Below are 117,335 nucleotides of genomic sequence, written 5' to 3' on the forward strand. Positions count from 1 at the left end.
ATCACAGATATGTTGGAAAAATATCAGAACATCAGTGCAAAAGTGAAAGAAAAGAGGTCATCAAGGTCACACATACCTTGTGCATGTAGTGAGTGAGTGTTAGAGAGGTCTACACATTCTCTGTGAATCTGGGTGTCTTCTCATCCGGCCTCCAGGTGAGGTCACTGCTCAGCTATGCGCCTTCACAACAACCCTGACATATCTTCCCCTTGAGCCTCAGCGCGTATTTGAGTGTGTGCAAGGGTGTATCTGTGTGAATGTGCAGTTTCAAATCACATTCGCACCTCAGTAAACACAAACATGAGGAATGAAAACAGGATTTTCCAAACTCCTTTCTCTATTCACTTTGTTTCCCCTTTTCTCATTCAGACTGGATAAGCTTTTGACTTCCTCATCATTTCAAGGTTGGCCTGCTTAAGTGAAATATGAATAGCATAAACAAATGTTAGGTGGAAATAAAAAGAGAGCACATATCTCTGTAAGAGAAAGGAGCTCCATGTCTGCTCTTTCATACAAAATATCCCATAGATTAGACCATAGTGTCAACATGGTAACATTCATAAACTTTGATGATTTAGAGGTGTACGAATGTGTGCATGTGTGGAGGGGGCAGACAGATTTGTTTATGGAGTAGACCTTGGGGAGGTCTGGAACAACAGCATGTAGATGAGTAGCTCTTTGGAGGAGGGTGAAATACACAGAGGAATGTGCTTTCAGTTCTTAACCAATGGACATTGTTTGTATTTTTGGGATTACTTGCTGGTCAAGCTTTTCACAAAATGTTCAAGGCCTGCACATGTTTGTGTGTGTCAGTGTATCCTTGAAAGCTTAAAAACTCTGAAAATACATTAAGCTTTGACTGTGAAAAAAGGGCTGTCCCAGTTTTGATGCAGTCACACCCATTTCTCTAAAATGTAAAGCTTCTTGAAGGTCTCAAACCTCAACGAGATTAATTACATTATTTCAGTGTCAGTCATACCTGCATGTAACACAGTTCATATAAACTCATGTAAACTCTGTTATTTTCGAAATCTAAGGCAGCATTTTGTCCTTTGCCCTCAAACCCAGACCTTCTCATCTCCTCCCAAGGGAAACTTGGGAAATGAGAGCCAGATGTGGTGATGTCATGCGTGTCTGTGACTCTTAAACTGTGTTCTTTGAGGCTGTAGAGTGAGATCAGGGGCAAGGTCAGTGGGATATTTGAACACAGGCCATTGATAAAATAGCTGATGCTGCATAAAGTTTTGTGACTGTAATCAATGTTCAAACTGATGCTCAGGACCATGGACGATGCTGAGGTCACTGCCACAAACACACACTAGTAAAATCCTGAAAGTTTACGAGAGAATGAAAAGAAAACTGATGTACGTCATTGGTTGTTAAGAGTTTGTTGGTTGGCAGCTTGTGTTTTCCTGGAAGAGCCTGAACTGATGGTAGCTTTGTGAAACACACGCACATGTGCACGTAGACGTCAAGATGGCATATGGACACGAATATTCCACTACCCACAACCGCCACCTTCCTTCGTCACCCTTCCTAAGTTATGCATCATCAGCCACATCACTAAATATCACCATGGTAACACTCAGTCCTGTCCCCCATGTTTCTGTGGTTCTCTGTGATCCCTTACCAGACTTGCTCGATTAGAAGTCTCAGTTTGCAGTGTGTTGAGCTTGATGATGTGTTCAGTGAGCCACTTGAGAGTTGCTGACTCAGCCTCTCTCTCATCCAAGAGAAATGTAAAAAGAAATATAATATATATGAATGCAAATACTTGGTAACAGTTTTTTTATCTTAAAACTAGAGTCTAAGGGTGTTTCTTTCATGTAATTTTCATTGTTATTCCAATCAAAACCAATAAAAGATCATAAGAAATTAATATGAAAGTTTAGGGTGTACTTATGTCTGTTATTGGTTCAATTGTTAACATTAAGACAACACTAATACATCTCATTTAATCCAATACATGACACCAGCAGAGGCATTGTTTCTATTCCAGTCAACTCTACATTGCATTCCTGTTTTTTTAGGTTCTAGTTTTCAGCTTTTTTCCTGGTTAGTTAAACCAGTACAGCTGCAGACTGTTTAAAACAAGCTTATTAGAGTTACATTCAAACCCAAACACACTTAGAACTAACACGCTTCCTGACCTTTAATTATCTCAGCGTGGAAAGAAGAATAATGCAAACAAAGTTAGGTCTCACTTACAAAATAATAAAGAATACAGCTCTCAGTTACCTAACTACTTATTTTAGTGTCAACAGAGATTATCATATGTAACAAGAGGTTAACATCATTCCTTTCAGATTCCAGAGTTCTGCAGACAATTACACAGTTTTATACACTGCTGCAGTTCTCTGGACAAATTATCTGAAGCAACAGCAGTCTGAGAGACTGGGAGTGGTTTTAAACTTTAGGTAAAGACATGGTTGATGAAAAGTCAATCATATGTTTGTTTTGCTTGTTGAATGTTTCTTCTGTTTTTGTCTTTGTCTGTTGGTTATTTGTTGGTCTTGTCTGACATGAATCAGCCATTCCAGCTTTATTGTGTTTTTATCTTCGATAATTTAATTGTCAGGACTGAGAGACTGCAGTTTATCTATCTATCTATCTATCTATCTATCTATCTATCTATCTATCTATCTATCTATCTATCTATCTATCTATCTATCTATCTATCTATCTGTCTATCTATCTATCTATCTATCTATCTATTTTTGTGTACTTATAACATTGCAAACATGTCTTTCAAAGAATTCAAACTGAAAAGCCAGCATGGCATATCTGAAGCATGAAACTTTAATGTCAAATAAAAATGAAAAAAAAGGTCCATAACCTATCCTATTTATTTATATTTAGAGATTCATTTTATCTACATTTTACAGTGATGCTGGACAGCTTGTCCACCAGGTGGCACAACTACATTACATACACACAGTGTGTTTGAATAGTATGGAATTATATTTTTTATACTTTTTTACCATTTTATTTGTTCAGAATTTACTGACTCCTAAACTACCATGTTTTTTTCCCAATGAAGTGTTTTCAAACTGGTCTCAGTTTCTCTCAAAGGAATATTTTTGTTATGGATTTATTGTTCATTGTACTGTATATAGTATATTTCACAAATTTGATTTAACTGCTGAAACCCAGAATAACTTTTCTTTGCATTTCCACATCGCTGGCAGTGTACGTTATACTTGACCACATTTGCAATAACTTTCCAGTGGCAATTATGGTTATTTTGTTTTCAAAACACAAAAACAGTGGCATACTTATTCCTATTTTTGAAATAGTAGAGTCAAAAGTAGAATCTTGATACTAGTTGTCTTGAATAAACATGGTTTGGACATTGTTTTGTGTTGCACATTGGCGCAGGAAAAAGACACAAAAATGTAACATGAAAGACATCAAGTTCAAAAGATTAACAATTTTAATAAAATCCATGTCAAACATCAAAATACTGAAATGGCAAAAACAACTTTTTTCTACTTTTCTTTTCAAGGTTTTGTACAAATCACAGTGGTTCAAAAATATTACAATTTTTTTGTTTCAAAACATTTTTGCAACAGCAGCAAAACATTCTGATTGTTGTTGTTTTTAAAAGCCCTTAATAGTTTGTAAGTGTGGTGTGCTCTCGCTTGCCTTTTATTATAATAAAACACAATAACATGAGCATTAAATGTTAATAAAACTCATATGAGTCAATGGAAACAAAAGTGCTTAACAATACTATACAGAATATACGATCCACTTAAAAATGACAGTATAGACCAGAGGTTAATAATACCATGTCTGTCATATCTAACACTCTCCCTGTCCTGGGCATCTCTGTGCATACAATCATATGTATACAACAGCTTAGTAAATACATACAGTGTGGTGAGGGGTTCATTCCAACTGGGACTACTAATTTTAGATTTACATCACTGTACTTTACTTTGGATAACAACTATCTTAATTAAAGCATCATATATATAGTTGTCACAGCTAATATATGCCTTTAATCCAAATTGTAGCTCACAGATGCTGTTCCCCAACTTAAAATACGCTGACTTTATGCATGATTGTAACAGCCAAAAAGTGGAAGCAATACTAAATTTGGCTTATAGAGAAAATAATTACAACAAGGTTGAGAATAAGTAAGGTGTTTTCATTTTGATGAGGAAATGAGTAAATATAAAGACTTAACATCACAAAAGTTGTGTTAGGCTACATAATAGAAAGTGCAGGCACCTGAAAGAGTGCGAAAACATTAGTTTAAAACTGCTGGTATGCTGGGTTTCTTGGTCAGTTCATAAGTATTCTGTTGCGTAGCTTTAGCTAATGAGTGTGTAAAGCTCTGTATCTTATGTCATTACTACAAGTTATCACTATGCCCCCATTAACCAGTCACTGCTTTACACCTCAAACATGTTTAAGAAACATGAGCCAATCCACACAAGCACTAAGATACTGTACATTTAAGAAAGCTGCCTACTGTTATTTCTGTGCTCACGTGTGTATTTCTTGGCTTAATCAACTCAAATTTGAGCTCAAAAGGCTGCAACTACGGTGTCATCAGTCTGTGCAGATCTAAAAGAGTGAGTTTCACTGAAGGCACAGGAGAGGAGACACCAACAACAAACAACAAGGTGTTCTCTCAGTCACTAGGCCCCACATTGAAAAAAGGGAAGGTTAAGCCTGCTAAAAAGGCAGAAAAACTCTAAAATGAGTGGGGAGGATATGACATTGACAAGGATGTAATAAGATAGAACAAGACTAACCTGAATACCACAACCCTCCACTGGAGTGTGACTGGGCATAATTTTGGCCAGTAGGGGTCAGTATGGGGCAAAAAATAAGGGCTGACAACAGTTTACAAAGTTTTTAATTTTGCATCTTCTTATTCTCTTTTCTGTAAAGCAGCATTTCTAAACCTTTTGTGGCCCATGACCTTATTCTTATAAGGTTACCACATTTCTCACCCCACCAATAAAAAGAGTACACAACTGTCATGTCAATTATCTGAATAGACATTTTGTACTATATTCTCAGTTTCAGTTTTAGAAGTTTCATATCAAGTGACTCCAGATAGCGACCTGACCCCAAGGTTAAGAAACTCTATGTCTAATCCCAGAAACATGCATCATGCTTTTTTCATTTCCTATGTCATTGCATGCAGGCTGAATCAAATTGTTAATTTGACTTTCAGCCACTTTGGACATTCTTCAAAAGCATTATAATACTCAAATTGAGTTAAATACCTTATTTTTATGCTTTTCAGTTTTATGCCCTGTATCTTAAAATTAAGCTTGATTGATTGTACAGTGACAGCTTAAAATGAAGACCTATTACACTGTACAGCAGCAGCAGAAGGTGTTTTTCAAGCATGTCTGTAGATTTCCCAGCATACTATTCAGAGTTGTATATTTAGTGATGCTACCTTATGCTGTGTTGAGCTAATTTAGTTAAACTGATCTATATAAAACACCTCATTGTAAAAAAGAGAGAGCTACTGTCGGGATCAGTTCCAACTAGACCTTAAATATGAAGCTGCACTGAGCAGGTTGTGGGAAATTTTGAAGGAAGTGAAAATATCTTGCTACAATCATCAGTTTTATAAACAATTTTACAAGAGGAACAATTCACACTAAGCACAGAAAAGTATAGTCATAGAAAAAAAGAAGAAAGTGCATTCCTACACAAAGTGTCATTAGAGTGACAAAGCCACCATGCAAATGAACCACATTACAAAAGTGGTCACACGTATCCAGCACACAGACCAGCCAGTGTTCATTAAAAAGCTTTGCTTTCTCAAAGTCAGTGGTTTTAAAGTTACACTAGAGGAATCAACCCGTCAGTTATTTTTTATCGCTACCTCTCAATCACCAGGTCAGTGGAGAATTCCAACCATGATCCTACATCCAAATTATCTAGAAAAAACAGAAATCTAAGGCCATATAATTATACCAACCCACTGTACTACACTATAATTTAATTCAAGGCCATTTTCTCTGCATAAAAACAAGTATTAGGCCAAAAGATTCTCCACGACGATGACTCAGGTTGGCTCAATAGTCCCCTCAAGAAGTATAATAGCTAACAGAGCATAAAGCAAAACCATAATCAATTTTACATGATCTACTGTATCCATCATGTCAACCACTGCGGAACCTGTCTGCAGGTTTGAACTAAGCTGTTGTGAAAATCCCTAACAAAATTTCAGTTTTGACAAAGTTTGTCCAACTATAAAGGCACACGGACCAAGAGAAGAGGCTTAATGGGTCATACCAACCATTAATAAGACAAATCCCTTCAATGGTGAAAGAGATCATGGAAGTCCATCTTTCTCCTCTTCAGGTCTTATATTCGAATTCCCAAAGCCCTGCATTGGGAAGAGTTTAAATACCCACAGATTCCAAAATATGTAGGTTGCATGCAATGTGGACTGAGACTTGTTAACTTTTATCAGAGTGGAATCAGCTCAATTCTCACTTGGGTCTCGTGAGATCCTATCTGACTTCTATTTCGGTAGCTGAAAATTACTTTAACACGCCTCCCATGGAGAACAGCAGAATGCACCACATGTCTCACACAATCTATCTATCTCCTACAGTTGCCTGGATAAAGCTGAGGGGCACAGACCCACAAATAGAACGATGTGCTAATAGAAACTCATCACCACAAAGTCTTGTTTTCACATTCAGTCCTAAAGCCCAAAGAAATTAGCACCCTTAACGAGGAAATCCAATTTGCTCCTAAATGTGGTTATATATCAAACCATTCATAGTTTGAGGCAACACTCATGATTGCAAATTCAATCTAAAGTAATATTATTTTCCTAGTTATCAAGGAAGCAAAACAGATCATACTGTTTAAACACAAAAGCAGCAAAAGACATGAAGTTGTAACCACTGTATGTAAAATCAAAAATCTACAAATTTTAATATCACTGACCTATTATGACCTCCTAGACGGTTAGCATATGGAGCAGAAAAATTAAGGATTAAAACTGCGCCAAATTAAAATACTTTCTTTGAAACTTTCCACACTTTCATTACAGGTAAACACTTAACTTGACAGACACTTATACTGTGAACAGAAAATTGCGTGCGTGTCTGTGTGTTCATGTGGACACTGTCCTATTGTGTCTTAAGCACCATTTTCAATTCCAGCAAGAAGAATGGAAGGCAATGTCCAGCAGTGACACATTTCTCCTGACACCACAGACTGAAAATGCCAACTCAAGGAGGGATTCAACATCATCTTGTCCTGCATTCTTTCCCTACAAGCCACTTTCTCTTCTCTGCTCCACCCCCTCTTTCCAAATAAGGAAGCAGGGAAGCAGAACTCAAGAAAGTGAGGAAGAAAGAGATCAAAAAGAATCACAGCTTTGGTATTCAGGTGAATATCAATAGTCAGTAACTGCACATTATAATGCTGTGCATGTGCTTATGCTTTCATTTAACACTCTAAAAAGGATTTACTGATAATATTAATAATTCAAACTAGAGAGAAGAAATCACGCTTTAAAAAACCACTCCTGTTAGTGTGGAGGTTAGTGATGGGGCCCTGAGCAGTGCTGCCCCTAGTGGTGTAGGGGTGTAAAGGCAGGCTGGCTGAGGCGCTTCAATGCAACCTAGTGGTCATGGACGTTGCAAGCTTTTTATGTTTAATACTGTATCCATCTTTCTTCCATGGAAGAGGTATAAAGTAAGGCTAGCCCTCTCTAACCCCAACATTGCTATAGAGTGGTCACTTTGAATGTCTCTGAAGTGCAGTTTGGTGATTCCAACTCATCAAGGAGAGCTTGTGTTTTACTTTTTGTGTGTGTGTGGTGTTCAGGAGGAAGGAATGGCAGGTGCAGGGGTGGATAATGGACATTGAGGACCACATCAACACAGACTGGAGATTAATATCTATGATTGAGACTCCTAACTGGAGCATCCTAACTCAGTAATATCTTTAAGGTTGTCCTTACACCCAAACTAAAGTTTAACAGTCCCATTTTTGTGATTACAATGGCAAACATAAAGGTCCCCAATACTTCCTGGGAGTAGTGTGCGCCATTTCCCCTGATAACAGTGTCCTAGAAGGTGAAAAAAATATATAAAATGGACAAATAATATCAAAATACTAATAGGTCCGTTGTCAGTGTCAGTTCCTGGGAATCCAGTGCTGGTTTTAGAGGGGTAGATCTTGGGGCATTGGACTGTGTGTGTAAGCACAGTCTGTGTAGAAGTGAAGGCAGAGGTAATCTCCCCAAGGGGAACTGCAGTGGTCAATGTGGAATAGTCATTAAGGTCAATGTGAAAGATGGAGACTGAGAGAGATAGAGAGCTCTTGCACCCAGTCCAAAGGCCAGGACACAGAGTGCTGACTGAGGGACAGAGCTCTTGTGGAGGGGATGGGAGGTTGCACTGCAACGCCACAGGCCTTTATCGATCAGGGCGTCTAGGAAGCACTCAACTTGGAAGCTTCAATCATAACAACCATACACATACACTCACACATCCATAAGCCCACACTTGTCACGCAGGCATACCAAAATGCACTCATAAAGTCACCCACAATTAAAAAGAGGCACATATATTCCCCCTAACCAAGCTGACATTCAGGCATAGCAGCAATGATAGAGGGTATAAAGCCAGCCTCCTCTATATGCGTTACAGGGGTGTTAGTTATCCTTGATGGGATGACCCAGGTCAAGATGAAGTGTAGAGGAAGTGGAAGAAACGCTTAAGAGACATGTGGAGAGGAGGATGGGTGTCTCCAGAAACACCAGCCCCGTTTGGTGTGTTGCTTGCGCAGGATCTCCTCCTCACGCTCACGCTCCTTCTGAGAGCGCAGGTAGCGGTCTTCCTCCTTCAGGAACCACACAGGAGGCCAACGCTGCTTCTCAAAGTGCCTCTGGTTTTCTGCAGAGAGAAACACAAAGATGCCATTTCAGATATACATAGAGAATAATGATTTAATTAATTAATTTGTGAGTAAGTAAGTGAGTAAGAAAATGAAGAGAGGTCACTAAAGATTATTTTACCCATAAAACCCACAAGATCACTCTTAACCTTTCTAGCAGTGTTGTATTACTACACATTAACACATAGTATTTAAAGATTTCCTGTGTGAAATGTATTCACACCTTAGTGAAAGGGGAGGATGGGTGTTACATTTACTTGATCCTAGACATATTTTTCCAATCTTTTTACAAAAACACCCCATAGAGAGCTCATGTGTCTCTTCTACTATTATTTTATTTTCAGCTCATTTCCAGAAGTGTTTTTACAAAGAAAAAAACAAATTCAGCCCTCCCGTACAAATAGTCACACTAAGTTCCTATTTAGTGTACTTGTAAAATTAAAGTTGTTGTTCAGACCCGCATTGCAAAGCAACATTCTTGTTTGTACTGGGTCTTGTGCTGGCAATGTGTCAGTACCTGGAGACATGGCCTTCATGTCTTTGGGAAACTTGCGGCAGATGCTATTATAATTAGTGCAGATGTGATGGAGACACCAAGTTGATAGCTGCTTGGCATTATGAAACTGCAAAAGGAAAAAGAGGGGAGATGAGATTTTAAAACAGCTTTGAAAGAAGAGACCAGATATAAGCTGTTATCAAGTACACATATGGTAAATTACTATTCGTCACTGTAAAAGAATATGAATTCCTATGTAAATTGAATTGTTGATATTTTAAGGACTGATTATTTGAAGGAGATATCTTATTGAGGACAGACCTGTGCCAGTTCCAGGTATGCCAACACCTGTCCGTCAACGTCAACTCCTTTCACTGCTAACTGCAGAAGCTCGTCCACAGCGTGCTGTTCTGAAGATGCACAAAACATAATCATGTCAATATTTACTTTTTACATGCATCACTGACAGAGGCCCACATCTCTCTGTCTACCAGTCTGCATTTAACACATTTCACTGCATATAAAGTGTTTTATTTAGACACTGATAAATGGATGTAATGTTATAATACTAGTAAAACTCAATTTAGTCACATATACCCTATAAAAATATCAAAGTGAATAATATTTCTGATACTGCAGAGAGTTCTTACCTGTGAGGGCAACAAGGCGTGGCAAACACAGCCGGTTGGCCAGAACAATTAGTTCTATGGGCTCCAGACCAGGACAGGGTGTCAGCAGACCGCAGTACAGGAACTCCAGCACCCCGTGCATACAGGCTGTACTGGTGTTAGGAATGGAAACCTGGAAAATGATCAGATCAACAAGGAACAAAAAATATGAGAAATTAAGACCTAAAAATCAATGATGGTAATTAAATACAGACCTAAATTCTAGATAAAATCATACTAAGTAATTTAACTCCATGTGAAAATCTTTTCCTGCATGTGTGCGTTCTAAAATAATATGTTAACAAATGTTTATGCTATATTAAGTGTAAAGGCCAGAATAGGAAGTGTCTCATAAATACACGGATATCAATAGAAGCAATGCTGTTGGTACTTGGAGGTAAAGGGCAGAGGACATCCTGTTTCGGTCATATGAACACTTTCATCTAGGCTCAGATGAAAGGAAAGCACAGTCTGAGGGTTAGTGATTCGTGCAATATACAGTACCAGTCAAAAGTCTGGACACATCTCCCCATTCACTTGAATGAGGAAGTGTGTCCAAACTTTTGACTGATACTGTAGGCAACGCTAAAAATCAAAAAGCACACACAGGCAGCCCTGCTATGCTGAGCACAGTGAGAGGCAAGCCCAGTCCTAATGTGCATCCCAGCTAAATTTGGCTCAGTTTTAAAAATGAGACAGACATACAGACAATTAATCACATTATGCACATTATGCTTTCATTATAAAATAAAATGTGTTAAAATAGAACAGGCCTACAGGTGTACTAAATGAGGAATGTTTAGCATTAAAGAAAAATATCTATTCTATCTAGACAAAAGGTAGATTTTATTGCAAACCAATGGTGACTATAATAAGAATCACCTGCAGTGACCTCTAGATGTCACTACACAGACACAGACTCAGTCAGACCTTAGCTAAACCAGAGGAACTGGCCACACTGCTTTCCTGTGAAACTCAACATTTCACTTTGGATAGGATAAATAGATGCATACAAATGAGCAAGACCTTTTTAAGGGTCTAATTACTGTAAGTCAGAACATCAGTATTTCCAAGCCAGGCTATGCAGTGTAAGCCCAGGAAGCATAGAAAGAAAGTAAATGATGATGAAACTGATGACCTGACCCCTCCAGGAGCACTCTGAGTATACCCACAGAGGCGCTCTTCAACCTCCACACCCATAAGCAATTAGGAGAATGTCAGCTTGGCACGACCTCTCGTTAAGACTAAAAGTCACAACACTGAGACAAGGGTGGTCTCTGGAGCTTAAAGCCCCAGCTGAGGCCAGGAAACATTAATGAGTGGACACATCCACAGCAGGACATTTATGGCCCATCAGATGTATTGACAGATGTTCTTTTGCTCCCTCAGTCTGGACAGAGAGAGGCCAGTGACTTAAATTGAATTAAATTACATAACCATAAATCATAGACTAAAAGTAAAGATTTATTATTTAAAAAAAAAAAAAAAGCACTGGAAGAAGAGCTGCAATGACTAAAAGGTGTAAATGAGATATAAGTCTCTGAAGGGCTTAAAGAACCTCACCTCAAGGGAATTTAAGGATGTAATGAGTGTAAAACAAAAAATAGCCAAAACTCAAAATAAATTGTTGTGAGGAAAAAGCAGTGAGTCACACCGAAGAGAAGGCATGAAGTTAAAGAGGAAGAGTAAAAATTGATGTGATTCTTCCTCTGCAACAGGAAATAAGTTAGTCTACAGCAAAAAATAAATATATCCTGTTGACATTGCTCTTTTTTTTGCGAGTGAGTGCCGACTTTCAGAGCCATTACATTAGATGAGCAAGGTTTCTTAACACTCGTACGGTGAACATAAAACCACAGACACACACTAGAACATAATCCAAGGGTGTACCATGACACACGCTGTGGCTGACAGGGGTCAGTTTGTGTAACTGTCTGGACAGATGTCAAACCTTGCAACCGATGTCCTTGCATGCATGTCTATTACTATTCAAAAGATAAAGTCCTTGGAGCTTTCCCCAAGCAAGCTTATAGTATGAAATGATTATTGTCTTGTTCTCTTTAAAATAACACAAACAGTGCTCATGATGCTCACACAATAATGATACTGCAAATAATAATGGCACTGATGATAAATCAGTTTAAAATACATATCTGTCTCAATACTATTCTGTGCAGAGCTCAAATAGCATGAACATTGAAATGTGTTTGACTAAAAATACTGAGATGGTAGTGTGGCATGAGCATGAAAATAGAAAAGTGCTGGTTAATCACATGCTGCTCTCACAGTTAGAGTTACAGGATCTTTGAATTTCCATACAATGCATTTATAGAATGAAGCTCCACTTAAATCTAAAATACTCTATTATTGTAGTACAATTCTACTTACTTGATAAATAAAATATTGAATTATCCCCCTGCCTTACTACATCCTATCATGTCACATTCAGATGGTCACTCCTTTTTTTTAAATCTCCACCAGCAATAGTTAAAAAATTAACAGTTGTTGTGTCATGGCTATACAATTGTGTTATTGCTCCTTGCTCCAAAAGTGCTGCTTCTATTGAAAGACTACTGAAAGCGTTTCTCTTATTTATCCAAGAGGATTGATCCGTCACAGACAGACATATAGCCATCCAATGTCATGGCAATTCTGAAAATACAATGTGAACATTAGTGACACTACGAGTCACATTTCTACCTCAGGAAGTTTCAAAGCCAGCAGAAAATCAACTAACTCCAGCTTAACATATGAAATTAAATTAGCTGATTAGCACAGCAAAGCTTCTTAACATAGTAAAATGCAAATACAAACACAAACAGACTCTTCTCGTAAGCATAAATGCTAACAGCCTCATTGTGCAGTCAGTCTTTGAGGCTTTGTCTCCAGGGCACCTGCTTTCTGTGCTGTGCCAGCTTCATGCCATAAACAATGCCATGACAGTTACAGACATGCACTATTTAGAGTAACCATAGACACCGGCAGCCCACCAGCAGCAAACACAGCGTCCCCTCAATGATGCTGATATCCAGTTTTCACCACCATCCCCAGTAGCTGCAATGGCTTTTTTTCATATCCACTCACATAGTGTTTTCTGGAATAAAATCCAAGCTAACAAAAGGGAAATACAAAAGAGTGAAATTGATTTCTGTCTGACTTTGCCTTACACTGAAACTGAATACACAACATTTTTATTTCCTCTCTGTCTCTCTCTGTTCTTTCCTAAGGATTCCATTCAGTTCCTCTGACGACCGGAATCTACATAACCTAACCCTGCTGACCTTAAAAGTAACCATACCCCATGGGATCTGGTTCTGCAACAGTGTCTGTGGAGTGTCAACTTTAAGACAGCCAGAGACATGTACTTCCTCTCTGGTTGGATCAGGTCCGGTGTGCAGGCTCTGTCCTCGGAGGAGCACCGGGCCACCCAAAACTAAGCAACCACTCAGTAACCCTACCCAGCACTTGGTGAATGCTGACCTTGAATAGGGAGATTCTTCTGGGTATTGAGAGGAGTTTATGCAATATCTTCAATCAGCTATCATCAATCAGCACTGTCACGCAAATGTTGTTATGTCTCATTGTTTTGACATAAAACTAAATGCAGTGTGGTTTGCAAAACGGCTTGACACAGGAAAGCACATGGCATCAAAGGTAATGTTTTTAGCTCTCTTAACCAGGTCAGAAGAAAATATGTCTGTTCTATATGTGCTCTTAAGTATGTACCGCCACAGGGGTAGTTGCAGAGCTTTCAGCACATTTGTGGGTCAAACAACAGTTTGTAGGTCAATCTGATAACAATCAAGCACCTTCAGCTGTAAACCTTGATGTACTAGAAGCAAACAGTGAGAAAGCACGAACACATGTGGGTTATCGAGTTATCAAGCAAAACACTCATCTCCAGTGTAATGTTGTTGTCACATGCTGAGGACAGATGTATGATTAGGTTGCGAGTTTACTGTTTTAAATTTGCCACACTGATTAAATGTGCAGTTTGTATAATTTAGTGCCATCTAGTAGAATAGGTTTAGAAGAAAATATATTCAATTTATATGTATGTTTTAATTAGTGTATAATCACCTAAAAATAAAAATCCTTGTTTTCCTTACCTTAAAATAAGCTGTTATATCTACAAAGGGAGTATGTCCTCTCTTAGGGAGCCTGCCATATTGCACCACCATGATTTTACGGTAGCCCAGAACTAACAAACCAAACACTGGCTCTAGAGATGGCCTTTCTTGTTATATATGATTATCGCACCTACCATAGGTCCTCCTGCACAGCTACTGAAGGAGGGGAGTGTTGCAATCTGCAAGCTTACCGCTAGATGACACTGAATCCAACAAACTGCACAAGTTTCAGTACAAAAAACTAAATCCAGTCTCAAAACTTAAAGTTAAGTCCATCCTCAAGCTTTTCCCAGTATGTTTGAACTTACTTCCTCAATGTAGCTTTCCATGAAAGAGCCACGGAACATGGCAGCCATCCAGTCACAGCTGGAAATTAGCAGGGGCTTGTGAGCCGGGAGGCAGCCATCGTCCAGTCGGAACACCACATCTAAAACCGGGGTGGGAAAAGAGCATTCATCTCTTGGAGTGCCACAGAAGCCCAAGCTACAGAGGGGGAAAGACAGACAAGGCACACGTCCAGACACACGCACAGAAAGATAGAAGAACAGACAGACACACACAGAGACATAGACACAGGTAGACAGACAGAGAGATAAATTGACAGAAGGACAGAACAGCTTTTGACACAGAGTAAGGGAAGGAGAGCAGAAGCAAGGTAGTAGGTCATGGGGTAAATCCTTCGTTGGACTCTGGACTAGTACTTTGCTAGATAAAGTATTGAAAGGGCACACAGCAATGATAATTTTGTACCAAGGTATATCTCAAAGCAAAGGATTTTGCCTATCTTTAATTACATCCTTGATAATGAGAAAAAGCAGATCTGCTCATACAATAGCTCCATAGTTTTATTCATCAGATTTCTATCACTATCATCATGAAGACAACAGAGAATGTATAGAAAGAAGTGAATGTGAGACAGTCTTTGGCTACAGACTGCAAATATCTGGCATTGGCTGTGAATGCTGTGGTAACATGCAAACACAACAAAATAGGGGGACAGACAATACCACACAAACAAGATACAGGAAGCACACAAGAATGAAGACAAGACAAGCAAGCACACTGAAGTGACTGACAGTCATCAAGTCACTTGATGACTTTAAAAAGACTTCAGAATACAGATAAACCACAACATATAAAATGCACATATTCTACTATATATGCACACAATGACAAATATATAGTATAACTAAATGTACACACAGTACATTTCCTGCCATAGCAACGTCTTCTCTGTCTTTCTCACACATCTCACACACACCCACACACACACCCACACACACACACACACACACAAACACCTACTAATGCATACTGTGAAAATATCTACAGTGTGATCAATACTACTGAAAATACTGAGGCACTGAAAGATTGCCACAGGGGTTTACCAGCAAAGGTCCCTTTATTGAGACACTCCTTGATACGGTTGGCTCTGCGGACGTGAAAAGCCTTGGTTATCTCCTGGTTCATGAAGCTCTCTCGGTTAAGAACATTGGCCACCATCATCCGCAGGTCAAACACCTCAAGTAGCTCTGCAATTGTGGCCACCTGCATCAGATCACCTCGGCCCTCATCCAGACTGCCCGTATACAGGTACTGAAGCACTGCCTAGTACAAGAGTAAATCAGGGGGTCAAATGAACTGTTTCCAACCAACTTTAAACACAACTTCCAAAAGCTTGTTTCAAATCAGGCTAAGATTGTACGCTGTTGAATATATGGTTTAATAATATTGTTGCTTTTAATTCAATTACCTTGAATGGTTCTTCCTGTATGAGTGCATCCATGGCTACCACAGTCATTAGTCGTGGTCGTCCAGTCACGGGATCATCGACATGCTCCAGGCAAACACTGAGGAAACCTCTTCCCCATCCTGAAAGTGCACGACCAGTGCCTTGTGCTCCCAGACAGTACTGAGCTCGAAAGGGGAGTGCATTATCACTCTGGGAAGTCCTCAAAGAGCCCTGCTGGAGCATCTGGGGTCGATTCAGGCCCCGCACACTTATATCAACTCCGTCTTTGTCAATGTCCAGACTCTTAGTGCGTCCAGCTTGCTCCTTGGCTCCTCTCCTGCTCTGCTCCTCTTCCTCCCCACTGTCCAGGTTTTCTTTGTTCTCCTGTTCCTCCCCCCGCTGGCCCATACATGATCCACCTAGATCAAGGGTGAAGAGGTCATAGAACTTGGAGCAGGAAGTTGCCAGATAGACCTTGTGTGCAAAGACACGAGTACCCCCACCCTGCAGGAGGAAAAGAACATCTGCACACAGTGGCTGACAGAAAAGGGAATCAGGGGCCTCGCCATCTGTGGGAGGGGGGTCTGGTATACCCACTATGGGGCGTGGTGGGCGAGGAGGCAGGAAGGGAGCCTGAAGAAAGGGCCTCTGGACCTTTTTCAGGTGAGATTTCCAGAACTGCAGGTGACGGCGAGAGATAAGGGCGGCTCGGATGGCATTATCAAAAACATCTTTAACTCCAAACTGGGCCACAATGCTGGTCTCATAGTAGGGAATCCCAAGTTCCTTTGCCACCTCATGACCTCTCTCTGGGGGAAGGATATCTGTTGGTTTGATGGGTCTGTGGGTTAGAAAGAGATGATGACATTCATAAGTTCAAACAATGAGAGTGCTCTAGTAAAGGCAGAAGTGAATACAAGTAAGGAGGAAGTAGGATGTGGGGTTACTCTAAATGACAGTGAAGTATCTAAATAAGACTTTACACAATGTCAATATTTTAGTCCTATTTTTGCTGCTAAACTGGCACTACCCCACATGTGCAACCTCACAGAAAGTGATCATGGCACATGTTACCTCTGAATTTGTCTATTAATACCAGATGTTGAAAGTGTCTTACTTGGCTAAGGGGCGTCGTGCACGATTAACTGCATCCAGGTCGGCATAGCGCAGATCCAGCTGGCATCCAACCAGGATGATTGGTGTCCGGGGACAGAAGTGCTTGATCTCCGGAAACCACATGGTGCGGACATGGCGCAGGGAATTGGGGTTAGCCAGAGAGAAGCAAAGCACCACTACGTCAGACCTAGAGGGAAAACAGGAAGAAAAATTGTCTTTTCATGTAATTTCATGTACTTACAACTAAACAGAGAACACAGATAAGAAAGGAAAACGATGTCAGAGGAGAGCTGATATGTTCTGTCATGAGCAAGAGATGTCAGCAGAGAGAAGATGGATTTTTGATGGAGTGAAGGGGACAAAGAAGAGAGAAAGAAAAAAACAGGTTAGTGCTGAGTCACTGAACATCATGTCAGTATATGTTAAAGCATGTGTGATATGCTAAGCCTATTCAGCTGCTGCAAGGCATTGTGGGAGCATGGACATAGCCATCAAGCGAACTATGAGGTGGGGTCAGAAGATGCATGTGTGCACGGGTGGGTCTTTGCGTATGTGTGTGTGAGTCTGGGCCTTCTCTCTCTCTCTCTCTCTCTCTCTCTCTCTCTCTCTCTCTCTCTCTCTCTCTCTCTCTCTCTCTCTCTCTCTCTCTCTCTCTCTCTCTCTCTCTCTCTCTCTCTCTCTCTCTCTCTCTCTCTCTCTCTCTCTCTCTCTCTCTCTCTCTCTCTCTCTCTCTCTCTCACATAAATCTCCCTAAGCCCTCCAAGGCTACATGGACCACAAAGAGAAGGCTAAGAATAGATCAGGATACACACACAAATTCATTTCCTCAACCGATGTGTTTGAGCAAGCAGTCAGCACTTATAGCTGATCTCTGGTGCTGATATTTCTGTAGTATGTTTGTTTATATTGGTCGGTTTCTAGGTAATATTTGATAGACTGTGAGACTGATCATTTAGTACACCAGTACAATGCTGACAGTGTGATCTAGTTCTTAAAACAACACAAAAATACATGCATCACTAATCTTTGCTGTCAAGCAGAAACCTTGTATATCCATATTTGGTCTTCTTTTTTTCATAAATCAAAGCTATTGCTCACCCATCACGTCTGTCTGTTGGTTTTACAATTATTTAGCAAATTAAGTATTTAAAAGCACTTGTGGCTAAATGTAGTTACTCCATCTGTTTTTTTGCACCTGACAGTGACGTTATGTAACTTGATAGTCTGCAGATAATGGCATTATTCATCAGGAGATGTGAGGTGCCAAACCAAATCCTGAACTTGAAATCAACATTACACACCACTTCAACACAATGCAAAATACTTGTACTCCAGCTAACATGGCCTATTTAATGGGGTGTCCTTGCCTCTTTGAAGAAAATTCACAAGAGTGACAAGCTGAATTAATAATGAAGTCACACTGCACAAAATCAATTGACTTGCAACAAAGAACCATTTGATGCAGTGTAAACACAGGTTCCATAGTCCATCTTTACTTTCTCTGACGCAATCTCACCTAATCTCCTACTGGCATGGTATACACCACCAAACTATTACATCACTGATCTCACACATACACAGGAATTCCCATTAGCACTTTCTCAAAGGATCATTAGCATGGCTTAGTCGGTTTGAGGTCATGTTTGAGGTCATGTTATGTATATGTGCCTTTGCTCTCATGGTTCAACATTCTTTATAAACGTAGGCCTTGTTTGCCATAGTTTGGACCAGTAGGCTATACTTTAATTTTGGCGTACTGTAATATTTTCACTGTGACTGAGAGGACCTTTTCTGGAAACAGCTTTGCAGTACAAAGGCATCAAACCAGTCCAAGGCAGCTTTTAAACCAGTCCAATCTTCACTTAGCTTTCAAAACAAGCTATTTAAAAGTCTGAGTGAGAGTTTCTTCCAGGCTAAACCTGCTGGTCAACCCAGATGACCTACATATTGTATTCATGTGCCATTGCTTTGCTTACGGCAGTGCCAATAGTCGTACAGAATTAGAAATCATGTAGACTCTCTAAGCCTGGGAAGGTGTTTGCAGGCTTGTGCTTTCTGGCTGCATTTGATTCTGTTGTAAAGTTGCTTCTCAGAGAGAAGTGGTATCGAGTGATTCTGATTGTAAGAAAAGATGTAGACAGCTGTGATGGAGGTGAAACAGCAAGGTGCTAAACCTCGGAAGTACTTGCATTGGTTATGGCTGCTTGTTCTCAGTGTCCGCTGCACATTAATATAGAAATCCAACTATATTTCTTAAAATATAGAAAAAGAAAAAAAAACTTCTGCAAGAGCATACAGAGCGTACGTGTTTATGTAATTATTATGATAAGGAAAACACGTTCACTGTGTTATCGCTAATAATTTACCTCCAGCACTTATTATAAATAACCTGCCAGTAACTGTGTTACAGTATGTGCAGCGTGTGTATGGGGTGGATCCAGACTACAAAGGTCATTGCTTGCCGGATTATATAAGAACAGACTCACAACATGCACACAGGCACTCATACACACACAAAAACGCAGCAGAAATGTCCCAGATAATCTGATTTTTCCTTGTAAGAAAATTGATAGGTCTCACACAGGCATATATTATACATATATACTGTATATCACTCTGCAATCACATAGCCTTATATAACACTCCAATAAGTCTTTCACAACGGAAAAAACATGCTAGCAGAACTATTTACCAGAACAATATTTACAAGTGCAAATATGACATTGTATTTTCTTAAAAATTTCTGCCAAAATTAAGATGGGGTTGGCTCAGGTTAAGTTTGGCTTAGCCTATATTCAGGCTGAAATTGTTTTCCCAACCAGAAAGTTCTACTCCTAACAAGGCATGACAATCTGGGTATTGTCTGTGATGTTTTGAGTTTTTACATCAACAAAAGGCTACAGAGTAAAGGAAGGTGTCAAGAGTATGAGGGAGCAGCACAGTGTCACATGCACAGAGAAGGCTAATGATGGGAGTATAGGAGTGATGCGGAGATCGGGGAGAGGTGAGATGAGGTCTAGGAGATGAGGAAGGGAGACTGAGAGCAGGTTAGAGGAGAGGGCATGAATGAGTGAATGAACAGAGCTGGAAGAGGAGGAGGAGGAGGAGGGGAGGTTGATGCCCGGAGCTGCAGACACCAGAGAGGCAGGCAGGCAGAAAACAGCTGAGCTGGCACTGTGTCTTTATCAGCTGACTGTAGGCTGACAAAGCATACAGGACATGCGGACACACACAAACAGAAGCAGATCACTGTGCAATTATACAGACACTAAAGAGTGGAATAACACAACAGAGGGGTGGAATTTAAGTCATAGACTGAACTATGTGCAATCTACAAATGCACAAACACACTGTCTGTCACGCAAATACACTGGCAAAATGATGACAAGGTGACATTTACACATCTACCCACCCTTGAGCCAACTCAGATTACACAGTGTGATGGGTGCAGGTGTGTGTGGATATGTGTGACATCCTACTGCCTGGTTATGGCTACAGACTTCATTAAATGATGGAAGAAAATGCACGTTTTAAGAATAAGTGTTGCCATTTTATGTCTCAGCATGTAATTGTGTCATACAAGAGAAAAAAATGTTTGAGAACAGCAAATAAAAATATCCTGAGAAATATTATAATGAATTGTCTCTATAATAATTTGATGTATGTGGTCAAGTTTGGTCACTGATATTTGAATTTGTTTTTGCTGATTTTGCTTCAGCAATAAGTACTCTTCCATGTCATGCCAATAAAGCAGCTTTGATAGACGGAAGAGAAGTAAGAGGATAGAGCGATGATCCAATCATGTCTGGTGGAGGAAGGATGTAACAGCCGGAGGGCAGAGTTCAATTTAATAGCGTGTCAGCTGGATTACACAAAAAACTTTTGGTTAAGTAAATGTTATGTGTGTGTGACAGATTAGTTACATTCTCACTTTCAGATGCATTCTCCTCAACCAGACCAAACTGCCTTACCAATGCTGCAGCCAGACAATGCAATCTCTTGACTGAACCAGTTGTGAAAATGAAATGCACCTTGTGAGCAGCCAGCAATTGACTTTTTAGGTGAATAACCAGGTTCTGGCTGACAGACAGTCTGAATAGTGTGTTGTTGTTGTTGTGTGTGTGTGTGTGTGTGTGTGTGTGTGTGTGTGTGTGTGTGTGTGTGTGTGTGTGCCTTGGGTGTGTGTGTGTGTGTGTGTCTGTATGCTTCAGCTCACCTGCCATAGGCAAATCGTCTGTCTTTGTGATGATCACCAAATGTGTCCCACAGCCTCAGGGACACACTGACCTCGTCCACTACATCACGTGATCTCTCTAACACCTGCAACACAGCCACATCCAGTTGTCAGGCCAACAAGTGTTTGTGATGTTTGTGTTTTTGTGGAACTAAAGGATTATACAATCAGTACACTAAAGAAAAAAAAAGTCAAAATTGTGAACATTTTTAGAATTAGGATTGTTTTTCATGGATGTGAAAAGAGATGTTTTTATCCATCTAACAAATGCACAGTAAACAGATTTAGCCTCATGCCCAATGGTATAAGTCTATATGGGGCTCTTTTCACACTTTGCAGGAGTGTATATGTGTATGTGTGTGCCCACCTCCTGGCATACACGGTACTGGTCGATGGCCCAAACGGTTGGCACGTGGGTGGCAAGCAGCTGATACTGTGTGAGGGTGGCATTGCAGGCCCGGGCACAGATTAGCCTGGTCTTACCCACGGCATTATCCCCTACCACCACACATTTAATGGTTTCCACATTGGGCCGCTCATAATCTGTGTCTATATCCATGGAGAGGGCCCTGGAGAATAGAAGAGAAGAAAGAGGTAGAAAGAGAAATAAAAGAGGTTAATTCAATATTCATGGTAATTAAAATCACATTGATAAGATATCCCAGCAGGAATGACACTGCACTTTGAGTTAGCTTCTAACTCTCTCCCAGTACAGGCTAGGGAGGCTTTGTCAAGGCCCTGTAGCTGTAGTGACCAGTGTTCAGAGGCTTCTGCCAAACTCTGCAACAGAACACATGGTCTGCAGGCTGAGGAATAGAGGCACTGCAGAGCTATTTCTGTAACAGCACAGAGAGAGAGAGAAAATCAGAGAAACAAAAAGAGAGAGACATCCCCTGAGCTCACTGTCCTTTTCTCCCTCTGTCTCCCCCCTTTTCCCCATGATAGCATCTTTGCTTCAGAGAAAACATAATGCAGAGTGAAGAAGCATCTACCTAAGCTGCACAATGAAATCATGAAGCAATTTAGAATTAACTGTTTAAGTCATTCAGTGAAGCAGGGGGACGTTAACCTCATATTTTGCAGGTCAAAAGAAAAGCGTGTGGTTGCATCACGTTCCACCTGTCAACTTCCGCCTTAACCAAGAACCCTTTCGACTTCCTCTCAAAACCACACGACTGTGAAAAAGCTTATGAAAATCTCCTCTCAATAAACTGCTTACAAACATTTATGACATGTCAAAACACATGTTTAAGCCCATTTTTTAAATACATTCCGAGAATCCCACACACACACACACACACACAGAGAGAGAGAGACCTGCAGTCAGCCAGCCATTCAGTCCATTTCTCTCTAACTTTTTCAAAGACCAACCTCAAAGCTCCATATATAGAGTGTTTGAAACATTCATAAAGGCCTTCACTTGTTATTCCATTGACGCGGTTGCCAGTGCAACACTTAAGTCCAATACTGACAGACACAATCAGCTAAAAATGGCATCTATTCATCAGACACATGAGCCATGTGTGCACCCTGCTATTCAGCTATGACCTGCTCTCCATGGCCTCAGTCACCTTAGACCTGTTCATAATACCACTGTTCCTGTATAGAACGTCCCAGAGGCCTTCCCCAGAGACCTAAAGCCATTGATTTCCCCAGTCATCAACAACAAAAACATCTTCATGTTTCCACATTTCCTGGAGGCTGGAGGTGAAAAAAAAGACCCAGTTACATGAGCCAGGAGGTACAGTACAGCAGAGAGAGCTTACCTATGAGCTGAAGAAGAGTGTCTGTCAAACAGTCTGTTTTGTGAATGAGCTATATGGAAAAGATAGAACTGTGCCTTTCAGAGTTATAAATAACCTCTCCCTTGCCACCTGTCTGGCAGTGACACCTTTAGAGGCACGTACTCCAGGTAGAGGAGAAAGATAAAAAAAAGCAATAAAAAGTTAAGTTATCTAACAGCTACCACAAAATGGTCATGCCAAAGCAGCAGTCCTCTTAGGGCTGTAGCTATTAGGAAAAGAGGGATGAAAGGCCATGTGTGAAGTCTAACATACGACATACTATATAAGTGGTTCTGTAACATCTACAATATGTGGCAATGGTGATCATATGATCCAAGCAAGAGGAAAAATGACAGACAGGAAGTGAGGATGTATAGTATTGTTAATTCCCAGCATTTGCAACGCAACAGCAGATAAGCAAAAAGGGATTTCAAGAGAGACAAGGCAGGGAGAGGATTAATAGAGTCTTACAGAAAAGAGATTCAGAAGCAGTCACTCATGCTGCAGAGATCAAAAGGGCAAGACCAACAATAACCTAGGCTGCTCTGGGTAACAAATCACTGTGGTCCCTGCTGATGCTTTACTCATTAAAGTCTGTGTAAAGTAAGAATAAATATGTGTTCTGAGTTTGACATACCACAGAAAAGTGTGTTGTTAACCACCCTGCCAAATTTGAATGATTAAAAAAAATCACCACATATATGAAATTAGGCTTAAGTTGTGTAAAACTCAGCCTTTTTCTCTGCTGTGGATTGTGGGAGTGCCCGCTGAGTCCGCTGAAACCCCGCCCCCTACTAAGTGTCACCTGTCAATCAAAGTCACCACCTCTACCCAAAACGGACGCTACGTTTGAGAGCTTTCTGCTGCTAACTCAGCTGCTAGGTCGACGGCTAACTCGGCTGCTAGCTCTTTTTACACCTTTTTTAGAAATATATTTATGACCTATTTAATGTGTTTAGAAGAAAATGTCTGAATTCACTTTATACAGTCTTTAAAGTGTTGTTCTGTAAGACAGGCAGACAGATAGAGAAAAAGCAAGAGGAGAACAGTTTAAGAGGGAATACTTTAAGATCCTCTACCTCTGACCCCTGGGAGTCTGTAAGTGTGTATGTGCATGAAAGCATGCATGCATGCGTGTATGCATGATAATGAGCTTAGGGCCCGTCTGTGAGACATGGAATGATGCGAGCAGTGACATAATCAGGAGGAGGCGTTGGTGGTGGTGTGGACACTTTCTCAGGGGGCTCAAGAGTACGCACATATCATGCTCCATCTGTGGCTCTGCACTGGGCTCCAAGCAAGAGTCTGGTCACACATCATTCAACAGACATAACACAATTGTCTATTCACACATCACTGCACTTGATAGATAATGCACCTGCTCTCAGGTTTAAATTTAAACTTTATGAGCATTCACAAACTTACACAGTTATTTCTAATTTGCTTGACAGAAAGATGGGCAGAAGCCAGAGACTGTGAGAACAGAGCAGTGCGGCTCAGAGGAGAAGAAATAGAAGCTGTAAAACTCAGGTTTCAATTTTAGCCAACGACCTATAGTGAACTGCACACAGACGTCTAGACTTAATCTACAGGCCAGTGTCATCTTCCCAGAAAGGTAGCAAAGGAAACTGCAAGGACAAAGAAGTGCTTGAATGTGACAATAAACTGCGTGTGAATAAGAGCAAGAGATTCTGTCCCAGTTTTTGTGCATGTGCTCATTTTTCTGACTCTTATAATGGCATATTGGCAAGACTAGAGTGACATGAACACTGTGACAGGAACTTAAACACCCACTCAGCCCACAAACACCAACCTTTTGATTTACTCTGGAATTTCACAATATGAGTCTTTATTTGTGCATGAGAATATGTATGTGTGTGGGTGGGTTGAGAGGAGTGGCTTTAGGGTTAGGGGGACCAAGCAGACAAAGAAACTCATACATAATTTGGACAGTATGTGTCTCAGTATGGTTTTGCTTTAAGGCTGGGAGGGGGGGGGGGTGTTCATAAGGAGATGGCTTTCAGATCTCAGTTCTTGTCATCTTTGACTCTCTTTTTGACTCTCTTCTTTATAAACACCTGCAGCCTCCTTCCTAAATCCTTTCAATCATCCCTATGATTGTTTGTCTGGTTTGTTCCCAGCTGTGCCCACTCCGCCACACCCTCTGACCCATTGATAAACCCCCCTTCTATTTCTCTTTCACTTTCTATATTTATTCTCTGATTGTAATGCTCCAGCACACTATCCTTCATGTCCTTCAGAAACCTCACTTCACCACCCCTTTTCCTTGTTGTCTTGTTGGTGTTAGTTTCACCCGCACACAGTCACAATATCATGCCTCCTCCACCCCATTTATTAGCAGTCATCTATCTTTCAATGAAGTCATGCTTTTATAGATGGCATGCACGTACCAGCATTAAGCAGATAGCCCTCCCACACCCAGTTTGCTTCCCTTCCTCTCCATGTTATGTAACACCTTTAGCAAACCACAGGCAGCAACTACTCATCCTAAAATTCTCCAGAGCCTTCCAGCCCCCTTTTTTGGTCTTTGTCTTGGAGCTACAGTTCACGCCAAAACCAAGAGATGCCTCCTCCCTCTCTGCATCCTCTTCCGTCCCAGGCTTGCAAAAAAGACCCCAATAACCATTCACTTTATACATTGGCCAACCAGAGCCAAGGGATTTCCACTATCATAGGCTTGACTGCATAGTCAAAGTGTCCATGTGTAATTGCTGGAAGAACCCAATGGGTCAATGTGCAATCATGTATGCAACCTATCTTTTAAGTGTTTGTCAAAAGTCTGCTCAGAAAAAAAATGTATTCTTGTTTGTTTGAGTGTTGTTTTTGATTTATTCTCTTGTTTAATTTGCACCATCTCTTGTCTGCCAGTCCAATCAATGTGCATTGCTCTAAGCAACCTGAGTCTACCATGTCTGCAACAGCTGACCACAACAAGGCGGGTTGCCATGTCATGTGGGAAATGAGGTTAACAGTGAGGTTCACAGTGAGGTTCACAGTGAGGTTCACAGGACTTTTTGTTATACAAGGAATCAAATAGTAATTAATTATAATATGTTTAATTCCTTTAATGAAGTAATTAAAATAGTTACATTACTTATTACATTTTTAATTAGGGAACCTAGTAATCTTTAACCTATTACATTTCAAAAGTGTGTGTGTGTGCGTCTGTGTGCGTGTGTGTGTTATGAGGTTGTTTGAGACAGTGACTGCCACAGTAACTGCAGCTGGCACAGACTGGTTACATAACCTGGTCAGGGTCCTCTGCTTGGCTCCCTGAATGACTGACAGTAAACCTCAAAGTCAAACACACTAGCACAGACATGCATACACACACGCATGTCAGCAGTATTGCGTCACCCACTGCAGATGGTATGGGTGCTAATGCACAGACTGTGGCAGACGGTGATATGTATGCATCTATCCTAATGAATGAAAGGGTATTTGGTGGCAGCGTACCATCCTGCTCAAGAGAGCCTTCCTCCTCTCTTCTCTCTGCTGCACTAATGCTTTGTAAACATAGACAGGCTCCTCTTGCCCTCATTTCCTTTATCCCTTCCCATCTTCCTTCTCCTCCCCTGTCCATATTCTGTCTATCTTTCTCTCCATCTCAGATTGTTCCTCTCTCTCTCTCTCTCTCTCTAGCTTTCTCGCCAATACAGAATGGTTATCTACTGTATCTAAATACAGCATTTCATTTGTCATTCATTTTCTTCTACCTCTTTCCTGATTTCTCCCCCATTCTTACTATTTTCTTTTCAAGACTTGTCAGATGAAATAAACATGAGTTCTCAATCCTTTTCCAATTCCAATGCCATTGGCCATTACAATAGTATCTGATTTATTTTATTCAGCCAAACATTCCTTCCAATCTTTACTATAATGTTTCAAAATGAAACTATTATTTTGGTTTTAAGATACATACAGCTTTATGATACTTATTATGACAAACTTGATCTATGATGCATTATCTAATTTGATAAATATTTTCATTTTGCATATTATATAAGAATTCTGACCCTAAATTAAAACAATCAGGTACTCTACTTCCTTCAGGTAGGCCTTCTCATTGTGTCTGTGATCAGGCCCACCACAACTGTGTCATCGGCAAACGTGATGACACAGTTTGCTCCAAAACTGGGGTGGAGCATTGTGACAATCCTGGAGGAAAAAAATGGTTTTAAACACTGAACTGTAGTCAATGAACAGTAATCTCATATTGCTCCCTTTCCTGTTCAGTGGTGTGGATGATGGGTGCTATGGTGTTAGCATTGGTCAGTTGTGATGGTAGGGAAACAGTAGTGGGTGGGGTGTGCAGGGTCATGAGAAACAGATGTAATCCTTGACTAACCGTTCAAAGCACTTCATGTCTACAGAGGAAGGAGTAGGTAGTAGTCATTCAGGCAGGCTGGTATTGTTTTCTTGTGCACAGGAATGATGATTGACTTCTTGAAGCATGTGTATATGACATATTGAAATAGGGCCAGGTTGAATATCATTGTAAATACCAGCACTAGTTGATAAGGGCATAGTTTGAGGACCCCCATTCCCACTCTTGGTGCTCACACACTTGAAAGCACACAAAGGGTAATGTGAAGGTGTGCCATCCATTAGCCTCTGCATCAGACATTTTTGCTTGCTTGCTGCTGATGGCCTCAAAGTGAGTGAGTTTAGCTCACCAGCTAGAGATGCATCAGCACTTAACAAACGGGCAGGGAAGGCCTTGTAGTCTGTCATTGTTGGGAATGTCCTTTTGGAATTGTAGTTCCACTTTCTTCCCATTGTCCCTTTTTGCCTCCTTCAATTGCATCTCTTATTTTGTAAGCTTCTGCTTTATAATTGTCCATGTTTATTGCTCTAAATTGTAGGCTGCAATGTGTGTGTGTGTTTATAGCATCAGAGATGGTTCTGGTAATCCATGGTTTGTGGCTGTGGAATGATTTAACTAGTTTTGGGTATATTTGCTTCTGTTGTTTCACAAAGTTTCAGTGAAACGAAGGACATTGCAATTCCTGATATCCCATTGGAAACTGATGCAGGCATGGAGAATGTCCAGTTTATTTTCCAGCCCCTTTACATTGACCACACATCTCCTTTTTAACATACTTCTTCTCATCAAACAACTACTGTCCGTGTTATATCATAATGTGTTCAGCCTGAGTCGGGTATACACATAAACAATAAAACTTATACACAATTACAATCATTATTACCTCTGTATACCTTCCATTAGAGCCTGTTACAGAGTTCAGAACAGTGAAGCCAGCCATAATGCTGGCTGACTCTTGCATGTGGGTCTGCCAATGCTGCACTGTGTTATCTCAAGGCTGTTGACACAGTAAAAGAATTGGGCATAGTGCCTAACCAGGACAATAAGTAGCCTTGTTCCAGAGCCATCTGTCTTACTGGTCAAACCAAGTTCTTTACTGTAATTCAGGCTTTTAGTGATGTCTCAACACTTTCATAATCGTTTGCTGTTTTGCCAAAGATTTGGACAAAGAACTGCATAGAACAAACTATTTAATAATGTTAAAATACACTGGAAATTTTGAACAGTTAGTGTTTCCGGAAAAAAATTAATTGGCCAAAAGACAAATATTGCGCAATATGGAAGAGAAGTGTGCCAAACTATTTATGCAACTAGCTTGTGTTTATGATTAATTTCTGAAAACTGCTTGTGGTCAAAAATCTAATGTAGAATATCTGTCTTTCTATTACTGACTGAGCATGGAGCCTACTTCACCAGCTGCACAGGTACCTGCGTAACACAATCCCTCTGATGACGTCATAGCCACAGGATCAGCATTACAGCGTGTGTGTGTGTGTGTGTGTGTGTGTGTATGTGTGTGTGTGTGTGTGTGTGTGTGTGTGTCATACAAACTGAGATTCATGTTGTCTATATTGTCACAAAAATGATCGGTATGCTGTTCCTGTAAATACGGTGGTGTTGGATCACACTCATCAATGAAAAGCACCTCGTGCGCTCCCTGCCTCCCTCCCATTCATAACCACCTGATTCATTCATATTTTTTTTTTTTTTGGAAAACCGATTCAACACAGGACCAGACACTCGCATTGCCATCTATGTCTGATGTCTGGGGATATAAAGCTGGATACACACCGCATTCTTCGCGGTGGTGAGATATCTTGCACGTATCTATGTTGTATAAAGGCAGGTGGATATCAGCCTACATCCAAATTGATGCACTGATAACTCTTGCGTAACACACCAAACCCATCCGCTGTACTACACCACTGAATCTAAATGATTCAACAACGCCAGGCTCTGCAACAATAATCCACCATTGTACACATATCTCTCTACAATAATCATCTAATACATGTGCCGTATAAGAGCATGCATCTAGGACTAGTGATATAAGAGGAGATTAAAAAACCCATTAAGTGCAATAAGGTCACCGTGATAGGAAGCGAATAGCCTACAGCTGGTGATGCTTTCAGTTAGTGAACCTTTGGAGTAAAATGAAATTATAAGCAATGTGTTGATTGCTTTGTGCACAATGTTTCACTGGGAGCATGTGACCCAGAATTGCTGCAGGAGGGGTCCCTACCTTCCGACGGTTCCGGAATTGACCCACATGCCACTCTGTTCGTGGTTCAGCCGGTGACTCAAACCGGACAAAGACGCGTGGAGAATGAAGAACTGGTCGCGATGGTACCAACTGTTTAACAAAGTGGCGTCGCACAGGACCTCTGCCCTGTCACATCCTCCTCCTCCTCCTCTTACTTCCTCTAGCTGCCTCCTTGATCCGACGTCTCACACCCCTCAACAAGTATCAACTCTCATGCGGAAGACCTGAAATATTGCAGTTTTGGTTTTAAACGGACGCTCTTTAGAGTGAAATGTATACATAACTGGCCAGGAGATCTAGTCTGGGCCACCCCTTTTTCTGTTTTTGTTTCCCCAGCTGATTTCACCAGAGGCACGCCTCCACGACGCCGCGTCACGACACAAACAGCCCAACTCCTTTTGTGCTGCGTTTAGGTGCTGTCAGAAAAAAGAGAGATTTGGAGCAGAGCGGCATCCTCCTAGCCTGTGGTTCTCAAACTTTTTCACAGCAAGGACCACACTGACAAAAAAAACTAGTTAGACCACGGACCCCCATTTGATAAGATTTTGACCCAAAGTCCCCCATTTGATAAGACACCTTTCAAGGACTCCTGGGGGTCCCGAGACCCCATTTTCGAGAACCATTGCCCTAAACCATCTCAACTATAATCAATACCCTAAATGGACTGCTAAGACATAATTTGGGGTAGTTTTCACAGTGCTCACTCGTTGTAGCTTTTATGCAAGTAAAATGTTACCCCACAAAAGTGTCTAAACACTCCAAGCTGCGTTTGCTACTTTCAGTGAGGGGCGTAGAAAAGAGAAGTTCCTACAATTCTCATCGGAGATTGCAGCAAATTAGCCAATCATATTGAGCGGGGTTAATAGTATCCCCGAGCTAAAACGGTACTTTCTCCATCCTGTTAACTCAAAACATACCGCAAAGCATGCTGCCTTTTGTTGGTGGGGATACAATATCTTGGTAGAACACGATTCTGCATCAGTTATCATAGAGACAAGTGAAAAGGCATGTTTAAAAACATGTTTAAATGCTTGCTCACATCAATTACTAAATGTATAAAATTGTGAATATCTATCTGATTTTAGGCATTCCTTTCATTCTTGCTATAAGTCAACCATTATCACATTCAGATAAAGTATGCAATATAGTTATTCATGGGTAGTGGAAAGGAATTTTTTTTCTCTATGGTTGTTCAGGTTGTTCATGCATAGCCAATACAGGAGCCAAGAAAAAACACTAGATTTCTGTGGAAAATACCCAGCCTTTTGCCCTCATATTTTTCCAAGACCTCAATGTCTGGGAATTCATTTCTGGAATGTTAAGCTCTACCAGAGAAGAAAAATGCTGCCATGTCTCCAAGAGGCAAAAGTATAGTGAGGTATGCTATTCTTCCAGCAAAACTATTTTATTCTAAAATAAAATTCCTTTGTAGATGTAGTGGCATATAACTGCAGATTTTGCTTAGGTATGTTTTTTTAAGACAGGGACATTCATTTGAGTCAATTTGAGTTAAGATGCTGATGTGGAATTTGTATTACATTACACTTCATCTAAACATTCAACTGAGGCATTCTGCAGTCTTTGGCCAAGTGGGGACCCTGGACAATCTGCTCCAAAAACTTTGTTTCATGGCTGTGGAAGACTGAAGACAGACATCTACTGGTGGAATTTGGTACTGATCAGTCTGACACAAAGGAAGTAATAAACCCACTAACCCGTGTTATGTCAGTGCTGTTGCTCAAGGCCATCACACCAAGAGCTTACATGTCTGTGACAGATTATGCAGCATCAGCAATAGCATATAGACTATATGCCAAGAGTGAAAAGTGATGCTCAGTCTCCCCTACAGTCTCATAAAGACATCTAGTTCCATGTACATTTCTGCTCAAAAAACAGGCACAGTGACACATGCTATGACACAGAAACGCCACATTTACACAGTAAACATTAAATAGTTCAATGTGGAACTAGCAGAGATGCCTGTTTTATATTTGACCAGTGTGGTCTTGAAGCCCTGAGAAAACAGTGCCCCCTGACCTGGCTGGCATGGCCAGAATGAAACAGCATGAAAGATGGGCTGGAATGCTGCTGGAGAAAGCAGGGGTTCAACAGCACTGGCACTGAGAGGGCCTAGAAATGTGGAGAGGCAGCCCTTTTGTTTGAGAGGTGTACTTGTGAGAGAACGCTCAAGCAGCACAGTTTGAGGTGATGTCTGGCCTTTTCAGCCACAGTAGTACAAAAGATATTGTGCATCTTTGTTCACAACCTTTATCGTTCTTTTATTAACTGTGTGGGAAGCCATAGCTTTTACACTTTGGTGAGATTAAAGTTGGAAGAATGAGCTGAGATCAGTCTTTGGCAAGACTGCTTTAACAAGGAGTGACCTGCAGCTTGGGCAAACACTCAGTATGTGTGCAACATAGTCAATGCAGTGTTCCTGACATTTTGAGTAGGTATTTATTTAAATAATTAATCATTCAAAGTATTTGCAGGCTTTTTAAAAAGAATATGTTTTTGAGAAATCAGATTTTTGATTTATTTGACTTAAGTTGTTGTTCTCAGTCACTAGTTAATCAGAAATTCTAGAGGGAACAATCCAGCATCCTGAGCAAGGCTGTCAGTAACATCAGATAAAGATTGAGACAAAACCATGTCATTGGACTTTATCCAATTACGAATGATACCAAATTACATATTTTTCCTTTGTGAAATCAATGCATATATCAACCAGCTACTCAGTACATTATCTTTGCCATCTAAATATCCATATAAATCCACCCTAATTATTTCCAGTATGCCTTGTTTGCTCCATCTCACAGCACTTTCATCATACCTCTGAATTTGCCTTTGTCTCTGCTTACATCACACGTTCAGAAAGGGATTCATTTTGCAATCAGTGACCTACTATTTTAAAATTGTGACACCTGCCCTAACAAAGTAATTTGCTGGTGTTGCAGTAGAATTCCCTTCTTGCTTACATTATGATGCAAGTAAATACCTTTTGGCTCAAATGGATTAATTTTACATGACATCATGAGTTTATTTAAATGCAATGGATATCAGATCTGTAGAGCATTTTGCAATAAAACACATCAGTTCATCTCATTGCCTCCTGCCTGTCCACTGCATCACTGACCCGATTCTCACCCCAACAGTTCACCCGAACATTCAACAGGCCCACGCACCCCCTGCCCCAGCACTGTACTGGAACTGCTCTAAAGCTGTCAAAACACCCAGCTTCTCACACTCCCCGCATCCACAGAGAGTTTGCCTCAAACACACACCGTCCCGAGTACTAACAAACACACATGCATGCACGTAACACACACTCTATGAAAAACAGTCCACATGCAGCCCCTGATACAAGTAGGTCAGAGCTGCAGTGGGTCTTCCAAACAGTCCTCCACCACCATGGAACTGATAACAGTATCAAAGATTAAATTCTACCTTCAGCCCTGACACACACAAATACACACAAACACACACACACACACACACACACACACACACACACACACAACATTACATATTACATGTACATAGACATGTAGTATGAGGTCATTAGCTTGATGCTTTGGCAGGATTACTTTGGCTCACATTTTTGTTTTTCAGACAACACAGGAATTTCAATTTGCTCCCCTGAGAAGAAAATTCATAAGTCAACGGTCAAGGGTGAGAATGGACTGGCCAGAGGGCAAAGTGAAGTGAGCTTGTGGGAAACACTGATAATGGCATACCTAAATGAGAACAAGAAAAACACTGGAAACCTTACAAATTCACAGAAAGACACATCTATGGTAATGCCTGCCTCTAAGTCTCTTTTTCATTTTCTCTGTTAATCTCTCTCTTTCTCTAACACACACACACACACACACAATTTGACACAGAGAGGTGGCTGAGATGTGTTGCCAGAGCCGACACCCTGGCATGAAACAGAGTGTGTTTTGTAACAGCCGGCCTATTTGGTGATTGGTAATGTGGATGTAAGTAGAGTGCGAGTGAAAGTGAAAAACCTTCAAGGCTAGATAAGGCCTGAGAGAAAGTACAGAAAGACAGACAGACTGAAAGAGAGAAAGAGAGACAGAAGCCAAGGATGTTATTTACTTGCCAGGTTATCAGTAGATTGTCTTATCTACAGTTAGTTGGAAAGCTCCATGTGTGTGACCAGCTGTTGTTGCCTCATTATATCCTAATGAAGACACTACCTTGGTGTCAACGATACAGCGTTTTAATCAGAAGACAGGGAATGCACTATTTATTGAGGTTTTGTGCTGGTTTGTGCTAGGGGAGACATGCATCTGTATATTTTACGCCTTGTAAAAACAGATCTATTTTTAAAATCTCTGTGCAGGCCTCATGTCTTGCATGCTAAGAATCTGTTGAAGACCATTTCCAATGACAACAGTTACCAACCCCCGTGTTTCATTGGTATTGCCTTCATTTCTGCATTGTTTTAGACCCTCAAAATGTACAGGCCAGAATTTACCTTCATGTTTTCAAATGACAATGAAAGGTGTACATCTCATCATGGTTAAGAGTTTATGTGTAATGCATTAATATAATCAAATACAGATCATATTCATAAGCAACTGCCATAAAATTAGGAAAAGTCATAAAAAAGAATTTGGTATTGAATAAGATTTATGAGCTATTAATCAGTGTCAAAGGTCTCAAACTTCCCAAACAGAAGATACGAATTAAAACACCTTCCGTTGACATGGTTGTGATTAGTTATTTTTCCCCCATTACCACAGTAGGCTGTGTTCAGTGACTATAACACTGATGAATGATCAAGTCAGTCGTGGCCATGATGGGCCATGATGGTAGAATATGCCAGGAATGTAAAGTAGCTCAAGATTGAGGAGAATGGAGGCTGGGATGTTTACAGCACAAGATTGGACAGAGAACGATGGAACTTTTCACGGTGCATGAGGGGTTAGGCACGGTGGGTACTCTGTGTTTAACTGCCTGCTGTCTGCCTGAAAATAAACAGGCCTCTGATTATGATATTAATGCCAACCTAAATGTTTCTCAGTGAGGTGTCTGGCTTTTGCAAAGTGGTGCCTTGGATCACTGGTTATTCCTCACTGTCCTTCATTTCCTGCCGATGGACTGCTGAAGCTGCTTAGAGTCATGTGGCATCTGGCACACCTAACTACCAACAACAACACATCTGCCACAGACACACGCAATACCCATGTCATGTTACCCTAGTCTCCTGTGGCTACGGTGTCCTTGGCACGGCCTTGGTAAGTGCCCAGTTAAAACATATCTGAGCGTTAAGTGGAAACACTTGGGTGAGAAATTCCAGTGATACCTTGAGCTTTGTGTTTGATGAATTGTTTTCTTGTTAGTTTAATGCCCTTGCCTGTAATTTTAGACCTGTATCGTCCAAATAACAGGATAAGACAGGAGAGTGCCTGAGGATAGACATCATGGTCAGTGATTTCTGAGAGGTTGAAGGGTTGAGTGGATGGTCTAAATTCTTGAGTGGCACAAATCATCGGTGATAAAGACAAGCTGTGTTTAGCTGAGGTAGCCTGTTTGAGTTATAATATACTGTCTACATGACTCGTGGGAACTTATATTGCCCAGGCATGCATCTTTTAAAGAACCACATTTCATACATAGACACATAAAGACATATGTACTTAAGGTTTTTCATCAAATCAAACATGGACTTATGCATGCACAAAAAAGCACTCACTAACTCTCTGACAATCACACACACGCACATATAAACACACATGCACACACACACGCTGCTGGACATAGACACACAGGTCAGTGGAGGTGACTCTAAAGCCGTGGCTGTCAAGTGGCAGGGCTAATCTTATTAAGGCTCTCTTCAGCTGCTGCTCCAAATTCTTAAAGTGATAGTTCACTTTGCTTGAAAATTAGAACTATTTGAACCTAAGTGTGTCCTCAGAGGAAGTGATTACTTTTTGATGGGGGAGGTAGAGTGCTCTCCAACATTAGAAGCAAATAGAAAGTAAAGAATAAAATTAACCTTTGCATGAAAAAATCCATGCATTGATCTTTTGAGATAAATCACAACTGGCTGTTGGACTCATAAAGGAGGCATATGTACAGTACAGTGCAGCTTATGCTCCAGCAAAGTGAAAGATCACTTTAATTACCTTAAGAAACAAGTACTGAGCCAGTTAGGGGCTTGGTAGATTCGTTGGCTGTGCCAATCTGAGGGCATTATAGAAATGTAGATGAGCTAGGTGCTTAGTTCAAGGGCCTGGCTGGAAATGACATCAATCCGGGATGTGAGATCCTGTCAAAACTGTTTAGGAAATAAAGATTGACAGGCACAGATATGGAAAAGGGGGTGGAGATCATGAAGGAAGCAAATATAGGACCAGGGCAATGGTAAAGCTCGGAATCTGAGAATTATGGTAGCAAACAGACCAACATGTGCAGATCTAAGTCTATATATGGGCTAGAGCTACAAAGACAGTTTAAGACTAGAACCATAGGAACTAAATAAAGTCTGCTGTGATCTTGTGGACTTTAAAGGTCTGTCATTTAGTTTGGCAGCAGATCCAAAATCTCTATGGAAAACATGAGTGCAATCTGGGTCTGACAACACATATATTGATGACAATCCGTCATGACCTCTGGATTAATCAATGCACCCATATTCTGATAGTCATATTCTGATAGTGTTTTTCATGATGAACATTTTAATACCAAATCTTTATGAAAAAAAAAAAAAAGTTGCAGATGTGGTGCACCTTTTAATACACTTTCATTCAGACTACTCTAAACTCTCCATAGAGATGTCAGACTGCAAATGAAAAAGAAGGAAAAATACGCCTTTTGCTTAAAACCTCAGGCTACAACTGGTGCATGATAGTGGAAATCTGACTCATAGAGATCATAACAAGGGCAAATGTCTCTGCCTTGTGCAAATTTAACAAGTGTAACCCACTAAGCATGTTCTGTACACCACCTCTGATTAGATTTATTCATTCATTCCCCAGATATACTGTGGATTCAGTGCCAGCTTGAAATTGACTTAATCCAGCAGATATATCCGCTTTCAAGGTCTTAATATGTCCTTAATATGTCTTAAATGAGAGCATTTGCTCCTGGAACTCCTTAATGTCCTTTCTGAGGAAATTAAGGAAAGGGTGAATTAATGGGATACTACAATAGCACCATTAGCCAATCTCATCTTTATCTTCATCCTACTGTACCTCTACATTTTATATTATTTTAACATTTTAATTGTTAAGTGGGAGAGTCAATGCTCTGTTAAATTATAAAGTATCTTGCCTCATTCTCATATCCCTGTATGTCTTGTGGCAACATTACATGATTCTATTAAAGGCTATCATGGCATTTGCCAAAATAGATCATTCCTATCCTAAAATGGATTACATTTTTTCTCTCTCATGTCAAATGCCAGTAGAAAAATGACAATAAATAAAAGCCCATGCTCTTTCATTCAAGAGACTGAAGCCTTGTGTTTATTGATGACCGGTCAAGCATCTGAATAATAATTTGCTGTTTAACTTCACTGTGGCTGCACTGTTAAAGTGGTCATATACAGTATTTACAGGAATAAGAGGCTATACCCACAAAATTGACCCATGATACATTGTAAAAAGCTGTCTTGACTTTATTTCATTTCGGATAGATTACCATTATAGTTGGCAAAATGCCACATAGCACTGCATGCTACACTGTACATCTTGGGACCATTATTGACAAGCCCATTAATGGTAGATCAATTGGGTGGTCAACAACAAAGTACTATAATTTGTAACCTGCCAAAGGGTCTTTCCAAAAATACATATAATCTATTACTGGACATTGACGCCTCACTGCTACCTGTGGTGATACTGGGAATCTTGGTAACTTCTCAGAACCTCAGACAGGTCCACAGCCACTTTCACACTCTGTTGATGATGGATCAGAGTAAAATTTGGATTGTGGTTGAGAACAGAGAACAATGAGGTCAAGGTAACAGAGGGCAAATGGAGATCTTGGATGTTGCATGCTTGTGTTAGTTGCTATATTGTTCATTGTGTATTTGCATAAACAGGAAAATACTATACTGCTAGAAGAAGTGTCAGGAGCGGTGTTAAAATGGTAAAGTTGTGAAGAGAGGGGTGCATTTGGCCTCAGTACAGATCACTCAGTATTGCAGAAACAGCCTGATCAAACAGAGAGTGAAGCCAAGCCAAACACCTCTGGACTTCAGTCTGGCACAGAGAAGTAGGGCTGCAGTCCTGCCGAGATCACGCACTGCACACAGTCAGTACATTGACCCAGCACAAACTACATAGCACTAGGACACTGGTCACAGGTAGCATATTCCATAAGTATCAAAGAGAAGAACACAGGAAATTGTAGAGAAGGCGAAAAAATAAGCAAAAATTTAGCAAAAGAAAAAAATGTTTTATCTGTTTCCCTTATCATCTTGTGGTTGGTAGCCACAGCTGTGCAGATCTGTGTATCTTGTCTGTTAATGAAAAACCTGAATACCAAGTACAACATTGGGTCTTTTTCAACTCAGCTTCCCTTTTTCATCCTAAATATCTATATATTTGGATCAGGCTAAGGAATTCAGGATCTGTCTGCTTCTATTTCCAACATGCTGTTACTCACAGATACAGAAATAGAGACAAGCAAATGATGTGGATGGAAAAAAGAACAGGAGTCTAACAGAAACAGACCGACTGAGAAACAGACAGACAAATAAACCACATTACAGAGAGCTGAGGCATAACAGGAAGGTCCTTTGATAGGTTTACTTCAAATAGAATGCATGTTGTTTATCCATTTGTGTTGTTCTGTTAGTTAGAGTTCCTCACATTGTATTGCACTTGCACAAACAAAAACATACCTGTTGTGAAGTGAAAAGCTTGTATCGCTCGGAAACAGCAATGCATTTATCTCAATGGCGATCCAATTTTAATTTTATCGAATACAGTTATGAGTGGGTTTCATAAGCCTGAGAGGTCAAAGCATTTTCACAGGCAGTACAAGAAACATGTAATCCTTCAACTGGCCTGAAAAACACAAGATCACCAAGTACAGTTTCCACATGACAGCAGTGAAATACAATACTCCTACATACTGCTGTCAAAATTGAGGTCAATATGTAACTTTAATTGCGGGAATATCAATAAACAAGACTACTGCACCATGCAGGTACACACACATAAACACACACATTTGATAGACTATGCACAGTAGGCATCCAGAAATAGTGTGATGGAAAAATCTATACTGGTGTCTGGTTATTTCCGCACTGCTGCGCCCTGGCCTGGTGATACAACTGGCATACAATAGTCAACGCACACTGTGACCACATGTCATTTACTTGCCAAGCTGCAGCACAGCCACACAGGCATTAATCATTTCAATAAGGGCAAGGGGCAAGGGGGTAGAAGCTCTTTTGGATGTTGCATTACTGTTGATCCCAGCTAATCCTAACCACTTGTGAGCAAAGGTCATTCAGACCAGCAAAATGTTCAGATGAAACACTGTGCTCAAAATGTATCATAGTCCTCTACAATTCTATATGCTTTTTAAAGATTTAGTGTAGATATACAATTTGTCCCTACTGCATTACTGATCACTGCATCAAGGGAGAAATAAAAGGCAATAAAACAAAATAACCACAACAGCATAACAACACACAGGAAGTCAATATTTCTGCATAAAATGACCTCTGTTGAAAAATGTACTGGTATTAAGTAGCCCCAAGTACATAAATAGGAATGATATTGATTATACTGATTAAATATTTATGTTGAAATGAGACTGATGTAATCTAGTGAGAGACAGAAAGAGAGAAACAAAGAGCTTTCAAATATTGTTTCACTGGCAGACTATGTGATAGTTTAACAATTGTGGCTGATTTACAAAGAAATGTATTATTTACACTCAGATACAAGCCGTGACTCACATTGTTTCCCAGGTCTCAGTGTTTTATCTTTTAATTGTATTCTGCAGTGAAAGCAGTGACGTAATGTGATTCGGTTCAGATAAAGTTTTTCCTCAAATTTGTTTAAATTAAGGGAAATGTCCCTGAAGTATGCAATGACTAAAAATAAATCCTAGCTGAAACTGGCTAACCAAACCACATAATATGTGGTGAGTCAATTTCAGTTTTCCATTTGGAAGCAAACCACAGAGACAGACAAACACTGAATGGGATGATGAAAGAGCTCTGATCTGCAACTTGCTATCCTTAGTTATCATATCTGATTCATCCATTCTGGTGCATGTGTGTGTGTGTGTGTGTGTGTGTGTGTGTGTGTGTGTGTGTGTGTGTGTGTGTGTGAGAGAGAGAGAGAGAGAGAGGGAGAGAGAGAGAGAGAGAGAGAGAGAGAGAGAGAGAGAGAGAGAGAGAGAGAGAGAGAGAGAGAGAGAGAGAGAGAGAGAGAGACATGAGAGAGAAAGTGTCAGTCAGGTTGCATCAGCCTCCTGGAACTGCAAAAATCAGGTAGCCTTCAATCTAATAACGTGTGAGTGACTGCAATGTGTTTGTGTAAAAATAGATGTGAAGGAAAACACCTTGACCTGCTCAACCACATACCCAAATACAATTACAGATTCAAATCCTGTCGTTTCATGAATGACTTGGCCAACATTGAAACTTGTCTGACCCTGATTAGCAGGAATGGCACCCTTGGGCGTTTCTCTCACTACAGATTAGTTTAAAGCCTCAAGCTCTTACCAGGGGGGAGAGAGACACATAGACAGGTGGAGAGGCAGAGAGCATATGCATGTGTCAATGTGTTTATGTCTATAGAAAGGTTCTTGCAAATATGGGTTCGGGAGTTCATATGCTATTCTGTGTATGTCTGCTAATGAGTTTGGGTATGTTAGAAGATTTTTGCATGCATCCCAGGAGCATTCTGAGATATGAGATGCTTTTGGGGTGCAACACAAACAACTAACTTCCAGAACAATAGCTTTTCAAGTCATAGAAAATAGTTTGTTTTGAAGAAATCACCAAATTATTGTTCCTTATCACATTTGCAAGTGTGTTACTAACACTAGTGATGAGTTTTGGGAAGTGCTAAAATGAGAAATGAGGGCAAATGTCTGTCACATGAAGTATGCAGTGGCACCTACCAGACGTCCCTCCACCTCCCCACTTCTACTCACTCTTTCATGGACAAACAAGAAAATGATACTGAGAACAAACTCCCTCTCTCTCTCTCTGCCTCATTCCCTCTCCCTCAAACACAGCCCATCACTGATAGTGCTGCAGGTGCTAATTGGGGTTTTTTAATTCTCAATTAATGAAAGCCACAGCTGCAGGATGGTATGTGTGATTGGATGTGAGCTGTTGTTATTGCAGGAAGGCAGGTGGATAGTCAGCCAGACAAGATGTGGAAACGCCAGAGATTACCACTACATGTGTACAACACAGAAGCCAGACATATGAGCGTGTTTTTACCCATATAGACAACGGAAGTGGTTAACCTCTGTAGCTCTGTAGGGGATAGAAGCAGACAACCACACCCATCCAACCACGCGCTTGCCCCACAACACATAAATAATTATGAATACAAAATACTCAGACGACCTCCTATGGTGTGAAATTCAATCTGTGATTGCGGCACAAACATTTGAATACCTAGTTGGCATATATTCAGTCATATGACTTTGGAGCCAATTTACCCAAGGGGATCAGCTTTCCGCTGCAAATGAGAGGAGCAGATGCTAAAGAAAGAGACACCCAGGGATCAAATTGCATACCGTGTTGCGTACATACAAAAATTTGCATGCATAATAACACACAGATGCACAGGAAGATATATTTGCTCAAGTGATACATCCACACCACTATGATACACAGAAGCACACACACAAACACAAACATGAACATAAATAGAGAGGAGCTACAGCCAAGCAACCAAGCTGTGACTCTTGGTGTCTGTGGCGTAATATGCTGCCTCTCTCTAAACAAAGTACCCAAATACATGGACTCATTAAGTGACAAAGATCTGGTGAAATTAAAACAATGTCAGGGCTGAAGACAGAGCTATTAAAATGTAGGCATCTATTAGTCTGAGGCACAAAAAAGAAGTGAGAAGGCTGTGTCAATCTTGATACACTACACATGATTAAGGGTGTGTGTGAGTGCACAAGAGAAGAACTGGCGAGTGTGAGCTTGTAGCCTAAAACCTTAGACACCCTGTCAGTCAGCTTTTTAAAAATATGGACCCACCAGCTGTTTTCTTTGAGAGAACACCCATGTTCCTCTTCAGCTGGAATTCTAGCTGACCCTGATACTATGGTAATATGACATTTAAAGCTGCACAATGTAGAATATGTGTAAAAAGCAGGTTTCACTTTAAAGGTTTCAACTTTACCAAAAGTGAAACAATTCTAGCTGCTAAGAACCTTTGGCCCAAAACTCTGCACTTTCGTCATATTCTGTCAACAGTGACGTTGTGTAAGTGTAAGTCTCCTTATCAGTGTAGCCACTCTGGATCTCTGGTCACACGCCCCTGACAGGGGGGGCATTGGCCTTGGCCCAGCCTGGGGCTCTCTGACCACAGCAGGATCATGACACCCTCACAGAAATGAACTGGCTTTCTTATCTCCTCTCGCACTCTTGGTCTTGCTCTGCTCTAGCCTGTCCTGTCCTGTCCTGTCCTATCCTGTCCTGTCCTGTCCTGTCCGCACTGGCGACACAACACCTTCTTATCCAAGTCTCTCACCACACACAGTTTCACATGCACACACACACGCACGTTCACACACACACACACACACACACAAAGTCATTGCTTGACACATGACTGTCCTTGTAAAGGTGTGTTTTTCCTGCTTTTGTGGAATCAAGTGATATGGACATGTAGGGCATTGGGAGTATGTTCAAAAAGATTAAGTTGCAGGCAAATGTGTTTGATTTTACATTAATATTGTAATTATTGTTAAGTGGACCAAAACAATAATGCCATTTGTTTGCTCACTGTAATATAGACCAGCTGCAGTGACCTAAACAGCTAATCACACTCACTTGCACACACACACACACACACACACACACACACACAGAGAGAGAGAGAGAGAGAGAGAAACAGAGAGAGTAGGAGTGGTACTGATAGAGTGGCAGATTACCACATTAGAGGATGTAAATATAGATATTCAAAGGATTATAACATGTGGAATCACTTCTGAAAAATTTGGGGGAGGATTTTTTTGGTTGGAGAAAGCTTTTTCTTTTGAATTTCTTAATGCTTTCTTTTCTTTTCAACTTAGAAGAGTAGTAGGAAAAGATCTGTAGACGAGGAGGGTATATTTTGCCCGCTGATTTAGTATGTTTATAGTCATATGCAAACTAGCGCCTCACACACTCTGTCTCACTTTCTCTCTCTCACTCCTTCAGCCTGTGCTGCTCTAATTTCCCCTCAGCCAAAACCCCTTCGTGTCCCTCTTCCTCAGGATCTGTACTCCTTTTTCCTGTGTCCTTTCTACCCTCCACAAACAAACAACCTTCTTCTCTTCTCTTCTCTTCTCTTTTCTTCCTCGTTCCTTCATTTCCCCCCCTAGCTGTCTCACTCTGCTTTCTGCTCTTGCATACACATTCTTTGCTCACTGACACCCTGTTTAAAAAACAACCAAACAGGCAGCCAGTAAGAAGGGAGACAAACTGTACAGTTGCCATCACCAGCACAATCACTCGTTTCTCTCTCTCCCTTTCACTTCTCCCCACCACATTTTTTCTCTCTCTCTCTCTCTATGCAAAACTTACTTAAGAGGACAGACATCATGTGGTGTTGATAAGAGAAGAAGACACTGTTGTGCAGTGACTGTGAGTCTGTTAGTTTTTGTTTTGTTTGTTTTTTCCTACATTTTTATGTGTACACTCCTGTGTTGGCATCCAACTGCGTCTGTGTGTGTCTTTCTTAAGTGTGGCACTAAGTACTGGCTTTCTTTCTTTTTTCTCCAAGTCATTTAAACTGTGCAGCAAAGTTTAGCTGGCTCTAACCTTACATTGTATACATATATCTCCTGGGGGGGGGGGTTCTCTCAGCAGGCATAACAATCGGCCTCTAAGAGTGTGTGTTTTTGTGTGTAGCCATGTGTGTGCATGTGACCAAACGTGTGTGCTCAACTCACACAAAGACACAGGGTCTTATATGTATCCCAGCTGTGCGGACTTGGCCCACTAGTCAGCCATCCAGCAGCCAGGAATTTTTGGTGTGCAACCCTACTGGAAAGCCCCAGTTACACACACACACACACACATACACACACACACACACATACACACACACACACACACACACACACATACACACACACACACACTCCTAGCCTCCTCTGGAGACAACCTATTCCTCTGAGCAGGGGCAGACAGAGGGACGGGCCTCACCCCAAAGGAAGAATGGTTCAAATTCCACAGCTGATAGAAAAACATAGAGGAGTGGGACAGAGTGGAGGAACTGATGTCAACTCTTTCAGCCCCCACACCCCCCACCCCCCGCCACCTACCACCACACACACACACACACACACACACACACACACACACACACACACACACACACCATCTGTTCTGTGCTCACAGTGTAGGAAAAATAAAATGGAGGGACAAAGAAATCAGAAAAGAGTCTTGAATGACGTCAGAAATACCAAGCTTTCTTCTACACTTTGGCCTTTGTGTGCTTTAGACATACAGATACTACAGTGGCCACTGCTTGGGTCTGTAGACACTGAATGACCCCATCCCTTAGCTATGCCTTCAAGCTGTACTCACTTATCCAGGCTGCAGGTGGTGGAGATATCAGATTTGTATTTTAACCCAGCTAAGCAAACTAGACTTTTGCCAAACAAACATTGACTTACTGACTCGTTGCTTTATGACCAAAAACAAGTCAATTCAAGTAGTCTGAAACAGGCCTCTAAGTATATATAATATTATTACATTTTTATAATACACCCTTTATATTAGTGTGAAATACTTAATGGTAAGCTAATATTGAAATCGCTGCAAATTCAAGATTTTTCTCCCCATATGCATCATTGTTTTAAAGGAACCACTACCACTATAATATTTACTGCAGAGACTTTAAACCATAGAGTGATGAATATTGCATTTTTCTGAATTGTATGCTATCTCTTGAATATCCTTTGTTGAGTATGCCAGTTTGAACTCAGCTTTCAAGACTTTGAAACATAATAACAGTAAAAGCTGACAAAAACAAGTGATCCTTTAGGGCAGAAAACACTTGACTTTGATCAATATGCAGACTTTCTCTTGGGTTGCCTTAATGCCCCCCCCCCTCCATTCAAATAGCTATGTTTTTCTTTTGTTTCTTACAGTTGAATGTTTATGTTTTGCTGTGCAGATTGATATATGTGAGTTTGGTACTAGAAGGGTTGTTATAGGAACATGATTTGAAAGCCAATATTCCGGTCCGATATTCAACTTACACAAGTGTGATGTGGAAAAATAAAGCTTCCAGAGTAAATGTACTTCACAGTGAAATAGGAGTAAGTTATGTCCAGTAGTTAAACTTCTGTAATGAAATAAATGTGAATATTCTTGATTTTTTTTTAATGAGGGAGAATGAGTAGCCTAGATGTAATTTAACCCTATTTAGTAGAAAAAAAGACACAAATTATTATTCTAAGCACAGTATTTTTAACAGGCTTTGGGGGTGATCTTTGAAGAGACACACCCACCTAGTTTTTTATGAAGTTCCATTTTTACCCTGCTGGTCTATGCATTAAAAATAAACAAGATGACTACAGAGATGATGACAGTCCAACGCAGCAACCCCTCTAAGATGTCTAGACGTCTAAGTTTAATTAACCCACCCAAACACACACACACATACACACACACAAAACTCCAAAAAACAACAGAAGTTTGAAACCCCGCAGCCTTAGGTTTACCGATAACAGCAAAATTACGAGTAACCCAAACTCACTGAACCGTTATGCAACCTCTATCTGTCCACATGTGCTCTGCTGATCTTTTGCAGCGTATCTATCTAAATAATAAGTTCAAACAAAGAGTAGCAATGTATGATTATCTCCAGTGACTCCTACCTTTTTCAAGACATTCACCACTGGAATCGGTTCAGGTCTCTTTCCCTTTTGACGTCCACGTTCAGTTCGCACCTCTGCGCTGCTCTTTTTGCCTTCAGTTTCTCCCGGGCTGCGCTCGTCTCTCCCTTCTGCCCATTAAAACTGCAAGTCACAAAACACACGCGTTCACTCCAGAGCATTCCGCTGGATGACAACATCTAATCATAACTCACATGTTTTAACACTTGCACCGTCTCAGCCAGGACTTGAGCGTCCTCAAATTATCGGCTTCGCTTCTAAATGCGCGTGTTTGGTGAAGATCTGCCAGAAGTGACAGAAGAAAAATACTCCCGACTGTAGCCGAGAGACGCCAGGAGGAATGTAATTACATGAAGACTGCTGCATATTGCAAAACCTGCAGACATGCTCTTGTTTGCAGGCCCCGCTATTGTGCTTGGGATCTGCCTCCTGCATGGGCTGTTGTCCGCCTGTGGTCCTGATGCGAGTTTTTCCACGTCCCTTTGTTGTTTCTGTCACACCTACAAGGAGGGAGCACGCGGAGGAGGGGACCCTTGCCTTCGACTTTCTTTTGTCTTTCTTTTTACACAGCGGTGCTGCTCGTGATGTCCGGATGAGTCTTATTTCTCAGTCAATATACAGACTTTTGCATCACAGATGCACGGGGGATTTTTCAACGAAATGTTATCAGCTCGCATTCATTTCATCATTTCATCTTCATCGAATTTGTCTGACCTTACCTAATCTCATCTGTACGGATTTCCATTTATTTGATTTGTTCAGCTACCTACCATATTTAAAATAATAGCATAAACTGCAAGTCCGTTTGCCTTTTGTTTCACCGCACCCTTGTTTTTTTTTTTTTTATCCCACAGTCCTTTTTCTCACCAAATTTCTCGCCAGAAGTTTAGTCTTCGCTGGGGAGTGGGCTGACGGTGATGTCTCTCTATCTCTCTCTCCCTCTCTCTTTCTCTCTCTCTCTCTGTCACACACACACGCACACACACACTACTCTCTTCCCTTTTCCCTTTCCCGTTGTCACTCCCAAGCGATGACAGAGCCCAGTTATGTTTCACTCCAGGCCAGCCTTCAGCTACAGAACGCCAGCGCACATCAACGAGCGCAGTGACGACAGCCTCATTGCGAGTCACCAGTGCCACACCCATCCATTCATAAAGTAGCAAGTGTGCCAGCCTCCAGACTGGACAGACAGTGTGCCGCATGATGTATCATATTATTCCCACAGGGACTGATAAAAATGGTTTTCTCATATGATATTTGTGTGTCTCATAAGGTAAATAGGGAATATGTAATAGGTTTTGGATTATCATTTTAGATTCTAGAGAAATTCAGTAGTTAATGTATTAGATTTTTTTCCCAGATAACGTAGCAGCAGTACACTACAGTATATCTAGAGAATATTTAGATGTACAGTGTATCATATAAATTCAGCTACATGCAACAAATATACCAGGCAGACAAAATGATGAATTGTCCCAGGAAATAAATCTGCAACAATTTTGATAACTGATTAATCCTTCATTTTTAGACAAGAATGCCCACAATGTATTGCCTCCACTTCCTCTAATGTGAATATTTGCTCATTTTCTAAACCTTCTATGATAGTAAATTAGACTTTTGGGGTTTGGGACTGTTCAGACAAACAAGACATTTTTAGATGTTTCCTTGAAGTCTGTTTTAGCTTTTAGCTTTAACTTTTCTGATATTCTGTGGACCAAATGATTAATCAATTAATCAAAAACCAAGTCTCAAATGATTCACAAGGACAGTAATTTGCTTGAATTGCTTGAGAGCACATCAGCAAATCATGTGGTTGCCACATGAACGCAAGTCCTTCCAACACTGCTGACTGTCCACCTGCTGGACCTGCCTGCCTGGGCAGGGTTGCATGACATTACACAATTCACCTTTGTTTGTATCCTTACAACTACACACCCAGCTCATTTTTAAACTTGGGATATGCAAGTCTAGCAATACTTTGTTGTGTACACAGTGAGTTTCCACCCTTGTTGTTGCCACAGCCATTGTTTAATACTGATCCTGCAGTGTAGGTCTAAGTCAAAACTGTTAATTACTATCAACATCACATGCCAGGTGCATGCTTTCTGTGTTACTCAGACAGTTTAGTTGCCTAGCCTCTTGTGTTAAGTCCAATAGATTCAAGCTACAACTACATTTAAACTACATTCTTCATCAACTCTTGGCATTGAGTAGATTACCAGTAAAACTATAGCATCTCCACTGGAACAATTTACTCACTACCTTCATGACAACAGTAATCAGAACATACAGAGCTGTACCATTACTGTACTATTACTTCTCATCTCCAGCAAATCCAACTTTCCTCTCATAATCCAGGTTCTATATAACTGCCCTATATAACTGCCCTATTCCACACTAATCTTCACTACATCTTAAGGGGCTTGGACTGAACTCTGTATCATGAATCATAATATCATATCATGATTACATCCCATCTGGACTTTGTTCTCTCTTCGTAAACTCCAACTGGTCCAGAAGCAGCCGCTCATATCATCACCAGAACTCCCTCTATTGAACACATCACTCTTGCCCTGCAGCAACTTCATTGGCTCCCTATCAAATCCTGCATTGACTATAAGATTCTACTCCTCACTTTCAAGATCCTTCAACCTGGCACCATTGTATCTCTCTGAACTTATTCACATCTACACACCTTCCCGCACTCTCTGATCTTCCTCTGCCATCCAACTCTTTGCCCCATCTGCCAACTTAACCACCATGGGGTCAAGAGCCTTCAGCCGATCTGCCCCCCGCCTATGGAACTCTCTCCCACCAGACATTTGCACTTCTGACTCTGTCTCCACCTTTAAATCCCGCCTGAAAACGCACCTATTCAGAGTGGCATACTCAGTCTCACACTGACTATGAAATCACAATCTTGTTTATGTATTGTACTAATGCACTTTGTAGTCACATTCATATTTATTCTTTATCTTTGCACTAAATGTTACCTGATTTACATTGTTTGATGTACTGTTGTTGTGTTATATGTGCCTTGTAAGGTGTCCTTGAGTGCTTTGAAAGGTGCCTTTAAATAAAATGCATTATTATTAATATTAGTCTTATTATTATTATTATTATAAGACATCATAAGATCATAAGACACGGGATAGAATGGCAAAATGATAGTGCCACAAACGCCCAGCACTCGCTACTTCACCCTTGATTGTAAACTTGCTTGTGTGCACTGTCATGCAAGTACCTCAGACCTAGCCTCCAATAGCATTTATGAAGAAAAAGAACTCAAAGAGGCCCCCCTGTCTCTTAAAGTTTCTCCAAGACTCCTGCTCAGCCAATCACCTGGAACAGCTATTGTCTTGTGAAGGGAACAGAGTGACCTGCCTAGGCTTGCTCCTATCTCAGTGTGCATATAAGTCCTAGGTAACCATCCCCAGGCCATAGCCAGCAGGCCTGGGACTCAACACACATACACACACACCAGGTAGATGGGTGGTGGCACATCATGTTGTAGTCATGGCATGTATACCATTGGGATGAACTATGAATGCTAAAAATAAATATGCCTCATTTCTGTTGGACATAGAATGTTTCCTAAGTTCTGCTGACATGTGATACACTGCAGGTCATATGACTATGTATACGTGTGTGTAGTCAGCTTTTTGCTCCCTCTCTACTTCATGGTGCACACAGGTGTACCAAACCTTTATCTCAAAGTGTCTTGTACAGCACTTTTCCATTGCCAGTGGCCTCTGTTATAGCACTATTGATGCAGCCACATGGGCACAATAGGGGCATAATGGGGGTGTCCACATGGTTCACCCCTCTCTCTGTCACGCTCTCTCCTGAGGGGGCAAACTGCTGATCCCATCGGTGTAAAAGGCCTGCGTCGGCTGAATTTCTACAAACAAACACAGTCTGCATATACACTGCACCCTCAACACACACACACGCACGCATGCACTGCATGTACACTGCACCCTCAACACACACACGCACTAATGCACGCACGCACTCACGCACACACACACATACACACACTCACAAAAAGGTGACCTTTGCCCCGTTTAGATCGATTTCACTCAGCAAGTCTGTACCTCAACGATGGCAAGTCAGGAGGCACAATGGCCTTTGACACCAGCCATCGAATGACCACAATAACATTTAACTTTGGCTGCAGACTGACCACAATGGGCCTCTCTTCGCCTCAGAGCCTCTGCTATTCTTCCCGCTGATCTCTCAGACAAAGCAGTGTTACAGAAGTACCAATTGGGCTTGAACAATCGCTCACAAAGGAGGCACTGACTTGGTGTTTCCAGCCCTCTTGCCAACTGTACCACTCTCTGGCCAGTGTCACGGGTAGTTGAATTGGCATCATGTGCAGCCATTCTTAGTAAAATAATGGTTACTAAAATGATTATGTAGTGAATTTTCAAATTGAAATGAGCCACAGTGTAAGTTTCAGGTTTAGGGTTTTGTTTTTGGACATGTATTTCTTTTGTTGAAAAATAATTGCAATAAATATATATTTATTTAATGTAGTCATGGATGTAAGAAAAGTTTATTTACTTCTTAATTGACTTCAAATCTGATTTTGATTACATAAGAAACAATGTACAAGACAGAATACACCATCTTTTAATGTCCTTCAATAAAACATCTCAGATCTAAACAGGAATTATCACCAAATTTACATTAAGTAGTGATGGCTGTGAGTCAGAGACAAAGACAAAGTGCAACGATTTGACACCTCAGGATCATGCTGAACCAGGAGTCAGAAGAACTGAAGCTGCAGGCAGGTAAAGCTGAGCTTAAACCTTGAAGACTCCATCACTATTCCATTGGTTAACTTTCCTATTTGTTTCCTGTTTGGGTCTAAAACAGGCAGGGATTTGTATAAATCTTTGTGATGACTGTGGGACCAGGTGTCACTTTGTCAGTCTGGACAGACATCAGAGACAGGATGACATAACCCGTACCATGAGGTCATGCCTCTTGCTCTCCATGCATCCATCCTCCTTCATCAAGTAGTGCCATCCACTCTTGGACCCACCCAGTTTTGGGCGCATGGACTCTTGGCCCACACACCAGGCTGCCTGAGTCCCTGTCGGGCGTTACTGAGATGCTAGGAATAGACACTGGCGTATGTTCAATGCTGTCAGCTGGGCATTGACACGTGTGGCTCATGTCGGTGCGGCCGCAGCGCAATGCTCCGGACTGGCGTCACTGCACCGACAGCACATTTGGGTTGCCATGGAAACAGGAATGAGCACAGCTACCTCTGCCCTGACATCCTTTGGTTGTGTTTTTCTTTTTTTTGTTCGTGTGTTTCTCTGCCTCTTGTTTACATGACTTGAGATGCTCAGTAGGGAACTGGAGGTTGGAAATTCTATTCAGGGGAGATAATATTCATGAGCTGTTAAAGTCTGTGCCATTGTCATTTTCATCAGTCTAATGAAAGATACAGGAATACACCCATGAACTGATCCTGTGTGTATTTACAGGTTCTACAAGTTCCCTTTAAGTACTGTGCACATGTTTACGTGTGTCTCTCTGTTTTCCTCACTGGTGAGTCAGTAACCAAAGCAGGAGCTCCTTAAAGTCTTCCAAGTACATGGCGACTGTCACGTCTCTCTCCACCTCCGATTTTCTCTCATGGCAAGACTTCTCTCTTTTTTTTCACTCCCTCTGTCCACACAGGCATGTGGTATGGGAGTGACTGGACTTAATGGAGGGGTGTGTGGGTCACTGCATTTTTCACGGAGATCCGACAGCTTTCTCAGGACAAATGAGCAGATTGCAATGTTTGTACTTCTGCTCCATTTACCACTTTGTGTTTAATCACATATCATTTACTGTGTCCTGGTGGGCAGGCAGGAAGCCAGATGGGTGGGGGGGACAGGTACTAAGTTAACCAAACAAAACTAAAAAGGCAGTAGTTACTCTGCAGATACATCCTTTGCCTGGCGTTTCTTCACCTGAGAGTGTATGTGGCACAGGTCCCTGCTCCCAGAGTTTAATATTTGGCTGGTTAATATTAAACCCGTGATATTCTTCTTCCTTTTCCTCAGTCTTTCTCCTGTTCCTTCCAAGAATTGCCATCATGATAAAATCTATTTCTGGTAACATGTTCATCTTTTCCTCTCTGGGTGATCTAGTTAATCTAATAAAACTTGGATTATTTGCTGTAATAGACAGATGAAGCAAAGTAAAAAAGTTTAATACAACAGTCTATAGAGAGACTCACTCTTTTTTAGCCTTGCTCTCTCATACATCATTTGTGACAACTGATATGTGATACTATGACTCACACTTTTCAAAGGAGTCCTTTATGTCTCAGTTATAGAAGGACTAAGCTCATGTCCAGAGATTTCACAGAGACAAAAAAACCCCAGATCAGACAATCATTAAATCAGTGCCAGTCAGTTAAAGTTTAAACCACTAAGACACCACTTTTATCGGTCATCATCCATGCATGGTCATGACTACGTGAGTGCGTGCACTGGGCACGATATTTGCACAAGCATTAATAGTGAGTGACATAACAGCTGGGGAATGTGTTAGGTAATGTGGGTCAGTTGGGCACCAATCCAGCTCAGGTCAAATCTTTGTGTTTCACCTATTGACCTATGTTATCTGTGTTACATATTTATTTATTTTTGGATTCAATAAGGTAAAAAATATTGATACCAATAGAAATGTATAACAGAGCAAAAGTTAATAGTTTAATAAGTTAATAAGTTAATAAGTTAATAGGTTAATGCCTACTAGTCCAGTGTAAAAGACCACACCATGTGAATGTGTCACTGTTTGAGTAAGCATGCTGAGTTACCATACCCATGGCAATAAAAGGTTACACAAACAATGACGGAGTAAAGTATGGACTTGAGCTATGGCTTCCCTGACCATGATGAGAAAATAGTTACACTGTCTCTGTAGGGATTTTTTAAGAAGATAAACTTTGTTTCACCAATGTCCTTGTACATTCACAGAGCTTTGCAGAATACGCTGAAACAAACCCTGCCTTGATTAATGAACTCCTGACCCAACTACCCCCCACCACCACTGGCACACACACACACACACACACACACACACACACACACACACACACACACACATACACACACACACACACACACACACACACACACACACACACACACACACACACACACACATACTCCAGAGTTGAACTGAAGAGCCTCTGTTGACACACAGCAGGTGCGATATGAAACTGGCCTCTCTGTGGTGGGGCTGTTAGGGTAAAATCAACCAGTTCATATTTTTTTTCTTTACCTACAATAAAAATAACAGTAGACTTCAAATTTTTCATAGCACAGACATTTTTAAAAATGTTAAATGCACACACTTGGTTTCTTCCTTGCTGCACTAATAGTGTCTCTTGACACCGAAGTGATTTAAATGACTATTTCGTTCATATCTGTTTTCCACTGGTGCACCAGATATCCTCTGTGTGACGTCCCTGCAGTGTTAGTTTGCCTGGGCTTTCTCCATAGCTGCCAATTAGGAGTGGTGTGTGTGTGTGAAGGTGAATGCCAAGTTGGTCCACTCAGACTCTCTCTCTCTCTCTCTCTCTCTCTCTCTCTCTGCACATACAAAGGACAAAGAACACACATTTAAACATTTTTTATGGAGATGTTTATGTTTTTTGATTTCAGGTTATGTCCTGAGGTCACCCATTGATCTCTTTCATGTTAACACTATTAGCAGCCTCACTGATAGAGCACAATGATAAGGGTTGCCAGGATATTGCTGTTATTATTGCCATGTCTCCATTCAGAGACTCAATAACTCAGTCACCCACACACTAATGAGAGCGGTGCTTATTTTTGAGAAAAAAAGAGTCTGTGAATTAAAAGCTATCAAATTTTGTATCATTTCATGAAGCCAGAATTTGAGCTTAACCATCTTTAGGAGGCATTTATTATGTTCTGCTCCATTCTCCTGGGAACAGTAAATAATATAATTTAAAGAATGCCATTTTAGATTTGTGTCGTAATTCAATATTTCAATATTTAAAGATGAAATATCCTTTACTAGAAAAGGGTGTGACATGCTGAAACAAGATACCCCTAATAAATTAAAGATTTCTGATCATGGTGTTATAATTATTGATCAGAACTATAAACTTGAACTAAACACAAACCATATAAACACATGAAAGGTATGCACAAGCACTCACACACACACACACACACACACACATAAACACATAAACACACTGATTGAAATCTGACAATTCAAAGACTGCCTTTATTTGGAACATTGTCTGGAAAATAAATCCATCTTCATTTGAATGGTGCCATCTGCACATATGGCCATGTACACAAGTAGGCATGAAAACACACACACACACACACATTAACACACACTCCAACGTCAGCACATCAACGTCAGACAATCCAAACATTGCCCAGTGCTAGGCAACAATGCCATCCCAGTGCAGATGGCAGGGTCTGATCATGTTTATTTTACTCTAATCTAATGCACTTAAGTCTTATTGCCTACCCATGCCTTCTAAATGACTTTACTGGGAATATACAAGTGTGTGTGTGCACGTGCAGAGGTCAGTGCAGACCCACTAAGCGCTATTGTGTAATGGATAAAACATTTTCTATAATCTACAGTATAAATGATTTACTTTCCTTTTTTCAACATATTAAATTGTAACATAAAACAATTACTCCTGTGGTCAAGGATGGGGTCGTTCCCCCCTCTTTGATGCAATGCTGCCCTAAAGCATGCCACGCTGCCCTAAAGCATGCCACAGCTAGCATTCAGGACAGCAATACCATGCTACTGCATCTGCCTGTGCTGCTTTTTCCATGGTTTGCAGCTGCACAGTGTAAGTACAGCATTCTCCCATTCTTCTGCTCCTGACCACCTCGTTGTATTGTGACCCACCACATGCCAGGTACATGGCTAAAATCATTATCCGAGGTGTGGGTCCAGGAGCTGAAGCCTATACATGTGTTGCTCCTTCAAACAACTCTAGCCTCCTGCTTTATATGAAGCACAAAGGCTGGTGGCCTGTGGTCCTGCAGGGGTTGAGATGAATGTACAATCTAACTGGTGAGCATTTGATCAGTAAGTAGTCACCCTCAACCTCTGCTATCAGCTAGGTTTTTGCATTGGTTGACAGGGGTGCAGAAAGAGCCCTCAATATGGTAGTATGTCAAATTAATCAATGACTTTGGGATACAGTGAGTCAGTTAGTACTGTAAGTTGAGAAATTTCCCCAAAATCAGAGAAAGAGGCCCACATAGGCAGAAGGGTGTACTGTCCTGGCAAGACTCATGTGGGTGTGGCTTTCCATGATGCACAGAGGCTGTAGCTGCAGAGGTGGGTGGATTGGTTTGGCTTGTAGGTTTGGTTTTTGTTCATTGTTTTCATTGTTTTCTATTTCTTGTTTGCATAGAATTTATACTAACTTGTAATTACACTTTCTGTTTTTTTATGTCTGTGAATAACTATAAACTTGCTTTTGAAAAGTGCTCTATAAATAAAGGCTATTATTATAAACTACTTGATAGCAGTAAAATCCCACTACCTTGCCATCCACCTGAATGAATGCCACATCAGCTACTCCACATTCCAAATATCATAATCACTATGATGGAATCACAGATATTTACACACCCTTTGTGCCCTCTGCTAAACCTGTTCTACCAGCTGTCATGCCTGGGTGATATAATATTTCTGAGTATCGTGTTGCATGCTGTGTAACACAATGTCAGCCACGTTAAATAACTGAAGTCACTTTGAAAGGTACCTTTCTGGCACTCATGGTATCATCCGTAACTAGCCCAGATATTACAAAATGGCTGCAACAAATCTTGTTTCAGTTGCAGTAGTTCATCACAAAGCCTTAAAACTTTTGAATTTTTCAACAATCGTAGGTAGGTGCGAGAGTAATGATCGTTCCAGCAGATGAGGACTGATACATTCATCAGCCCATGTATCATTTGAAAATGTTCAATACCAATACCACTGCAACAAGCAAGTTTCATTACCAATACCAAAGAATACTTTCATCATTTGAAGAATAGAAAACCCGGTTTCTTTTACAGTACCAAAATAAACCAGCGTTCAATAGTGTGATTCAGTATCAGCAGTCAGTGCTCTTACAACAGAGTGTAAGCTTTTCAGTACTACAGAAAGATTTCAGTGTTCAAAAAGTATAACCTTATTTATTCATTTAACAAATAAAGTGTGGTTATTAGTGATGCATGTCTCTGTCTTATGAGCAGCAAACATTTACATGCAAGCTTAACTCCCATTATGCTATTTAGCGGGTCAGCCCACTACCCTGCTCACCATCCAAAACTAATATATGGTTGCATAATAAATGCTATCTGCAAATGTTATTTGACCTAGTTCTTGCTTCCACCTCTGTTTCTCTGTCTTATTTGCCTATCTGCACATCTGTCAGTCAGCAGTGGCAGTTTTTCAGATTTGTCAGTTATGTGCCCCCCCCCCCCCCCCCCCCCCCCCTTTTCCCACTTCAGTGTGTTTAAAATGGAATATCTATTTATACAGCATGTCTGCGGGAGCTGGTTTCCTGCTTGTTTCGTCACAGAGCTGGCCTGTCTGTGGCAGCAGGCTGGAGGGGCTTTAGGCTTTTCATCCCCCCTGGTGAGGCTCTATCCCAGCAGGCTTAGCGACACAGGCCCAGGCAGCTGCCACAAGGTTGAATGGGCATAAGATAAATTGCTCTTTCTCCACCAGAAATAATGAAGAAAACACACAAACATACAGCCTAAAAGATTTTCACTCTTTGATACTCATCCACATACAGAAAACTTTGACAAAAGTCTTAATGATTCAACAGTGGAATGAAATGACAGTGCTGCCATCATGAGGGAATTATTCAAGTCAGTTTTGTTCTCTGAAATGTGATAAAAGTGACACGTCAGAACATTGAGGGACTTTTTATTCAAGGTCTTGAAGAATCAATATTTGTTGGTCACTCTTTTTAATAAAAGACTTGTAAGTGGGAATATAAGTAGGATACCATTGTTACATACACACAGTACACATAGATTAATATTAATATCTGAAAGCAGTTCATGTTGGGTTCTGATTTCGCTACATTGTGTGCTCAGCTGTGTAACACCTAAGAGCTGACTATTGACAAGTATTGCAGCTCTACACAGCATGAGTGGCCCCGGGGCTGTATATGGGACTCGAGCATCGCACAATACTATTGACTGGGTTAATAAGGACTAAATGACTGCTGTTTGTCCACATGTTTTTCTTAGAAAAGTTATGTTCTATTCCCATTTTCTACTCTCAACCCCCCATTTAAAAAGCTCTTTGGCTCAGCTTCAAACATTGTCTGTCCATTCAACCCTTTGCTTATTTCACGTATCACTTTTGACCAACCTTTCCCTCCCTCTGTACTGTTCCAGTTACTTATGTAATCTCAGTGTCCGTGTCATTGGGGACCTGATATTGACAGCTTAGTCCTCCACTGTCCCTCTCCAAGCCAGTGCAGTTACCTACCCCACCCCAGAGTTGGGAAGCATGACACAACATGACATACTGAAAATTATTGATTTCATAAGGGCAGTGTGTGTGTGTTTGTGTGTGTGTATGTGTGTAGTTGTGCCAATGTAGCTTGTTTATGATGTACATTTGACCCAGCCCTCTGCATTAACATGACAGTCAGATGATACCTAGCAAAGTTAAGTTACATAATGTGTGTGCGTTCAAAACAGTCTTGTCAGGTGATGTTATGTGACCAGTGTTGACTGCAAACGAGAGAAGACAGGAACTGCTTAGCCCTAAACTGACAAACAGCACACAGTCCCTCACTGACCTGGTTCTTCTTATCTTGTCAAGATAAGGTGGGGGGATTACATGACACCTGGTTGCCTAACGTAAACTAAGAAAAACTCATGTGACCTGTGATAAACAAGACCACATTTTCTATATTTAGTGTTGCATTGGCAAGATTTGATTTCAGTAAATGCATTAACAGCTTGCTTGTCTCAACAGATCCTAGAAAACAACATATCTGCTGTACTTTGCAATGTTTAATCTTGTGCTGACTTAACAGTAGTGAGTAGGTTCCACTTGTTTTGAATAAAGCCCTCTTTAGAAGGACCTTGTTTTTTTATTACTAGCCTGAAATACTGTGTTTACCAAGTGGAAATGCCTGTTAACTATAAAAATGAAGTGTAACCACAAAGCAATGGTAATCAATATGATAGACATCAGACACACTTGGGATAAAAGCAAACTTGCCTAAAATATAAATGCCTTGGACTGTAAAAGAAAATTATGGTTACAAAAATCAATATGTCAATATATAAGTATAGATTCAAGTCTGTCACATGTGACAGGACAATAAGGAGGAGAAGGAGATGATGCATAGGAGGTCATCTAAGAAACTAGTGAATATGAAAAAAGGAAAATGTCTACCACCTCCGTCTGCAATATGCCCGTGTTTACTAGCTGGCCTGTGTGCAGTGGCCTGAACACATTATTCAATCACAATGTGGACCTTCTGGAATAGTTCATCTGCAATTCATAACCTTTTAGGCAACTCCACCCTACCCTCTAGTGAATTGTGTTCGTACTACATTTATTTCCCCACTCAAAAATAATTAGCTCATGGCTCCATCTATTGGTGCATCTATGAAGTGCAAAAAGGTTACCTGGTATTTTCTGTTACAAACAAATGCCATGCCAGAAAGAATAATAGAATATTTTATTACTTTTTAAAGCTACATTCACATACATATAAACATCTGTACTTCAAATACTTATAAAACAATTTAACACATTACTTTCACATTGTTATGTTTTATGCTAACCTGCCTCTAACCCTTGTATAGAGACAGAAATGCCACGGAAGGAAATGCTCTTCCCATAAGGGATGATGTAAAATACATTTTATCATTAAATAATCTCAGCCTGAACCTAACCTGACCACTCTTGACTCACTGCATCACATGATCTTTTCAGAAACACCCCAATAATATCAACTTTATATTCAGACAGTCAGCCTTAATGAAAGTAATGACCTACGACTGGGTGTAGCGGATAATCTCACCCAGGTCATAGCCTGTCACTGCAAAGGCATAACCATCACCGTCACAGAACTTGGCGCCACAGATTTGTGTGTCTGTCACACACTCATTGTGCAAATGGGCAACCTATGAGAAAGTGAGAAAAACAAAACTCAGTCAAAGCCTCACTGAGAGAAAGAGAAGAATTATGTGACATACAGTACATTATGTTGAACCTGGGGGATACCAACAAAAAATGTGTCTTGATTATGGACCAGTTACCTCCACATTGTTGGTCTCTGGGGTTACAGTCAGGTGCCACACCCTGACTATAGAGTCCTCAGCAGCCGACAGTAGCTAAAAGATACAAGCAGAGGGTCACAAAAAATGTACACACTGATATGAGAAATGCCTTAAACAATCAGTAATGATTAATAATCATTGAGAGCTACTTGGACATGCTACGAGATCACCGACAACGGCAATATAAGCTCCAACAATATAAACTGCCGTATGGTTTATGTTACTCACCAGTCCAGAGAAAGGTGCAATGTCCAGCGAGTAGATCCAGCGGGCGTGGGCGTTAACCTCAGCATGCAGAATTCCCGTCACTGCCTCATAAAGACGGATCTGACCTGTTCCGTAACCTGCCACCACCGTACCTTTCCACAGCTTGACAGATGAGCAGCTCATACTGAGAGGAGTAAAGAAAATAGAGGATTATTGCAATAAGGAAATAAAGAAATGGCGAGAGAGTAAAATGGACATTAAATTAGAGCGAGGAGGGGAAATGAAGAGGAAACAAAAAACATACAAAGAACATAAGTTAAGAAAAGAAAAGTACAAAGATGTATGAAAAAGGGAGAGAAATACAGAGGAAAATAAGAGTAAGAAAGAAATGTATATTCATTGTACTGCGTTTTCATATCTGTGTTATACAATCTAGAACAAAAAAAAATACTAAACTATTATAAAATGAATAGGTATTAACATCTTACTCAAAGCCAGGGATCTTGTTAAGCAGCTGAAAATCTTCCCCTGACTTCCACACACACAGGCTGCCACTATCATCTGCACTGACCAGATCAGCTATGCACTCCTGAGGGAAGGGAGACAGCAACAGAGCGGAAACAATTATGTCATTCATAGAACAATTGTAATTCCTTGAAGCGCTTTATAAAGTAGTCATTTATTTAAGTAAATTATAGAAGTATGTTATTAAGAAAAAAGTAAATCATAGAAAAAGTTAAAGCTATCCAATATCAACAAAGATTCAGACAGTCAGACAAAAGTCAAACAATGCACAAATTGCACAAATATACACACACAGACATACACACACACACACACACACACACACACACACACACACACACACACACACACACACACACACACACACACACACACACACACACGTGTCATACCTGGCTGCCAGAACATTCTGAGGCCATGTCAGTGATAGAGTCTTTGTGCTCCTCCAGGACCTCAGACAGGGTGATATTACTGCCTTTACTGGGAACATCAAATACTAGAATTGCACCAGATGACACACCTAGAGTGAGAGAAAGAGACAAGTAGAATTTTGCTATGAATTTCTAAATCCTCTGATCACCTAACCAGACTGTATTTCACTCAGTACTTACCCACACATATATAATTCTCCCACACTGCTGATATCCCTCGAGCAAACACGGCTTGAGCTGCAATATAAGTAAGTTCAGTGAGTGCATTACCTTTGGTATAAAAGTCTGGATGAATACACACACACACACACAAATAAAAAGCATGCAATATTTATGAGAGAACTATATTGTGAATAAAAAGAGGGGGAAATAATTCATAGATGTGATAAATACAAATAGGGAAGTATTTTATTTTATTTTAATGATCAGGTCCTGCCACTGATGCTTTTAATTATGTTTCTGTTATAATAATAGATCAACTGCACTGACACATCATGACATCATTTATTGTATTGTATCACACAGACTAATATCTTGATGTATTGCATCAAGGAACAATTCATCTAATCATTTCATTTGAAACATATGTCACAAATCTATAGTTTATAGATTAATCTTACCTGTAGGTGTTTCCGGAGTATCCAGTGCATGCCAGTACACCATGATGGAGCCATCAGATTCATACATCTTGAAAAAATAGATTCAAGTTAGAGGCATGTTCAGCTTTTTATGTTAACATTCAAAATAAATTACTCAACAACATGCTAGACCTTTGCACCACATTAATACATAACCACAGTAGTGGATACAAGTAGCACAATTAGCTGTGCCTTAGACAGCAGAGACAACTCACCTGGATGCCTTTCTGAGAGGTCACCACCAGCAGATCACGAGAGGGCAGACCACAAAACGCAGCCTATTACAAGAAAATATACAATTACTTTATTCCTATGATGCAACCAAATGCATATGCAGTATGTCAGAGGAAACAAAACCAAGTGAAAAATGTAGTTCACACATATTCTAATAAACTTGCTTATCTGTATCTGAGACGGTTATGGATTTTATTTATTTTTTTATAATTGTTTTAGCTGTGTAGCCCAGCATATGGAAAGAAAATAATTATGACTATGTATTTCAAGAGTGTTTGTCTGTGGACACATCTATGGATGACAGACATCTGCAAACACATAGTAAATATTGTGTTGAGTTTAGGTTCACTTTACAGTCGCCCACCACTGAAATATATGTTTTTCTTGTTCCTTCAGTTGAATGTTTGCACTTCACTGTGAAGAATGATTTATGTGGAAATTGTGGCCAACAGTTAAACTTTTGAATTGAAAAATATGTGCACATGTATAGCTTCTAATGAGGGAGAAGGAGAAGGTGTTATTTTATGGATTTTAACTAGACCATTAAACACATTTGTGGAAAATAAACATATAAAGTTATGTATTTTATCCCCATTTTTAAGGGGAAGGGGATCTTTAACTTGTTAAATTACCTTCTCTCCCCTAAAACTGGGAGACTATGTTACAATTGTTATCTACTATAAACACACTTTAATCTCATAGATGAGTTGTTTTATTTCTAATCAATTTCGTTGGAATTCAGAGCCAGCACAGGAAAAGTTTAAGTGTATGACATAAGTTTGTTTTTGGTCTTGATTGAGACCCCTTGGTAGTTCTTAAAGGACGACAATTATATCCTAAACCATCACTCTGGACATTAAAACACAATGCAGGACTGTGGCCTGACCTGCATGATGAGCGATGTGCTCGTGGCGACATTTGGCTCCTTGGACTGCAGCTGACGGTGGGAGTAGTTAAGGCCGTCCCAAGACGCGCTGACCATGTTGACCACATTGGCATGGACCACCGTGAAGTAAGTGAGGCGTCGCGGGGCAATGCGCAACACGCCGAGGTTGTTGTAGAGCGCAGAAGCGCTGTTTTTGATCTGGATGCTCTTTTCTTTGTGATACATGGAGCAGCCTTCTCTGAACAACAGTGCACTTTGTTAGAATGGCAGTGTGCGATCTGATGTCACGTAAGAGAGTCTGGTTAAGTTAAATTAGCAATGTCATTAAAACACACACTGCTCTGCTGTATGAAATGACAGTACTTAATGCTAGCTGCAAGCTAGTTAGCAAGAAGCAAACTGCGACTACGTAGCTAAATAAAGAGAGGACAAAGTTACGGTCTGTGACAAAGGGCACATATATTTGCTTCGATTACATAGCAGTTGGTTCTGCCTCCATTAGCACTGTTGTGATCGATCCCTACGAATACACTTCACTTAACAAAGAACTTCTCTATCTATCGTTAGCAACAGGATTACCTCGGCGTCCTCCGCAGCCATAGAGACAACGCCACCCTTACGTACTACGTCGTTCTTGCGTGCTCGGTTGCTAAGCAACCGTAGGACACACGAAGCAGAGGATGCAAAGAAGCGATTGTAAGGTAATGTATGTTTTCTATAGCTAGACTTGTGTTAATAACGTTAACTAACACCAGGGATTATTCCTAAACTATTTCTATCACTACTATTAGAGTTAACAAATTATGTTTCCTGGTTTTGCAAACGCTATGACTTAATTGCACTAGATTATTTGGTTATGAAGTTTTGAGTTTTGGTCCCAACCGTTGTCCCTTGTTTACACTTGCATTCCGTGCTGCCCAATAACTACACGATGAGATTACTCATTATGTTGATCCAAATCTTTATCTTATCTGTTTAAATACTGTGAATAATTACCATCAGACAAAGAATGTTGTGTCCAAACTAAAGTCTTGTCATGATTAAAAACATTGTCATGTTTGAACACAGCCACCAGAGTGTGCTAATATTTAATGAATGACATTTTCATACCACTACATAACACCAGGGACTAATATAAGTCCTTTTGAAAGTCTTTTTTTCCCCAAGTAAATAGATGAAACTCTACAGCACCATTAACATATTTTTTAATTCTGTCTTCCATTTTTCTTTTGTTTGTGTTTCATATTTGACCCCAGCCTATTAGCCAAGATGCCCCGCTCTGCAGCCAAGTCCCAAGCTGACAAAGGTAGAAGGTCGTCTGTCCAAGCGATCACACCTCGAACCCAGGACCTGGAAGTGGAAGACATTATCCCTGGTCGCTTGACTCAGGTCCAATGGACGGACATGTTGATCCAGGAGGATGCAGAGGATACAGTGGGGGAGATCATGGAGGAACTGTTGAGTCAGGTCATGGAAGGCTGCTTCGATGCGTACACTAAAAGACAGGTAAAACTGGTGGCAAATAATATTTAGATTTTTATTTCACCTCAATGTAGATAGCATCATACTGATTTACATTAGTGGAGAGAACAACAAAATAAATATCATGCTCTATTTTCATTTGTTTCTACCACACATGTGCAATATTTATGATGTTGCCTGTCTGTGCCTTCAAGCTAGCCCCTTTCTCCACATCCTGGGCCAAAAGTTACCTCATACAGATTCTGGAGCAGCAATTTCTGTGCCGAGATGAAGGAGAGGGAGCTCAGGAAGCATCTAAAACAGAAGACTCAGAGCCTATGCCAGCAACTCCAGATGTCTGGGCTCAAGGATGTTTTCCTGTTGTACATCCTACCCCTTCATCTAAACCCACCTCACGACAGGTATTTTTGATATCTCTGCTACAAGTGTCTTCTACACATTTCAATTACTGATATCTTCAGTATATCTTTATCTCTATATCAATTTTTAACAGGAGACTGAAATTGGCGAGGCCCCAGGACAAAAAGAGCCAACAACCGAACCACAATGTAATATTATGGCCCAAACAAACAGCTCTCCAAACCAATCTGAGAAGGAAATAATCCCCAGCAAGCCTGTTAATGACAGGAGATACAGAGTGCTTAGCCCTCGCTCCCCACCACAAATAAATCAAAAGAAAAAACAGCAAGATCATTTACTTCCCAGGCTTGTTGCAAGCAAATTTCTGCCATCCCTGTCCAGTCCATCAGAAAAAAAGGACACGGAGGAAGAGGGTGGAAGGAGATCACAGTCCACTTATAACCAAACAACTGGATCTTTACATCGGTATAAGGACTGTCAATTCATACCAAAGCTTGATCATTCCTGTCTGCCTCGTCACTGCATCATTCCTCAGTATGAGATCTTAGATAACAACAACACAAAACTCAACTCCAAGAAACCACATGGACTATCGAAACTAGAACCAAGATATGACAAGCAGCAAACTAAGTGGACAGTAACCTCGTCAAAGCCATTAACTGGCTATGAGGGTCAGCCAGCAAAGAGCAGAAATGAGGCCGATGGCTTGCTGAGGAAGTCATTTCCCTCTAGACATAGAAGAGAAATGATGATGTCCTCTGGGCTTAGGCTGGACACCATGGATTTGGCCAAGGGTGTCTCTCTCCTGGATCCTCGGGCTGCTGAAATTAACCCACTCAAATTTAAACCTCGGGCCCCGTCTACCAAGCTGAGGCCGATACGGAGTGATGGCTCTTTGCCGCTGTTCTCTGTGGATCAGTTTACCACGGGTCCACCACCGCAGGTCACCCCATTGTTTCAGTCCTAGAACTATTGTTATAAAACATTTCATGGTAGCTGTATCAGCAGAGCAGAATGAGCAAAATGTTGATGAAAAAATATGCTTCAGGTACACAGTGAGGCCACATCTACATATATTGTGTTCGCTGAAGGCTATGTTATAAAAAATGATGATACATGTTTGGACTGTGACTTTGATTGTGACATTTTACACTCCATGCATTTAAAAGCTGATAAACTGTGGAACAATACACTGTCACTGGTTTTCTGTCTTCATGTCTATCTATAGAAAATACAAGAAGCAAAATATGACAAAGGTAGAGATAGAAGTGTTTCTTATATACTTAGAAGCAGAGAAATATATATATCTTAAGACTAGGGACTCTTAAGGTTTTTCCATCCATGTCATAGACGTCAACCCTTACTGTGAGATTTAAACATGGTTTTATCACTCTCTAAATAGAAACTGTTCAAATCAATTAGGCCTACTCAATCATAAATCAGCAATTAATAATATGAATTAGTCGTACTGAGTATGTGTATTCATTTGTATATAGCCTGCGTTATATTCATTTTTTGTGACGTCATTTTTTATATGCATGCACACTACTGCTGCAAAGATGTTATTTTGATTGTAAAGTGCAATTAAAAACATAATTGTGATCATTTTAATACAAATAAAAAATACATTTATACACTTGATTTTGAAGGCAATTTATTTACAGCATGGTCATGTCTGTTTTATATTTTAACGCATTAAAATATGAAGATCCTGACACATCAGTGGCTCAAGAGCCATGGTTCACAAACATCCACAATTGTGACATCTTCAAATACCTGGTATGTGCCTCACAGTCCAAAACTCAAATATATTCAGTTTATCATCATGTTTGACAAAGAAAAACAATAAATTATCACATCTAGGACACTGAAACCAGCTTATTTTGTTCATTTCTTGCTTATAAAATGAGTTCAATTGTTAAGGTTGTTTAATTATCAATAAAGTTGCTTATTAATATTTTGTCTAACCTCGCAGCTCTAGAAGGAAGACTTATTTGGTTTTATTTGAATAATTCTTAGAGGCATTATTAGGCAAAATACCAATATTCATAAAAAATAAATCAAAAAGAAGAAACCTTGCAAAAAAATACACTTTTTATCCATCATTTTTTTTTTTTATATCGTTTCAGGACCCATTTGATTAATGGAAGCGACCCCTTGTGGGGACCTGAGCCCCAGGTTGGGAACCACCTTCAAGTCTGCTCATGCAACCTATCTTGATGTCGACGACGGGACGCTCGACGAGCAGCGAACCAATCAGCATTCACCGCCGAAGCTGTTAGACCAATCAGAGAAATAGTTTGCCTAGTAGCATGCTAGACTGACCCTTATGCACATGTGAGACCGCAGTGAACGGGAAGCAGTGTTGATTTATTTTCAAACAAACATGATAATTAAGACAATATCAGCTTGAAGACGACATTGGGAGCATACCGGACATGAAAAACACACAGATAGCTGCAGAGGTAAGACTGAGAAAATGTAATATGGTTTCCCCCTCTCGTTGACTACCGGTTAACAACCAGTCTATGTTAACAACACGCGGAGGTTTTAACGTTACTTTCAGGTTTATGCAGGGCTGCTTCCATGCTTTACCAATAATTTTCTATAAAAGATAGGGTCGCAATGTTCCACTGAAAGAGGGTTCCTTCGCTGCAATCATTCCTTCTGTTCATACTGGTTATTAAGACTCCCTTATAATGTGTTTCTAATCTAAGTGATAGGGGGCAAAATTCACTCTGTCCATACAAAATCCATTTAAATGGAAGCGTATAAGCAACCTCAGTTAGTCATATGAAGTGGATATCTGCTACATTTACAATCTTTTTAGTACCAAGTTCACTCTTCTTGTTGAGCTGCAGTGGAAATACTGTACCTAAAAGAGGGACTTTGACACTAAAAAGGCCGCAACGTTTAAAGATTTCCACTTGGTTCATTTAGATGTCTGAAGGTTCAGATTAATTTTTAGATACATGAAGGAGCTTTTTGTAGATTTTACATTGTAAGGGCATTGTGAAGAGATCTTCTACTAGCCAGCATAAACAGGAAGAATGATTATGGCAAGAAAAACATGTTTCAATGTTAATTTGGGCACGTGACCATTGTTTTAAGATTGACTGAAAAATGTGAATTGTGCTACAAGCATCAGAGCTGAATATTAATTATCCCATCTAACGCCCATTCTTGTTATACAGCTTTATAGAAGTACTTTAAGATAACTAAGACATGTTGTGTTTTGTACAGATGATTCTGCCAGACTCTTCTCATGAGGAGGAGGAAAACAAAGCTCCTGCTAAAGCCAAAAGGAGCAAACCTGAGGAGGATGAAGGGGAGGAGGTGGTCTATCACCCAGTGAAGCTGTCCCGCAGTGATCTGTACAGACCTCCGACAGCAGAGGAGCTGAACCAGTTGAAAGAGGCTGAGAGCCTGTTTCATTGCAGCCTGCTGAAAATGCAGGTAAAACTCTCTCTTACTTGACATGAACACAAAAGAGAGGAAAGTGACAAGGAAAATTCATGGGGTTGTCTAAATTGTTCATAATCTATCATCAATGACAGATGGAAGAGCTGCTGAAAGAAGTTGCCCTCAGCGAGCGCAGGAAAGAGCAAATCGATGCCTTCGTTCAGATACTCACCAAGCTGCTCCAGACTGTGCCACAATCCCCAGAAGTTGAGGTACTTTATAGCTCTGCTTCATCCATTCTGCTCTGCACAAGTTTACACACACGAGCCTTTAACTGCATTTTTCTGCTCCATCACTCCTTGTGTTCAGGTGAGTGACCTGTCATGGCTGTCTGGTGCAGTTAAGGTCCCTTTCCTCCTGGTTCCCAAATCACCAAAGGGTAAGTTCCACATGGCACCTCCGGCTTCTGTTGACCTGATCGGCAGCTATCCCCTGGGTACATGCACCAAACCTCGCATCATGGTGGACCTGGCTGTCACAATCCCAGCTGTGAGTCATCTGTTTCTGTTTTTTTCATTTTACTAAGATCACTTGAAGCCTTGAGAGCAAAGTGTTAGTCATGTACTGAATGCAATATGACAATATAAAAAGTCATTCACAGTACCTCTGTCTCCTTGTGTTTCTGTTACTAGGATATTCTCCACCCGAAGGACGTCCTGAACCAGAGGTATCCCAGGAAAAGGGCTCTCTACCTGGCAGGCCTGGCTCAGCATCTCACATCCTCCTCTGAAATTGGAACCATGCACTATTCTTGTCTCCATGGGAATCGACTTCGGCCCGTTCTCCTGCTGACCCCTCCAGGTATTTAACTTTTAGCTGACATCATGTGTCAAACAGTATTTTGGGGGGCTCTGCGTGTGACATTCAGGATGTGTTGTGCTGTCTCATCCCTTCAGGTAAAGAGTCTTCCATCTTCACTGTACGTGTTCATGCCTGTCCACCTCCTGGTTTCTTCAAGCCCAGTCGTTTCCACCCGCAGAGGAATAACATCAGGACAGAGTGGTACACTGGGTTGCAGGCCTCACAGTCGTCTGGTAAGATTGTTAATTTATGAGGTTAGCTGCTCAAGTATTATCCATCCCCATCATCTGCATTCACATTTTTGCACACAGTGGTCGTCTTCATAAGCAGGAGTGTACTTTTTTTCACAGTTTTCAAATAATACTCTCATTAACTCTCATTTTTTTGCCTTCTTTGTGTCACAGAGGGCGATGAACCTCCTACTCCACATTACAATAGCTCTGTTCTGGGGGATCTTCTGCCCAGGGCTCACCTCCAGTTCCTTTCTGCAGTCAGCTCTCAGTGCTCAGCTTTTCCTGATGGGGTGGCTTTGCTCAAAGTCTGGCTCCATCAAAGAGAGCTTGACCAGGTAGGAGGCTTGTAATGACTCACCTGGTCTATTCTTTAAACGTTATATTTATTCATCACTCATCTGACACTGTTGTCTCACTTCTATCTCTGTATTGCTCTCAATTTCTTACAGGGCACAGGTTGTTTTAATGGCTTTCTGGCTTCGATGCTTTTGGCATTTCTGCTGACCACACACAGAATCAGTAACACCATGACAGCCTATCAGTTGCTTCGAAACAGCTTGAACTTCTTGGGTAAACAAATCCACTATACTACAGCATTATATAAAGGGATACATAACTAACATGTACTACAGTTGTACTTTAAGTGGTTTGTTTGGATATCTTGCAACTTATCCATCTCTTGTTCTATATCTCAGCATCTACAGACCTGACAGAGAATGGAATTAGCCTAGCCAGAGATCCTGACTCTACAGCTGTGAGTGATCAAGCTTAAAGTTAAAACCTGTAAATGGTAGTTCATGCACACTTTGGTTTACCTCCTAAATTAATCCTTATTGTTCTTTTTTTTCTTTCTTTCCTGCAGCCGTCACTGGCAGACTTCCACAACGCCTTCCAAGTCGTGTTCGTCGATCCCTCCGGACATCTCAATATGTGTGCTGATATGACTGCTTGTACCTACAAACAGGTATATGCTGTAAATAAACGTGCTCAAACTAGGTCAACAGTGAGATTATGCAACAGGTTCTGACATTGTATGATTTCTTTCTCAGCTGCAGCATGAGGCGTCTGTGTCGATGCAGTTCTGGGACGACCCTACAGTGGACGGGTTTCACAGCCTCCTCATGATCCCCAAACCCATGATAAGGACCAGCGACCATGTCTTTCAGTATGTGTCCCTATTGATCAGCTGAAATCTAATTGCATCAGCTCCAGCTTGTGAACTACATAGGCGGCTTAATTGGAGATCTTCCCTACAAACATAGACAGGTTCCTTTGGTGTCAGATAATAAAGAGGGAACTGATATCACAGTACTTATTTCTTCTTTTAGAGTACTACTGTTTGACATTCAGTTTGATTTTCTCATCTTCATGCTGCCATCTATTCAGCTTTTTCCTCTTCATCTCCTACTCAGGTTGTGTGAGCCAGCAAAGCTTCAGTACAGCTGTAAGAAAATGAATCTCCTCAGTGAGCTGATGGACCACAGTGGAAACTACGTCCACACTGCGCTGCCTTTTATCCTGTCTCTGCTTCAGCGAGGATTTGGCCAAAGAATCAGCCTCCTCACCCACTCTCTTTCTCCTGAGCCTAAGGTGTGTGAGATGGGATCACATTCACCCATGCTTGGCTCACTCAGCTGGCATAAAGTAGACACTGATACTCCAGTTTTACAGAAGGCATATTGACATGTCAATGCAGGAAAAGGGACTTTTTATTTTATTTGTAATGACTACATTCTATTTTTCACTCACTGACATGGCTTACTGGGAGAGTCAATGGCATGGAGCCATTGTTTATGTATTTAATTACTACTCAGTTTTTCCTGCTTTGACAAGTCAAAACATCTGCATTGAAAAGTGTGTTATTAGTGCCTGCTATTAACCATGACCTGACTGAAAAAGCACTAATACTGCTACCGTAACAATTTTCAAATTCTTCACTTAACAAAATGTGAACTTATTTGTTTCATTACAGTGGTCTGTGGAGAGTGAAGCCCCAAAGCACAAAGCTCAACCTCCTCTCTCCTTTGGCTTAATGTTAAGGCTGGAGCTGGCAGCCTCTGTCCTGGAAAGGGGGCCTCCTGCAGACAGCCCCAAGGTAACATCCTGTCTCTTCTCTGTGCATGTGTAGTGCTTATTGCCTGTTTTTCTTACAGTGTTAAAGGTAAAGGTCATTTTACTGTTCTCTATTTACAAGTGCGATAAGCAGGGAATATTTATACAGGTGTCTTCTCAATGCAAGACTATACTTAAACAGTATACTTTACTTTATTAATGGACATTTACATATGCATACCTTCTTTCTCATATCAATAGAATTGCTCTGTGAACTACATACAGTACTGTATTTCTGACTACTAAAATTAGTGTAAACCTTTTATTTTTAAAGGTTGCAAAACAGCTGTAATAATCTACCCCAATGTAGCCCTTCTAGACTCAACTGTCACTCGTTCAAGCTTTTCTTATAGCATGCAGAAGAGACAAACCTTCCACATGAGACAGTGTAGAATTTGTACTTTTCTGTACGTTTCTGTTGTGTAGACTTGTTCCTCAATCATGTGTTAACCATGTTTGTGCACTGATTCATACTGAACAAACGGCTGTGCTCTTCTGTTAGGCGGCTGAGTTTCGTCAGCTGTGGGGTTCTCGCTCTGAGCTGCGTCGCTTCCAGGACGGTGCCATCACTGAGGCCGTGCTGTGGGATGGACAGAGCATGTACCAGAAACAACTGGTCCCCAAACAGATCGTCACACACCTGCTACAGCTGTATGTATTTTATCTGGGCATACCATACAGAGACAGAACATGCATAAAATACTGGTTATTATACAGTGGTTAGTTTGGCAATGTTAACAGAGTTTCTAACTCTAACTGTATTAATAGTATACATATTCAGCTTGCTTTCATACAATGAAAAATCAGTTATTACATTTCTAAAGAAATTAAAATCTTTCTAAATGTATGTGCCAAACCTCCATAAACAAATCATAACTGTCATGATGTGAATGGGCCATGTGAAAGACTGCACCTTAGATACACTGTTGGCAGCCTTCACTAGGATGCTTGGTTATGATTGGTGTTTGATGTTGAGTGCCAAGGATTTGTTGATATATTGCTGACATAGTAGGCTCACTGCCCACTGCTTCAAGCAAGGAGTGTTGGCCATTGAATCAGGTGAGGTCATGATACAAAGTTTGGAACTAAGTTTAGTTTCAGTGAAGTATTTGCAGTTCTGGTGATGCTGACGATAGCTATTGAGGGGAGACATTTTCAGTTTTTGGCATTTTTAGCAACAGCAGTAAAAATATTTCAGTAATAGATCTAGCATTGTCCCATTATATGTTCCTTGACTCTTTTATTATCTGATCTAACCAAGGCATCTATTCAACTTGCACCTGTTGCCTTTTTCCCTCCACTGCTCTACAGTAACCGTAGTCTATTATTGGTATAGTTAGTAAGCAAGTTATGGATTTCTGTTTACAAAGATCATCATGTCAACATGCTCTGGGCTCAGTCTTGTACGCATCGTTGCAAATGTTTGTCCAGCCTCTGACAAAAATGACGGCAGCGATACCCCAGGTACACATAAATAGTGTCGTGCCAAAGTGGCCAGTTTGGGAAATCTTGGTCCATTTACCCTCCACCAGTCAAGAGGGTTAATATCCAGTGATGGAGCAATGTCTCTCAAGTAGTAATCTACTTGAGCCTCGGAGTCTGTGGCATAGGAGGAACTGTAATTGTCTCCGAGGAGCAACATCATGGTGTTTTTAGTGTCACTTTTCATTTGTGAGGGCCTAGCCACCTGACTTATATCAGGTGTGATCAGCGTCTCCTGCTGTTCGTCCTTCGTGCCCACAGTGGTGGTTATCACATCTAATCTTGAAACCAATTCATGCAGTTTAACCTTTGCAGCCAGTCTCCCCGTTGGTGTCAGGAAGCTGAGATGTTTATGACGAGGGTCGAGCATAGAGGCAATCAGAGCTGGCTTGGAAGCGAGGTCATTAGAGTCAACCTGCAAACAGTAAAATGAAATAACACTGATTAAGAATCATGCTAATAGGATGCAGATTGTTTATATATTTCACTCGAAGTACAAAGTGATTTTCAGCATTAGTTTATGCCTACCTCCATGTTATTTCTAAGTGACTTCTGAACTTTCAGCTTGAACTCTGAGACTTGTTCCACATCACTCTCTTTTGGCACAAGGTGAGTCTGAATGAGGCTGAATGTGATTGGGTAGATGTTTGAAATGGACACCTCTGTTTCAGCAGATATGACTGTTGTTGCCCATTTGAGGGTCGCAAGCACAGGTGTGAAATTTTCAATAATTTGCCAGCAATCATCTTCAATCTCAAGGGTCTGAGCTTCTTGTCTGTTGGTGATTGTGCGATCAGAAAGCACAGCTTTAATCGCCCACCGCTGCTCAAGGAGCCGTTCAAACATATCACAGATAGTATCCCATCTGGCTTTGCTCGACTGGATAAGCTTGTGCTGTGGCAGGCACATATGAACTTGCTTCAGCTCCAAGGCCTCATTTGCCAGCAAGCTGTGGTGGAAATGCTTGACTAGTTTCCCCGCAGCAACAATAATGCGGACTAGATCATCACTCAGCCCGTCATTGACTGCCCGCTGCAACGTTGTAGCAAAGCAAGTGGCATAGTCCCAGTTAGCAAGGGCACAAGAGTGGGCTCCTAAGATGTCCTGTGTGTTGTTATGAACACAAGCTGTCACTCTCCCAGCAACACCCCAGGTCTCCACAGTGTGGATAAGCCTCTCTGTAATGCTGGCTGCAGTAGTGTGGCTGTCTGTTGATAGCTTGTGTGTCTGCAGGACAGCTGACCTCCCCTGCCAGTCCTCAGTTATGAATGAACAGGAAACTGTAATATAACGCTGGAAGGGCAAAGCTGTCCAGAAGTCAGCAATGAGAGCCACTTTCTCCACTTTACCCAGCTGTACTACAAGCTCCTCCACCTTCTCATGAAAATGGCCCTCAATAAGTCGTGTAACATCGCCAGCAGATGGCATCTTATAATTATGCACAGTGTATGCCAGCAGCTCACGAAAACCCTCCCCATCAACCAGGCTGATGGGAAGCATGTCCTTTTCTATCATCCTGGAGATGAGTTCAGTCACCTCTGCGTGTGTTGCCGGTGACACACCATCATGAGGCATGGTGTCCGGATGCTTGTTTTTAATGTGGTACATCATGCTGGTGGTGCTACTCCTGTATTTCAGCTTGGTGTCACACATCGTGCAGTGAACTTCGTCGTCCACTTTGATGAAAATGTCCCAAACAGAGCTCCGCTTTAAGCGCTTCCTCTCCCCGTAGTCTCTTTCAGGAGGGTTGGGATTGATATTTACATTTGGCATGACAGCAACCTGCATGGTGTCCGAGCTAACGGGGCTCTCTTCGTCGACGCACTGCACAGTGCAGATCACCGGCTTCTCGTCTTCCTCCAGCGGTGCAGTGGACGGGTGGTACCTGCTCATGTGGTTCATCATGGAGCTGGTGGCTCCGCCGCAGTACTTCAGCGTGGCGTCACATTTCATGCAGCGGACAAAGTTGCCCACTTGTTCGAAGCAGTCCCACACGGAGCTCCGTCTCCTCCCCGTACGTTTCATGTTTTCTGCTGCTGGACAGACGTCGGAGCCGAGTCTTGTTATAGTTAGCAAGGCAGCTAACGTTAGCGCTGATTGTCATGACACAAAGGTGTCTCAGGGTCTGGGACTAGCATGTGCCCCAGCATAAAGTGACGTGCATGTTGGTTGTTGATAAACCAAAGCCCCCCTCCCTCCCCCTCTTAAAAAGTATAATATATATATTCGCTATAATATATTTATCATTTTTCCACCAGGCATGCAGATATCCCCGAATCCTGTGTGCGATATGTGGGGGCGAAGATGGATGACGTCATCAAAGTAGGACGTGAGGTAAATGCCAAATCTGTGCTTTTTAATTTTGAATTACATTATTATTATTATTATTATTATTATCATTATAAATGTTTCCTTCAAAGAACACCCTTTTGTGTAAAGCAGACTCAAAACACACACTTTAGAGAAAAATAAAGTAAAATGAACAACATGTAAACACAGACATGCACATGTCTAATCAATGTATGTGCATGTTTCAATTCGTAGATAAACCATTAAAGCAGTATATAACTGTTATACAAAACCAGGTTTTATAGTTGACACATGAGTAAGGCATTTTGACCAGCTTTAAACATCAGTTTCAGTTCAGTTTAGTTTAAATGTAAGTCTCTCCATAGTGTATATATTGTAAACTAAATCTATACACTCATTTATGGATGGTATGTCTTTCTTGAGCCATTTTCTGGTCAAAGCCATTACCCTTGACAAGTATTTCTCTCTCGGCTCAGTTATGCTCCTCTAGTCTAGATCATCAAGGTGCATGATTTTAAAATTGAAATGCATTTTCTTCTTAAAACCTGGACCTCCATCAGTCAGTCTGATCAGAGAATGTGTATTTAGTCTTTTGAGCTGGAGTACCGAAGATTTGATTAATTTAAAACAAAGTCTAAACTAAAATAATTTAATGTCTGTTTAGTATTTTGTACAATTTTAATAGATTTTTATTTAATCCATTCCTGTTGTAATAGATATTGAATATGTAGCATAATTCATTTTATTTTATGCTCCTGTATACCCTGGATTGTTGTAAAAATATTATTGCTTGTTGCTCAGTCAAAAAAGGATGTTGACCACCAGAAGGGGGTGTCACTGTTGCTGTTTCACCAGAAAAAATCAGCATGTAACTGATGTTTCTTGCTCTCTAGGTGCCTAGTACTGGAGAGGAGGAGAGTTTAATGGTGATTCAGTCCTATGATGACCTGAGCAGGAAACTTTGGCAGCTGGAAGGTCTGCCTCTCTCCATCACATCAGTGCAAGGAGCCCACCCTGCACTCAGATACACACAGGTAAACCCCCTAATTCATGTAGTAGATAGTGGTAGTAATTGTTATTTATATTTTATTTAAATCATCATTTTAAACATAATAGCATTCAAACAGCAGTTAATATTTGTTCAGTTATTGATTGCTGTGATTATTGTAGTTAATGGGATGATGAATTTAGCTTTATGATATATGACAGTTGTGATATTTTTCTAAACTGTGCTTTGCAGGTTTTTCCCCCTCAGCCGCTGAAGATGGACTATTCCTTCTTTGACAAAGAAAGGTTTTCCCGGGCATTGATGCCAAAGGAAGGCAAACCCTGCCCTGCTTACGTCACTCCCATCACAGGTTAGTGCTTCATCTAGAGAGGCTCTGATAACTTCTTTTTTTCCATTCCCAATACCAATACCTGAATTTGCATATTGGCCAATCTGACCAATCCGATACTATTGCATAAAAAATTAAAAAAGATATATATTACTAACCCTGTATGGATGTGATATAATTTCTATCTTTTGCATGATTCATCTTCAAATGCTTTATAACATTGCTTGAGTTGAAATTGACAACAAACGTTCCACCCCATTGAAACTAAAGCCTTGCATACTGCACAAGTTGCCTTTTTACTGGCCGGACTTTCCAGTCTAAAGTATTGCCAAACTATAGTAAGTACACTACTAGTTACATTTCTTAACGGCTAATATTACACTATTTACCAGACATCAATTCTTCTTTGCTGTTCTAAAACAGTAGTTGCCAGTGGCTGCACAAAGCATCTTGATGTGTAGGCTGCTGTTTTAAAGGAGCGAAGAAGAATTGATTCCCAAGAAAGCTGCCACCATTTCACCCAGGTGTGAAACTACTGGGAACTAAAAAAATGGCTACACCATGAACATCTATTACAAACCGTCACATTTTTTAAGCTCTCACAGACATACTATAACTATGGTGAAGTAGTTCAGTATTTTAGTAGATTAGAGAAGATTTCAAAATATCAAAATACATATTGCATATCTCGATATAACCAGAAATATTGCAATATTAATTGTAGGCCATACTGCTCAGCTTTATTACAGAGTGTTCTATGGAAAGATTTGACCTCTCACTGAAAGATAATTTGACTTGATGCTCCTGTCCTTTGTGTGGCTACATGTGGGCTCCCTGTTTTACTTGTAATTTTTACCTGCTAATCTGGGATGACTGTCCAAATAGCCTGACTCAAGTAACTGAATTATAACCCATGTATTCAAAAGCAGGATAATTACCACTGACATTTAGCTGTACAAGCCCTCATGTTTAATCCTGCTTAATTGACAACCAACTCTTGCAGTGATCTGTCACATGGAGGGGAGTGGAAAGTGGCCTCACGACCGCCTCGCCATCCGCCACATCCGAGCCGCCTTCCACATCCGCCTGGGAGAGTTACTCAAGAAGCACCATAATTATACGTACAAGGCCAACCCCGCACACCTTGACATCTGGAAGGTATATTATATGTACCTGTATCCCACATACCTGCGAACTGTACTGTGATAAAGGTTACGTAAACAGGTTTTTGTTATCTAATTATATGTTTAGACCTAGACCATGTCCAGGCAAGTTGTTTTTCATTGAAGCTGGTATTGATAATTTTGAGCTGTGTTTATTTCTCTTTGTCTATGAATCCAGGATGGCTTGGTGTTCCGCATCCAGGTGGCATACCATCGTGAGCCCCAGGTACTGAGGGAGAGTGTGACTGCACAGGGGTTGCTGGTTCTAAGGGACAACGAGGAGGCTCAGACCCTGGAGATGGCCACCATACACAGGCCTCTACTAACCAGCACATTGCATGGGTAAAATTAAAAACTTGAATTTGTTTATGTGAGAAAGCAGGGCGTTTTTTGTTTTTTGTTCTGTTTTTGGGATTTTCTTTGATTCTCCTCCTTTCTTTTCTTTCATTTTGAATGATTTTGTTTGTCCCAGCTTCCGTCAATCTAATACACGTCATCTTATTGTTGGTAGGCTCCAGCAGCAGTACCCATGTTTCGGGGCAGTGTGTCGCCTGGCTAAACGCTGGCTGGGGGCTCAGCTCTTCAGCGAAGACATCACAGAGGACACAGCAGACCTGCTGGTGGCGTCGCTCTTCTTGCAGCCTGCACCATTTACTCCTCCTGGGTAACTTCCGCTTCTACTTTTTAATAATCCGTCCACCCCATTCGTTTTATTTATAGATGTACATTTATTTCCCCCTCCTATTTGTTCCTTCAGTAGGTCATGTGAATTTACTTCTGTCTTCCTCAGTTCTCCTCAGGTGGGCTTCCTTCGTTTCCTTCATCTGCTCTCCTCCTTTGACTGGAGGAACAACCCGCTGATAGTCAACCTCAACAACCAGCTCACAGGCAAGCACTCTCACACACATTCCTTTCCCCCCCCTGTGTCACACAAACAAATCTCTCCTGACCTCTTTCTGTTTACACCCCTGACATACTTCAACATCCTGCTTGTATGCGTCCCCCTTTTTCTATGCCAAGCCTGATTGTTATTCACCCCTCTGTCACGTGCAGCCCCAGACTACACAGAGATCAAGAATGACTTCATGGCCTCCAGGGAGTCTCTGCCTGTCATGTTTATAGCTACGCCTAAAGACAAAAAACTGTCTATGTGGACCAAGCAAGCTCCTAGTGTACAGGTCAGTAGAAAAACAAATGAACAAGTACCCCAACACACACAACAAAACATTTAATGGTTTAGAGCTTAATACTGAATTGTAAAAATGTTGAATATTACAGTTTTTCAATATGCAGGCTAAAAATACAAAATGAAAAATGTGAGAACTTCATAATCAAACTAGATCACAAGCTTATAAGTTGTTTTTCATACATCATACGTTGTTATAAATAAACCAAGAGAATCATAAACAACGATGTAGAAAAGAATTGCACGTTCTTGGTAGAGAGCAGTCACACAGTTTCCCGATCCTAGAGCCTTTCCTTAGTGCACACTGGTCTCCTGGATCACACTGAGAAAATATGGAACCATTTTAAAGTATGATATTGATTAATAATTTACATTTCATATGTGAACCGTAAATGTCTAGAAAACATATTAAATGTATTGCATGAAACACATTGACTGGACTGATTTCAGAAATGGAGATATTTCCAGATGGACTGGCATTACATACCATAGGAAGATAGCCGTGCTTTTTTCGGAGAGCTGCGTATTGATTGTTCTGAAGTCGTTCCAAAACCTGGTGTAAATCATTGATCTGGAAATATAGGAATGTTCTTTATTACTTAAACAAGCATAAAAATAACATGGAACATTCTGCACATTTCTGACAAGAATGTTTGCATGGATACATTTAACAACAAACTTCCAAACTTAACCTAAAAGTGTTAGCAATGTTTTTGGGAGATCATTGGGTGATGCTCACCAGCTGCTTTTCATTGCTGTCCTCTGTCGTAGTGAAATAAGTTAAATATTTAGCTTTGTATTCCTCTGTTTGGACGAGACCATAGCTGTTAAAGTTCCCAGTAGCACACAGTAGTGTACAGAAAAGGTACACAAACCAGTTCCCCATGGTGCGTAGCTGACCCAGATAAGCTTCCTATGCTCCACCTCACTCCCCTTAGAAGCCCAACATTAACACTGAGCCTCCCTCAGCATCCTCCTTTTATAATGGTGGCAGGAACTCTGTGCTGTGTGACGTCCTGACAGAGACGTCATCATGGGCTTAATTCATCATGCCTAACTACAACATTTTAATTAATTTTACTTTTACTTAATTTGACTTCATCTTGTTACTTGGGGGGCCTATTGTCGAATTGACATGCCCACCCCCACAACTTGCAAAAGAATGAAAAATGTAAATAACCATCATAGGAGCAGACAGTGTGGTCCAGTGTGTTTGTAGTTGTCTCAATGCCTCTGAATGACCACCAGGGTGCAGATTGTGATGAGGTGAACAAACTTAACAAATGAGTATTGATTTGAGTTTCTTTCTGTATACATTAGATGCTTTCTATCACTATAAATGCCTATATGTCTATGATTTCAGTAACATGCACATCATAACTGGCTACATTTTCCAGATGAATGAACATGGGTTTAATCTGGTCCACCTGTCTAGTAGTAGCCAAAAAAGCAAAGACAGCTATTGTACTTGAAAGAAAGTATCCATGAAGTATCCATCACAAAGAGTTATTTTAACCTTTTAAAGGTTAGGTTCACTGAGTTTTTCAAGTCTTTCCAAAAATAAATCTGGCACCCAAATGAACACAAACACATGGTTTTCTTGATGTAATCATTCATCATGTTCATACTTCCTACGGTTCATCAAGAAATCCCTAATCCATAATGTACAAAATGTTGCATACAAAAATGTATTTAAGTTTATTTGAAGCTCATGAGGCCGTCCAAATGATTAAACTGAGTCTTTCAAAGTTAATCTTTTTCACACCAAATTCCCTCTTTTTGTTACAGAAAATCCTGTCCGTTGAGACACAGGGATTTTTTTTTTGCTAAAAATATTATCTGCTTCATTTGACTAATTCAAACAGCTGAAGCCTCATATTTTCTTTAGCTACATATACATACATTTTCACTCAAAACAAGGATTTAGTCCCTCTTTACTTACATTGTAAGCACATTACAGCAAGCGATTAAAACAAATACAGTAAATAAGCAGCTCCTGTAATGCTTTCAGCAATTTGTGGAGATTTTGTTATTGCCTTAGTATGACAGTAGTTGTCTGTCAAATTCAGTGTTGGGGTCATTACTCAAAACATGAATGTGATTACAGTAATGCGTTACATTGTAACACACCCGAACTAATTTAATATAATTATTATAATAATAATAATTATTATTATTATAAGAATTATTATAATAATAATTATTATAATTATAATAATAATAATAATAATAATTTATTTATTCGGGGAAATGGATTATATTCCAGTGCTAATTAATAGCACTTTGTTTGCTTCTTTGTTTGATCATCAAATGTTAAATGTTTTTTGTGTTTCTTAAGATGCTGCAACGTGCAGTGATGGTGGCTGCAGAGAGTCTTAAAGTGCTGGAACATCAGCTGATGGATGGTGGCCAGATACAGGATGTCAGGGTTGGTAAAAGCTCTCTTATATCCCCTGCTTCATTGCCTTCATGATCACCCATTAATTGAATAATTCTGAATAAAATATGACATGATATGTTTGTTATTTAATTATGTGTTTGTGCAGGTACTCATGCGTCCTCCTCTGGATGCCTATGATGTGCTGATCCACCTGAACCCCAAACAGGTACCCCTGCTAAGCCAGGCAGTGGACCCTCCTGCTGTCACCTTCAGCAGGGGTATCATGACTGGCAATGTAGCTCAGTCTGGAGGGTCACTACCTGTCATCGACTACAACCCTGTTTCCCTCTACCTGGCAGAGCTCAGGGTGAGTCCTTACTGTCAGGAGCAAAGTTGAAATTTAAATACAGATGTGGCGTTAATACCATGCCTTGTTAACACAGGAAAAGTAGTGTAGCAGGATTTATGCATGCAAGTCACAGCAGGGCTGCTCAGACCTGAAGTGTATCTACATGATTCCTGAAAATGCCTAGAAAATCTCAGCTGTACTAACATTGTTCTACAGCAGATAAAGCACCAAAATCATCAAAGTCAGATTTTTACTGCGAAGAAACAATGTTGACATTTTTGTCCTTTTCTGCTTAAGCAGTGAACTTTATTCTGTCTAAGCTCTTTGCTCTCGCTCCTCATGACCCATTTAAGGATGTTTCTCAGCCTGTGTCTTGACTTGTAGTAATGGGACCTCCCTTTGTCTTTCTCCTCCCTCTCTTTGTATCTCTCATTGATACAGTGAGAGAAGGAGAGCTACACCATGCTGCTGGTACATGTTAGTTCCATGCCCTTTATACACAAAAACCCACACCTAGCGATTATGTGTTGAAAAGGTTGATCAAGAGCTAATTTTTTTTTTTTTTTTTTTGGTAAGCTTTCCAATTCTAATAAGCACGTACACTGTCTTTAAGTATTTTGACATATTTTGCTTTGTTCACCCTATAGTCTATTATCTTTGTCTTTTAAAATATCTTTTTAAAACTGTATGGAATGGGCAAGAACAGCACTGTATTTTCCAGACCAAACTCAAAACAAACCATAACGGCTCATCTTTCCCATTTCCAAGTCCTTCCTTTCACAACGTTCTGAGTAAATTAACTTTAACAATCAATTAATGCAGTTTTCTGACAGTCCTTTTTACTTCGAATAAATTGCCATTGAAGTCATTTCTAATTTAACAGTTTTAACTTTTGGCTCTATAGTCCTAAACAAAAATAGTTTCTTTTACCTTGTATAATGAATTTCTGTTCCACTTCATTTATTTTCAGGATGCGTTTGGAGACCTGGCTCTCTTCTTCTGTGACCCTTATGGTGGAACAGTGATTGCTGTTTTGTGGAAGCCAAACGCCTTCTCTCCAGTGCCCTTCAAGGTGAGACCTACTTTAATCACGTCCTTGAAAGCAACAGCTTGGTCTGTTGTGTTAAGCTTCTTTGTCATTTCACCCACATTTTAACAAACACCACACTGACATACTGTACCATGTTTCCTTCCTCACACAGACGTCTCAAGTGTCTGCACGAAATGTCAAGGTGACTGGGGATGAAGCAACAACTGTTCCCAATGTTGAAGCAATATTGGAGGACTTCCAGGTGATTGGAAAAGGTTTGGTAAAATCTTTGGAGGCCAGGACTGAAAGATGGTCGGTCTAATAACACAGATGTGAGCACACTTGCCTCTTTCAATATATACATTGTATTTTAGTATTTGACATTTCCACTTGGGTTAACAAAACAAAGGTGTACCTTTTTTTTGTTTTATTTCTGACTGACTTATCAACACAGACTAATGGAAACATGAATTGTGAACATCTTAACAATGTTATTGTGTTTGTTTTGTAATGCTGTACTGTCTTAATAAAGACATTACTCTTTGGATTTATATTTGACCTCTGTGCCTTCAATTTCAAAATGTGAAAAAGGAAACCATTCACAGGAAACAAAACCATTCACTTGTTTGATAAGAATGACAAGAATTCACTAGTTCCTGCAATTTGAACATTCCACAGCTTGTGACGGTATCATTCTGATATTTTATATAAATGATCAATCAAGACCACAAGCAGCAAATTAATTGATGGGAAAATTAACTCAGTTGCTGCTCTAGATTAGTTTTGCATAGTTGAATACTGGAAAATCTTTCAGGGCTGGACACTGAGGTTGCCATGGTTGTTTGTTGGGAATGGGTTGTTTGTTTGATGCCCAGATTTAATGCAGCATAGCACTCTGTGCATAACGACAGGGCCGGCTAAAGGCATAGGTCATATGGGCAGTCTCTTTAGGTGCCACCATGTCTGTGGGCACTGGTCTCCCTCAAAGAAAAAGATAAGATGTATAAATAAAAATTCCCCCTCCTCATTTTCTGCCTTGAGGTAAAAAAAAGAAGAAATAAATACTCTTTGCGTCCTTATTTCTCTTTGCATCTGCCCTGCACCTGTACTGTGCCCCTTGGAAGTGAGTGATGATGCACATCACAAACAACCCAAGTCTGTGATGGGATGTCAAGATTCACTTTTTTTTCATAATGATAAGGTCCAAGCCTTCAGGTGCACATGAAAGAAAAGAGTTAGAGGGAAAGAAAGCCTTGTATGTTAATATTAAAATACCGTTTTAATGTGTAGACATTTCATTTGTAGCTATAAAACTCATGCTTGATAGTGATGACAGATCTGTAGGATATGAATCTGAGTGGTAAGCTATCTGGATAATTGCTCCTTCTGAGAATGTAATGACCAATATCAATGACAATGGCTAGTGCTTTATCAAAATAAACATACATGTCTGCACTAGCACTAGCTATGTCAGCACCACTTGGCATCGTAGCATATTGGATCAAACTGACGTTAAGAGAAATTAATTAGGTGTTTACTGGATTATTGTGTTGCAACATAATTGAAAAATGATGCAGTATGTCAGAAAAACTGCTGTGTACCATTAGTGAGTGAGTGACATGATTTGCACATACCCTGGGTAAGAGTAAATCATAAAGGGGTATGGCTATAAACTATCAAGTTTTTATTTACAATTATTTTGTAGCAAATCTCCATGGTGCAGCCACTTTTATTTTAGTAATTTGTGAGTCACTTAATTAGAAATGATTTACAGGATAACTCGGCCAGATAAATAGTGGTTTTATTATATCACGTATACTGAGCTTTAAAACGTTTCAGTTGCTGCATCTCTGCGTTCATGAGTGGTTAGTTTCACATTCTAGCCTAATTGGTATCTCATGTGTCATCAGTGACAGTTTGGTTATAAACAGTTCCATATGATAAATTGTTCATGATGTAGAGTAATATATTATCAATTAGTCAAATATTCCAACTTTCTGTAGTTAGAATATGTGACATCAGGGATTATGTGACTTCTATGCTGTAAACAAGTCCATCTAATACAATAGTTCTTGAAGTATAGGAGGTTCAGGACCCTACCATCACCCCAGCAACACTGTCCGTGGAACTTGAGATATATACACATCTACATACTGTGTATGTGTTTTATGTGAACACAGTGCATTCATACAATTAATCTTCCTGTTCTCACAATTTTCAACCAAACCAGACAAAGCTCATATGGCGTGACTGTCCCATGCATATTTCACAAAGTTTGATTTTGAATAAAAACAAAAACAAATTATTACAATTTTTCTTTATTTAAGCACATATTGATAACCCTGATGTCTACCTGTGAGTCTGCCCTTTGAAAATCCAGGTGTGATAATTTGAATCAGCCCTAAACAAAAAGATTTTGTCCCAAATTTGAAATGTCATATTATGTTTTTTAAATGGACAATTGTTTGGAGACTTTTGGGGAGGGGGAGTCCTCCTTCTTTCAGGAGGTAGGAAAACATCTCAGAAGGACATTGCCAGGTTACAAGTGAATTATCTCTCTTCATTTTTACAATAAATCAAGTATTTTTGGCACTCTCACTTCAGTACCCCTTTTCACTGTCTTTTGGTGTGACGCTTTTTACATAAAAATGCTAAAAATAAATAAAAAAATTTGTCAATACTACCTTTAAATCTATGTTACCATGTTGCAGTGAGGATGTTGTTAGGTTGTTAGCATATAACCACAACGCTCATTGTGTTAAGTGCACGAAACTTCATATGGTGTGATGCCACATCATATAGAGTGACAAGGTTTTATTGTCACATCATATGATTAATATGTCACACTTTATGAACTGAACTGCATTTACTACCTAGATAATGCTTTTTCATACATATTTTATAACCAATAGTTAAGTTTAATGAATATTTTGTCATTTTAACACATTTTAAAACGTATTATTATTTAAGATACACATAAGGTGAATCCCTACTTCCCTACTACCCCATTTCTCAAACTGAGTACATATCAAACTATCACATTTTGTCATACAAATGTTTCCCTTTCATTTTTGTCAGCTTGAGGCAGATTTCAGAAGGATGAGTGCAGAAATAATAAGGAGATACAGGGAAAGATTAAATGCAGACTACTTGTTTTTGTTTAACATAACATACAAAACAAGTGGCAAAACTTCTATGACAACTGGTTGGCAGGTGATGTAACAGTAAGCTTTTTTCTTCTCATGTGCAAAGTTTTAGGCAATAAAAGCAAAGTGGGTGTGCTTTCAAAAATAATGCCATGAATAGTTTTTATGAATCCATGTATTTAATACAGGGGGCACCAAATAGAAGAAACCAAAATGAAATCAGTATTTGGTGTGAGTACATTTTTCCTTTTAAAGCAGCACCACATTTCCCCAGCACACCTGCACACAGTTTTCAAGGTACTTGGCAGGTAGGTTGTTCCAAGCATCTTGGATGATTTTCCACAGTTCTTCTGTGGATTTTGCTGTCTCGGCTGCTTTTGTCTCTTTATGCAATCCCAGACTGACTCCATGATGTTGAGATTAGGGCTATGTGGGGGCCATACCATCTGTTGCAGATCAACTTGTTCTTCATGTGACTTGTAGATAGTTCTTTATCTGATCAGACACCTCCCAGTTCATATTGCACCATGGTTAAGAATCTAAATATTTAAGTACCTAAAACTTTTCCACAGAAGTCTACTGTATACATGCATTTATAAAAAAATAAAATAAAACTGCCTTTAGTCATTGGGTCTTTGATGGTTTCAATGTAAGTGGAAATACAGATGACGTGTGTTACTATATGTAATTGGTAGTTGGAGGTGTACAGTATTTGAGAGTGCTTATTACGTGACAACCTCAGCTCTCTTTCCTTCTAAGATTTCACTTAAACAACTTCCACAGGTTAATGAGAGGGCAATAAAATCTGAGATGCAGGTTGGGGGTTGTGTTTAGGCGAGGCACAAAATGTCGATTGTATGTAGTATCTATTGTATATGTTTACATATTTTTCTCATTCCTTAATTACCTTTGGATTTTAACAATTGTTCAAAGAAATGTCAAAAATGGTTTTACTGATTAAAATTGCAAAAGTAAATCCTCATATTCACATTCACAACTTTAAAGGTTGAGGCACTAGGTCATTGTTTGACTGCTGTAAAACAAAGGTCATCTTTTTTTTTTTTTTTTTTTTTATACATGTTTACCAATTAGATGATACATTAGATCAGTGGTTCTCAAGCTTCTTCATGTCAAGGAGCCCTAAACTGACAGGAATTAGACCACAGACCCCCATTTGATAAGATTCTGTCGCAGTGTCCTCTTTCTGATAATATTTTTATGTTTTCTTACAAAAAGTGTTTGATTAAAATAGACCCTACCTCGAGAAACACTGCATTATATGGCCTTGTTTACAACACAGATGTCACTTTGTCACTGGTACAAACACATAGTTAGAATTTTTGTCTAAGTTGATAATGAATTGCTCCACACACAATAATTCATCACATTAAATTGTTTATAACCAAGCTGTCACTGATCTGTGTCATTGTATCTGTTTATGCGTCTGCAGCTGCCTCAGAGAAATCATGTTCTTTTGATTACAGCCCAGCATAATTATAGAGAAAGTGAGAGAGGGTATTTATGCCTTGTGCACCAAAAACAGTATAACATACAGAAAGTGTTATGAATTATGTTATTCAATCTTAACAATCAAGTGGTAATCAATAATCAGCATGCTTACTTGATCAAATTACTTACACTACATTAAAACATAATCTGATATTTACATTAAGTACATTTAATTAAGTTTTCGAACATATCATATATTATGTTTTCGATACATATAACAGAATAAATAAGTAATAAATATCAAAAGCACTGTGTTAAAAACACCAAGTAGTCATAATTTAACATGACAGTCACATTTTGTGATTTCATGTTTCCGTGTCCACCATTTTGTCAGCAGCTACTCTTGGGAGTTTGGCAGGAGCTCAGCAGTCAGAAACAAAAAGAGTGGCAGAGCAGCTATGGAAAGAATTGAGACAGCAAACAGAGCTCAAAGAAAACCTGAAACATCTTAGCTCTCAACAGAGGACTCTGAGCAGGCTGACAAAAGAACTCTGCTAACTGCTTCATGCATAGATTTTGGGTTGGCTTGTGGAAGACCACCATCCATTATTGTCCGTGCACATTCACAGCGTGTTCCCAAATTCATATTTGTGTTTTGTGGCACTCTGATTGCTGGTTGACATGAAGACAAGAGACGTCCCATCAGCAGTAACCTCCAGAGATGAAAACCACAGCCAACAGGGAAGTGCCAAAAACTGCAGTTCCTCGATTGCCCTCTTGAGGCCAGCTCCAAAAGTGAGTCAATCCTCAAACTCCCCCTCCCCATCCAGCCCCCCAGGTTAAAATGCCCTCACAGTAGAAATAAACATGTTTATTTTTCATTTGGTTGAATTGAAACACCCTCTAAGGATGTTCAGTTTTGTTCATTGTGTTTTAATGGTGTAGGCATGTTGGATACGTGCAAAGAATTTTTCCTTGGAAAAACTCCCAAAAACACAAATCCATAATGTGAGAGATAAGAATGAATATGATCTTACTCAAGACCTTCTCAGGTGAACAAACAATAACAAAAGTCTTACAGGAAACCTCATGTGTCAAGAAGATAACTGAATACCACAAAATGTGTTGCACTGCAATCCTGGTGGCATGAACTTGGGCATTACTCAGTGATATCATGACCTGACATGAGTGCAGATTTCTTATTCACATATTTTGGACTGAATAACATGCAGTTATTATACAAGGCCTATTGTTCTATTGGGCATTACTCACATTGAATCATTAAGCAATCTCTAAAACTGTCTTACAGTAGAATGATGTGTCATTTAAAAGACTGGAAGTGGTTGAAAAAACAGCAACACAACTATCTAGTAACTTCCTCTTATTGCTAACTGCTGTTTAGAGATTCGATTTAAAACAATGAGCGAGAGACTTTGCTGCTGTACTTTCCAGACGATTTACCTGCAATGAAATGTGTATTAATCCTTTGACATTTACGTGTTTGTCATAAGTGATATCACGTATGTCTGACCTGACGCCATGTGCCAACCTGCACTGTCTGTCTGAGAAATATCAATCATTCGTCACATCTTCCAGCACCTGATAGAAAACAACTGCCACACTGGCTCTCCTACTGCAGGCAAACACATCTGGTAGACATATGATACATAGGGCCATCAATCATGAACAGTGATCACTGCCATTTCCTACAAACTTCTGGGTTATGAAAAAAAGCAAAAAACAAAACAAAATAAACCCCCCACTATGTATCAAACGGAAATTGTTAGGACTTGTTACAGCAGGAGGTTGAGAGAAATTCTTGTTGGTTTTACAGCTTTTCCTAATGTTTGTGGGTATCACCATTCTTTAGTCTTTCCCATTTACTGTCCTCTTTCTGGGCCAAACTATTCTAGGAAAAGTTGTATAAAACCATGTGGCCAAAAAATGCAGCTCCTCTGGTGCTCTAGATGGTATATACAGTATGTGGATGTATACTGGAGCAGAAAGACAAAAAGTAATAATATGTGGGGAAAAACACACTAAAACCTATCTTTGTAGAGGATGATCAGGTCAGGTCTAAATGTTTACAGTAAAAATGTCAGTGTCGTTCTCAACCAAATATATTAAACAGTCAAAGTGAGAGAACACATTATAAGCACATAAAGCATATTTTCCATACCTGCTATTTTCAGCCTATCCCAGCATGCACATGGTATAAAGCAGAGATGCAATCTGGAAAGGGTGTCAAAGAAGGTTAACATCAATGATTTGCACACCTTAAACAGGGATCAAACCTACGATGCTGAGTGTGAAAGGAAGTGACATATAGTCCCACCCAATTCCTCGGAAAGTGTGAAAGGAAGTGACATTTAGTCTCACTCAATTCCTCAGAAATGTTTCATATTCACCTTACTTGCCTCTACATGGAGTGAATACATACCTTTCTCCAAAGTCCAATTTCCAGTTACAGATTTTCTCAGTTGTTTACACGCAACACCTGGGCCAATTAACTAAATATCCCAAAGGATGACGGCATCTACCAAAAGACAGACCCATTTCCAAGAATATAAAGTCTATTCCCGTTTTCATTCATGCTCATTTAGAAACCACTGGCATGCAATAGCATTAACTCAATTCAACAGGTGGAAACTCTTAAAAGTCAAAATTGCTCACACACCAATCAAAACCTTAGGATAGATAAATAACAGGGCTGTGATTTCTTTCTTTATGTACATATTATAATATATTTATAATTATTGGTAAATAAATGTTTTCAATTATTTTATTAGTTTTTATGAATGGCATATTTTTTACAGTACATTTACTTTTTCACTCAATTTAGATGTGCCGGTGTATGGAAGAGGATTAGGGCCACTGTGGGAGAAAAAAAAGGCTGCGTTCACACTACAGGCAAATCTGATTCAAATCTGATTCCTTCTCAAATCTGATTTTTAGGCCTGACTGTCCACACTGTTTTTAGCAAGTATCCAAATGGAATTTGGCTCTGTTCAGACTGGGCCACATCAATGACCAATCTGACGAGCTTCGCTTGAACTGAGTCATCTCCCTAACCCTAACCCTCTCGTCCTCTGTTCAAAGACTGATGTTTTCGACATCCTCCGTTGCCTCCAGTGATATCAGCTAGCAACAACAATTCGAATAAGCGCAGGTCTGGTGTTGCATAGAGTGATGTAGCGTAGAGCCGTAGTAGGAGACGTCACGGACAGTCAAATCCGATTTGAGTGTTTGGAGCTGTTCAGACTCAGTCACAACTGTCCAAACGTGATTTGAAACTACCTCCCAAAGGTGGTTTCAATCTGGTTTGCAAAAATCGGATGTCATGTGATTTATGACTGTTCAGACTTCATAAGAGCCTTCTGGTTCCAATCTAGATTGGCTAAAAATCGGATTTTGGCTTGCAGTGTGAACACAGCCAAAGTGAGTTCTGACTTTAATCTCACAATTCTGAAAAAAAGTCAAAATTCCAGGCCCAATGTTCTGCACAATTTGTTAAATAATGCCCTGGTAACGCAAGAATCGGACTGATATCTTTACTATTTTCATTATTTATTTATTCATTTTTGTGGGGTGCAACTGGGTGACGCTCCCAAGTTTTGCCCGTCATGTGGGCAGAACGTGGGGTTCCTTACTGAGCGTCCATCGACTCCATCCACACCTACAAGTGAATGTCATGGGCCCACAGGTAACATTCCTTACTATGCTCCTATTCCATGGTGCTGCATTGAATTGTCCCGTGGTTTTAGCTATCAGCAAGGCGACAATTTAGTCCATTACAGAAGAGGAAATGGTGCTAAAGAAGGGCCAATGTGTTCGCACTATTAAGTTTACATACATATTAGCCTATGTGACAGTGACAATTTTCAAAAGTAGTGACGTGAAAGAACAAAGTGAGGTGCGATGTGCTTAGGACAACAATGTAGAAACACTACATCCACCAGCCCTCAAGGTGGAGGAGCACGAGGTGAGGTGCACGCTGAGGGCTGTGAACCCAAGGAAAGCTGCAGGACCTGACGGCGTCTCTGGACGGATGCTGAGGGACTGTGCGGACCAGCTGGCTGGAGTCTTCACCAAGATCGTTAACCAGTCACTGTCTCAGTCTGTCGTCCCTTCCTGCCTGAAGTCCTCCACAATTGTCCCACTACCAAAGAAGAACAACACCAGCAGCCTGAGTGATTACAGACCAGTAGCTCTTACACCTGTCATTATGAAGCACATTGAGAAACTGGTCCGAAAGCACATCACTTCAAATCTTCCACCCAGGTTTGACCCTCAACAGTTTGCCTACAGAGCCAACAGGTCCACAGAGGACGCTATAGCCACAGCTCTCCACTTTGCTCTGTCCCACCTGGAGCAGCAGGGAGCTACGCGTGGCTGCTCTTTGTGGACTTTAGCTCTGCGTTTAACACCATTCTCCCCAACAGACTGGTGAACAAGCTGTCAGACCTGGGAATATCTCACTCCATCTGTCTCTGGATCAAGGACTTCCTGTCTGACCGCTCCCAGAGGGTGAGAGTAGGCCCCCACATCTCCTCAGCGCTCAGCCTAAATACTGGATCCCCTCAGGTCTGTGTGCTGGGCCCCCTACTCTACATCCTCTACACCCACGACTGTACCCCCGCCCAATCCAGCAACAGCATGATCAAGTTTGCTGATGATATTACTGTGGTGGGGCTCGTCTCTGGGGGGGATGAGTCTGCAAATCGGGACGAGGTGGAGCAATTGTCAGTGTGGTGCACAGAAAACAACAAGGCACTGAACACTACCAAGACAAAGGAGCTGCTCATAGACTACAGGAGAAATAAAACACTCTGCCCCTGTACATCGGCAGGAACTGTGTGGAGAGGGTCACAGATTTCTGGTTTCTGGGCGTTCACATAGAGGATGACTTGACCTGGAGCATCAACACCACTGCTATCATTAAGAAGCCACAGCAGAGATTGCATTTCCTGAGAGTACTCAGGAATAACCAACTCTCACAAAAACTGCTTGTGTCCTTTTATTGTTGCTCCATAGAGAGCATTTTGACCTACTGCATGTGTGTGTGGTTCTCTGCTGCACAACTGCAAAGAGGATAGCATTCCAGAGGGCCATCACCACAGCCCAGAAGATTATCGGCTGCCCTATCCCCTCCCTGAAAGATCTGTACAGTTCCCACTGTTTCAGGAAAGCTTGCCATATCCTCAGGGACCCATCTCATCCAGGACACTCGCTCTTTAAGCTGCTGCCCTCAAGCAAATGCTACAGGACAGAGTACGCAAAAACAAATGACAAAACAGCTTTTACGCTAAAGCCATTTATTTTTGTTGCTGCACTTTAAAGGCGGCATCTCAATGTTGTTGTTCTTTGTACAATGAAGATAAAGACTTTATATTCTATTCTATTCTACATTGAGGACTTCAAATTTATGAAAATGTATACATGTGTTGCATCTTTATATTGTGTTCAACATGTTGAGGAAAACCATAAGTGCCTTTATTCATTGCAGCAACAGGTTTATGTAGGAGTTACACTGGAATAGTGAAGAGTTGAGCAACATTCATGACGCAGATGTAGCTGATGCTGGAGCTGTTACTGACATGACTCAGATGGCCTCAGGGCACTTCAATGACGAAACATGTCACTTACCGTACCTGTAATTTGCATAGATATTGTTTTTATTGAGATACAGTCTGCATTACTAGTGAAGTGGAATATTTTTCACAAAAGATACATACATTTTCTTCTGACTAAGCAATTATTTTATTGGTACCAGTGACATACATTGAAATGTAAATGTTAAACTGTGCAAAGCCAGTCTGAATTCTCCACCCCAACTACAGATGTGTGCACAATGTTGTTTTGCAGTTTAATATTCAGGTGAGCTAAGGTAATAATGTACTGTACAAAACAGCCATGGTCTAAACAGAACAAAAGAACTCCAAACACAGTAAAGAAATGGTACACTGATTCCTACTGATAGAGGCATGGCTGTGGGCTTTTAAAGGTGTAAATGTTCTCACACCACTATTGAAATCAGACAAAGAAGGTACAATATGTGGTGATGAAGTTTCAGACAAGGAACAAAAGAACAGGTCAGAGAAAACTAGGAGAGGAACAGAAAGGGAGAAAGAGAAAGATGTGTGTCTACCGGTGGGAATGAACAAGTATGGGCCGCAAACAGGTTTGCATTACAGTTATGTGGGTCTTCTACTTCTACTTTTATGAGTACGAAATGTCTTCATAAGAAAGTGGAATATCCAAGTTAAGGACATTTGGCACCTTTAGAAGGGGTAAGAAGTTCAAGATTTGGACTTTGGTTTTAAGATTAGGAGTTAGTTTATAGTAAAAATTTGAGTCACACTTTCTATGCACCTATGTCTATAATGCATTATAAACATACCAATAATGTGTAATCTACTTATAGCACTGTATAATTATAATTAAAAGCACTCATAAATGAGAATTATAAAACACGATGATCCTTGCAAAAAAAATGTCAACGGTTAACCAGCAATTATGAAGTATTATGATACTTGACCTTATAAGATATTATAAAGTTCTTTATCATGTGTAAAGATTATTGTTATAAATCATTATGAATATTGATGATTTCTTATAACTACAATCATACAGGGGTCCCATGGTCTGAGGTCCTGAATATGGCCCACACAGACCCCCTCACAGACAGGGGCTTCTGCCAGACATTTTCCCCTTACTGCTGATTTAGTAGGAGGGTGCCCTCGGTTCCCACACACCTGATGCTAGGTCTATGAATCGTTCTTGGTCTGGAGCCTCATCACGAACCACTTTACCTTGGAAGACTTTGGCCTTTACAACATAGTTCTGAGGGGCACAGAAACACTCAAATCCCTCCATTACAGTAAGATGACAATTCTTAGAGGAGGACTCAAAACTCAAATAACATAAATGTATGACATGAGGGGGAACGATATGATTCAGTTGGTTTTAGTTGATGTAAGTTTTAAATTGATGTATGTTTTTGTCTTTTGTACATTAATACAGCAAGTATGTTGACGTAAGTGACATATATTGAATATACAATGTATTTTTTTCTAAACAGGACAAGATATATGCATGTCACCAGAGATGACCATCAAGTGGTTATGAAACCTGATGTAAAATTGCCTTTCTAAATCTATTTCCGATAGAGAGAGCTGAAGTATCATCAGCTGGCACTTAACTGTTTTTCTGTTTCTGTCCCAACTCTAACAAGTTAAGAAGTGCTGTAAGCCCATTTAAGTTAAACTTATTTTTAACTTAACATAATATAAATTAATGTTAGAACTGCATTATAACCAAGTGTATATAGTTATGGATAGGCATGCATTGGGGAGGTTGAGTTTCGAGGTTGCAGCATGAAGGAGGTCAATGAAGGTGTGCACAGGTATAGCAATGTAAAAAGTGTGTGTGTGCGTGTAGGTGTGTATGTGTGTAGGACAGTGAAAGGAGCCTGTCGAGAAAACCATGCGGTGTGTGAATCACACCATGACAATAGGGGAGGCGTGGTGCAGAGGGTGGAGCTGAGCTCAGGCTTGGCACCAGCCCATCTTGGCTCTATAAGAGAGGCCAAGTTCTCCCAGCTTCACAGCCACTCAGCATCTAACTACTGTGCCTGTGTCTTCATAGTCCCATCAGCCACCAGCAAGAAAACATGGGCAGACAAAAGGTGTATTTGGAGAAACTGTCCGAGTTCTTCCATATCCGTAACCTGCTGCTTCGTCAGGCCCTGGCAGAGTGTCTTGGCACTCTCATCCTTGTGGTAAGTAAGTCTGTGTATTCAAGTGTGTGTATGCATGGATCTTATATTGTATAGCTGTATGCTGAAATAGAAATAGAAAAGGGGGGAAAAGCTGCCAAGCATTGAGTGAAAAGTTTACCAAGTTCATACATTGTAATGTACTATGATAATAGTAGTTGAACTCTGTCCCCTCTCAAATAGTGTTCTCCTTTGAACAGTAAGTGCCCTTACTATTCAATGTTTGTATTTATTGATGTTGCAATATGATGAACAGTTGCTTTCTGTATCATCTGACATGTTTGCCACATTTGAAGAGTTATGATTGCAAAAGAAACTTCAAGTTTAATAAACCACACAAAGCCTTCAAAGGGAGTAAAGTGACACTCTTTGTATTAGAAAGCCAGTGATTGTTTCTTAAGTGTGTACATGTAGGTTAACTGGCAAAGTGAGTACATTGCAAACAGGTAAGTAACAGGTTTGTAGGACAGGACTGTATGCACTGTGGACAATACCATGTTTGCGTTATACACAATAATATTTGCTCCAGACTGGGATCCAAGATCCAAATCCTAATGACATCCTTTATCATGGCACATGGATCTAGGTCTGTGTATGTGTGTGCATGTGTTTTCCAGCCTCTGTCGATACTTAGAGTAAAGCAACTTAATGACAATAAAAATATTAATACAATAACCACTTTAGTAGGTAACCTAAATGCTCCTGCAATGGTTTAACATTTGTTAAGTGGTTCAAAGTTGGGTGACTCACTATTTTAGTTGTGACTAACAACAAGTATGCATCCTTTAATTGAAGAGAACATTTTCTTTTTAATAGATAATCCAACTGTGGTATGACAACTGATGTGACACAAAGGTGTGGTGCAGTTACTTGATGGGTGACACATGTCACTGGCAGCACTGGGAGGGTCATAAGCAGAACAATAGGTGACACGTTATGATCATGCCTGACATCATTTTAATTCCTCTAATCAGAGATTACAGGAGTATTGCTCTATCATTAACTTAACGCTCAAGATATAAAACCCTGTTAATAAATTTTTCTACTTGTGACAAGTAAAACAAAGCAAGCTGTTTATGATTAATCAGCAGTTAGTAAAGGATTACTTAGAAAAGCAGGTGACATGTGAGGGCGTGTGCAGAAGTATATCTCTTACTATGACGTTTTTTTTGGCTTTCTTAACACTGAAGTCACAGCTCCTGGCAACGTGTAAGGCTCATTGAATCAGATATTTCTGAATCTAGTGCTGAAAAAAGCTTGTGGTGCATTAATTAACTTTTTGCCACTGGCTGATGTTGACTAATTGAATTTGGATGTTTCAGCAGATAGTTGAGATTCAAGTAATGTGTATCAGGTCAGTGGTGTAATCAAAAGGAGCTTTGAAAAGATGTCCATGAAGGCCTCCTACAGACAGATAATGGGCCGTAACTGTTTTTCATAAAGTAAGGACTGATCTGACAAAAAGAGTCAGGTCAGAAGTGAGAGGTTAATTGCAGTTAACCTCTCATTGCACAAAATATCTATCCCACTTCAAACTACTGTTCCCCTGCTTTAACTTTGATCATAGCTGTAGGGGGGTTTCTGAAGCTCTTCATCCTGAATTTGAAAAGATCACAAAGCTAGTGATTTGAACACAGAAACCTGCCCAGCAATTTCTTTTTTGCCTTTAGCTCTTAAACATATGCCAAATCTGTTTTTCAGTAGGCTGTGGGATTTTTATAAGCTTCCCGACTGTGCTAAAAGCTGGGAGTAGCTACATGGATGCATGACCAGCTGAATCAGCCGGGTGTATGTTTATTGTGGAAGTAGTGGGGTGCAGTTAAAGACAGTGTAAAGTGAATTCAGACATTTTCTTCTAAACACATTAAATAGGTCATAAATGTATTTCTAAAAAAGGTGTAAAAAGCATTTCAACCATTTAGATTTGAATTGTGGAGCTAAGCTTCACAAACTGTGTTTCAAGATTTCTGTGTTCAGGATTTAGTGGGAGGGTCTGAAAATCACGCAGCGATAATTAGCTACTACTACCACTACAGTCTACAGTTAGCCACTTAGCTGAGCTAGCCGCCGAGCTAGCCGCTGAATTAGCAGCAGAAAGCTCTCAGACGTAGCGTCCATGTTTCGGGTAGAGGTGGTAACTTTGATTGACAGGTGACACTTGGTAGGGGGCGGGGTTCAGCGGAGTTCAGCGGACTCGGTGGACACTCCCACAGCGTTTGGTAGCAGAGAAAAAGGCTGAGTTTTACACAACTTTGAAGCCTAATTTCGTATAATTGGCGATTTTTTTAATCATTCAAATTTGGCAGAGTGGTTAACAACACACTTTTCTGTGGTATGTCAAACTCAGAACACATATTTATTCTTACTTTACACAGACTTTAAGTAAATATATTACTACAACAACATAATTCTTCAACAGAGTGAACACAGTCAGGAATAATACTAATTTGTCCTTAATTCAGTGTTGGATTTAAATGAGACCTTTCTGGCAGAATTTTATCTATTTAAGTACACTGGCACTTGACATTCGGAAAAACACAGAGTAAAGAGTTTTTGATTGTAATTTCCACATCCTGCAACCCTATCATGGCATAACATCAGGAAAACATTCTCTCACACTCCACAAACAAAACAGCTAAGCACAATTCTAACATGGGGCATGATTTATGTAGTATTTTTGCAGTAATGGCTGGTCTCATCAGGGGTAGAAAAGAGTTTAGACTGAGCCAAGCGATGATGATAGCCCCTCAGGTGCCAGTCCCCCTTGAGTATTGCTCACTCAAGCTAACCTCAGCTTTTGAATCCTGCGGTCTGACTGAAATATCTCCTCATCAGGGGGTTTAAAGAACAGCAGAGCAAGCATGGACCACACACTTCCTCTGCCAACCTAACTAAGAGAACACAGGGATACACACACACACGTATGCAGAATGTACAGTATGGCACATGCTTGGCCATAATGTTGTTCCATTTGCACTGATAAGTCTCCTCAAATCAAGGTCATTACAGTGACGCTTCTGTACACTGTACTCCTGTGTCCCTTTATGAATACAATAGAGCTCCTTTAAATCTGAGTAAAGCTTATTTAATGCGTCTGTGTTTCACTGGATTCACTGACAATGATCATATTGCCTCACTTCAACCCTTGGCTTCACCTTGGCTCGCTGACAAAGCACTATTTTTCTTTTTTTTATTCTGAGGTTTTTGTACAACAATGAAATACTGAATGCAGCTAGTGTGTGGTGTGCAAAACCTTTTACTGGAACTTGCTGAAACTTTAATGTTTCCCTTCATGTTAGAAGGATATAATTTTCTTAGAAAGCATTGAATAAACAAGCAATTGATACCATACATCAGGTTACATTTAATTTTACTTAATACCAGACAATATTTAAAAACATTTTAAAATCACACACATCAAGATACATTTGATTACTTGTCATAACTACATCAAGAACAAAATATAAGTTATTTTTTTACAGCATTCTCTCTCTCTTTCTCTCTCTCCAGATGTTTGGCTGTGGTGCTGTGGCCCAGCTGGTGCTGAGCAGTGGTTCCCATGGGATGTTTCTCACCGTCAACTTCGCCTTCGGCTTTGCTGCCACCTTGGGCATCCTGGTCTGTGGCCAGGTATCAGGTAACAAATATACATTTAAAAAAGTTTGTTGCTGATTTTGATCTAAATCAGATATTTCAATGACTCATTTGTTTTACTGTGGGTGGATGGGAAGCATTACATTCAATATATCTCATTTTACCCAGCTTTGCACCTCATCTTTATAAATATGGAGTCTGTATTTAAAGAATTTTGTCAATATTAGGTAATGATGTTGTATTATATCTTCATGGTCTATAATACTGTCACCATACATTTGCAGGTGGCCATCTGAACCCTGCAGTGACCTTTGCCCTGTGCCTACTTGGGAGAGAGCGCTGGAGAAAGTTCCCCATGTACTTTCTATTTCAGACAATTGGTGCTTTCTTTGGTGCTGCCATCATTTTTGGCATGTACTACGGTAAGAGATGAGTCCAGATGTGGTGCCAAATTGAAAGAAATTACCTTGTTACAGCTAGATTTAGGTTTTAGGTTTCACATAATGCTTATTAAACAGAAGTCTAAACAAAATATTATATGCCATATTTAATTGCTTGTGTCCCTTTAGATGCCCTTTGGGACCATCCTGGGAGTTTCAATATGACTGGGCCAAATAACACAGCTGGCATCTTTGCTACCTACCCTGGAAAACACCTCACCATTGTCAATGGCTTCTTTGATCAGGTACTCTTTTGAGATGTGGAATTAGTGGTCATACACAATATTGTTCAGTATATATATGATACAATTCAGGTGTTTAATTCTTAGTTTCCTCTACCCCTCTCCGCCATAGATTATCGGCACAGCAGCGCTGATCGTTTGTATCCTGGCTATTGTTGATCCATACAACAATCCAATCCCCCAAGGGCTGGAAGCCTTCACTGTGGGATTTGTGGTTCTGGTCATTGGATTGTCTATGGGTTTTAACTCAGGCTATGCTGTCAATCCTGCCAGAGACCTCGGACCACGGATTTTCACTTCTATGGCCGGATGGGGCACTGGGGTTTTCACGTACGTGCACAGATTTTATGCATTTTCTCCGTTATTGGTTTATCTTTAGGTTGAACAGTTCTTCAAAACATTCTCACACTTACTGTCTACAAAATAAAAACAAATATCTAATAAACTTTTTTTCTCACTCCTCAGTGCTAGAAAAGGGTGGTTCCTGGTGCCCATTTTTGCCCCATTCCTTGGCACCATCATCGGTGTGATGATCTACCAGCTGATGGTTGGCTTCCATGTAGAGGGAGAAATACGTGACCGGAATAGGAAGGAGGCGGAGAATGTCCGACTCACCAATGTTGCCACCAACGAACACTCTAAAGAGGCTACCAAAGAAATGCACTAAGGGTGTTAATGATATGAGGCTACACACTCTAAAACATGCATTTTGTAAATACTGACTCAAACCAGCATTTTCCATTCAAGCCGCAACTGTTTTTTTCAAACCATCTTGCAGTTGTTGTATTATTGTATTATATTGTAGAGGAGCGATTGTGTATGAGTATAGAGTGGAGAAACACAACTTCAGAAACACAGAATTACATTAATTCTTTTAAGAGATGAAAATTGGGATCTTAGTGTCTATAGCACTCCAGTTTGAACAGTTCATTGTATGATTTATATTAATGATGTTTTATATAGCTTTTTATATAGTTCTACATACTTACATACAGATGTATTTAAACTGATCTTTTCCAATCAATTGTGAGTCCAGAACCCTCCAGTATTAACATTTGAATTCAGGGATATTGTCAGGAAATTTAGAGAATATAATTTCAAACTTCAAACTAAATGTTCAATTACCTGTCACTGAATATCTGCTTGAGAAGAATGTTGTACATTTCAAGAACAGTAATTGAAATAAGGCTATCTATGAAGACTATGTCAACATTGATTCTGTTGTTTACAGCTAACAGATGGTGAAGCAGTCCGTTCCACAGCATTCTTCACTTTACCACTATCTTAAGGCAGCTCTATTATAGCTGCTGTCTTTTACACACACCCTTTTTGCCTTCTAAAGGGCCAACCAGTAATTCCTAGACAAGATGACAATTATTGTGATATGTCATCAGCTACCATCATTTTCCCTTTGTATGAACTGAATGTTATCACCCTTGATAATATCAAAAATGTATTAACAAATGACAATTATCCTGCTTAAATAATTTACATATATACAGCACCATTTATGTCTTTTAATGTTAATTAACATTACAATTTTAATGTTCATTTATGTTTGTGTGTTATGTATGGTCCAATGGTTGGGTGCTTAATCGGACTGTGTGAGTCTTTGTGTTTTGTATGAAGATTGAGGGGAAAGGCTTTTGTACTGAGACAATAAAGATTTGTTTTTATCGTTCCCGCTTGTGGATCATGTTGCTCTCTCATTGCAAATCTTTCTGCTTTGTCCTAAATGCTTCTCATTTCTCGAGGTGACTGAAATCAAATTACAGAAGAGCAAAACTCAAGTGACAGTTTGCTGTTTTTCTGATGTGGTGCGACAACGTCGTGTGAGATGCCTGTGGGGTTGGCAGCATATCTGTTTATTCTGTACTCACCAAATTGTGACTCTAACCGAACAAGTCAAGGCGAATAGTGAAAAATACACCACGTAACATAGCATCTAAATGAATAGATCTCAGAACAAGGTCAGGAAAAAGCTAAAGTTTCTGAGAAAGCAGCTTAAGAAAAAATCAAGAATCTGTTGCATTTGTGTTGCATCTTGACATACAACAGTATAAGAGCAGGGTCCAAAGTCCAAAGAGACAATGTTACACACAGCGATCCCTCCATTCACTTAGCTGTGCTCTTTAATAATGATTTTATGTTCCAAAAAGGAAACCTGCTCCATCATTATGCAGTGCACAGCAGTATTTTACATTGCTATTTCAAGGCTACACTTTATTTCCCAGCATATCTCAGTATCCACAGACCAGAATGACTGGGCCACAGTCCTTCAGCACATAAATCAAATCAAATTAGCCTTGGACCTCCATGCCAAGGGTTTATTTTGATAGAAACTCTTGCCTACTTGCCATTTACAAACAAAATATGGACTAAAAATAAGTACACATGCTTGATTTACACCCATGTTAATATGCCTATTCAATGTTTTTGTTGTTTTTTTTTTTAGAACATAGAGCTACTACCTTATCGTGGTGGAGGGGTTTGCGTGTCCCAATGACCCTTGGAGCTCAGTTGTCGGGGGCTTTATGCCCCTGGTAGGATCACCCATGGCAAACAGGTCTGGGGGGGAGGGAACAGACAAAATGTAGCTCACAAGACCCTTTATGATGGAAAACAAACATGGAACCACGTTTCCCTTCCCCAGATGCGGGTCACCGCCCCCGCCGGAGCCAGGCCTGGGGGTGGGGCTCGATGGCGTCTGGTGGCCGGGCCTGCACCCATGGGGTCTGGCCGGGCACAGCCCGAAGAGGCAACGTGGGACCCCCTTCCCATAGACTCACCACCCATAGGACGGGCCAAAGGGGTCAGGTGCATTGTGAGCTGGGCGGCAGCCGAAGGCGGGGACCTTGCCGGTCCGACCCTTGGCTGCAGAAGCTAGCTCTAGGGACGTGGAATGTCACCTCTCTGGTGGGGGAGGAGCCTGAGCTGGTGCACGAGGTTGAGAAGATTCGGCTAGATATAGTCAGTCACACCTCGACACATAGCAAGGGCTCTGGAACCAGTCTTCTCGAGAGGGGTTGGACAATCTTCCACTCTGGGGTTGCCACTGGTGAGAGGCACCAGGCAGAAGTGGGCATGTTATTGCCCCCCGGCTTGGTGCCTGTATATCGGAATTTACCCCAGTAGACGAGAGGGTAGCCTCCCTCCAGGGGGACGGATCCTGACCGTTGTTTGTACCTATGGTCCAAACAGCAGCTCAGAGTATCCACCCTTTTTGGATTCCTTAGAGGGGGTGCTGGAGAGTGCTCCTTCTGGGGATTCCCTCGTTCTGCTGGGGGACTTTAACGCTCATGTTGGCAACAACAGTGAGACCTGGAGGGGTGTGATTGGGAGGAACGGCCCCCCCGATCTGAACCTGAGCGGTGCTCTGTTATTGGACTTGTGTGCTCGTCACAGATTGTCCATAACAAACACCATGTTCAAGCATAAGGGTGTCCATATGTGCATTTGGCACCAGAACACCTTAGGCCGTAGCTCGATGATTGACTTTGTAGTCGTGTTGTCTGATTTGCGGCCGCATGTCTTAGACACTCGGGCGAGGAGAGGGGCGGAGCTGTCAACTGATCACCACCTGGTGGTAAGTTGGCTCCGATGGTGGGGGAGGATGCCGGTCAGACCTGGCAGGCCCAAACGCATTGTGAGGGTCTGCTGGGAACGTCTGACAGAGTCTCCTGTCAGAGAGAGCTTCAACTCCCACCTCCGGGAGAGCTTTGACCGTGTGCCGGGGGAGGCGGGGGACATTGAGTCCGAGTGGGCCATGTTCCGTGCCTCCATTGTCAAGGCAGCCGACCGGTGCTGTGGCCATAAGGTGGTCGGTGCCTGTTGTGGCGGCAATACCCGAACCCGCTGGTGGACACTGGTGGTGAGTGATGCCATCAAACTAAAGAAGGAGTGCTTTAGGGCCTTTTTAGCCTGTGGGACTCCAGAGGCAGCGGGCAGGTACCGACTGGCCAAGCGAAGTGCAGCTGCAGCGGTCGCTGAGGCAAAAACCCGGACATGGGAAGAGTTCGGTGAGGCCATGGAGAACGTCTTCTGGACGGTTTTGAAGAAGTTCTAGACCACCATCCGGCGTCTCAGTAGGGGGAAGCAGTGCACCATCAACACTGTGTACAGTGGAGACGTTGCGCTGCTGACCTCGACTCGGGACGTTGTGGATTGGTGGAAGGAATACTTCAAAGACCTCCTCAATCAGACTGACACGCCTTCCGGTAAGGAAGAAGGGCCAGGGGACCCGGGTGTGGGCTCTCCTATCTCTGGGGCTGAGGTTGCCGAGGTGGTCAAAAAGCTCCTCGGTGGCAGGGCCCTGGGGGTGGATGAGATCCGCCCGGAGTTCCTCAAGGCCCTGGATGTTGTGGGGCTGTCGTGGTTGACACAACTCTGCAGCATCACGTGGACATCGGGGGCAGTGCCTCTGGATTGGCAGACTGGGGTGGTGGTCCCTCTTTTTAAGGGGGGGGATCACACTCCTCAGCCTCCCTGGTAAGGTCTATTTGGGGGGTACTGGAGAGGAGGGTCCGTCGGATAGTCAAACTTCGGATTCAGGAGGAGCAATGTGGTTTTCGTCCGGGTCGTGGAACTGTGGACCAGCTCTACACCCTCTGCAGGATCCTTGAGGGTGCATGGGAGTTTGCCTAACCAGTTCACATGTGTTTTGTGGACTTGGAGTAGGCATTCGACCGTGTCCCTCGAGTAGTCATGTGGGGGGTTCTCTGGGATTACTGGGTATAGGACCCCCTGATACGGGCCGTCCGCTCCCTTTACAACTGGTGTCAGAGCTTGGTCCGCATTGCCGGTAGTAAGTCGGACTCGTTTCCAGTGGGGGTTGGACTCCGCCAGGGCTGCCCTCTGTCACCAATTCTGTTCATAATCTTTATGGACAGGATTTTTAGGTGCAGCCAGGGCGTTGAGAGGGTCCGGTTTGGTGACCTCAGGATTGGGTCACTGCTTTTTGCAGATGATGTGGTCCTTTTGGCTTCATCAGACCATGACCTCCAACTCTCACTGGATCGGTTTGCCGCCGAGTGTGAAGCAGCCGGGATGAGAATCAGTACCTCCAAATCCGAGTCCATGGTTCTCAACTGGAAAAGGGTGGAGTGCACTCTCCGGGTCAGAGATCCTGCCCCAAGTGGAGGAGTTCAAGTACCTCGGGGTCTTGTTTACGAGTGAGGGAAGGATGGAGCGTGAGATCGACAGGCGGATTGGTGCAGGGTCTGCAGTAATGCAGACTCTGCACAGATCCGTCGTGGTGAAGAGAGAGCAGACCCGAAAGGCAAAGCTCTCTATTTACCAGTCGATCTTCGTTCCTACCCTCACCTATGGTCATGAGCTTTGGGTAGTGACCAAAAGAACAAGATCGCGGGTACAAGTGGCCGAAATGAGCTTCCTCCGTAGGGTGGCTGGGCTCTCCCTTAGAGATAGGGTGAGAAGCTCAGTTATCCGGAGGGAGCTCGGAGTAGACCCGCTGCTCCTCCGTGTCGAGAGGAGCCAGATGACGTGGCTAGGGCATCTAGTTAGGATGCCTGCTGGACGCCTCCCTGGTGAGGTGTTCAGGGCACGTCCCACCGGTAGGAGACCCTGGGGAAGACCCAGGACACCCTGGAGAGACTATGTCTCTCAGCTGGCCTGGGAATGCCTCGGGATCCCCCGGGAAGAGCTGGACAAAGTGGCTGGGGAGAGGGAAGTCTGGGCTTCCCTGCTTAGGCTGCTGCCCCCACGACCCGACCCCAGATAAAGCAACAAGAAGATGGATGGATGGAAGGATGGATGGAGGAGAATCTCATAACGGGCAAATCTGTTGTTGCAGAGTCAGGGTTTTGGCAAGCCTATATGAATAAGCTATTTTGTACAATTACTTATAACAGGTCTTAGCAGGTCACCTTCAATGCATGGAAAAGATTAGCAAGCTTGAGTCACCACAAAACACTCACATGAAATCGTTGTCAAAACAGACAGGTTATGATGATTTTTTTTTTCTTTTCCAGATCTTGTATAAAGGATTCATGGAAGTTATTAGAAAGTAAATAATCCAGGGCACAACAGTTCATAACCAGTCATTAAAAAAGGCAAAACCCACTTTACAGTTATTTTATGTATTAAAAACAAAATACTGACAAAAAATTAACAGGTTTTACCATGGTGTTTGTTTAATTTTTAAAAGGCTACCTGCCATGCTAATTGCTATTTAATATTCAATAAATTAAGGGCAAAGACAAGTTTACACAACTTCAAATGATTCCCTGAACTGGTTGTGTACAAAGTTCGCCACATCAACCAGGGGAAATGATTCAGTATTGTGTTTACGGTTTGTTTACACTTCCCTAAAGTAGCCAGAAATCTGTTCAGGTTTAATATATACTACACCATGCTTATGTCATGAACTGGCTCAAAGTTCAGACAAACCAAGGAGGAGAACACACATCTAAGTTAAACAAAACCAAACTAAGTTATTAAAATAACTTATTTACATAAATGAATCAAAACTATGTGCTAAATCTGTAGAATCAGTGGTGTCTGGAAGTGCATGGACGGGGAATATGTTGTGTGCTAGAAATCAATCAAATAAAGCAAACAAAGAAAAAGGGTTCTGCTGCTGGTAGAGAGAGAGCAAGACTGAGCAGGCCAGCTGGTTTTAAAAGGTGGCCCAGGCCCCAGCCCAGGTGAACTGCTTCAGCCTGGTGACCTTGATCTGCTTGGGTACTTCCTGGTAAGGGAAGAAAACCAGGACAAGCAGACCAACCAGGCAGAGCAATCACAGAAACAGTCATCTCACTTATAGGCTACTGGGAGCAGTCACAGCCATTATATCAAAAAAGAAATGCCTGTTTTTTTAATGTCTTATTGTCAACAAATATTTGACTTTGTACACCACTGTAAATTAATTTCTCAAAGAACTTAATTACAGAGTGGTGATGTTCATGAAGTTAGAGTAAGGTTTCAGAGAATCCAACTCTGATTTTTGTTATCTAACTGGAACATGTTGGAGGATCCTTAAACACATCAACAAAAAGAGTATTAAAACACCTCTTCAGAACAGGTAATTAAACAAAAGTTTCACATTTCTGCAAGGTTATTGCAGTGAAAGTGAAACTTGTTAGCACTAGGCATATACACAGTGTACAGCTAATGGAGTAAAACATCCAAAACCACCAGTATGGACATTTAAAGAGCAAACCAACCCTATGGTTGCAGACATGTGTTGTCTATCATGGACAGCACTGCTGGGTACAGTATGCTGCCGCAGGCTCCAGTGGAATTCTACCATTAGATCAGATTTAGTGTATTATGCCTCCATTGTTTCAGCATATTTTCACCCTTTATATTGTTGTTTGGAGTGGGATTCACTTGGCTCTAAATCCTTATTTAACTGCATAAATTGAGATTTTGGAAGGTATTGATGACTGCATGCATATTATTTCTACAGTATAATCTTGGTGGATAAATACCTATAATCATGTGGGTGAAAACCCCACAAAAACACTGCTTGTTTCAGCATGTCTTCAGCTTTTTAAGACAAGCTGTGAAAGATGTGAAAGTTTATATTAATCACAAAGGCAAAGCACATGATCCTCTAACATTACATCTTGTAGAAAGGACATAACCTAGATCCCAGGAAGGCTTGGTCCAAAGAAAAAAGAACCCTCCTTCCCAAAACAGAATGCTTTCATGTTAAAACTCTGTAATACCCTCAATATAGCATCTCACATACCAAGCAGATTCCTTTTTACAGGACCTGGTACTGAGTATATCTGGAAAATCTCCATTACATCCCCTAGGCAGGGTAGCTCATGCCAGAGTCTTTTCAAAGTATTTTGCATCTGGCTATATTTCAACATTGTATAACACACTTTCACAGGAATAAACAAGCAGATTAATGAGTTCCACCTAATATTGCCTGTCCTGATTGTACATGCATATGAATGGAAAGAAAGAAAGAAAGAAAGAAAGAAAGAAAGAAAGAAAGAAAGAAAGAAAGAAAGAAAGAAAGAAAGATCAAACAACTTTTACCCTATGTTTAACAGCACAATAAAATGTATCTCACATACTTATATGGAGTGTCTGGTCAGACTGCGACACTAATGGCCTGTTTTGTTAAACACACTGTAGTAAGAAACACCTGAGGGAAGAGCTGGTACCATGTGCATGCCATGTGTGATAACATCAGGATTTCCCTCAAGGATCTGAACCCACAGTGAATCCAAATAGGAGACAGCTACATTAACAAGTTCAATACACCACTGCTGAGGAACTGGATGATTTCTATGATCAGTCGTGGGAAATTCAACGGAGCGACACAAGAGTAATCTACAACGTCTACACTGTCACTAACACTTTACACACACTTTACTTTACACACGTCATTAAGAAATGTTCTCTTGTCAAACAAAGGATAGGTTCACAATGATTTTTTTCTTAAAACAATGGCAGGTGCAATGTGAATACTGAAACAGGTTCTTCATGCTATAATCATTTCTCTTGTTCAGACTGGCCATTTGAAGATCCCTTCTGTAATGTGCATGTGATATAACAAAATCCACAGCACTCATTTTTTGTAAAAATGTATTCCAGGTTTATCTAAAGCATATATGAGACGTCAGCAGTAGAGTTAGTCAAAACAAGAAAATACCGTCCCAAGTTAGAGCCTTTTGAGTTAAAATTTTTTTATTACTATCCCTCCGCTACATTTCAAATTTCTTGGCAATAAAGCACACAAAAAATTGAATATCTCAGTGCTGTAAAGTAGTGATGCTGCAAATCATCACATGTTCATGAACCTATTAGAAGTACGAAAAAGTGCTGTATTATTAGCAACATCAATAAAGTTTTTGGTTGTGTTTGTCTGTTAACAGGAGATATATGAAATGTAATGACATTTGGTGTAAAGTAGGGTCGGGATAGCACCACCATGGTACAGCACATAACAATTTTGCACATTTCTCCTGATTACTCAACCAATGCATTTGGGTCTCAAATATTTTATTCATTACACTCCAAACTTAAAAAGAAATCCGTTAAATCCAGTTTTGTGTCATTTTCCTAACATGAGAATGTTCATTGTTATTGTGTGCTTTGACGACTACACAAAAATTACCATAGTTTTCAGTGCATGAAAAATTTATGTCAAGCAAAAACATTTTCTGGCCAAGAATTTGAACAGGTATTTTAGTATTTATGTTGCAAATGTTAGTGGTTGCACACATATAGGGTAAAAAATCATAACATCCACAATTGAAAAACTACGGAAGAGTATTAAGGCCACTGAAAAAAAAAATAGAATTCTGACTTTAATCTCAGAATTTTTCCAGTGGCCCTAATACTCTTCAGTAAAAAACAAGTGTGTTCCCTTTTCATGTTTTTCAGTAAATATGTTTAACCTTTATCCTATGAAAAAGTCAACAAAAAAGTCAACAACAACAGCTAACACGTGACCACAACATTTTATCATGTTCCTGTCTAGAATCTAGACTCAGACGGCACAGTGGCCACGGTGTATGGCTGAGAAGGAAATAGAGGATGCTAATAAATCTGGAGTCCTAAGAACACATCTGCTTATCGTTGCCTCTGTTCCTTCCTCTCGTCTTCTCTTCCCTTTCATCCTACTCTGAATGCTGAAGGGTTGTCCGCACCACCTCAAAATGCAAAAACACTTTTATTCTCCCACATTGACTGGTATTTATATGCAGAAGACACAAACTGGCAAGGGCAACCAAGAGCTTCTTCTTCAGAAATCAGACAATATAGAAGTATTTTTTTACTAAGTGCAATCAACATTTTAAACTGTAAAAGGTTGACCCCCTCTATATTATGTGTTTCATTTGATGCTTTTAGTGTAATATAGTTTTTTGTTGTTCTGTTTCATTATATATTCTGCTATACATTTTGTGCCTATCATGTTTTTGTGAGCTTAAGACAAACCAGTGAACAATAATTTTCTGTTCTATTCAAATCTATTCATTTGGAACAAGTATTAACTTTGGAACAAACTTAACTTTAACTCTATACTATTTGACTCAAACAAGCAAGAACAAGCAGAAACCTCAAACAATGCTACAAACATTTCCAAAGAACTCATTTTAGGGAGTCTGAAACCAGAGATATGATCAGTCAAGTATTGAGTGCTGAATCAGTCCTCTCACACACACCTCTTATTCATACAGGTGTTACTTCCACCCCTCTCTTCTGCCTCACCCGCAAAAAGGCGTGTATGTGCACATACCCTACTGTTTGGACAGTGAAAAGTTTTCCTTTGTTTTAGGTCAGCACTACAGCACACTAATGGTAAATTAAACACTGACTTTAACCTTCACATAATCCATACTGGATGGGTGTTGTATAGTCCAATGTAGCTCAGAAGGGCAATGATAGCGTTACATTTCCCTTTCATTACACTATTCATCAAATGTGTACCCCAAACACCCTCTTTTAGCTATTGTTTCATTTGAATTCCAGAGCCAAAACATGACAGAGAATGTCACTTTTCAAATATAAAACATACATTTTCTTATTCACAAGTACTGAAAAATCATTGTGGAATGTTAATGATTCCTTTGCACAAATAAAAAGAAGAAAAAACAGCTCTTTTCTCACTAGGAATGTGGATGTGGTTTGGAAAGGGTGTGGGGATGGCATACCGTTTTTCGGGGTGCTGTATACTGATTAGTAAACTTTGTACCCTCTCATTAGTTAAAACACTAACAGCAGGGGAGACAGAGTGTTAGCTCTATGTATGGTGTTACTTTCTCCAGAAAGAAAAGACATAAAAGTCCATTAAAAAGGCATACATAACACTGCCAGAAGACCTGGTTGAAAATTCACTTTTGATAATTCTTTCCTTCGAGCAGTGTTTTGCACAAACACACATCTACTCTTTATTGTTAAAATAAAGTTGAGATCAAATTAACCTGCACATCAACACTTAAGCGTCTCCCAAAAGACAGCTAAAGTGGTTTTCTGTTGTTAACACACTCTTCCTGCTGGGAACTTTCCATGCCACAGGGGAAATGTTAAGTTCTCTTGAACCCCCCTTCACTATCAACATAAACAGACGCTTTACACAATAGTGATTCATGTCACTCATCTATGTAATTACAAAACAAATTCACTGGCATTTCTTTCATTTTATTAGTGAGGTAACAGTTTTAAAAGTTACAAAACTTTTTTAGTTAATTAATCTGACAAATATAACTCATTTCTAGTCCATCCAAAACATACCAGCTCAACAAGTCAAAAGGAATTGCCACTCAGTGTCCACTTACTGGCTGGTTCCATAGCTTTCAACTATGTTGTGTGGTGTTCATGGTCAACTTTAGCAAATAGCGAATAATGAAGTGTAAATGTCTATAGTTAAATGACAATTCATCTGCTAATGACTGGTCTGAAGTGTTTGGCCTGAGATAACTCTACTGCAAGTTACTGTTTAACTGAAATAAACAAAAGACAGGCACCCAGCCAACAAGAGAAAACAAAGCATGAATTACAATTTGTGGTTTGTTGACATGTTGTGGAGTGAGCAATGAGGAAAAAAAAAACATTTTTAGAGACTGCAGTAACCAGTTGAAAATACACAACAGTGAGGACCTCATCAACCATTTTACATTTGTCTGAGGAAAATTCTCCTGAGTCTGACTGACAAGTGAGCAAAAGTAGTGTGGATAAGGTCTGAGAAGCCACAGCAGCTCAGCTCTACAGGTTTGTGTTGCATTGAGATTTTATGATAATGGAAGTTTTTGCATATGTTAACGTGTTAAAAGTCTGTCTTTGTGATATTAGCCCCGAGTGATAGTCTAAAGCTTTAAAACAGACCAAAACAAAAAGAGCAGTGTTTGTTTTGTAAATTGCTTTCCAAGGTCAATAATGAGGTGTACATATTCAATTCACAATAAAAATGTATTAAAGTTTTTATATTGTCGAATTATACTGTATCATCAATGACTATCAGCAGTTTCTTAAGACACATCTTACTACTTCATATTTAGTTATTACATTAAATTCCAGCTAACTTCATTGCATTATGTTATGAGAAACTGACTAAACATTCTTTTTGTGGCAGAAACACAACTGTGATTATATTGTCCTGAAAAGACCTATTAATACTAACCTTATATACACTATACTAAGTGACAGCTTTTAAATTCATTAAAATTAGTCATTATATCAAGTGACACCTGAGCTCAGCAGAACAATATTAATCCACATCTAGTAGTCATATCATTATATAGTGTAGGCATGAGCAAATGTGTTTCTTAGGTTTGAAATGATCCAACCAAAGGTTCTGTTTTCAATGGTTCTTAAAATGTCTACAAACCGGAGTTGACTGCTACAAGCAACCCCTCAAATATCCAATACCAGAAGACAGAACTCAATATATATACATTTTATGAAATACTTTAGTGTCATTTTAATACCAACGGTACAAACATAACCATACCTAAACCTGCATCAACAGCACAGCTTTCAACCCTCATACAGTGGAGTAACAGTGCCATCCTTCCACTGAATTAGGATTTCTCCCCGTTGTAAAGTAGGGGAGGAGTGTGGGAGGGTCATGGCATGCTCTGTCAGCGGGGCTCTTTCGCTGGGCACCGGGGACCCTGGAACACTCATCTCTGGCCTCGGAGTATACGACTTCAAAACACACACCACCTTCCTCCTTCTGGCACAGCGAGAAGAGAGAAAGTGGCTGGAAATACAATCTTTATACAACCAGAGCGCTTTGAAAGATTGACCACAATTAAAACATTTTTGAAATGTTCAAATGTCCATTGTCACAAGAGGCCAAACTGAAGTCTTAAAAAGGCATAAAATCTACAGACTACAACTGAAAAGAGCAAGCAAATTTTAAGCCAGCTAAAATTTTATTGAATTCAGTAAATGGTTCTCTTATAATCAAATTATGATTGTTGTAATGTTTATTAACTAATCTTATTTCAATTATTTAAATAGATTAGTTTGTTTAAGTGAAGCTTACATGCAACGTTATCTGAGACGGAAATACAAATACAATTATTGACTGAAGTGTCTGGCCGCATAATTGTGGTTGTGTACCTAAGCACTCACCTGTTGGAGTAAACACTGAGGATAAGAATTACAGTTCCCAAAACCAGAGCCAAAGAGCTTAATACCAGCATGGTGATCTTCCAGCCCATTCCTATATAAATGCATATGCAGACCAAGAAACATGTCATTACTTTGACACAACCCCCACTGCAATCCACATTTACATTCTTCTAAATTAAAGGAAGCCAGTCTCTATTCTAATGACAAATACATATAAAATTCACTGGCCAAAAACAAAAACAAAACATGCTAATTGTTCACACATGCATTTTCCAATCCACCAACAAATACCCAAGGAAAATACTAAACTATTGTACAAATAAATACACAATTTGAATAAATGCCAATATTCTACATAATATATATAATACATATAATACATATTCTATATTTCCAAGTTCAAGTTCATTAATAGTTCATATAATAACATTTGCTTTTGAAAATTATACTATGCATAAAAATCCATGGAAAATATTTAACTAAACTTGTTTCTAGACATTAATATCAAGGCTCTTAACCTGCAAATAAAAGTGGTGTGAAACACACCCACCATGGACTCTCTTTTCGGTTTCTCTATCATCCATCACCACCTAGTGGTGAATTGCCTCTTGTGGATTTTCACTCTTAAAATTGAATATATGGAGGATAAAGTAAATCTTTTATTGATTACAGTTTACAAAATGTACCATAGTCCATGCTGAAGAATATCATGGTAGGATCTTCAGGAGATTTAGTGCTCAGGGATGACTGAGACACATCTATTACAGGATATGCTCCTGTCCCTTTGGCACCCATTATACCTTCAACTGTAAGTAGAGGAAAAGAGACAACATGTCAACTAAAAGCACCAAAACATAGGTTTCACATGTTCTGACTTCTTAGCAAGCACATTCTTTATGGAGGAAGTGATAGTTTCCTATAACCATCTATTGTACTAAGAGGAACATCTAGTATTACACAATCCAGCTTTATGCAAAGATACAACATGAATCATCATATCCATGTCTTGACAAGTCACAGGGTTGCTGTATGGTAGAGTGGAGTGGCTGGCTGGCTGGCTACCAACATGAGGAAAATATTGATCAGCAAAAACGCACTTAATTGAACTAGATCCAGGCTCCAGCAGAGAACAGGCTTGCTGTAATCAAATTTGTAGGGCACTGAAGAATACAATACATCATGCAACTGGTATCAGATATACAACATGGATTTAGAGCACTTCTAAAAATGTTTGCTAAAAATTCAACTACTACATATTTTAGTAAATTAATCATAAATTGTGCAAATTTGATGTTACTTGACATGCAAAACGCTAATGATAAATTATTTAATCTTAAATAGCCTACCTTCCTGTATGTTGTTATATTCACTGTAGTTGTTTTAAACTAACAAAACCACTGGCATTGCCCAGTTATTTTCCATTACTGTTGCATATTGTGCATATTGTGAGCTACTATGAGGTTCTTACATGATTGAGCTTGCCTGTCCATATCAGAGATGCCACTTGGAAAAATCACATGTTCCAACGATTTCCCCAGATGGTGGTGCTCTTGCTGTTGCTTATGTTTGCCGTCTCTCCCGTTGCACAGTGTTTGGTTGTCAAGTGTCCGCCACCTGCTGCCCTGCTTGTCAACAGTCAAAAGAACATCCATATGACATTTTATATGTTACTTTAATTAGGTGAAAATATTCAACATTTCCACCCTCATCATTAGACACTTTTAAGATAATAATAATAATAATAATACATTTTATTTAAAGGCGCCTTTCTTGGCACTCAAGCACACCGTACAGAAATTAAAAACACATTAAAAAGAAGCAACAATACAAATAAAATATTTAAAAAAAAAATATATATATATACATATACATATATATATATATATATATATACACACATATATATATACACATATACATATATATATATACATATATATATATATATATATATATATATATATATATATATATATATACACACATATATATATATATATATATATATATATATATATATATACACACACATATATATATATATATATATATATATATATATATATATATATATATATATATATATATATTAGATTCATGTTCAATCAAATGGTATATTGCATGGAGAGGGAACTTCCTGTTGAACCTTAAATATTTTCTTCAATAATTTTACCTGCTTGAGTTCCCTTGAAAGGAAGACCAAACTGGATTCTTGTGTGGCACTAAGGTGCAGCCCCTTCCTAACCAAAGTCAGGTGGCCTTTCTTGGAACAGGACCATTCCTGACTGCCTGCCTCTCTGCCCATCTCAACTGCAGCTAATATAGCACCAGTCTCTTCACTTTCAGCCCTGATGATGCAGGGCTGCAGGTGGACACCTTCATCCTGCTCTCCTGTTGCAGTCAGACACTCCCCAGTGTGGTGACTGCTGAGTGCCTGGCTCCCAGGCAGCCAATGCCATTCCTGTGAGGGTGAAAATGAGTTGCAATCCCCCAAAGACACTCTACTTCCAGAGGTTCCTTCCTGCAGCTGCAGACATTTACCCAGTAGTTTGTTTCGAATCTTTAAGCCAGACACATCTGTGGAGGGGACATGAAGAAAGGTATTGTCCAACACGTCTTCTGACTAGGATTTATAACCAATTTGCACAACTCAGGAATCTAAAACCTTTAATAGGAACATTTATGTAATTATTATGATTTCTCACATAAGAAATACATGTGTTGGAAGCAGTGGTGAATGAAGTGTTTAGATCCTTTACTTAAGTTAAAGCACCCATACAACAATGTAACAATACTCAAGTCAAGGTGCTGCATGAAAAATTTTACTAAAGTAAAAGTGGATATGTATCAGCAGTAAAATGTATTACAGTATAAGTAGTGATTTGGTCCCTCTGACTGATATATTATTTTATATGACACCATTAGATTATTAATACTGAAGCATCAGTGTGTAGCCAGCATGTAATTTGCCCTGCCTGGGGACTACAGATGTAACCTAGCCTATTGGCTAACTGACACATTTACATTGCAGTGTGAACTTAACTGATTTCTGTGTACTAGGGTTAGGGTTAGGGTTAGTAAGAATAAATATGTGTTCTGAGTTTGACATACCACAGAAAAGTGTGTTGTTAACCATCCTGCGAAATTTGAATGATTAAAAAAATTGCCAAATATATGAAATTAGGCTTCTAATTTGTGTAAAAATCAGCCTCTTTCTCTGCTCCCAAACACTGTGGGCGTGCCCGCCGAGTTCGCTGAAACCCTGCCCCCTACCAAGTGTCACCTGTCAATCAAAGTCACCACCTCTACCCGAAACATGGACGCTACATCTGAGAGCTTTCTGCCGCTAGCTCAGCTGCTAACTCTGTGGCTAACTCGGCTAACTGTAGAACTGTAGACTGTAGTAGCAGTAGTGTTAGATGTAGTAACAATAACTGGCCACTAGGCAGGTTAACCACTGAGGAGAGCGGTCTTATATAGTAGGGGAGGGGCCAAGGTCACGTGGGCACGCCACAGCGTACCTCTTTTTTGCAGGCTCAGAAAATCAGGAAAAATGAGAGGGTGAAGAACAGTTTAAGGCTCTATCTCCTCAATTCAGTACTGCATAGTTATCAGCCTTTACAGATGTTTTCTGTAACCATTTTCCAACATGTATAATATGCTTAGAAGTAAATCAATGAATTGACTTTACACAGACTTTAATAAATAAATGTTACTGTTGTAGCTGCTGGACGTGGAGCTAGTTCCAACTACATTATACAGTTAGCTAATTTAGTCAAGCGATTACCAACCTGGGGGCCAAGTCCCATCAAAGTGTCACCAGATAATTCTGAGGGGTCATGAGATGATTAATGGAAGAGGAAAGAAAAAAAAGCAAAGTCCTGATACACAACTTTGATTTTTGGTGAAATATTGGATCATTTGAATTTAAACCATGTGAGAAGTTTTAAAGGGAGTTGAGCCTACAGGATTTGGTTTTACAATCCCATATTGTAATTGGCAATCATTCCTGGAGTGGAGGTAGGGCCAAATGCTTCAGGTGGTTACCCTGCTTCCTCAGTGTTTGGTTGATAGGCCCACACAGCAATATTTCTGTGTCTGGGAGGAGTCTAGGTTCCTTCTGTTAATGATTCAGCCCTTTTAATGCAGACTGTAATCATAAATGGTGTTTCATTGATAAGCTGTCCTCCAGAAGGCTCAACGGACATCCGGACTTGTAATTGATGAAATATTGAAGATTGTTAAATTTTGTCTGCGCGTTTCAATCAATCAATCAAGTTTCTATTTTAATGCCTGCAGCTTCTCCAGCTATTACAATAAAAGTGGAGCAGCCCTTGGAAACCCACAGACCACTGTGCATAGCTAATCTTCTCACATGATGCTAATCAGCCAATCAAGTCATGTGGAGAAACTCGACTGTCAGTGAGATAAACACGACGAAAACCAAAACAATCCCCCAAAAATATCACCATTCCAGCCCAGATTTAAAATCCTGGCAGGACAAGCAAGAGCTCACTTCTCTCATTAAACAAGAGAAAGAGAAAACAAAGAGTAAAGGCAGTTAATACGTGTTGAGATGTTTTGTTAAAGTTATTAGATGTGAAATTAAGTTTATGGTTTAGTTAAGTTTAAAAGTAAAAAGGAATTCCTTCTTATTTTTCTAAAACTAAGCACTTTATTTAAGAAGCACAATCAAAAGCTTTCTGTAATGCACTTTTAAACTTTTTAAAATGCCATCTTTATTTGATATAAGAAAATAAAATGTATTTATCTCATTCTTTTTTATTCTTATTTTATCTATTTGATCATTTATTTGAATCCCACAAGTTCAGTGTAATTGTGTCAGACTGTCAAATAAATACAGTAATAATTTAATAAGTTAATTCTACTGTATTTATTTGACAGTCTACAATCTACCCACTAGACACAGATGCTGATGGAACTACAATGCTACTTAAAGTACTGAAAAATAACACAGACATTATGATGTTTTGGACCTTCACTTGAGGAAATTTTCACAAATTGGACCAAAGTGTCTTTTAATTGAATACCCCTGTTATAGACATTTGAGATGTGACCCTAACTATACAGTTTTTGTCAAAAGAAAAAAAGGCTGAAAACCACTAGTTTCATCTTTAAAACCATATAGCCTACTGTAGGCTATATGTTTAAAACATGTGTTGCTTTTTTTTTTTTTTTTTTTTTTAAGTTTGTTACACGATGCATTGTGTCAAATCTTCATCTGAAAAGTAACTAAAGCTGTTGAATAAATGTAGTGGAGTAGAGTTACCTCTAAAAAGTAGCAGAGTGTGGAAGTATAGCATCAAAATAGAAATACTCAATTTTACTTCAGTACAGTACTTAAATAGTAAATGCACTTAGTTACTTTCCACCTCACTAATCACTATAGTAACTGAAGTGTGTAACTTACAACATTGAGACTCTTGAGTTTTGGACATGGGGACATGAAAACAAAGATCCCACAAGAATTTAAGACATGGCAATTTAATAATTATTGAAATATTACTTTGTCTCTTGCAAATGTTAACTTTGTTGTATGCTTTGAAGCAGGCAAACAACTGAACCAACCAACAGCCCTCATCTCAAAACAATTCAAATATTTTACTCTGAGCTACAAGCTAGGTTAGCTAATTTATTATTATGCAAACATAAAACTTATGAACTAACAACGTTAACGCACTGCTATATCAATTAATTGAATGAATGAACCCATGCAGGCTTGGAAAGTGTCCTGGGAAACTTTACTTGGCACGACGTGTGCAACTATCCGTGCATCTAACATTAGCTAAAGTTAGCTAGCTCAGATTAAAGCACCTTTAAGTCAACACATGTCTGTAACTCTGATAACTCATATCAACAGCATTAGAGGCACTTCTGCCTGGCTCTGTATTGTTGTCTCAGTTTTCGCTATTGGGA

The 117,335-nt window shown here is 40.3% G+C and overlaps 6 protein-coding genes across 10 annotated transcripts; 3 read left to right on the forward strand and 3 right to left on the reverse strand.

Moving 5' to 3' along the window:
• Positions 1 to 3,415: 3,415 nt before the first annotated feature.
• On the reverse strand, positions 3,416 to 46,866 carry rhobtb4 (Rho related BTB domain containing 4). Of its 4 annotated transcripts, none has more exons than XM_053324581.1 (12): positions 46,605 to 46,866; positions 45,720 to 45,860; positions 21,645 to 21,846; positions 21,260 to 21,363; positions 17,045 to 17,230; positions 15,949 to 16,768; positions 15,584 to 15,803; positions 14,504 to 14,622; positions 10,048 to 10,198; positions 9,719 to 9,807; positions 9,419 to 9,524; positions 3,416 to 8,900 (listed from the first exon to the last, which is right to left on the reverse strand). In XM_053324581.1, the coding sequence occupies exons 3-12, from the start codon at positions 21,834 to 21,836 to the stop codon at positions 8,722 to 8,724; spliced, it is 2,166 nt and encodes a 721-aa protein (XP_053180556.1). In that variant the 5' UTR covers positions 21,837 to 21,846; positions 45,720 to 45,860; positions 46,605 to 46,866; the 3' UTR covers positions 3,416 to 8,721. The 4 variants fall into 4 exon arrangements, with proteins under 4 accessions (XP_053180556.1, XP_053180557.1, XP_053180555.1 ...); XM_053324582.1 differs by lacking the exon at positions 46,605 to 46,866 and adding an exon at positions 46,508 to 46,528; XM_053324580.1 differs by lacking the exon at positions 46,605 to 46,866 and having other exon boundaries at positions 45,720 to 46,595.
• An 11,625-nt stretch (positions 46,867 to 58,491) lies between these two features.
• wdr54 (WD repeat domain 54) lies at positions 58,492 to 62,226 on the reverse strand. Of its 2 annotated transcripts, none has more exons than XM_053325646.1 (9): positions 62,002 to 62,226; positions 61,097 to 61,159; positions 60,864 to 60,930; positions 60,424 to 60,480; positions 60,205 to 60,332; positions 59,776 to 59,876; positions 59,309 to 59,471; positions 59,060 to 59,134; positions 58,492 to 58,924 (listed from the first exon to the last, which is right to left on the reverse strand). In XM_053325646.1, the coding sequence occupies exons 1-9, from the start codon at positions 62,224 to 62,226 to the stop codon at positions 58,793 to 58,795; spliced, it is 1,011 nt and encodes a 336-aa protein (XP_053181621.1). In that variant the 3' UTR covers positions 58,492 to 58,792. The 2 variants fall into 2 exon arrangements, with proteins under 2 accessions (XP_053181621.1, XP_053181620.1); XM_053325645.1 differs by having other exon boundaries at positions 60,424 to 60,513.
• Positions 62,227 to 63,270: 1,044 nt separating this feature from the next.
• Positions 63,271 to 64,810, forward strand: LOC128364941 (uncharacterized). Its single transcript, XM_053325557.1, has 3 exons — positions 63,271 to 63,507; positions 63,678 to 63,884; positions 63,977 to 64,810. Exons 1-3 carry the CDS (start codon positions 63,271 to 63,273, stop codon positions 64,808 to 64,810), a joined length of 1,278 nt encoding a protein of 425 aa, XP_053181532.1.
• A 1,376-nt stretch (positions 64,811 to 66,186) lies between these two features.
• On the forward strand, positions 66,187 to 82,137 carry nol6 (nucleolar protein 6 (RNA-associated)). The gene is made up of 26 exons (XM_053324973.1): positions 66,187 to 66,308; positions 67,087 to 67,299; positions 67,401 to 67,517; positions 67,615 to 67,794; positions 67,938 to 68,106; positions 68,202 to 68,339; positions 68,511 to 68,674; positions 68,789 to 68,909; positions 69,035 to 69,093; positions 69,202 to 69,303; positions 69,389 to 69,504; positions 69,752 to 69,929; positions 70,312 to 70,434; positions 70,954 to 71,102; positions 74,192 to 74,267; positions 75,137 to 75,277; positions 75,484 to 75,601; positions 76,584 to 76,738; positions 76,922 to 77,085; positions 77,255 to 77,407; positions 77,534 to 77,631; positions 77,797 to 77,921; positions 80,268 to 80,357; positions 80,476 to 80,676; positions 81,629 to 81,730; positions 81,861 to 82,137. Exons 1-26 carry the CDS (start codon positions 66,282 to 66,284, stop codon positions 82,008 to 82,010), a joined length of 3,429 nt encoding a protein of 1,142 aa, XP_053180948.1. The 5' UTR covers positions 66,187 to 66,281; the 3' UTR covers positions 82,011 to 82,137.
• LOC128364449 (cocaine- and amphetamine-regulated transcript protein-like) lies at positions 78,144 to 78,830 on the reverse strand. Its single transcript, XM_053324974.1, has 3 exons — positions 78,669 to 78,830; positions 78,417 to 78,500; positions 78,144 to 78,251 (listed from the first exon to the last, which is right to left on the reverse strand). The coding sequence occupies exons 1-3, from the start codon at positions 78,813 to 78,815 to the stop codon at positions 78,144 to 78,146; spliced, it is 339 nt and encodes a 112-aa protein (XP_053180949.1). The 5' UTR covers positions 78,816 to 78,830.
• An 11,818-nt stretch (positions 82,138 to 93,955) lies between the features above and the next one.
• On the forward strand, positions 93,956 to 99,003 carry LOC128364393 (aquaporin-3-like). Its single transcript, XM_053324923.1, has 6 exons — positions 93,956 to 94,063; positions 97,571 to 97,697; positions 97,939 to 98,076; positions 98,224 to 98,339; positions 98,449 to 98,666; positions 98,802 to 99,003. The coding sequence occupies exons 1-6, from the start codon at positions 93,956 to 93,958 to the stop codon at positions 99,001 to 99,003; spliced, it is 909 nt and encodes a 302-aa protein (XP_053180898.1).
• The last annotated feature ends 18,332 nt before the right edge of the window (positions 99,004 to 117,335 follow it).

This window comes from Scomber japonicus, chromosome 9, assembly GCF_027409825.1.
Source record: "Scomber japonicus isolate fScoJap1 chromosome 9, fScoJap1.pri, whole genome shotgun sequence".
Classification (NCBI taxonomy): domain Eukaryota; kingdom Metazoa; phylum Chordata; class Actinopteri; order Scombriformes; family Scombridae; genus Scomber; species Scomber japonicus.

Coding starts and splice junctions, on each gene's coding strand:
- rhobtb4 (XM_053324579.1), bottom strand. CDS start 29,680: ATGTGGGTCAATTCCGGAACCGTCGGAAG. Junction 17,231..21,259: donor AGACGATTTGCCTATGGCAG/GTGAGCTGAAGC, acceptor TTTTCCCTCTAG/GTCTGACGTAGTGGTGCTTT. Junction 9,525..9,718: donor CATACCTGGAACTGGCACAG/GTCTGTCCTCAA, acceptor TTCCTTTTGCAG/TTTCATAATGCCAAGCAGCT.
- LOC128364393 (XM_053324923.1), top strand. CDS start 93,956: ATGGGCAGACAAAAGGTGTATTTGGAGAAACTGTCCGAGTTCTTCCAT. Junction 94,064..97,570: donor TTGGCACTCTCATCCTTGTG/GTAAGTAAGTCT, acceptor CTCTCTCTCCAG/ATGTTTGGCTGTGGTGCTGT. Junction 98,077..98,223: donor CATTTTTGGCATGTACTACG/GTAAGAGATGAG, acceptor GTGTCCCTTTAG/ATGCCCTTTGGGACCATCCT.
- LOC128364449 (XM_053324974.1), bottom strand. CDS start 78,815: ATGGGGAACTGGTTTGTGTACCTTTTCTGTACACTACTGTGTGCTACT. Junction 78,501..78,668: donor ACAGCAATGAAAAGCAGCTG/GTGAGCATCACC, acceptor CTATATTTCCAG/ATCAATGATTTACACCAGGT. Junction 78,252..78,416: donor AGCACGGCTATCTTCCTATG/GTATGTAATGCC, acceptor ATATTTTCTCAG/TGTGATCCAGGAGACCAGTG.
- LOC128364941 (XM_053325557.1), top strand. CDS start 63,271: ATGCCCCGCTCTGCAGCCAAGTCCCAAGCTGACAAAGGTAGAAGGTCG. Junction 63,508..63,677: donor ATGCGTACACTAAAAGACAG/GTAAAACTGGTG, acceptor TGTGCCTTCAAG/CTAGCCCCTTTCTCCACATC. Junction 63,885..63,976: donor CTAAACCCACCTCACGACAG/GTATTTTTGATA, acceptor AATTTTTAACAG/GAGACTGAAATTGGCGAGGC.
- nol6 (XM_053324973.1), top strand. CDS start 66,282: ATGAAAAACACACAGATAGCTGCAGAG. Junction 68,107..68,201: donor TCTCCTGCTGACCCCTCCAG/GTATTTAACTTT, acceptor TCATCCCTTCAG/GTAAAGAGTCTTCCATCTTC. Junction 69,094..69,201: donor GAGATCCTGACTCTACAGCT/GTGAGTGATCAA, acceptor TCTTTCCTGCAG/CCGTCACTGGCAGACTTCCA.
- wdr54 (XM_053325645.1), bottom strand. CDS start 62,226: ATGTATCACAAAGAAAAGAGCATCCAGATCAAAAACAGCGCTTCTGCG. Junction 60,931..61,096: donor CCTCTCAGAAAGGCATCCAG/GTGAGTTGTCTC, acceptor TATTTTTTCAAG/ATGTATGAATCTGATGGCTC. Junction 60,333..60,423: donor GGAGAATTATATATGTGTGG/GTAAGTACTGAG, acceptor CTCTCACTCTAG/GTGTGTCATCTGGTGCAATT.